This window comes from Ovis aries, chromosome 1 (assembly GCF_016772045.2).
Source record: "Ovis aries strain OAR_USU_Benz2616 breed Rambouillet chromosome 1, ARS-UI_Ramb_v3.0, whole genome shotgun sequence".
NCBI lineage: Eukaryota > Metazoa > Chordata > Mammalia > Artiodactyla > Bovidae > Ovis > Ovis aries.
In genome coordinates, this window is record NC_056054.1 from 1,660,348 (window position 1) to 1,800,685 (window position 140,338).

The window sequence follows — 140,338 nt, forward strand, 5'->3', positions numbered from 1 at the left end:
CACACACACACACACACACACACACACACACACACACACACACACACACACACATTTGGCACACAGTTCTCCTTTTGTGGAAGGGAATTTGCCACTTTGTGAAATGAATTGGGAAATCCCCACACCCTGCAGCAGTTTATAAGCCACGAAAGCTCTGCTCCTGAGAAGAGGAAGACTTGTGCTGGTACAGCATCTGAGGCCGTGGCTGTCTCTGAAGCGTCTCTAACAGTTCTTGTGTTTATATCATGGGGACATGGGGCCTTCTGTCTTGTCAGCTTTCTCAGAAAGTGGGGACCTTGAGACTCTACGTTGGCCATCCCGTGAGTGCCTTTAGGAATTGTCTAAGCTCTTGGCACATCATTTTCATCTGTGAAATTAAGCTATAAGGAAACCACGGCATAAACCTCTGCCTTTTCTTCTGATGATACTATTTATTTTGTGACTTTCTGTTTTACAGCTTGTTAGAATAGTGTCAAAGGGCAACCTGAAGCTCTAATAATCCGTCTTAATAATTCTGAATCTCTAGCCCGCACCCAAATGGGCTTACTGTTTCTCTTGTTGACGCCCCGTGGGAAGAGTCGTGGCCTCAGGACCCGTGTCTTGGTGAGTCCCTGAACTTTTCACTCTGAGCCTCAGATTTTCACCTGGAAAATGGGAGCCTTGTTTCCCCATGGCCATGGTGAGGGTTACAAGAGGGACTTTATGTGAGTTCTATCTGATGTGATAAGGGCTAGGGTTGGGAAGATCCCCCTGGAGAAGGAAATGGCAACCCACTCCAGTATCCTGGCCTGGAGGATCCCATGGACAGAGGAGCCTGGTGGGCTACAGTCTACAGGCTGGCTCTGGGGGACCCACCTGCAGGGTGGAGGAAGCGTGCCGGGGCAGCCCCTGGACTGTTCTGCAGACGCTGCGTGTAGAGCTCTGTCTTCATGCCCCCGTCACACACACCCCCTTAACCCTGGTCACGGGCTCACTGGGCAGGTGGCTCCTCCCTCAGTGGTGACAGGTCCCTCAAGAACGTTCTGGACTCCCCCACTCTGCTGCCCCAGCCCCTCTGCCTTCTGTTTTCTTTCCTCTGGAACCCCGTTGACACCTCCCCTTGCTGGTACTCCGCTCGGGAGTTTCTGATGTTGTGGGGCTTTATCTTTTCATCCTTTACCAGATCTCAAGGGGGCCTTGAGGCGACAACTCTCTCCTGTTGACCTGGGAGGCTCCTCCTTCTCTTCACACCCCAGCTCTGTGGAGAGATGCCATGGGTCTGGGGTCTGGCTGGTCAGAGACCCATAAACCTTACCAGCCCCTGGTAGCCCTTTCTCTAACAAAAGCATCTCTGAAACCAGGTGAAGGACAAGTATCTTCCAACGTAGCCAAGGACTGTGGACATCCCTATGGTTATTAGACTCCTTAGGGAAAGTCCAGGTTATAAAAGCAATCAGATGATTTGAAGATCACCTGGAGGAGGAAACGGGCAGGCTATTCCAGAGCCCCACCTGCTCTCAGGGTGTCCAGTCCCCAGGAGACCTAGACCACCCACAGTGAGTTCAGTTCAGTCGCTCAGTCGTGTCCGACTCATTGCGACCCCATGAATTGCAGCACGCCAGGCCTCCCTGTCCATCACCAACCTCTGGAGTTCACTCAGACTCATGTTGATCGAGTCCGTGATGCCATCCAGCCATCTCATCCTCGGTCGTCCCCTTCTCCTCCTGCCCCCAATCCCTCCCAGCATAGTTTCTGTTCCCCTGCTGTCCGAGGAGACAGGTGCCCACTCCTTGGGTCAAAACCCACCCCCAGACTGACCTCCGCTTTCTCTCCCCAGCCGCCCTTGGCCCTCATCTGGCCTGAAGGTTGTTTGTGGCCCTGGGTGCCCCGCACAGGAGGATGAGGGGGGAGAATGTGACGCAGGTCAGTGCCTTCATCCTGGTGGGCTTCCCCACAGCTCCCCGGCTGCAGTACCTGCTCTTCCTCCTCTTCCTGCTCACCTACCTCTTCGTGCTGGTGGAGAACCTGGCCATCATCCTCACCGTCTGGGGCAGCCCCTCCCTCCACAGGCCCATGTACTACTTTCTGGGCTCCATGTCTTTCTTGGAGCTCTGGTACGTGTGTGACATCATCCCCAAGATGCTGGACGGCTTCCTCCTGCAGAGGAGGCGCATCTCCTTCGTGGGCTGCATGACCCAGCTCTACTTCTTCAGCTCCCTGGTGTGCACCGAGTGTGTGCTCCTGGCCTCCATGGCCTATGACCGCTACGTGGCCATCTGCCACCCTCTGCGCTACCAAGCCATCATGACCACGGGGCTGTGTGTCCAGTTGGTGGCCTTCTCCTTCGTGAGTGGCTTCACCATCTCCGTGATCAAGGTCTACTTTATCTCCAGCGCCACGTTCTGTGGTTCCAACATCCTGAACCACTTCTTCTGTGACATCTCCCCCATCCTCAGACTGGCCTGCATGGACTACTCGACCGCAGAGCTGGTCGACTTCGTCCTGGCCTTCCTCATCCTGGTGCTCCCGCTTGTGGCCACTGTGCTGTCCTACGGGCACGTCACCCTGGCCGTGCTGCACATGCCCTCGGCCACGGGCCGCTGGAGAGCCTTCTCCACCTGCACATCTCACCTCACCGTGGTCACCATCTTCTACACGGCCTTGCTTTTCATGTACGTCCGGCCCCAGGCCATTGATTCCCGGAGCTCCAACAAGCTCATCTCTGCTGTTTACACTGTCCTCACCCCAATCATCAACCCCTTGATCTACTGTCTGAGGAACAAAGAGTTCAAGGGCGCCTTGAAAATGTCCCTGGGCTTTGGTTGAGCCTCACTGTAGCAGGCATGTCCTGGGCTTTCATTCTGTTCATCTGAAACAAAATCTGAAAATACACCTCTTCTTTTTGAGGACATTTATTTGTAATCATGGAAATGCATTGCATCATTGCAGCGCTTCATTGATTTTAAAATTTACTTCCACATTAGTTTTTCTCCTTCAGCTCATGGATGCTGATACAACAGCTGTGGGGTAATAATGCCATTATTTTCTGCATTTTCAGTTCAATTCAGTCTCTTAGTTGTGTCCAGCTCTTTGCAAACTCATGAACTGCAGCACACCAGCCTCCCCTGTCCATCACTAACTCCCGAGCTTGCTCAACTCCTGTCCATCGAGTCAGTGATGCCATCCAACCATCTCATCCTCTGTTGTACCTTCTCATTCTGCCTTCAATTTTTCCCAGCATCGTGGTCTTTTCCAATGAGCAAGCTCTTCGCATCAGGTGGCTGAGTGACTTCGACATCAGTCCTTCCAATGAATATTCAGGACTGATTTCCTTTAGGATGGACTGGTTGGATCTCCTTGCCGTTCAAGGGACTCTCAAGAGTCTTCTCCAACATCATGGTTCAAAATCATCAATTCTTTGTTGCTCAGCTTTCTTTACAGACCGACTCTCACATCCATACATGACTACTGGAAAACCCATAGCTTTGACTAGATGGACCTTTGTCGACAAAGTTAGGTCTCTACATTTTAATATACTGTGTAGGTTGGTCATAGCATTTCTTCCAAGGAGCAAGTGTCTTTGAATTTCACAGTTGCAGTCCCCATCCACAGTGATTTTGGAGCTCAAGAAAGTAAAGTCTGTCACTGTTTCCGTATCAGCTTGCTGTGAAGTGATGGGACTGGATGCCATGATCTTTGTTTTTTGCATGTTGAGCTTTACACCAACTTTGTCACTCTACTCTTTCATTTTCATCAAAAGGCTATTAAGTTCCTCTTCACTTTCTGCCATAAGGGTGGTGGCATCTGCATATCTGAGGTGATTGATATTTCTCCTGGCAATCTTGATTCCAGCTTGTGATTCATCCAGCCTGGAATTTCACATGATGTACTCTGTATAGAAGTTAAATAAGCAGGTGACAATATACAGCCTTGATGTATATACTCCTTTCCCTATTTGGAACCAGTCTGTTGTTTCATGTCCAGTTCTAACTGTTTGTTCTTGACCTGCATACAGATTTCTCAGGAAGGAGGTAAGATGGTCTGGTACTCCCATCTCTTGAAGAATTTTCCACAGTTTGTTGTGATCTACGTACTCAAAGGCTTTGATGTAATCAATAAAGCAGAAGTAGATTTTTTTTTCTGAAATTCTCTTGCATTTTCTATGATCCAGCAGATGTTGGCAGTTTGATCTCTGGTTCCTCTGCCTTTTCTAACTTCAGCTTGAGCATCTGGAAGATCACGGTTCACATGTTATTGAAGCCTGGCTTGGAGAATTTTGAGCATTACTTTGCTAGTGTGTGAGATGAGTGCAGTTGTACATTAGTTTGAACATTCTTTGGCATTGCCCTTCTTTGGGATTAGAATGAAAACTGACCTTTTCCAGTCCTATAGCCACTGCTGAGTTTTCCAAATTTGCTGGCATATTGAGTGCAGCACTTTCACAGCATTAGCTTTTAGGATTTGAAATAGCTCAACTGGAATTCCATCACCTCCACTAACTTTGTTTGTAGTGATGCTTCCTAGGTGCACTTTACTTCCCATTCCAGGATGTCTGGCTCTAGATCAGTGATCACACCATCATGGTTATCTGGGTCATGAAGATTTTTTTTGTATAGTTCTTCTGTGTATTCTTGCCACCTCTTTTTAATATCTTCTGCTTCAGTTAGGTCCACACCATTTCTGTCCTTTATTTTGCCCACCTTTGCATGAAAACTTCCCTTGGTATCTCTAATTTTCTTGAAGAGATCTCTAGTCTTTCCCATTCTGTTATTTTCCTTTATTTCTTTGCGCTGATCACTGAGGAAGGCTTTCTTGCCTCTCCTTGCTGTTCTTTGGAACTCTGCATTTAAACAGGTATAGTTTTCTTTTCGTCTTTGCCTTTAGCTTTTCCTGATTTTATGGCTAGGCCAAGGAAGACTTCCTCATCTTTAAAAGTACCCTGCACCTTTCAGGAAACAGCTAAATATATCAGGTCATCTGAGGTTTTCACGTCCTAAATGAAGTGTAGTGTTTCAGGGAATGGAGCTCTTGAACTAGGCAGTGAACTGAGCACCAGTGTCCACAGAGCAAAGCGTGTCTGGGAATCATCAGGGCCTGTAGATTTTGGTTTAAATGCTAAAGTCCTATTCCACTCAGGTCCCAGCTAAACTCCACCCTCTTTCTTCTATATATAAGCCCCATCCCTCACCTATTACTGCTGAGAAAATGAGTTTTCTTACTGCACAAGGTGATCCTGGTTGACCTGTAACACACGCAGGTGCCCAGGCCACTGGAGAGCCATGTGCAGAGACCCTGGAAGCCCTGCATGGTTCCTGGTGGGCAGTTCAGTTCAGTTCAGTTGCTCAGTCATGTCCGACTCTTTGCGACCCCATGAATCACAGTGCGCCAGGCCTCCCTGTCCATCACCAACTCCCGGAGTTCACTCAGACTCACGTCCATAGAGTCCGTGATGCCATCCAGCCATCTCATCCTCGGTCATCCCCTTTTTCTCCTGCCCCCAATCCCTCCCAGCGTCAGAGTCTTTTCCAGTCAGTCAACTCTTCGCATGAGGTGGCCAGAGTACTGGAGCTTCAGCTTTAGCATCAGTCCTTCCAAAGAAATCCCAGGGCTGATCTCCTTCAGAATGGATTGGTTGGATGTCCTTGCAGTCCAAGGGACTCTCAAGAGTCTTCTCTAACACCACAGTTCAAAAGCATCAGTTCTTCAGCACTCAGCCTTCTTCACAGTCCAACTCTCACATCCATACATGACCACAGGAAAAACCATAGCCTTGACTAGATGGACCTTAGTCGGCAAAGTAATGTCTCTGCTTTTGAATATGCTATCTAGGTTGGTCATAACTTTTCTTCCAAGGAGTAAGCGTCTTTTAATTTCATGGCTACAATCACCATCTGCAGTGATTTTGGAGCCCCCCAAAATAAAGTCTGACACTGTTTCCACTGTTTCCCCATCTATTTCCCATAAAGTGATGGGACCAGATGCCATGATCTTCATTTTCTGAATGTTGAGCTTTAAGCCAACTTTTTCACTCTCCTCTTTCACTTTCATCAAGAGGCTTTTTAGCTCCTCTTCACTTTCTGCCATAAGGGTGGTGTCATCTGCATATCTGAGGTTATTGATATTTCTCCCAGCAATCTTGATTCCAGCTTGTGCTTTTTCCAGCCTAGCGTTTCTCATGACGTACTCTGCATAGAAGTTAAATAAGCAGGGTGACAATATACAGCCTTGACGTACTCCTTTTCCTATTTGGAACCAGTCTGTTGTTCCATGTCCAGTTCTCACTGTTGCTTCCTGACCTGCATACAGATTTCTCAAGAGGCAGGTCAGGTGCTCTGGTATTCCCATCTCTCAGAGTTTTCCACAGTTTATTGTGATCCACACAGTCAAAGGCTTTGGCATAGGCAATAAAGCAGAAATAGATGTTTTTCTGGAACTCTCTTGCTTTTTCCATGATCCAGCGGATGCTGGTAGTTTGATCTCTGATTCCTCTGCCTTTTCTAAAACCCGCTTGAACATCTGGAAGTTCAGGGTTCAGGTGTTGCTGAAGCCTGGCTTGGAGAATTTTGAGCATTACTTTACTAGCGTGTGAGGTGAGTGCCATTGTGTGGTAGTTTGAGCACTCTTTGGCATTGCCTTTCTCATTACTTTCACTTTATTGAGTTTTCTCATCTCCAAAATAGCAAGTCCTCTTCACTAATCCTCTCCTTTCTTTTTCCTGAACCTTCTTTGATATTCCCATCTGTTCATACTTGAAGATGACTTTAAGGATTATTTCATTCTGTTTTAAGGAAAATAAAATTTGGTGAGATTTCAACTGTGATCAAAGCTTCCCTGGTAGCACTAGTAGTAAAGAACCCATCTGCCGATGCAGGAGACGTAAGATACAGGGTCTCGATCCCTGGTTGGGGAAGATCCCCTGGAGAAGGGCATGGACATCCACTGCAATATTCTTGCTGGAGAATCCCATGGACAGAGGAGCCTGGGGGCTTACAGTCCATAGAGTCAGACACGACTGAAGCAACTTAGCACACGTGTGCACAACTATAATCAAGGTAAATTTTAAAGTCCACTTGGAAGTACTGACAGCTCTACAATGTATCTTCAAGGGACATATTCATGACTAATTGTTGGTAAGAACCTGTGTCTCTTACTCCTCCTTTATCGGCAGGCAGGTTCTTTACCACCGGCACCACCTGGGAAGCCATATAGGAAGACTGCAGCTTTAGTATCGTTTTGAAATCCCTTAATCAGTTATGCATGAACTTGGGCGAACTTTGGTGAGGGACAGAGAGGCCTGGTGTGCTACAGTCCATGGGGTCGCAAAGAGTCGGACCCAACTGGGTGGCTGAAAAACACCAACAGTCAATTATAATCTGGGTTTTCTAGGTTAAAGACACATTATCTGGAAATAATGACAGTTTCATCTACTTCTTTATCCATTTTTGTAGTAGGTAGTAGAGGGCAGCTTTCTTACTTCTTGGTAGTTTTAAAGAAGACCCATCTTCATCCTAGTCTCTGCAGAATGTGAGTGATTCTGGTACTACCCACAGGGATGTCACAGGCTGTTGGCTGAGTGAGAGATGTTTTTTCTTACCTGAAGTCATGATTTATTGGAAGTCATTGCTAAGAGAATCTACAGCAAACGGTATTGACATTTTTGAGTTGTTTTTCCATTTTTATTGGAGTGCCGTTGATTTATAACGGTATGTTAGTTCCAGGTACACAGCAAGGCAATTCAGCCATAGATTCTTATTGGTTATAGGTTATTACAAGATGTTGACTGCAGTTCCTTTTGCTACAGAGAAGGACTTTATTGGTTCTCCATGTTATATATAGTAGTGTGTATGTATCTGTTAATCCCAAACTCCTGAAGTACCCCCCACTTGCCCCTTTGGTAACCATAAGCTTATTTACTATGTTGAATCAGAGATTATTTATATATTAATATTCAAATAAATCACTTATTTGGGGATGGCAAATGTATACAAAGCTTGGAATTGTTTTGGGTCAAAGCCTTTCTGCATCAGTGGGACTCCCATCATCATTCTGATACATTTGATCGCCCGGCAGACGCTTGAGCTCTGAGCATGGGCATGCTTGCTTGTCTGTGGCATTCGCTCTCTGAATGTGATTCTGGGTGCTACCTCCTGGCTTTTCATTTGAGTTTTGTAACTACACTAAACACACACACACACACACACACACACACACACACACACACACACACACACACACACGGTCATTGGCACACAGTTCTCCTTTTGTGGAAGGGAATTTGCCACTTTGTGAAATGAATTGGGAAATCCCCACACCCTGCAGCAGTTTATAAGCCACGAGAAAGCTCTGCTCCTGAGAGAAGAGGAAGACTTGTGCTGGTACAGCATCTGAGGCCGTGGCTGTCTCTGAAGCGTCTCTAACAGTTCTTGTGTTTATATCATGGGGACATGGGGCCTTCTGTCTTGTCAGCTTTCTCAGAAAGTGGGGACCTTGAGACTCTACGTTGGCCATCCCGTGAGTGCCTTTAGGAATTGTCTAAGCTCTTGGCACATCATTTTCATCTGTGAAATTAAGCTATAAGGAAACCACGGCATAAACCTCTGCCTTTTCTTCTGATGATACTATTTATTTTGTGACTTTCTGTTTTACAGCTTGTTAGAATAGTGTCAAAGGGCAACCTGAAGCTCTAATAATCCGTCTTAATAATTCTGAATCTCTAGCCCGCACCCAAATGGGCTTACTGTTTCTCTTGTTGACGCCCCGTGGGAAGAGTCGTGGCCTCAGGACCCGTGTCTTGGTGAGTCCCTGAACTTTTCACTCTGAGCCTCAGATTTTCACCTGGAAAATGGGAGCCTTGTTTCCCCATGGCCATGGTGAGGGTTACAAGAGGGACTTTATGTGAGTTCTATCTGATGTGATAAGGGCTAGGGTTGGGAAGATCCCCCTGGAGAAGGAAATGGCAACCCACTCCAGTATCCTGGCCTGGAGGATCCCATGGACAGAGGAGCCTGGTGGGCTACAGTCTACAGGCTGGCTCTTGGGGACCCACCTTCAGGGTGGAGGAAGCGTGCCGGGGCAGCCCCTGGACTGTTCTGCAGACGCTGCGTGTAGAGCTCTGTCTTCATGCCCCCGTCACACACACCCCCTTAACCCTGGTCACGGGCTCACTGGGCAGGTGGCTCCTCCCTCAGTGGTGACAGGTCCCTCAAGAACGTTCTGGACTCCCCCACTCTGCTGCCCCAGCCCCTCTGCCTTCTGTTTTCTTTCCTCTGGAACCCCGTTGACACCTCCCCTTGCTGGTACTCCGCTCGGGAGTTTCTGATGTTGTGGGGCTTTATCTTTTCATCCTTTACCAGATCTCAAGGGGGCCTTGAGGCGACAACTCTCTCCTGTTGACCTGGGAGGCTCCTCCTTCTCTTCACACCCCCAGCTCTGTGGAGAGATGCCATGGGTCTGGGGTCTGGCTGGTCAGAGAGACCCATAAACCTTACCAGCCCCTGGTAGCCCTTTCTCTAACAAAAGCATCTCTGAAACCAGGTGAAGGACAAGTATCTTCCAACGTAGCCAAGGACTGTGGACATCCCTATGGTTATTAGACTCCTTAGGGAAAGTCCAGGTTATAAAAGCAATCAGATGATTTGAAGATCACCTGGAGGAGGAAACGGGCAGGCTATTCCAGAGCCCCACCTGCTCTCAGGGTGTCCAGTCCCCAGGAGACCTAGACCACCCACAGTGAGTTCAGTTCAGTCGCTCAGTCGTGTCCGACTCTTTGCGACCCCATGAATTGCAGCACGCCAGGCCTCCCTGTCCATCACCAACTTCTGGAGTTCACTCAGACTCATGTTGATCGAGTCAGTGATGCCATCCAGCCATCTCATCCTTGGTCATCCCCTTCTTCTCCTGCCCCCAATCCCTCCCAGCATAGTTTCTGTTCCCCTGCTGTCCGAGGAGACAGGTGCCCACTCCTTGGGTCAAAACCCACCCCCAGACTGACCTTCGCTTTCTCTCCCCAGCCGCCCTTGGCCCTCATCTGGCCTGAAGGTTGTTTGTGGCCCTGGGTGCCCCGCACAGGAGGATGAGGGGGGAGAATGTGACGCAGGTCAGTGCCTTCATCCTGGTGGGCTTCCCCACAGCTCCCCGGCTGCAGTACCTGCTCTTCCTCCTCTTCCTGCTCACCTACCTCTTCGTGCTGGTGGAGAACCTGGCCATCATCCTCACCGTCTGGGGCAGCCCCTCCCTCCACAGGCCCATGTACTACTTTCTGGGCTCCATGTCTTTCTTGGAGCTCTGGTACGTGTGTGACATCATCCCCAAGATGCTGGACGGCTTCCTCCTGCAGAGGAGGCGCATCTCCTTCGTGGGCTGCATGGCCCAGCTCTACTTCTTCAGCTCCCTGGTGTGCACCGAGTGTGTGCTCCTGGCCTCCATGGCCTACGACCGCTACGTGGCCATCTGCCACCCTCTGCGCTACCAAGCCATCATGACCACGGGGCTGTGTGTCCAGTTGGTGGCCTTCTCCTTCGTGAGTGGCTTCACCATCTCCGTGATCAAGGTCTACTTTATCTCCAGCGCCACGTTCTGTGGTTCCAACGTCCTGAACCATTTCTTCTGTGACATCTCCCCCATCCTCAGACTGGCCTGCATGGACTACTCGACCGCAGAGCTGGTCGACTTCGTCCTGGCCTTCCTCATCCTGGTGCTCCCGCTCGTGGCCACTGTGCTGTCCTACGGGCACGTCACCCTGGCCGTGCTGCACATGCCCTCGGCCACGGGCCGCTGGAGAGCCTTCTCCACCTGCACATCTCACCTCACCGTGGTCACCATCTTCTACACGGCCTTGCTTTTCATGTACGTCCGGCCCCAGGCCATTGATTCCCGGAGCTCCAACAAGCTCATCTCTGCTGTTTACACTGTCCTCACCCCAATCATCAACCCCTTGATCTACTGTCTGAGGAACAAAGAGTTCAAGGGCGCCTTGAAAATGGCCCTGGGCTTTGGTCGAGCCTCACTGTAGCAGGCATGTCCTGGGCTTTCATTCTGTTCATCTGAAACAAAATCTGAAAATACACCTCTTCTCTTTGAGGACATTTATTTGTAATCATGGAAATGCATTGCATCATTGCAGTGCTTCACTGGTTTTAAAATTTACTTCCACATTAGTTTTTCTCCTTCAGCTCATGGATGCTGATACAACAGCTGTGGGGTAATAATGCCATTATTTTCTGCATTTTCAGTTCAATTCAGTCTCTTAGTTGTGTCCAGCTCTTTGCAAACTCATGAACTGCAGCACACCAGCCTCCCCTGTCCATCACTAACTCCCGAGCTTGCTCAACTCCTGTCCATCGAGTCAGTGATGCCATCCAACCATCTCATCCTCTGTTGTACCTTCTCATTCTGCCTTCAATTTTTCCCAGCATCGTGGTCTTTTCCAATGAGCAAGCTCTTCGCATCAGGTGGCTGAGTGACTTCGACATCAGTCCTTCCAATGAATATTCAGGACTGATTTCCTTTAGGATGGACTGGTTGGATCTCCTTGCCATTCAAGGGACTCTCAAGAGTCTTCTCCAACATCATGGTTCAAAATCATCAATTCTTTGTTGCTCAGCTTTCTTTACAGACCGACTCTCACATCCATACATGACTACTGGAAAACCCATACCTTTGACTAGATGGACCTTTGTCGACAAAGTTAGGTCTCTACATTTTAATATACTGTGTAGGTTGGTCATAGCATTTCTTCCAAGGAGCAAGTGTCTTTGAATTTCACAGTTGCAGTCCCCAAAATCATGCAGTGATTTTGGAGCTCAAGAAAGTAAAGTCTGTCACTGTTTCCGTATCAGCTTGCTGTGAAGTGATGGGACTGGATGCCATGATCTTTGTTTTTTGCATGTTGAGCTTTACACCAACTTTGTCACTCTACTCTTTCATTTTCATCAAAAGGCTATTAAGTTCCTCTTCACTTTCTGCCATAAGGGTGGTGGCATCTGCGTATCTGAGGTGATTGATATTTCTCTCGGCAATGTTGATTCCAGCTTGTGATTCATCCAGCCTGGAATTTCACATGATGTACTCTGTATAGAAGTTAAATAAGCAGGTGACAATATACAGCCTTGATGTATATACTCCTTTCCCTATTTGGAACCAGTCTGTTGTTTCATGTCCAGTTCTAACTGTTTGTTCTTGACCTGCATACAGATTTCTCAGGAAGGAGGTAAGATGGTCTGGTACTCCCATCTCTTGAAGAATTTTCCACAGTTTGTTGTGATCTACGTACTCAAAGGCTTTGATGTAATCAATAAAGCAGAAGTAGATTTTTTTTCTGAAATTCTCTTGCATTTTCTATGATCCAGCAGATGTTGGCAGTTTGATCTCTGGTTCCTCTGCCTTTTCTGACTTCAGCTTGAGCATCTGGAAGATCACGGTTCACATGTTATTGAAGCCTGGCTTGGAGAATTTTGAGCATTACTTTGCTAGTGTGTGAGATGAGTGCAGTTGTACATTAGTTTGAACATTCTTTGGCATTGCCCTTCTTTGGGATTAGAATGAAAACTGACATTTTCCAGTCCTATAGCCACTGCTGAGTTTTCCAAATTTACTGGCATATTGAGTGCAGCACTTTCACAGCATTAGCTTTTAGGATTTGAAATAGCTCAACTGGAATTCCATCACCTCCACTAACTTTGTTTGTAGTGATGCTTCCTAGGTGCACTTTACTTCCCATCCCAGGATGTCTGGCTCTAGATCAGTGATCACACCATCATGGTTATCTGGGTCATGAAGATCTTTTTTGTATAGTTCTTCTGTGTATTCTTGCCACCTCTTTTTAATATCTTCTGCTTCAGTTAGGTCCACACCATTTCTGTCCTTTATTTTGCCCACCTTTGCATGAAAACTTCCCTTGGTATCTCTAATTTTCTTGAAGAGATCTCTAGTCTTTCCCATTCTGTTATTTTCCTTTATTTCTTTGCACTGATCACTGAGGAAGGCTTTCTTGCCTCTCCTTGCTGTTCTTTGGGACTCTGCATATAAACGGGTATCGTTTTCCTTTTCATCTTTGCCTTTAGCTTTTCCTTATTTTATGGCTAGGCCAAGGAAGACTTCCTCATCTTTAAAAGTACCCTGCACCTTTCAGGAAACAGCTAAATATATCAGGTCATCTGAGGTTTTCACGTCCTAAATGAAGTGTAGTGTTTCAGGGAATGGAGCTCTTGAACTAGGCAGTGAACTGAGCACCAGTGTCCACAGAGCAAAGTGTGTCTGGGAATCATCAGGGCCTGTAGATTTTGGTTTAAATGCTAAAGTCCTATTCCACTCAGGTCCCAGCTAAACTCCACCCCTCTTTCTTCTATATATAAGCCCCACCCCTCACCTATTACTGCTGAGATAATGAGTTTTCTTACTGCACAAGGTGATCCTGGTTGACCTGTAACACACGCAGGTGCCCAGGCCACTGGAGAGCCATGTGCAGAGACCCTGGAAGCCCTGCATGGTTCCTGGTGGGCAGTTCAGTTCAGTTCAGTTGCTCAGTCGTGTCCGACTCTTTGCAACCCCATGAATCACAGTGCGCCAGGCCTCCCTGTCCATCACCAACTCCCGGAGTTCACTCAGACTCACGTCCATAGAGTCCGTGATGCCATCCAGCCATCTCATCCTCGGTCATCCCCTTTTCTCCTGCCCCAATCCCTCCCAGCGTCAGAGTCTTTTCCAGTCAGTCAACTCTTCGCATGAGGTGGCCAGAGTACTGGAGCTTCAGCTTTAGCATCAGTCCTTCCAAAGAAATCCCAGGGCTGATCTCCTTCAGAATGGATTGGTTGGATGTCCTTGCAGTCCAAGGGACTCTCAAGAGTCTTCTCTAACACCACAGTTCAAAAGCATCAGTTCTTCGGCACTCAGCCTTCTTCACAGTCCAACTCTCACATCCATACATGACCACAGGAAAAACCATAGCCTTGACTAGATGGACCTTAGTCGGCAAAGTAATGTCTCTGCTTTTGAATATGCTATCTAGGTTGGTCATAACTTTTCTTCCAAGGAGTAAGCGTCTTTTAATTTCATGGCTACAATCACCATCTGCAGTGATTTTGGAGCCCCCAAAATAAAGTCTGACACTGTTTCCACTGTTTCCCATCTATTTCCCATAAAGTGATGGGACCAGATGCCATGATCTTCATTTTCTGAATGTTGAGCTTTAAGCCAACTTTTTCACTCTCCTCTTTCACTTTCATCAAGAGGCTTTTAGCTCCTCTTCACTTTCTGCCATAAGGGTGGTGTCATCTGCATGTCTGAGGTTATTGATATTTCTCCCAGCAATCTTGATTCCAGCTTGTGCTTTTTCCAGCCTAGCGTTTCTCATGACGTACTCTGCATAGAAGTTAAATAAGCAGGGTGACAATATACAGCCTTGACGTACTCCTTTTCCTATTTGGAACCAGTCTGTTGTTCCATGTCCACTTCTCACTGTTGCTTCCTGACCTGCATACAGATTTCTCAAGAGGCAGGTCAGGTGCTCTGGTATTCCCATCTCTTTCAGAATTTTCCACAGTTTATTGTGATCCACACAGTCAAAGGCTTTGGCATAGTCAAGAAAGCAGAAATAGATGTTTTTCTGGAACTCTCTTGCTTATTCCATGATCCAGCGGATGTTGGCAATTTGATCTCTGGTTCCTCTGCCTTTTCTAAAACCAGCTTGAACATCAGGGAGTTCACGGTTCACATATTGCTGAAGCCTGGCTTGGAGAATTTTGAGTATTACTTTACTAGCATGTGAGATGAGTGCAATTGTGCAGTAGTTTGAGCATTCTTTGTCATTGCCTTTCTTTGGGATTGGAATGAAAACTGACCTTTTCCAGTCCTGTGGCCACTGCTGAGTTTTCCAAATTTGCTGGCATATTGAGTGCAGCACTTTGACAGCATCATCTTTCAGGATTTGAAACAGCTCCACTGGAATTCCATCACCTCCACTAGCTTTGTTCGTAGTGATGCTTTTCAAGGCCCACTTGACTTCACATTCCAAGATGTCTGGCTCTAGATTAGTGATCACATCATCATGATTATCTGGATCGTGAAGATCTTTTTTGTACAGTTCTTCCATGTATTCTTGCCACCTTTTCTTAATATCTTCTGCTTCTGTTAGGTCCAGACCATTTCTGTCCTTTATTGAGCCCATCTTTGCATGAAATGTTCCTTTGGTATCTCTAATTTTCTTGACGAGATCTCCCATGAACAGTATGAAAAGGCAAAATGATAGGATACCAAAAAAGGAACTCCCCAGGTCATTAGGTACCCAATATGCTACTGGAGATCAGTGGAGAAATAACTCCAGAAAGAATGAAGGGATGGATAAAAGCAAAACAATACCCAGCTGTGGATGTGACTGGTGATAGAAGCAAGATCCAATGCTGTAAAGAGCAATATTGCATAGGAACCTGGAATGTCAGGTCCATGAATCAAGGCAAATTGGAAGTGGTCAAACAAGAGACGGCAAGAGTGAACGTCGACATTATAGGAATGGGTGAATTCAACTCAGATGACCATTATATCTACTACTGTGGGCAGGAATCCCTCAGAAGAAATGGAGTAGCCATCATGGTCAACAAAAGAGTCTGAAATGCAGTACTTGGATGCAATCTCAAAAACGACAGAATAATCTCTGTTCGTCTCCAAGGCAAACCATTCAATATCATAGTAATCCAAGTCTATGCCCCAACCAGTAATGCTGAAGAAGTTGAAGTTGAACGGTTTTATCAAGACGTACAAGACCTTTCAGAACTGACACCCAAAAAGATGTCCTTTTCATTACAGGGGACTGAAATGCAAAAGTAAGAAGTCAAGAAACACCTGGAGTAACAAGCAAATTTGGCCTTGGAATGCAGAAAGAAGCAGCGCAAAGGCTAATAGAGTTTTGCCAAGAAAATGCACTGGTCATAGCAAACACCCTCTTCGAAAAACACAAGAGAAGTCTCTACACATGAACATCACCAGATGGTCAACACTGAAATCAGATGTTCTATTCTTTACAGCCAAAGATGGAGAAGCTCTATACAGTCAACAAAAACAAGACCGGGAGCTGACTGTGGCTCAGATCATGAACTCCTTATTGCCAAATTCAGACTTAAATTGAAGAAAGCAGGGAAAACCGCTAGACCATTCAGGTAAGACCTAAATCAAATGCCTTATGATTATACAGTGGAAGTGAGAAATAAATTTAAGGGCCTAGATCTGATAGACAGAGTGCCTGATGAACTGTGGAATGAGGTTCGTGACATTGTGCAGGAGACAGGGATCAAGATCATCCCCATGGAAAAGAAATGCAAAAAGCAAAATGGCTATCTGGGGAGGCCTTACAAATAGCTGTGAAAAGAAGAGAGGTGAAAAGCAAAGGAGAAAAGGAAAGATATAGGGATCTGAATGCAGAGTTCCAAAGAATAGCCTGTGGGCAACCCTCCAATATTTATTGAAGGAATTCTCGAAGGTACAGACAAGAGGTTCTAGCCCTCTGCAGGGAGGAACCAGGAGCCCTAACCCCCCAACTAATGCTCCAGGGAGTCCACCAGGAGTCCTGAAGAGGAGCAGGCATCTTAGAAGCAGCATCCTTCAGGAGGGAGGTCACCAAGTTGCCACCTGGGGACTGCAGAGTCAGAATCTCAGGATGTGGGCCCAAGAGTGTTCAGGGCTCTCAAAACATCAGACAGCTTTCCACGCATTTCTGATGGGCTGCAGAGTTCAAACCCTGGTCAGTCAGGCAGTTGGGGTCAATAAGAGATAAGCTGAGGAGCACCCACACGACCAGGGCCAGGTGTGGAAACAGAAGGAAAGGGGGATGGGCCGTGGAGACCGCGGATGACCTGAGGGCTTTTCAACTGCTTGGTTGGACCACCTCTCTCTGTGGAGGCCCCAGAGATCTGGCTTCCTCCTTGCCTCTGCATCCTGAGGTCTCTACACCTTAACCCTCCTGGGTCCTGCACCCATGGAGACATGCACAGGCCATTTGTCATTCACTCTCTCTTTAGGAGTCATGTAAAAAGTCATCAGACTCACCCCAGCATGGGGGGAAGGCCAAGTGAGTGCCTGCCTGGCACGTAGGCAGTGCTTGGGCTACACATGCGTGAATGAGTAAATGGTTGAGTCCCTTAGTTGTGACCAGAGAAGGCTGTGGACTGAGGGGTTCCCAGGAGATGGAACCGGTTTCTGTCTCAGCTGCCCATGAGGGAGACAGGCAGTGTGTCTTCAAAGCCAGTGCCTGGTGCTGCCTGGACCCCCGGCCCATCTCTGTTCTGCACTTGTGCCTTCAGCCACGTGCATTTGCTACCATTTTGTTCCCTTTCTGGTCATCCCTCTGTGCCAGGTCCAAGGTCCATGCCAGAGAAACAGTGGGGGAGACTCAGCCAGCCACGGTGGCCCTCAGGGTCCAGCAAGGGAGGCAGGGCCTGAGTGGGCCGTGAAGCACCAGCCAGGTTTGGGGCATGCAGTGTCCCGTCGGAGCCTGAGCAGGGAGCAGACTCAGTGGGACCACCTAAGTGCAGGTGGGAGGTCGGAGGGGAGGGGCTCCAGGGATCCCGCATCAGCTGTTCCATGGGCAGGAAGTGTGTGTCCTGGAGACACTGAGCTGCGGACACCTGATGTCAGTGGAGGGAGACCCCAAGGGGAGGGCGGCCCTAGGAGTGGAGGTCAGTTACAGCCCCAGATCCCCCTCCACCATATGAAGCAGCTCATCTGTGCCCGGTCCACCCTTGGCCTGCTCGGTCAGACCCCTTGGCCCCATGTGACATAGCAGACAGGGCAGGGAACCTCCTGGATCACCCCTCATCCTCCCGCTCCACCAGCCAGAGCACAGCTCCGTCTTGGCCGAGGTGATTGCAGGCCATGCACAGGGTCCTGAGAGCCTGTCTCCCTCCTGGGCAGCTGAGACAGAAACCGGTTCCATCTCCTGGGAACCCCTCAGTCCACAGCCTTCTCTGGTCACAACTAAGGGACTCAACCATTTACTCATTCACGCATGTGTAGCCCAAGCACTGCCTACGTGCCAGGCAGGAGTCAGACAACTGGCGTCTGATGATGAACAAACAGACAAGAACCCAGCCCCATGCCCTTGCCTTCTGTGTGTGGTAGAGAAACACACAACATACACAAGTAGTCTGCTGAGAGGGGCGCTCAGGGGCTCACGCTGAGGAGGGGAAACCCAGCAGGCCCAGGGGGCTGAGAGACAGCCCCCAAGGTTATCTGCTCCCCTGAGCCTGTGATTGTGGCCTGAGTCCTTCAGGATGGAATCAGGGAAGGATGTGGAGATAAAGAGGTCCCTGTGGGCTGTCCAGGGGGAGACACAGAGGGGAGCCTACACACAGCAGAGGAGACTCCTTGTGACCACAGAGGCAGAGACGGGAGGGATGCGGGCCACAGGCCAGGAAGCCTGGAGCCGCCGAGGATGCAGAGGCAGAAAGGACCCTCCTCTGGGGCCTGTGGGAGGAGCTCGGCACTCCCACCCCTGATGTGGGACTTTCAGAATAATTTTCTGTTGTGTTAGGCCTCCTAGTTTGTGGTGCTTTGTTTCTGCAGACCCAGGACACTAATCCCACGGGGAGGAAAATGAGACCATCCTCAGTGGGTGTGGGGAGAAAGTGCTTCGGGAAGGACAGTCCAGAGGCAGCAGAAGTCCAGAGCCTGAGGCAGGAAGAGGGGCAGGGCCATCAGAAGAGCCTGAGGTGCGGGGAAGGGGAGGGGCCAGGGCGGTGGAGTTAGAGCAGAGAGAAAAGGAGGGTCTGGGTGAGACCAGAGAGGAGACGCAGGCTCCCAGTGGTGACCCAGCCTCCCTGCCAGGCCCCGCCCTCGGGACTGGACAGTGAGGAGGTTCTGAGCTGGGAGGACCAAGGCCTGACCCTGTCTCATCGGTCCTATGACTCTGCGTGGTCAACACGTGGCCATCCTGAGCCTCTGCTTTGGCCTGCACCCCTCCTCACAGCAGCCTGCCATCCCTCCCCACCACCCTCCTGTGCATGGAGGTGTGGGGCCGAGGGCCGACTCAGGGACAGCAGCTCCTCAGGCTCCTAGGACGCGGCCACCGAGCTGGGTGGAGTGAAACGAGGGCCACAGTGTGGATGCGCAGACCTGCCCTCAGCCGGCCCCAGAGGCATGAGGACCCACTAATTGGCCATGTGGGCAGTGTCGCCTGCCTGGCAGGTAATTGGGCCCTGGAGTCCTTGAGCTCCAACTGAAAAAGCCAAGACTGCTATGCCTCCCAGCCACCCATGCAGTGCTCCTCTCCGGAGTGAGTCCCAGTCACACTGGCCCAGTCCCTGTGGCTGGCCTGTGAGTCATTGGACACCAGGCGAAGCCACTCACAGAGAAGACTGAGGACCCCAGGTGGGATCCAGCACCTTCCATGTTGATATCTGTTGTTTTACTGTGATTCTAGAGCATGGTGTGTACACTGCATCCTGGCTGAGTGATCGTGTGTGTGTGTGTGAGAGAGAGAGACTCCACCAGCCATGCCTGCCCCCTCACAACAGCCGATCAGGGGCAGGGGCTGTGCAGGACTCCCCTCTGCAGTCCCAGCACCAAGACTCAAGGGTGCTCCAGAAATGGCCCTCACACCTGTAGGCCCTGTGCCGACTACACACCTGTGGGTCCTGTGCTGAGCCCCTTTCTGACATCACCCCCAGCCTCACCAACAGCCTCACAAGGACTGGGCAGACCAAGGACACCTGTCCCCATGCTGGCTCAGGTGCCGTCCAGGTGGTCTCCCAGGAGTGGGGGACCCGGCTGCAGGCTGCCAGTGCTGGTGAAATCAGGGAGACCCTGCTCTAAGATCACCCAGGGCACGTAAATCCATCCTTCCTGGGAAGGGAATCTTCCTTCGCTCCTCTCAGGTTTTCCCAAAGGACCCAAAAGTTTGCATTTGCTGGCCTGGTGAGAGCCTTCTCTCTGCAGCTGCTGGAGAACTTGTTTCGGAGCAAAGAACCCCAGGCTCCCTACTGCTCTTGGACTCTGAGGAGGGAACCAGGCAGGGGTGGGGGCAATCACACCAAAAATGCAAGCTGTCTGAGAACCACGTTGGGCCCTGGAATGGAAGAGGGCCCTGAGAGGACACAAGACCAAATCCCAGCAGGGCTGGGGTCCGGTTGGCCGCAGGGCAGTGAGGTTCATCCAGACCTGAGGTGCTCCAGTGCGGTGTGAGATGAGCCTCAGCGTGGCTCATCTCAGCGTGGGAGATGCTGCTGTGGGCTCCCTCGGCGCTATCTTTGCAGCTGGTCTAAAATTTTCCCAAACAAAGGGTTTGCTGGAAAGACATAGCCATTGTCCTAAGTGCAGACAAAGGAGGATGAGCTCCAGGTGTCCTGAATTTCTAAGGAAACACAGTTTTCCATTGAGCCAGACAACCTAGTGTGAATTATCCAATGCACTGGTGATCAGTCGTTGTTCAGTGGCTAAGTCATGTCCGACACTTTGTGACCCCATAGACTTCAGCACACCAGGCTTCCCTGTCCTTCACCACCTCCCAGAGTTTGCTCACACTCACGTCTACTGAGTCAGTGATGCCATCCGAGCATTGCACCCCTTGTTACCCCTTCCACTCCTGCCCTCAATCTTTCCCTGCATCACAGTCTTTCCAATGAGTCAGCTCTTCCCTGAGGTGGCCAAAGTATTGGGCCTTATCTTCAGCATCAGGCCTGCCAGTGAATGTTTAGGCTTAATTTCCTTTAGGATTGACTGGTTTGATCTTGCTGTCCAAGGGACTCTCAAGGGTATTCTCCAGCTGCTCAGTTCAAAAGCATCGATTCTTCAGTGCTTAGCCTTTTTTATGGTCCATCCCTCACATCAGCACATGATGACTGCAATAACCATAGGTTTGACCACACGGACTTTTGTTGACAAGTGATGTCTCTGCTTTTTAATATGTTGTCTCAGGTACCTGACTGGGTCTAAAGTCAAGCTGACATAGACAAAGTAAGGGAGAAAAGCATTTGTGTAATAGCAGTTTGGTGACACACAGGAGCCTTTATAAGGAAAGGAAATCTGAAGAAATGGCCACACCCAGAGTCTGATGCTGTGTGATGTGGACAGTTGTGGACCACAAGGCTCAGGGACTGCTCAGGGAAAGTGCTGAACCTCAGCCAGGCCTGTCTGGCTCCTTCTCAGCATCTGCTTGTCCTTGGAAGTAAGGATGCTCCTCTCCTCTGGGTGCAGAAAGAGCCCCTCTCATGGGAGTGTCTTGTGACCTGATCCAGGGGAGATGGTGGTGGTGGGGGTTCAGGATGACCCTCCTCTCTCTGCCATTTTCTCAGACTCCTTCCAGTTGAATTAGTCATTGTGCCAGGGAGCTGTGTTCTGGGCTGTGCACCCTCAACCCACATATGTAGAGTGGTTTCCTTGGTTTTATTGCCGCCTTTGTGCTGTCTCTGGGTCCTCTGCCTCCTCAGCTGGAACACAAACTCAATCAGGAACAGGACAGTTGCATCTCCGGCCCTGCCCCCAGAATGTGTTCAAGAAATATGTCTCACAGAAAAGGAACATAGGCTAGCAAGGAGGAGGCAAGAAACCTGTGAGATCCGACCTCATGAGGCCAGCCTGGCGAGACGGAGACCTCTTCCCAGATGGAGACAGAGGCCAGGAAAGCCTGGTGAGCCCCGGGCTCCCACGTCAGTGCTTCCCCAGCGACGCTGCGTCTCCTCACAGGCTCTCTGCATCCTCTGGGCACATCGGTTCTCGTATTCGGCAGTCATCATGTGCAAATCGAGATGTTATTTTTGTTCAGTCACTCAGTCATGTCTGACTCTTGGAGACCCTGTGGACTGCAGCGCAGCAGGCTTCCCTGTCCTTCACTGTCTCCTGGAGTTTGCTCAAACTCATGTCCATCGAGTTGATGTCGCCATCTAACCATCTCATCCTCTGTTGCTCCCTTCTCCTGACCTTATCTTTCCCAGCATCGGGGGCTTTTCCAGTGATGTACGCCTGGAATTATTCTTCACCACCGTACCCTCTGCCTGAGTCCCCTGCAGCCAGCACGGTTGCAGGGTGGTGGAGCATCCAGGCGGGATAAAAGCCCACACCTGTTGGGAGTCCAGGTGCTGCGCATCAATCACCTCCTATACCATGGCAGGGAGACGGACACACCACTGTATTTCTGGGTTAAAGACGCGGGGGCCTGAGGTTGGGCAAGAGCCCCAGGTGCCGCCCAGGGAAGGCAAGTGGGTAGCAGGTTCAGACAGGGCCCGAGGCTGCTCTGCTGGAGCAGAGAGGAGAAGGGGTGCCTCGTGAGGTGGAGGGGAGCTCAGCAGATGAGCAAGGAGCAGGACAGTTGGGAGGGTGGTGGGAGCCAGGGGTCCACACTCAGGGGGGCAGGAAAGCAGTGGTCTCACAGCTCAGAGCATCCTTTCCTGTGGTGCCACCAGGTGAGTCAGGCTCTGTGAGAAGACCCTCTGCCCTCAGGCCAGTCTTCGTCTTGGGTGTTTGTCAGAAGTGGTCTCCTTAGCTCCCCTCCACATGCCACTGGGTCTGCCCTCCCATACATCTGCCTCCTTACCATAGGCACCCCCTGCCTGCCTCCCCTGGGACAGTCTGCCCTTCATGTCCTGCCTAGATGACCTGGGGTGACAGCCCTGGGGGCCAGCAGAGGCCATGCCCACAGCCCCTGCCCATCCTGTGATCTCCTGAAGCCTGCAGCCCTTTCCTGGAGCCTTCTCCACCCTCCCCCAGCCCTACAAGCTGAGTTGGGGATTCTTCCCTTTTGGCTGGTGGCCCTGACTTCTTACAGGTCCCTTTCTTCCTGCTCAGTGTCAACAGAACAGATCTGAAGGAAGCTTCCAGGCCTGACGATTGCTCCCTCCTTCCCATCTGATAGACACCAGTGCTGGCCACACTCCCCCTGCCCCCAACTTCCCACCCACTGCCCCAACCCCTCGCTCCCCCATGCCCACGGTCTGCGCTGGCTAGGAAAGGCAGCCAAGACTTCCTGTGTGTGTGTGTTTATGTATGCGTGTGAGACTGTGTGTATAATTGTGCTGTATGAATGAGTCAATCTGTATCTGTGTGTGTACATATGGGTGTGAGACTGTAGGTGTGTGTCCAAATGTGGCAGTGTATCTGTGGGTGTATGTATACGGGGTGAGACTGTGAGTGTAGTTGTTGCATGAATATGTCAGTGTGTGTGTGTGTGTGTATGTGTGGGTGTGAGACTCTGAGTGTAGGTGTGCTCTATGAATGCGTCAGTGTGTATCTGTGTGTCTGTTTTTATGGATGTGAGACTGTGAGTGTAAGGAAGTTGTATGAACGTGTCAGCACGTATCTGCATGTGTATGTGAACATATGGGTGTGAGGCTGTAGGTGTGTGTATGAATGTGTCAGTGTGCATCTGTGTGTGTGTGTAGATGGGGTGAGACTGTGAGTGTAGGTGTGTTGTATGGACGTTTCAGTGTGTATCTGTGTGTGAGTGTGTACAGAAGGGTATGAGACTGTGAATATAGGTGTGTTGTGTTAATGTGTCAGTGTGTGTCTGTGTGTCTGTGAGTATGCATGGGTGTGAGACTGTGAGTGTAGGTGTGCTGTATGAATGCATCAGTGTGTATTGTGTGTGTGTGTACATATGGTTGTGAGACTGTAGGTGTGTTGTATGAATCTGTCACTGTGTATCTGTGTGTGTGTGTGTTTGGGTGTGAGACCAAGTATAGGCATGCTCTATGAACATGTCAGTGTGTATCTGTGTGTGTGTGTATGTGCGGTGTGAGACTGTGAGTGTAGGTGTGTTGTATGAATGTGTCACTGTGTATCTGTGTGTGAGTGTGTACATATGGGTGTCAGACTGTGAGTGTAGGTGTATGAATGTGTCAGTGTACATATGAGTGTGAGGCTGTGATTGTAGGCATGCTCTATGAACATGTCAGTGTGTATCTGTGTGTATGTGTATGTGCGGTGTGAGACTGTGAGTGTAGGTGTGTTGTATGAATGTGTCAGTGTGTATCTGTGTGTGCACGGCTGTGAGACTGAGTGTAGGTGTATTGTATGAACAAGTCAGTGTGTGTCTCTGTGTCTGTGTATGTATGGGTGTGACAATCTAAGTTTAAGTTCAGTTGCTCAGTCATGTCCGACTCTTTGCGACCCCGTGAATCACAGCACACCAGGCCTCCCTGTCCATCACCATCTCCCGGAGTTCACTCAGACTCACATCCATCGAGTCCGTGATGCCATCCAGCCATCTCATCCTCTGTTGTCCCCTTCTCCTCCTGCCCCCAATCCCTCCCAGCATCAGAGTCTTTTCCTTTTTTATTTTTTAGCTGTATCTGTTTTCTTTTTTTAATTTTTACTTTATTTTACTTTACAATACTGTATTGGTTTTGCCGTACATTGACATGAATCTGCCACGGGTGTATACGAGCTCCAAATCCTGAATCCACCTCCCACCTCCCACCTCATATCATCTCTCTGGATCATCCCCGTGCACCAGCCCCAAGCATCCTGTATCTTGTATCGAACATAGACTGGCGCTTCATTTCTTACATGATAGTATACATGTTTCAATGCCATTCTCCCAAATCATCCCACCTTCTCCCTCTCCCTCACAGTCCAAAAGTCCGTTCTATACATCTCTGTCTCTTTTGCTGTCTCGCATACAGGGTTATCATCACCATCTTTCTAAATTCCATATATATGTGTCAGTATACTGTATTGGTGTTATTCTTTCTGGCTTACTTCACTCTGTATAGTCGGCTCCAGTTTCATCCACCTCATTAGAACTGATTCAAATTTATTCTTTTCAATGGCTAATACTCCATTGTGCATATGTACCACAGCTTTCTTATACATTCATCTGCTGATGGACATCTAGGTTGTTTCCATGTCCTGGCTATCATAAACATGAGTCAACTCTTCGCATGAGGTGGCCAAAGTACTGGAGCTTTAGCTTTAGCATCATTCCTTCCAAAGAAATCCCAGGGATAATCTCCCTCTGAATGGACTGGTTGGATATCCTTGCAGTCCAAGGGACTCTCAAGAGTCTTCTCCAACACCTCAGTTCAAAAGCATCAATTCTTCGGCTCTCAGCCTTCTTCACAGTCCAACTCTCACATCCATACATGACCACAGGAAAAACCAAAGCCTTGACTAGAAGGACCTTAGTCGGCAAAGTAATGTCTCTGCTTTTGAATATACTACCTAGGTTGGTCATAACTTTTCTTCCAAGGAGTAAGCATCTTTTAATTTCATGGCTGCAGTCACCATCTGCAGTGATTTTGGAGCCCCAAAAAATCAAGTCTGACACTGTTTCCACTGTTTCCCATCTATTTCCCATGAGGTGATGGGACCAGATGCCATGATCTTTGTTTTCTGAATGTTGAGCTTTAAGCCAACTTTTCACTCTCCTCTTTCACTTTCATCAAGAGGCTTTTTAGTTCCTCTTCACTTTCTGCCATAAGGGTGGTGTCATCTGCATATCTGAGGTTATTGATATTTCTCCCGGCAATCTTGATTCCAGCTTGTGTTTCCTCCAGTCCAGCGTTTCTCATGATGTACTCTGCATATAAGTTAAATAAGCAGGGTGACAATATACAGTCTTGATGTACTCCTTTTCCTATTTGAAACCAGTCTGTTGTTCCATGTCCAGTTCTCACTGTTGCTTCCTGACCTGCATACAGATTTCTCAAGAGGCAGGTCAGGTGCTCTGGTATTCCCATCTCTTTCAGAATTTTCCACAGTTTATTGTGATCCACACAGTCAAAGGCTTTGACATAGTCAAGAAAGCAGAAATAGATGTTTTTCTGGAACTCTCTTGCTTTTTCCATGATCCAGCAGATGTTGGCAATTTGATCTCTGGTTCCTCTGCCTTTTCTAAAGCCAGCTTGAACATCAGGGAGTTCACGGTTCACGTATTGCTGAAGCCTGGCTTGGAGAATTTTGAGCGTTACTTTACTAGTGTGTGAGATGAGTGCAATTGTGTGGTAGTTTGAGCATTCTTTTGCATTGCCTTTCTTTGGGATTGGAATGAAAACTGACCTTTTCCAGTCCTGTGGCCACTGCTGAGTTTTCTAAATTTGCTGGCATATTGAGTGCAGCACTTTCATAGCATCATCTTTCAGGATTTGAAACAGCTCAACTGGAATTCCATCACCTCCACTAGCTTTGTTCGTAGTGATGCTTTCTAAGGCCCACTTGACTTCATATTCCAAGATGTCTGGCTCTAGAATAGTGATCACATCATCATGATTATCTGGGTCGTGACGATTTTTTTGTACAGTTCTTCCGTGTTTTCTTGCCACCTCTTCTTAATATCTTCTGCTTCTGTTAGGTCCATACCGTTTCTGTCCTTTATCGAGCCCATCTTTGCATGAAATGTTCCCTTGGTATCTCTGATTTTCTTGAAGAGATCTCTAGTCTTTCCCATTCTTCTGTTTTCCTCTATTTCTTTGCATTGATTGCTGAAGGAGTTTTTCTTATCTCTTCTTGCTATTCTTTGGAACTCTGCATTTAGATCCCGATATCTTTCCTTTTCTCCTTTGCTTTTCACTTCTCTTCTTTTCACAGCTATTTGTAAGGCCTCCCCAGACAGCCATTTTGCTTTCTTTGCATTTCTTTTCCATGGCGATGGTCTTGATCCCTGTCTCCTGTACAGTGTCACAAACCTCATTCCATAGTTCATCAGGCACTCTATCTATCAGATCTAGGCCCTTAAATCTATTTCTCACTTCCACTGTATAATCATAAGGCATTTGATTTAGGTCATATCTGAATGGTCTAGTGGTTTTCCTATTTTCTTCAATTTGAGTCTGAATTTGGCAATAAGGAGTTTATGATCTGAGCCACAGTCAGCTCCTGGTCTTATTTTTGTTGACTGTATAGAGCTTCTGCATCTTTGGCTGCAAAGAATATAATCAATCTGATTTCGGTGTTGACCATCTGGTGATGTTCATGTGTAGAGTCTTCTCTTGTGCTGTTGGAAGAGGGTGTTTGCTATGAGCAGTGCATTTTCTTGGAAAAACTCTATTAGTCTTTGCCCTGCTTCATTCCACATTCCAAGGCCAAATTTGCCTGTTACTCCAGGTGTTTCTTGACTTCCTACTTTTGCATTTCAGTCCCCTATAATGAAAAGGACATCTTTTTGGGTGTTAATTCTAAAAGGTCTTGTAGGTCTTCATAAAACCGTTCAACATCAGTTTCTTCAGTGTTACTGGTTGGGGCATAGACTAAGGGCAGACGGTGCGGCGGCAGGCCGGGGCACTAAGCGCAGGCAGTGCAGCGGCGGGCCGGCGCACTAAATGTGGCTGAGAGCTACCCCACGTCCGAAGTCAGGGACAGTGGCCCAGAGTGCCAGGCTGCGACGGCGCAGGAATGGCTGGGAGGAGCCACCCCACGTCCGAGGTCAGGGGTGGCGGCTGAGAGGAGCTACCCTGCATTTGAAGTCAGTGGCGGCTGGGAGGAGACACCCCACGTCCGAGGTCAGGGTGGTGGCTAGGAGGAGCTACCCAGTGTTTGAGGCCAGTGGCGGCCAGGAGGAGACACCCCACGTCCGAGGCCAGGGGTGGTGACCCTGAGGAGTCACCCCAAGCCCGAGGCCAGAGGCGGCAGCTGGGAGGAGCCACCTGAGGAGCGGTGGCTGAGCAGGCACGGAGGGCCTAGAGGAGCTATCCCACGTTGAAGGTCAGGAAAGGTGGCTGTAAGAAGATACCCCTCGTCCAAGGTAAGGAGCAGCAGCTGTGCTTTGCTGGAGCAGCCGTGAAGAGATACCCCATGCCCAAGGTAAGAGAAACCCAAGTAAGATGGTAGGTGTTGCAAGAGGGCATCAGAGGGCAGACACTCTGAAACCATACTCACAGAAAACTAGTCAATCTAATCACACTGGGACCACAGCCTCGTCTAACTCAATGAAACCAAGCCATGCCCGCAGGGCAACCCAAGATGGGTGGGTCATGGTGGAGAGGTCTGACAGAATGTGCTCCACTGGAGAAGGGAATGGCAAGCCACTTCAGTATTCTTGCCTTGAGAACCCCATGAACAGTATGAAAAGGCAAAATGATAGGACACTGAAAGAGGAACTCCCCAGGTCATTAGGTGCCCAATATGCTACTGGAGATCAGTGGAGAAATAACTCCAGAAAGAATGAAGGGATGGAGCCAAAGCAAAAACAATACCCAGTTGTGGATATGACTGGTGATAGAAGCAAGATCTGATGCTGTAAAGAGCAATATTGCATAGGAACCTGGAATGTCAGGTCCATTAATCAAGGCAAATTGGAAGTGGTCAAACAAGAGATGGCAAGAGTGAACGTCGACATTCCAGGAATCAGCGAACTAAAATGGACTGGAATGGGTGAATTTAACTCAGATGACCATTATATCTACTACTGCGGGCAGGAATCCCTCAGAAGAAATGGAGTAGCCATCACGGTCAACAAATAGTCCGAAATGCAGTACTTGGATGCAATCTCAAAAACGACAGAATGATCTCTGTTCGTCTCCAAGGCAAACCATTCAATATCACAGTAATCCAAGTCTATGCCCCAACCAGTAATGCTGAAGAAGCTGAAGTTGAATGATTTTATGAAGACCTACAAGACCTTTCAGAACTAACACCCAAATCTGAGTTTAGGTGCGTTGTATGAATATGTGGCTGCATAGTTGTGTGTGTGCATGCACGGTTTGAGACTCTGGGTGGTGTGTTGTATGAATGTTTATCAGTGTGTATCTGTGTGTGTGTATGTATGGGTGTGAAACTGAGTGTAGGTGTACCAGATGAATATGTCAGAGATACCTGTGAGTGTGTTATGTATGGGTGTGAGACTGTGAGTGTAGGTGTACTGGATGAACATGTCAGTGTGTATCTGTGTGTGTGTATGTATGAGTGTGAGACTGTGAGTGTAGGTGTACTGGATGAACGTGTCAGTGTGTATCTGTGTGTATGTATGGGTGTGAGGCTGTGAGTGTAGGTGTACTGGATGAACGTGTCAGTGTGTATATGTGCGTATGTATGGGTGTGAGAATGTGAGTGTAGGTGTATTGGATGTTGTCAGTGTGTATCTGTGTGTATATGGATGTGAGACTGTGAGTGTAGGTGTACTGGATGAACATGTCAGTGTGTATCTGTGTGTGTATGTATGAGTGTGAGACTGTAAGTGTAGGTGTATTGGATGAATGTGTCAGTGAGTATCTGTGTGACTGTATGTATGTATGGGTGTGAGACTGCGAGTGTAGGTGTACTGGATGAACGTGTCAGTGTGTATCTGTGTGTGTGTATGGGTGTGAGACTGTGAGTGTATGTGTGATGCATGCACGTGTGAGTGTGTGGGTATGATCATGGGTGGGGGCATGGGTTGAACGTGGGAGCGGCAGGTCACACCACCAGAGACCTGGAGACCCTCGCTCACCTGCAGCAGCTTCTCAGGCCCTGACAGCACTTCCCTCTGGGGAGAAGGGGGCACGACCCCAGTCACACCCAACTCACCTTCCTTGTGCATCTTTCTGCACCAGGGCAGGGCACAGCAGTGGTGGAAGAGCAGCTGCCATGCATAAAATTTGGGGAAAACGAAGTTCACTAAGCTTTCGTCATGGTTGGTCCTGATGCAGGTGGTGGAGGCAGTGGATGCTAGTGGTGGCCGAGGAATCCAGGCTCATGTTCTCTTGTGAAACATGCCTCACAGCCCAAGACGGGGCCAATACACCCATCCTGGGTCCCAGCCACACATCCCAGTGGGCCGTGCAAAGGGTCTCCACTCTTGAGTCCTAAACAACCACTCCTTGCACACCCACTCTCCCTAGATGTCCTCTGTCATTACCTCTAAATGTATGAAGGGCTTTTCTAACTCAAAACATGGAAATACTGTACCACTGCTTCCCTGCTGTCCGAGGAACCAGGCACCCAACCCTTGGGTCAAAACCCACCCCAAGACTGACCTCCGCTTTCTCTCCCCAGCCGCCCTTGGCCCTCATCTGGCCTGAAGGTTGTTTGTGGCCCTGGGTGCCCCGCACAGGAGGATGAGGGGGGAGAATGTGACGCAGGTCAGCGCCTTCATCTTGGTGGGCTTCCCCACAGCTCCCCGGCTGCAGTACCTGCTCTTCCTCCTCTTCCTGCTCACCTACCTCTTCGTGCTGGTGGAGAACCTGGCCATCATCCTCACCGTCTGGGGCAGCCCCTCCCTCCACAGGCCCATGTACTACTTTCTGGGCTCCATGTCTTTCTTGGAGCTCTGGTACGTGTGTGACATCATCCCCAAGATGCTGGACGGCTTCCTCCTGCAGAGGAGGCGCATCTCCTTCGTGGGCTGCATGACCCAGCTCTACTTCTTCAGCTCCCTGGTGTGCACCGAGTGTGTGCTCCTGGCCTCCATGGCCTACGACCGCTACGTGGCCATCTGCCACCCTCTGCGCTACCAAGCCATCATGACCACGAGGCTGTGTGTCCAGTTGGTGGCCTTCTCCTTCATGAGTGGCTTCACCGTCTCCGTGATCAAGGTCTACTTTATCTCCAGCGCCACGTTCTGTGGTTCCAACGTCCTGAACCACTTCTTCTGTGACATCTCCCCCATCCTCAGACTGGCCTGCATGGACTACTCGACCGCAGAGCTGGTCGACTTCATCCTGGCCTTCCTCATCCTGGTGCTCCCGCTCGTGGCCACTGTGCTGTCCTACGGGCACGTCACCCTGGCCGTGCTGCGCATGCCCTCTGCCACGGGCCGCTGGAGAGCCTTCTCCACCTGCGCGTCTCACCTCACCGTGGTCACCATCTTCTACATGGCCATGATCTTCATGTACGTCCGGCCCCAGGCCATTGATTCCCGGAGCTCCAACAAGCTCATCTCTGCTGTTTACACTGTCCTCACCCCAATCATCAACCCCTTGATCTACTGTCTGAGGAACAAAGAGTTCAAGGGCACCTTTAAAAGACTCTGGTCTTAGGCCAGGTTTCAGAGCAACACAATTAAATGTCTTGTCATCTAATTTGTGATGATAATAACATTTTATAAGGCACATTATGTTGTCTAAAGTAAACCTTTAAATGAAATTTAGTAAACCTACAGAGACATTACTTTGTCAACAAAGGTCTGTCTAGTCAAGGCTATGGTTTTTCCAGGGGTCATGTATGGATGTGAGACTTGGACTGTGAAGAAAGTTGAGCGCCGAAGAATTGATGCTTTTGAACTGTGGTGTTGGAGAAGATTCTTTTGAGTCCCTTGGACTGCAAGGACATCCAACCAGTCCATTCTGGAGATCAGCCCTGGGATTTCTTTGGAGGGAATGATGCTGAAGCTGAAACTCCAGTACTTTGGCCACCTGATGTGAAGAGTTGACTCATTGGAAAAGACTCTGATGCTGGGAGGGATTGGGGGCAGGAGGAGAAGAAGGGATGACTGAGGATGAGATGGTTGGATGGCATCACTGACTCGATGTATGTGAGTCTGAGTGAACTCCAGGAGTTGCTGATGGACAGGGAGGCCTGGCGTGCTGCAATTCATGGGGTCGCAAAGAGTCGGACATGACTGAGCAACTGAACAGAATTGTGCACAAATAAGAAACCTCCCCCTGAACTTGTTTTCACAGAAGGACTGCACCCAAACCAAGAGTCAGAAGCTCCACTCATGCCCCTGGCCCCAAGATTTCCCCCATCCTGACTTCTAACACCAGATGCTATTTTTGATGTTTCTGAGACTTTTACAAATGAAACCATGAAGGATGATTTATATTGTTTCTTTCAGTCGTTATCATGGTTGAGGGAACCTGTGATTTTTTTTAATGTAGCAATAACCCATGCATATAATATGTAAATCCCACTGTATAGATACATCACAATGTATTTCAGCATTATTATTCAGAATTATGAATAGTGCTGCTGTAAATACCAGGTTTGTCTCTTTATCTAAATGTGCGTACAGTTTTATGAACTGTGTGCTAGGCTATGGACATGGAATCCATACCTACAGTGGCTGTAACAGAGGATTGATATCTGATCAGGCTTAGTAGAAACAGCAAGACTGTTACCCCAGTGGGAACCTGAGAATTCCAGGAGCTCCATGCCTTGCCAGCATTTGCATTCTAATATTTCTCTCCTTGCCTTCCTTCTGGGTTTGTACAAGTGCTCACAGCAGCCTGAACTCAGATTTCCCATGACCAAGGCTGGGCACCTTTGTAAGTTTAGCTTTTTAATGTCCTTGTCTATGTGCCCGTTCTGAAGGATCCCTGCAATCACGTTTTTTGCCTACTTTTGTACCGAATCACTTTTTGTTTTTAACATGCAGGACTTCTTATATATTCTGTATCCATGCCCTCTGTTGGATACAGTTATCGCAGAAATATCCTAATGTCTGGACTTGCCTTTCATTCTCTTAATGTTGAATTTTATGAAGAGAGGTTCTTTATTAATGCACAATTTCTCCATTTCCCCCCTTCATAGTTAGTTCATTATTTTACATTTGAGAAGTGTTTGCCTATTCCAATATCATGAAGATATTCTCCTGTGTAACTCCAGAAGCTTTGTGACTTTACCTTTCACGTCCCGATTTACAGTCCATCACATGATTTTGATTTATGGTATGAGATCTGGGTCAACACTAATTCTTTTCTATATGCATATGAAATTGACCAGAACCCACTCTTTGTTGAAAAGACAATGCTTTGCCCTCTGCAAAATCACCCTTTCCATAAGCCAGTCATCTCTTTTTGGACTCATTTTACCCCATGGTCTGTTTGTCTATTCATGTGTATTATGCTCTTGATGTCAAGCCCAAGAATTCTTTCCCTAATCCTAAGTCCCAAAGGTTTTATCCTATGACTTTTTTCTAAGGGCTTCATAGCCTTGCCCTCACAAAGAAGGGCCATGGTCCACTGTGAGTCAGGTTTTGTATAACGTGTGATGGGCATACTCAGGTTTGTTGTCCATGGACGTCCAGTTGCTGTAATACCATTTGCTCAAAAGGCTGTCATTCCTCTGCTGAGCTGCACTACACCTCTGGGAAGCATCAGTCGACTATACTGCGGATTTATTTCTGATCTCTGTGTCAGTCCGTCAGGACCACGTGGTCTCGATTAATGTAGACGCAGAGTAAATCCTCAACAGTGGAGGAATGATCCCTCCCACTTCACTCTTCCTTTTCCAAATGGCTGCTGCTCTTCTAGGGCCTGGGCAAGTGAATTTTATTACAAGCTCATGTACATCAATAAAAATCTTGTTGAGATTTTGACAGCCCTTGCGTTAAACTTACAGATCAGTTGGGGGAGAATTCTCTTTGTTTCTCTGTTGAGTCTTCTCATGTTGTGTAGCTTTCAGCATACATATCTTGTACGTTTTGCTAGATTTGTATGTCTTTGCTAGATTTATACCTAAGTATTATATTTTTAGAGCAATCATCAATGGCATTGCATTCTTTTTATTTCCACTTGTTTTTTTGTTAGTATATAGAAATGCACTTGATTTTCATCTTGATTTTGTAACCTGAAATCTTGCTGAATTCACTTATGATTTCTAGGAGTTTTTTGTAGGTTGCTTTGAGTTTTCTACACAAACAATCATGTTACCTACATATACAGATAGTCTTATTTCTTCCTTTCCAATCTTTATGCCTTGAAAGTGAAAGTGTTAATCATTCAGCCATGTTCGACTCTTTGGGACTCCATGGACTGTAGCCCACCAGGCTCCTCTGTCGTGCATGTGATTTTTCAGGCAAGAATACTGGAGTAGGTTTCCATTTCCTCCTCCAGGGAATCTTCCCGACCCAAGGATCGATCCTGTGTCTCCTGCATTGGCAGGTGGATTAACGCTGAGCAGCCAAGGAAGCCTGCAGATATTGTAGCCTGTTTCTTATTTTAGAAAGATTAGAAGGAAATCATTAGTCTTTCACTATCAAGTATGATGTTTGCTATAGGTTTTTGTAGATTTTTTTATCAAGTAATTAGTAAATTGTTGCACCTTATGTGATTTCAGGATAATGCAGCTATAATATTTTTGTTACAATAAGTCCCCTACATACAAACATTCAAGTTGCAAACTCTCAACGATTTGTTTGTGTGTCCAATCACACAAGTAGAACTGTACACAAAGGTTGCACCAGCCATGCAGAATGCAATCCAGTGTTATCATGTCCTCTATGAAGAGAAAAAAAGAGGTACTATCCAGACATCACTGCATCATTTTTTTTCTCAAGGTGGATAGAACTGAATCCAGAAGGAACCATAACCTGTGTCATCCATGTCATGCATGAGCGAAGCAGCAGCTCACCCTCCATCTCTTGTTGCTGACGATCCTTCAGTTCTACCATCTCCCACCTCCTCTCTCTCCTCCAGTCAGTAACTTCTTGCCTGTTCAATCCATGCCAGTCCTTGTACGCCAGCTGTTGGTATGTACTACTGTACTTTTCAAGGTACTGTGTGTACTGTCAGGTTAAACATGTTTTTTGTTTGCTTGTTTATATATTGTGAAAAGTATTATAAAGCTATTACAATACAGTATTAGTCAATTGTGTTAGTTGGGTATCTAGGCTTACCTGGTTGAACCTAGAAACGTCTTAGGACTCAGAATAGAACTCGTTCAAGTGCAGGGGCCTTAATGTATGGTGGTTTTCAAAGTACCTCATACTGATCCAGAAAACCCACTTTTCTCTCTTATATTGAACTTCTGCTCATTTGGTTTCACTGTTGCAGTTAAGTGATTATACAATTGCTCCAACTGAAGCTGGACAGATAGGCTAGAGAATCATAAATGGAGCTCCTTTGGAAGGGACATCCCCGAGCGCACTGCTTCCTCTCCCTGTTTCTGGATACGGAATGGCAGCACCTGGTCATGGCTGGCTGTCCAGATCCCAGAACAAATATTCACGTGAAACACCTTACTATTAGGTTCATCGAACATATCATTTATTTCTGTGCACCAACAGCTCAACTTACTCTAGATACAACAGTATTTCTGTGTAACTGAGTAAGGTTTAGTTTTAAAAAAAGTAGTTGGGGAAACATTATATATAACAAACCATGCCTTCCTACAATATTCATCATAAACGTTAGGGTTAAGAGCCGTGAGGAGAACTGCCCCTGTGGACACCATCTCCTGTCCTGCTCACGATCTATAACTGGAGGCAGGAACCAGGGAGAAGAGACCAGGCCTGGAAAGGCCCCTGACAGAAAAGGCAGTTCTCAAAACAGAGTGGTGGGTGTGGGGCCAAGGAGACTGACCATGTGCTTCCATTTGGGGGAGCTGTTTCCAGCTGGCCCCAGTGGTAAAGAATCTGCCTGCTAATGCAGGAGATGAGGGTTTGATGCCTGGGTCAGGAAGATCTCCTGGAGGTGGAAATGGCAAACAGCTCTAGTATGCTTGCCTGGAAAATCCCTTGGACAGAGGAGCCTAGTGGGCTACAGTGCATGGTTTCACAGAGTTGGACACGATTGTGTCTGTGTTTGCATGCACGTGTGCGCAAACTTATGCACACACACACACACTGTTTGAGAAAACTTAGGACAGTGATATCCTCAGCATAGTGATATTTAACTTAAGGTTATTTTGCTTTCCACTGAGATCTTGCTCTCTTTTCACTCTGCCATCAGTACAAAGTTAATAAACACAGAACTTGGTCTTAGGAAGTGATAAGGATGTGTGTTTGCTTGGGTGAAGCAGGAAAGACAACCAAGTGCTGGAGCGACTATGCAAATTGGCTAGAGGCACAAGGCCAGAGAACCTGACAGGGAGGCGTCCCCCAACACCCCCAACTTCTCAGACATACTGGCAAGGACATGGGGCTTCCCAGACATCACAATGCGGAGCCGGCACTTGGGTAACAAGTGGTGACTCCACTGGGCCAGGTGGCTTGGGGCTACCTGGTCACACCTGGTCATCTAACTGAATTTGAGGCACACCTGTGCTGTGTGAGGAGTCTGCTTCGGGCTGAGGGCACAGTGGTGCAGGATCTGGACACGGCCATTGCTCTCGGACAATGTATACAGCCGTGTTTCTCTCAATGTGGGTCATTCACATCAGAACTAGCTGGACGCTTGCTAAACAGATTTTAGAGCCCATCCCAGATCTTCTAAATCAGACCCTCCGGCACTGGGGGCTGGGGATCTGAATTTTGGACAAGCATTTCTCTTACTGGAGACACATCCATTGAAAGGACATTTGTGGTGACAACTCCATGACCATTCTGAAAAGCTGAAAACCGGATGAATGTTAAACACCACTTAGGGTATTAAAAACAATACGTCTGAGGAGGAGGAGGAGAGTGAGGTTTGTGAGACCTTTTCAAATGGTAAGTGTAGTAGGAAAGAAATCTCAAGCGCCGTGGGCCGGGAAGGCTGATTCTGGTCCCGATCTCTCTTCGAGAGCCTCTCTGAGGATCACGCTTGTCCGCCGTCCGCTCTCACACCAGCCCTCATTTCACCCACTGGGCGCCCTCCTACCCTCCGGTGGTTTGTGAGCTGCGGAGACACTTCAAGATGACTCTCAAGTCCGCCCTGCAGCCCTGGGGAGTCGGGAGGGTGGGGTGCGCCGCGCCCTGGACGCGGATGAGGCGCGGTAGTAACTACCGGACCCGGGCGGCTTCAGCTCCCCACACTGCGCCACCTCAAAACCCGCGGCGAGCGGGCCTCCCTTTAAGATCCAGGAGGCGAGAGGACCGTCCCTCAGAACCCAGGCGGCGGTCGAGCCTCTCGGGGATCCGGGCGAACCTCCCCTGGGAACCTGGGCGACGGGAGGACAATCCCACAGAACTCACCCCTCAGAACTCAGGCTGCGGGCAGGCCCTAAGACGCCCGGACGAGGCGGACGCAAACGGAGACCCCTGGCGGACCACCCCGCGACTGCGCCCTGTGCGCCTGCGCTCGCCGCCCGAACGTTCCCGTCAGGCGCGGCGCGGACACCCCGGCCGTGACGTCACGGCGGCGCGCCGGCAGCGGGAGAGGACCCCGTCGCGACCGCGTCCCTGCGGGTCCTTGAGCCGGTGCAGACCGCGGAGCCATGGCCTTGAGGTTCCTGAGACTTGTCCCCGCGTCCTCGGCTTCGCGGGGCCTCGCGGCGGTCGCCCCGCGCGTGGTGAGCCGGCGGCGGGCGGGAGCTGCGGGGTGACCTGTCTTGTCCTCCTGGCGCCGCCCCATCCTCACCTCCCCGGGCCTCCAAGGGTCCTTCCTGGCGGGGGATCCCTCTGTCCTCTGAAGTGTCTGGTCGTGCTTTGCGAGGGCACAGCTTGGAAGGGCCGCCAGCTTCTTCAGGCCATTTTCTCTCAGCTCCAAGTAGAACGTGGGGCTCGGAGGTGAATGGGCCGCCTGGCCGCCCTGCCTGGGGGAAGCCAGGTTACAGAGGTTGTGGGGTGGGCGAGTGAGCAGGTGTGTTGAGCCTGGGCCCGGGTTGCGCGCGCTCATTCACTCATTAACTCCTGAGGCGGCGCTGTCAGTAGCCGGTAAGGCGTGAGTGGCGGAGAGCAGAATGGCAGAAGGCGTTCAGGTCAGATCTGGAAGCATTAGGAGACCTTCTGGAATTACACTGTTCGCAGAGCCAGCAAGACAAGCAAAATGAGTTGTGTCAGAAAAACCATTTATGACAGTGACTGTATCTTAGCTTCTGTGGCTTCTAGTGACTGGAGGAACGCTGGTAGCAAATTGTAAAGAGACTTGACCTCTGTGCTCAGGATTTTGATGAGCAAAGGTTATTGAACTGAACAATCTAGTGGTCTTATTAAAAAGTCATATAAATGTCTTTAGGAGATAATTCAGGCTGCAAAAGAGAAGAAAGAGAGAGAATTGTGTTTAACACCCAATATATTTCCCTGCATTAGTGGAAGTGAGAGCCCCAGGATAGAGGGGGTACTACTCTGCTGCGGGGTGCTCACTAGGTGGACCCACCTGTGACTGTGTCCAGTCCTGAGCATCACTCCCTGCAGGGAATATAGATGGACTTCAGTAGGTCCAGAGAAAAATGAATAGGATGCAAAGGGTATGCAGCTTATTATTAGGTTGGTGCAAAAGTCATTGCATTTCACATTGTTGAAATATATTCTTAAATGTGGTTATGTTATACATCATTTTAATGCACCATTTCTCACTTTTTTTTGTTGCTAATATTACTTCTTGTGTATTTTACATTTATTTTAGAACAGGGAAATGATGTTAGACAAAAAGCAAATTTGAGTGATTTTTTTTTTTTCATCTGAGTTCAAAATGGGTCATAAAGCAGGGGAGACAACTCGCAACATCAACGCATTTGGCCCAGGAGCTGCTAATGAACATACAGTGCAGTAATGGTTCAAGACGTTGCAAAGGAGACAAGGGCCTTGAAGACAGCTCAGTGGCTAGCCATCGAAGTTCAGTCCAGTCGCTAGGTCGTGTCCGACTCTTTGCGACCCCATGAATCACAGCACGCCAGGCCTCCCTGTCCATCACCAGCTCCCGGAATTTACCCAAACTCACGGTCATCGAGCCGGTGATGCCGTCCAGTCATCTCATCCTCTGTCGTCCCCTTCTCCTCCTGCCCCCAGTCCCTCCCAGCGTCAGAGTCTTTTCCAATGAGTCAACTCTTCACATGAGGTGGCCAAAGTACTGGAGTTTCAGTTTCAACATCAGTCCTTCCAGTGAGCACCCAGGACTGATCTCCTTTCGGATGGACTGGTTGGATGTCCTTGCAGTCCAAGGGACTCTCAAGAATCTTCTCCAACACCACAGTTCTAAAGCATCAATTCTTTGGCGCTCAGCTTTCTTCATAGTCCAACTCTCACATCCATACATGACCACTGGTAAAACCATAGCCTTGACTAGACAGACCTTTGTTGGCAAAGTATATCTCTGCTTTTCAATATGCTATCTAAGTTGGTCATAACTTTCCTTCCAAGGAGTAAGCGTCTTTTAATTTCATGGCTGCAATTGACAGTGACCAATTGAGAGGATCATCAAAGCTGATCCTCTCACACTTACACGAGAAGTTGCTGAAGAACTCAGCACCGGCCGTTCTGTGGTTGTTCGACCTTTGAAGCAAATTGGAAAGGGGAGAAAGCTCAGAAAGTGGGTGCATTATGAGCTGACTGAAAATCAAAAAATATCGTCATTTTGAAGAGTCGTCTTCTCTTATTCTGTGCAATAACAATGAACCATTTTTCTATCGGATTGTGACATGCAACAAAAAGTGGATTTTATAGAACAATCTGTAGTGACCAGCTCAGTGGTTGTACTGAGAAGAAGCTCCAAAGCACTTCTTCCCAAGGCCACACTTTCACCCAAAAAATGTCATGGTCATTGTTTGGTGGGCTGCTGCCCGTCTGATCCACTACGGATTTCTGAATCCTGGCGAAACCATCACATCTAAGAAGTATGCTCAGCAAGTTGATGAGATGCACGGTGGACTGCAGCGCCTGAGCCGGCACTGGGGAACAGTGTGGGCTCAGTTCTTCACAACACCCGGCTGCACGGTGCACAACCAGCACTTTAGAAGTGGAACGATTTGGACTACAAAGGTTTGCCTCATCCACCATATGTGCCTGACCTCTCGCCAACCAGCTACCGCTTCTTCAAGCACCTTGATGACTTTTTGCAGGGAAAACACTTCCACAACCAACGAGAGGCAGAAAACGCTTTCCAAGAGTTCACTGAATCCCAAAGCATGGATTTTTTACCCTATAGGGATAAACAGGTTTATTCATTGTTGGCAGAAACATTGACTGTGGCAGTTCCTATTTTGCTTAACAAAGACGTGTTTGAGCCAAGTTGTAACTATTGAAAATTCACTGTCCAAAACCGCACTTACTTTTTCATCAACCCGATAATTGAGGAATAATTGGAGACATTGGAAATGCGTTGTGAAAGATCGCTATTCCGTGTGGTTCCACAGAGCGGAAAACCGAGACTGAGGATAGGAAATTACAGAAAGACGATCGTGAATGTGGAAGCGCACTTTGCAAAGATTTTGAAGGCAGAGCGGCTGACAGCTTTCTATGGCGTTGCCGCACGCCTGCTCTGTGCCACAGCTTGTGGTGTCTTCAGGCTGGGGACACGGATAAGGAGCAGCTTGCACATGGCTCAGAGGCAGCCTGGAGGAGTGAGTGAGTGAAAGTCTTTGCGACCCCATGGACTATACGGTCCATGGAATGCTCCAGGCCCGAACACTGGAGTGGGGAGCCTTTCCCTTCTCCAGGGGCAAGAGTGATTGGTCTCCAGGACGCAAGGCACCAATATGATTAACCCCCTGACTCGTCTCCTCTGCTGCTCTTCCCCCATCCAGTCCCCTTGGCACCAGCTACCCTGGCCTCGCTGACCCTTGCAGTGCTCCAGCCTCAGGGCATTGGTGTGCACTGTTCCTCTGCCCAGATGTCCATGGGGCCAGTTCCCTCACTGCTGTCCAGTCTTTCTTCAGACGTCCGTCTGCAGGGGCTCTGTGGCCATCCATTCTGACGTACATCCCATCCCGTGCACTGTGCTCCCGCCGCGGCACTCACTCTATAATTTCTTTTTTGCTTTGTTATCCTGTGGGATCTTTTTGAGTCACTGCCGTATCCTCACAGCCTGTCTAGGAAAAGGACAGGATGGTACGGCAATCAGGAAGTAGTTGTCGAATGAATAAATGGCTGACTGACTGGCGCCCAGTTGATGCTGAGTGAATTAGGGTTCTCGGCTGTTGGGATTTGAGACTTTGGGAATGCGAGGACTACCCTGCCGTTTACTAAGCTGGCCTCCTGTTGATGGACCTTTGGGTGGTTTGTCTTTTTGATACCTGTCGTTCTGCCCATTGGCTTCCTGTGGTCGCAGAGGTTTCTTAGGTTCTCCTGTGTCTGAGGACTGCGGCAGTTTGGGGCAGTACTGGGCGGGTAGTTTCTCCCTTGGTGGGATTCGTCTGATATTTTCTCATGACTAGACTGGGGTTGTGTGTTCTGGGAGGAAGAACACAGAGGTCAAGTGCCGTCCTCCTCACGTGCTGTGCAAGAGACACTGTGAACGTGACTTGTCGCCGTCGACCTTAGTCACCTGACTGGGGTAGCGGCAGTGTCTCTGCTGTGAAGTTGCTCTTTCCTCCCCGCTTTCCGTCCAGTTCTCTTTGGAGGGAAGTCACTGCGTGCAGCCCACACCCAGGGAGTGGGGATTATTCTCTGTCCCCAGGGCAGAGCATCCACGTGAATTATCTGGAATCCTGCTGTGTGGGAGGCTTGTCTCTCTCCCACACTTGTATGTTCACATCAGTGTGGACTGTGCGTGTGTGTTTTGTCTTTCGGGCGAAAGCTCGGCGCCGCTGTAAGCGCCGCTGTAAGCGCCGCTGTGCTCTGTTGCTCAGGCTGCTCCAGCTGTGGCCACTGGGCGCTCGTTCAGGCAGCTCCTGTGTCCCTGCAGCCTGCCCCTCCTGGTGTGTGTGTGAGCGCTTCCTTACTGCTTGGCCTGGCAAGAGGGTAGCCATAGAGTCAGCCATTTCTCCGGGGAGCCCTTGCTCCTTTGAGTGGAGAACAGCATTAGAAACCAAGATCTAGGTGCTTGGCGTAATTGCTCCTGGGGTGGTGTTGCTCAAGGCCCTCTTGCCAGACAGAGCAGGGGAGTCCATTGTACGCACCTCTGAATACCTGTGTCCATGAGTGTTTCCCTGTGTGACCCCGTATGTCTGTAGTGAACTGGACATGAGTTCACACCGATGTCTCTAGCTCTAGCCCAGTACTGCACAGGGCATCCCAGCTCCTCCCTGTGCTGACCTGTGGGGTTTTTTGGTTGGGAGAGGGGCCAGTGGCAAGGCGTGGTGTTTGAGTTTCAGTGTGGAGACTAGATCTGCTGGAGACAGGAGAAGCAGGCTTTTGCGTTGCAGACAGGGATGTGAGATGGCCGCGGTCAGTGTGGCGAGGGGAGGGAGGGGCCGCTGGCCAGAGAGGCTTAAGGCTTGGGGTCAGTGGGGTTGTGTGCGTGGTGATGGAGCCGGAGGAAGGAGGAGGGGGTCACAGGTGACGCTTGCCTTTGTTCTGCTTGGTGGGTGGTGGAGGGGAGCTTGTGAGGGGAGCAGGTGCGGGCCAAGTGTGGATGCTGAATTTCAGTTTTAGGTCTGTTAGCTTTCAAGTACTTTGAGGACATCGGAAGCTGTTTAAAAACATGAGATAACCTGTTCCAGAGACAGAGGCCTGAACCAGAGAAATGTTCCCTGTTTGCTTCCTCCCGCCTCCCCTCCCTCCTGCCTTTCTTTCATTCATATGCACACACACACACACCACGCACACTATGCACACCACACACACTACACACACCACACACCCCCCACACACACCATACACACATACACCACACACACACCCCCACACACACACCCACACACCCCCCACACACACACTACACACTACACACACACACACACCACACACACACCACACACACACCACACCACACCACACCACACATGCACCACGTGCACACACACACATACAGTTTTTATTGAACAAGGTAGATGTGTCCTGTTCCAGGCCCTGAGGATTTAGCAGTGGTCAAAACAGTATTCTGCCTTTATGAGCTTATGTTGGGAGTGGGGCTAGGAGATGGTAATTAAACAAATAGGTTGTAAAGGTGTTGATGTTGGTTTTCTGTCACCAAGGGTCTTCTTGGCATTCGTATCTAATAGTTGCTAATGCCTGCAATAACCATGACTCTCCCATGGTGGTGATGTTTGGTGTGTTTTTCAGGGAGGAATTCATACCAGTGTCCAGCGCAAGCTGCAGTATGGCCCGTTGGCGTACATACTCGGTGAAAAAACCACCAAAAAGATGACAGAAAACAGCAAACTGATAACTGTAGATGGCAACATATGTTCTGGAAAAAGCAAGCTTGCCAAAGAAGTGGCAGAGAAACTAGGTATGAACCTATGTTATGCAGAATAACAGTCTTCTCAGATAAACAGTTCCTTGTCTGGTGTGACTCTATTTTCATATTGAGTAGGTAGAATTGGGCCTAAGGTAGGTATTTTACATTTTTGAACACTTATTGAAAAAGCTGTTTTTAATCTTCCAGATAAGGGAAATTTTTAAGTCCAAGCTGGCTGTGAGTTTGGACTGGGATTTTATGTTGACGATGTAAGCTGAGCACGCTCACCTGAGCAGTCTCACTTGTAACAGCCCCTGGAGCAGGGACATGTGCCCTCAGTAGGAAGTGGTGGCACGCGGTTCCCTGGTGCAGAGCCAGGTGTCGCCCCGGTTCTGACTCTGGGCCGGTGTTGTCCAAGCCCCTTCTCTAGTATTTGACCGGCCAGTGCCGCCTGCGTGCATGCAGCAGACACCCACACATAGGGGCGGCTCTCCCTCTCGGGAGGAGCTCACACAAGGCTGCGGGGGACCTGCTGTCGTCAGCCCTGGGCTTCATGCCGCCCCTGCACACGTCGTCTCCAGGGTCTCACGCACTCCCTTCTGCGCACCAGGAACGCAGGCATCAGGGTACCTTTCCCCGGTCTCAGCCAACCGGCCGCAGGGACGATGCTCAGCTGGGTCCTCACTGCTCCCTGTGGGGTGTGACGTTTCCGCATCACGTTTTATCTGGGGGCCTGTGTCCTCAGGCCTGAAGCACTTTCCCGAGGCGGGGATCCACTATGCGGACAGCACCACGGGGGACGGGAAGCCCCTGCCTGTGCGGTTCAGTGGCAACTGCAGTTTGGAGAAGTTTTACGACGACCCGAAAAGCAACGATGGCAACAGCTACCGCCTGCAGGCCTGGCTGTACGCCAGCCGCCTGCTGCAGTACGCGGACGCCCTGGAGCACCTGCTGAGCACAGGTGCGTGTCCCTGCGTGGACGGGCGCTGCCGGGCGTAGGCTGCACTCGGGCCCCTTCCGGAATTCGGTCGTCCTAGATTGCCTCGCTGTAGAGCTGCTTTGAAGGGGTATTTGACGAGGCAAGTTCTGGCTTTCCTGTTAGATCATACTTGAGATCCACAATGGTGTGGTGGGGGGCTGACCCCGGGATCTCACTGAGCGGTTGGGATGGGGGCAGGACGGGGGTCGGGGTGGGGAGTCTGCAGTTCAAAAACCAGTGTCTTTTCTCTGTTAACTGATGTTTCTGTTGGATCTGGGAAAGAGCGAAACAAAACGTTGTATTTCTGAAGTGGATACATATTCGAGTTTTAGAAAATGATTTTCCGCTTAGAAGTGCCTGTGTGATCTGTGTTCTTTTGAAGATATTTGGTATGGAAATGGACTTGTAGATAATTTTTTCCATTTCTAAAGTGGACTGACTGGTTTTCCCAGCTGCAGTTATTCTCTGATCCTGACTTCTCTCCCTGTCTTTAACCAGGACAGGGTGTGGTGTTGGAGCGCTCCATCTACAGTGACTTTGTCTTCCTGGAGGCGATGTACCGACAAGGCTTCATCCGGAAGCAGTGTGAGTTGGCGGCAGGCTGGCCTTGTGGGCATGGGGTGGCTTTGTAAAGGTCCTGCTAGGCCCACCCTGCAGCTGGTACACGTTCTGTGAGCGTCTGTTGTTAATACATAGACGAATGATGCCGTTCCTCAGGAAAAGCCAGTCCCTGCCTGCCCCTGTCCCTCCTGAAGTCATCTCTCCCCGTGAGAGCGTCCTGTCCCGGAGCCTCCTGCCTGCAGCCCGCACGGCTCACTCCTGGCCCTGTGAAGGCCGCCTTTGCTCCCACGTGCTGTTCAAGTGCTTTCAGTGACGGCAGCACCAGGTGGGGGGTGTGGGAGGTCTGACAAGTGGCCAGGAGACAAGGAAAAAGGCTCCTGGTTGCAGTTAACCTGGCCACGAGGAGGGAGGGAGCCTGGGGAGCGGCTGACCGCGTGGAGATGGGGTGTCGGGGGCAGTGCCCCTGAGCAGGGAGCCCTGGTTGAGCCACGGTGCTGCCCTCGAGGGAGCGGCCTGTGCTGCGGGCACGGGCGAGGCTCAGAGAGGGGCCGGGGGTGGGTGCGCACGAAGGGTGGGTGAGCACAGGGGAGCCCCTCGGGGGTTAGGCGAGGGAGATGTGTGGTTCTGTTTGAGATCGTTTGTCTGAAGGATGTGTTCAGGGAAGGGAGGTCAAGAAGGAGGCCCTCGGCAGGAAGTTGGGGTTGGAGGGGCACCATAAGAGGAAGGCCCGCAGTGGGCAGTGGAGCACCTGCGGGGCCAGCTGGGCCTGAGGCACCCAGGACGTGCACGTGGCGAGCCTGCGGGAGAATAGAGTGGACCCACCAGGCCGGTGGGGCTACCCATTGCACCTTGTATGCAGCCAGGGCCTGTGCAGATCTGGCCTGTAGAGAACTCTTAAGGTGAAGTGAAGGTGTTACCAGGCTGGGTTTAGATCCCAGGGTCTGACTCGGGATTCTTGCTGTCTAGTCGCTCAGTCACGTCTGACGCTTTGGGACCTCATGGACTGTAGCCGCCAGGCTCCTCTGTCCACTGGATTCTCCAGGCGAGAATCCTGGAGTGGGTTGCCATTCTTTCTCCGGGGATCTTCCCGACCGAGGGATCAAACCTGCATGTCCTCCATTGGCCGGCGGTTTCCTTACCACTGAGCCACCGGGAAAGCCCTGACTGCGGGGTAGTCAGCTCGTCTCTGTGGCCTGATGCTTGTGGTCTGTGGCGGTAGGGGAAGCCCTGCTGTGTGTGGCGACTGTGGGCGCCGAGTGCCAGCGCGATGTGCGTGCAGCCGGCGGTCACGGTCATGACTGTCGTGTGGCTGCAGGTTGACGCGCGGCTCTGGGAGCTGCCGGTCCCTTTGTCCCTTGATCTGAGGGGGGCGTGTGTCTGAAAGCTGTCTGGGCCGCTGACTGACAGGTGGCGTTTCTCCCCCACCAGGTGTGGACCACTACAACCAGGTGAAGAAGGTCACCATCTGTGAGTACCTGCCCCCACACGTGGTCATCTACGTGGACGTGCCGGTCTCCGAGGTGCAGAGCCGGATCCAGAAGAAGGGAAACGTAACTCAGCCTTCCTGTCCTAGACCCGCCTCTCTGTGTGGCCACATTCACGGTGGTGGTGCTTACACGTGGTGGGAGACTGACTCACTGGTGGCCCCACGGGGACCTGGGTGTGCACGCGCCATCCCCCGGGTGCCGGCATGGAGGGCTGTGGGCGGCCCTGCTTGCCCCCTGCTCCCCCAGGACCTGGGTGCTCAAGTACTGTCCCCCAGGTGCCGGCATGGAGGGCTGCGGGTGGCCCTGCTTGCCCCCTGCTCCCCCAGGACCTGGGTGTGCATGTGCCATCCCCCAGGTGCCGGCATGGAGGGCTGCGGGTGGCCCTGCTTGCCCCCTGCTCCCCCAGGACCTGGGTGTGCACGCGCCGTCCCCCAGATGCCGGCATGGAGGGCTGTGGGCGGCCCTGCTTGCCCCCTGCTCCCCAGGACCTGGGTGCTCAAGTACTGTCCCCCAGGTGCCGGCATGGAGGGCTGCGGGTGGCCCTGCTCGCCCTCTGCTCCCCAGGACCTGGGTGTGCATGTGCCATCCCCCAGGTGCCGGCATGGAGGGCTGTGGGCGGCCCTGCTTGCCCCCTGCTCCCCAGGACCTGGGTGCTCAAGTACTGTCCCCCAGGTGCCGGCATGGAGGGCTGCGGGTGGCCCTGCTCGCCCTCTGCTCCCCAGGACCTGGGTGTGCACGCGCCATCCCCCAGGTGCCGGCATGGAGGGCTGCGGGCGGCCCTGCTTGCCCCCTGCTCCCCGGGGCCCCCTGGGCCTGGTACACCTGCCCTCAGCCCCTGTGCTGCCCCCTGCTCCCTGGCAAGGCCGCCCTTTCTGCTCTTGATGGCCATGCTCTGTCGCTTCCTGCAGGTTGAGAATCGTCTCTGACGCCCTTTGAGTTTACCTCTCACATCTAACGGGCTTGGGCCCCTTGTTCGCTTTCTCCTGCTCAGTGACTCTGTGACCCCAGAGAGGGATCGGCACACACGTCCATTCACCACCCTCGTGGTGCTGAGACAGTCGGTCTTGGAAGCCCTGTGATTTGAAATTGGTCCTGCTGGCGGGGTGCACGGTGGCCAGGCCCATTGTTGCCCTTACAGCTAGTCCTTGTTGGAAAGATCAGTCCTGCTAAGGGTGTTTTTTCATGGGAGGAAACGCTGTCTTGTTGAAACTGTGATGACAGCATGGACTTGCCTGTGTGTCTGTTGTCCCTGGGTCCGCTCTGGGCGCTGCGGCTCCCGTGAGATGCTCAGGCACCCTCGATGCGGCTGAAAGAGCCTGTGGTCACTTTCCTCCTCCCCCGATCAGTTTGCGCATGCTCAGGATACCTGGCTGCACCTTGGAGCGTTTACTCCTGAGTGTGCCGTGTGGTTTATGCTTTGGAGGACCTTCCATCTGGTGGCCAAAGAAGGAACTACAGTCAGAGTATTTAGTATCACTCTACCACTGCTGCTGAGTTGCTCAGTCGTGTCCGACTCTGCACGACCCCAGAGATGGCAGCCCCCCAGGCTCCCCCGTCCCTGGGATCCTCCAGGCAAGAACGCTGGAGTGGGTGCCATTTCCTTCTCCAGTGCCTGAAAGTGAAAAGTGAAAGTGAAGTCGTTCAGTCGTGCCCGATGGACTGCAGCCCACCAGGCTCCTCCATCCATGGGGTTTTCCAGGCAAGAGCACTGGAGTGGGGCGCCATTGCCTTCTCCAATTATCACTCTAGAGAACACTTTTGCTTATTAAAGTGACATTTATTGAGAAATAGGAAGTTATATATTAATATTTACAGTTCTTTGGATAACTCTTGTTATCTGTATAGCAATATTTAAGAGACAGTTTCGAGGAACACAGTAGATCTGTTAACATTCTTGGTTTTCCAGTACTCTGTGAATACTGTCACCAGCTAAAACTACCACTGTGTCTGAGAAAAGGAGACATTTTATCAAAGAAACATTGTGCCATTTTCAGATGTGTATTCTGATGGCAGATACTAATAGTAAACAAGGAAATAAAGCATGCAGATGCCAGGAAGAACCTTGAACAGGGTGGAAGATAATCTAGGCTTCAGCACTGCTAAACCAAGAGGTTTCAGTGTGGGAAGTTGCCACTCACGATTGGAAGTTTACATTTCTGTACCTGGCAAGCTTCATGTGAAAGGGAAGTGAGCCTGAGGAGGTGGGAGGGGTGGGGAGACAGCTGGTGACAGGAGGGTGTGAGGATGGGGGAGAGGTGGGCCCTCCCCTGCTGCGGCCTGTCGTCTCTCATTCCCCGCACGGGGCACACGGAACGGGACGCGCTGTGGCCGCTCGCAGTCCGTATCTTAAGTCTGGGAAGGGAAGGCCGCACCCCAGTCTCCCTGGGCAGACTCCCGTGCTCTGCGGCGGGAGGGGGCTGCGAGGACTGGCACTGCAGCTCCTCCCTGGCTCCCCCAGTCCCCGCAGCGCCCCCGCGACTGTCCTGGGAGCACTGTGCTGGCTCATTGCCTCGCACGTACATAAGCGCGGGGACGAGAAAGGAGTCCGGATGTTTCCCACGTTCGCTTTCTGCTTTTGTCTAGCCACACGAGATGAAGATCACCTCCGCCTACCTTCAGGACATCGAGAATGTCTATAAGGGGACCTTCCTGCCCGAGATGAGGTGAGCGGGGGCGCCGGGGGTTTATGTGCCAGATGGGAGCTCTGCACACATGGCCCCCCGGCCCGGGGAGCGCTTCTCGTTCATTTCACCAGATCTCGTCTGGGAGACTTAGTCTGACGTTTATAAGCAAGAACGACAACAGACATTTCAGTTTGATTTGGTCGGCTGGGAGTTGGTTTGTTTTATTAATTTAGCCCATATTTATTTTGTCATATCGTTAGACTATTCTGATAGAAGTGAGTTGAAGCTATGTTCGGTGACAGGTTTTAACGTGAGGGAACTCATGTTTTCACTCTTGGTGGCAACTGAATGGACCTTTTACCTAGAAAGGTTGTCTGGAGGGACTCGGTGAGTCCACACACAGGATTGTGAAGGCTTAGCAGCGCCTGTCGGTCCTTTTGAAAGCTGTTGCTTTGGGTTCAGTGGAAATGCCACTTTCCAGCTTTGCTTCTCCCCTCCCTCTGACAGCACCGAGCATCCGCTCTCTCTGGCTGGTTGTCCTGTGGCCCTTGTGTGTCGGGCACACGGCAGGCATTTCCTGCCGTACCTCACGTCCAGCTACAATTAGGATGTTTCAGTAATGCTGTTAAGGTTTCTAGTAGAATTTCTCAGACTTTCAGAAAACGTAAGCCTTTTTGATACCTAAAAATGTTTTGCTCTTGTTATTTAAAATTCCAAAGTAACTGAAATTGTGAACAGAGTATTGTCTTGCAGTTTTGGAAGAAAAGTTTTGAATTGGAGTGTCGTTTCTCAGCTGCAAGCCAGTGCTTGCTTGCGATCAGCTTTTCCCTCACGGGCAGTGGAAACAGCGCTGCTCCATTTCAAGGCCAGAAGCGCACAAAGGAAGTGTCATGAGTCTTGCCGGGGCGGGCATGGAGAGGTGTCCGGGAGAGGTGGCCAGCCCTAGACTCTCAGTTCCAAAGATTTCTTGTGGAGACCTCCCGGCTGCAAAGTCGCTGCTGAGCAAAGGCTTCCCAGCCAGTCCCAGATAGGCCACTGAGCTGGGCCGTCAGGAAAGGAAGTCTTAGACTCGGCTTACAGATGAAATAAGGGTTTTCTTGCACCTGGCATTTAATTTTCAAGAACTCACCCCAGGCCTCCTGCTGGTGAAGTGTCCAGCAGGGGTTCTGAGCGTCCATTGCTTCGTCCGGTGCTCCTGCGTGCTCTGTACGCGAGCCGAGTGGGGAGTCAGTTCATGCCCCTACACGGGCCTGGGCTCCCGAGGGGCTGCTTTGCGTCCTGTTGGAGGTCAGACGGCCGCCTCCTCAGAGGTGGACCCAGCCCCGCACTTGCTCTCTGGTGGCTGGTGAATCCCCTGTGGAGCCAAGAAAGTTCACATCCTCACCCAGCAGGGCAGATGGTCAGACGCGGGGCTCTCCAGAATTATAGCAGCTCAAGTAACGTGTCCCTCCTGCCACCCCCTCTGCCCCACCCTCCCGAACCCCCCTCAGCTGCTGTCCGTGTGGCCCAGTGCGGCCCTGGGCTCCCTGCGCCTTCCTGCGATGCGTGCTGCCGCTGGTGGAGGTTTGCGTGGCTGCGGAGCTGACCCGTGTCCCTGCCCTGTAAACACCAGCCTCCTGCCTGTGCGGTGGGGGTGGTCCAGTCAGGCAAGGGTCAGAAAACAGACCTGCCTCTACTACCATCCAGCCTTGGGCACAGCCCTGCCTCGAGTTTGCCCTCCTTAGCCGGCCATGCCCTGCGAGCCAGTTCAGAGGATGCAGGCGTTCCTGTTTAGAGGGGGCGCCTGACGTCAGGTGTTCACTTGTGCAGTAGCATCGGCTTGGAAGACTTCCACGAAATGTCATCTTGTTTTCTCTTACAGTGAGAAATGTGAGGTTTTACAGTACAGTGCATGGGAAGCTGAAGATGCAGAAAAGGTAAGAAAACGGCTGAAAATTTTATAATGTTTCTTAAATTTAACTCCCGTATAGGGGTTTTGCCAATCAAGTGGTGAGTTCGGCTCCTCCTGATGTTAGAAGCATCTGTGTTTCGTGACCTGATGCGAGTGCCTCGCCCCCATCACATTTCTCTGAGCGTGACGTTTTGATTTTCCTTTAAGTTATTCACTTTGTAGGATCTTAAAATTATGGGAGGGTGGAGATGCAAGGAATTTGGGGTAATTTGCATCAGCATTCTCATTAAACACGTGGTAAAATCGAGCGTTGGATTAGTTAACAGGTAAGACCTATTGAGACTATCGACCCTTGAATGACAGGGGTTTGAACTGCGAGGGTCCGCTCTTCCGTGGATTCTCAGTGGGAAACCCCACACTGCCGCACAGCGTGCAGTCCTCAGTAGGAAACACGGCGAAGCCTCGCGGCATCAAGGAAGTGGAGGAGCCGCCGTCCACGCACGAGGAGGCCTGCCTCCGGGTCATGCTTGGGTTCCGACTCTGGGTCGTGTTGTTTGGGGTTGGGCACATAAAGATACTAGCTTTCCCCAAAGTAGTGGGTGCAGGTCGCCCTCTGCCATTTTCAGGAGAGCTTGAGTAATCAGTACATTTGGATAGGCAGCGGGTGGGAAGGTGGCGTATGACACAGGGAGCCCAGCCTGTCTCTGCGGCGACCTGGAGGGTGGGATGCGGGAGCGGGGAGGGAGGAGGGAGAGGCTTGGGATGGTGCACACAGTTACAGATGAGTCTCAGTGTTGCGCTTCAGAAACCAGCACGGCATTGTTATCCTCCAGCTTAAAAACAGTTTTTGAAAAAGAATAACATTTTCCTTCCCAAGTGTAAAAACATTACAGGTTTACGGTAATGAAGGGACTATGGTATTAATAAAAGAAATAATAAGTAGTTTAACAGAGCAGAGTCCAGAAACAGGTGCGTGCGTGTGCTCACGGTTGGAAAAGTCAGTGCTTTAAACGATGATAGAAATAGAAGAAACTGGGTTATCTCTTAAGTGGTATTGAGGCAAATAACCATCATTTGGTTAAAAAAAAATCCCATGTTTTATATTAAGTATCACTTGAAAAGTGAAAGTGAAATCACTCAGTCATGTCTGACTCTTTATGACCCCATGGACTATACAAATTCTCCAGGCCAGAATGCTAGAGTGGGAAGCCTTTCCCTTCGCCAGGGGATCTTCCCGACCCAGGAATTGAAGTGGGGTCTCCTGCATTGCAGGCAGATTCTTTATCAGCTGAGGTACCAGGGAAGCCAGTTACTTATTTTAAAAAGCTTAAAAATTCTAAAAGAAAATACAGGTTTGGGGTCTGGAGTTGAGGAGTAGGTGACGGCAGCACGCAGCTTTGCAGCGGCCGCTGCTTTAGGGACAGCAGAGCCTCAGCGCCGCCCCCGGCGCGGGAGAGAGCCGGCCCTTCTCCACAGCGGGGGACCCACCGTCCAGGCAGGCTCTGGCCCGGCTCTGGGGGTTCTCGTAGGCTTGCTTCTTTCTGCCTGGAAACGAGGCTGCACTTCGTTCCCTTCAGGCTGCTCTGCCTGTGATGCCCCTTTCTTTGTGTTCAGGTTATTTCTGTCCCTCTGGCAGAGGGTTTACATTGCACGGGTCTGAGGGGAAGAGTAGCGTGTTCTCTGAGACTGTGTTATCGCTGGAGTTCATAACCGAATGTGCTCACATTCTTGGAACCTAAAGAAGTCCTCGAGTTTGGCGGGTTTTGAGGGAAAATGTGTCTGAAAAGGCCGCCCCACTGGGAGGTATAGGCTGTCCAGACTGCAGGTGAGGAATGTAGGTTCTTGGAACTCTAGGAGTTGTGTGTATTCTCTTGTCCTGTTGTCCTTTAGTGGATGAGCTTTGCCTCCTGGAGTCAAGTTGCCGGAGGAAATGAGTCTGGAGTAGGGCTGGCTCGCCTCTGCGCCCCGCCCCTGGCCTGCCCCGCTCTCCCAGCCTGCGGGGAATTGCCACACCGCCGAGGGTCAGCCGGTCCAGCACCCGCATGGGGCTCACCCCTCAACCGCTCACGTCACTGAAGGCTGACCATCAGACCTCCTTTCTTTCTGACCCTTAGGGCATGATCCTTCCTGCCGGGGGTCTGTGGTTTGTCGTGCGCTGAGTGTTCTCTGTTAAGTCCTGTGTTAAATCCCTACGCACAGGTAGTCGAGGATATTCAGTACCTGAAGTACGACAAAGGCCCATGGCTGGATCAGGACGACCGCAAGTTGCACAACCTGAGGATGCTGTGAGTCCTGGCGGGGCGGGGCGGGGCGGGGCGGGGCCGGGCCGGGCCGGGCCGGGCGGGGCCGGGCTGGGAGTGACCTGGCTGGGCGTGGGGCGGGGCCTGGGTGGGGTTGGGGCTGGGGCCAGAACCTGGGCTCTCAGAGCTCTCCGCAGGTGGCTCCTGTCTGCATAGTGAGGTGAGGGACAGGTCATCAGTCCAGAGTAGCTGCGAGGGCGGGAGGCCGTGTTGGAGGCTTGAGGGAGGAGCGGGTCCGGGGTGCTGCCCGGGGGTGGGGAGAGGACTGTCGGGGGGAGGTTGAGCTCTGGAGGGGCCGTGAGTGGGCGAGGGCAGGAGGCCGGGCGCGAGTGTGTGATGAGGAGTTTAACGGGGAGGAGCTCTGTGGGCTCAAGCTGGGGAGGTCAGAGCCCCGAAACCCAAGTCCAGGCGGGAGCCGGATCATGGGAGGTGTCAGAGTTTAATGCAGGTTCTCCCAGCCTTTCTTAAAGTGTTTGCGTGTACCTGTATTTCTAAATAAAAATTATCCTGCATATGTCTTTGTACGGTGACTGTGTGTCCCTCTTTTGTTGAATATTTAAAATTCAGTTTTTTAATGGCTACTCAAGCCTCATAAATCCTCTGAATGAGGCAAGTCAGCGGTGGGGGACCATGGCCTGGGGGTCCATCCAGGCCTCAGCTGCCAAGAATGGTCCTCACATTTTTAAAGGATTGTAAGAAAAAGAAGGTACATATATGAAGGCATACATAGGCCCTTTACAGAAAAAGCTGATCTCTGAAATATAGGCATAGTCCTTTTCGTTTCTTTAATATCAGTCTTTTGGGTTATTTTCACTTCTTCATATTTATAATAACAGTAATGAGCATATTGTACTTATTTTTATTCCATATGAGGTTATTTTCCTAAAGTATGAAAGTGGAGTTATGGGTCAGATTATGTGAACGCATTACAGCTACGGTGTGCTTTGAAACTGTTCCCCAGAAAGCATGTGCCAGCTTGCACACTTGAACCTGTGTTCTGGAAGTCCTTATTTTCTCTGTTTCCTTATTTTCAGCTTCCTTGGCATCTACTCCAGGTTTTGTTGTTATTTTTCTTTCATCTGCTTCTTTCAGGCTTCAGCTGCTCTTCTTTCTCCAGTTTCCTAAGGTAGACGCCTAGGCGGTTGGTTTTAGACCTTTCTTCCTTTCTCATATATGCATTTGATGCTATGAATGTTCCTCTAGTCTAACTCTGTTGTGGTCTGGGAACACAGTTCGTGTGATTTCAGGTCTTTTGCACTTGTTAGGGTGTTTTATATGGTTGGGGAGGTTTTGTTTGAGGGTCCCCTGGGGTCATCTGCCTAAACCCGCCTTTTCCCTCCTGACCCCGCCCCTTCCCCGGGTCCCGCCCCTTCCCCGGGTCCCGCCCCTTCCCCGGGTCCCGCCCCTTCCCCGGGTCCCGCCCCTTCCCCGGGTCCCGCCCCTTCCCCGGGTCCCGCCCCTTCCCCGGGTCCCGCCCCTTCCCCGGGTCCCGCCCCTTCCCCGGGTCCCGCCCCTTCCCCGGGTCCCGCCCCTTCCCCGGGTCCCGCCCCCAGGGTGGGGCTGCGGCCCCTGGTTCTTGATCTCTGCTCCTCCGCTCCTTGTTCTTCATCCCACCCATCCCTGTGTGCCTGCCCGCCAGCTAATCTTCACGAGTGTCACAGTGACCCTGTGTTTCCTTTACTCAGAACCTTTCCGTGGCGTGCCTGTTGAGGCGTGAACCCAGGTTCCATTTCCCAGAATTAGTTCAGAGCACTCATCGTCTGCCCTGCCTCTGCCGTCGGGATACAGAGTCTCCTGAGCCTGTCGCCTCCCCACCTGCCCAGTAGCCCCCTCAGGGCCTGAGCGTTTTCCTAGCCTCGCCCTGTGCGCCTTCTTTTCTGCTGCGCCCCTCTGACTTTTCCAGGCTTTGATTTTGGGCGTATGTGTGATTCTTGTCAGTACCGGCTCCTGCTGGTCAGAGTACACGAAAAGCATAAAATGGTGGCTGTCCCTGAGCCCCGACATCCTGCCGAGACTGAGCCGCGTGGGGTAGCTTATCACTTCATCATCAGTGGCATTGCTTTACCCTCTCCCATCCTCTGCCTCCCAAGGATAATTCATAACAATTTACAACGGTAATTCTGCTTATTTTCACTTAAGTGCCATTTGTTAATGTGGGAGACTCAAGCAAAATTATGACCATTTTCTAGGATAATTACCGTAAACCTGCCATTTACCAGCTACGCTCCTTTTGTTCAGAGCCTGGCCGGATTATTGGCTTGGAGCACTTTTGTGCATCTCAGAATGTGTGTTGGTGTGTCATTGTGTATGTGAGTGCCCATTCAACCTTGATGGCGTCTTGTGTTCAGATCCGTAATCCCCGAGGGACCGCTGCCGCCCCGCTTGCCCCATTTTTGTGCTGGAGGCGCGTTCCCTGCCAGGCCTTCTCCTCGCAGGGCTGAGGGCCCACCTCCCCCAGAGCTGGGGCCCCCTTCTTGCCCCTGCTGCTTCATCACAGGGATGTGAGTTTTCTACAGCTTCTGGAGGATATCTTCCTAATAGGGAATTCCAGTGCTACGAAAACTGGAGGGTAGGGTTTCAGGCAGAACTTTGCCATTCGGGAGAAGCTAAAAGACTCGCCCTGGACATGCTTTAGGAGAAAGTGTAAGCAGTCTGTTAATTGGGAGACAGTTGAGTCATAAGTCATAATTTACTGTTTTCCTCTTTCCCTTGTTGCCTCACTGTTGCTTTGGAATTATGTGGCAGAGCGCCTCATTTTGTGAACCGGACTCGGGGATGCGCTGTCTTCTCATGGGGACACTTTGGCCTGTGATGTGAAGGGGACGTGCTGTCAGTGTCTGAGTCTCCGTAATTAGACTCAGTGCTCCGTGAACAGAACGTTCTCTCTCACCGCTTTAGCTCCCTGAGTCATGAAATGCGTCCTGTGGTGTCCAGTCCCTGCGCATCTTCAGTCTGGAATATGTCTGCAGTTTCTGGAGGCCCAGAGTTGGGTTTACGGGAGAGAGGCTCCGAGGGCTCTGCTTAGTCATCACTGAAGCTCATAGGGCGAATGAGCAGTTTACACAAGGTTGAACAGTCTCCACAGATTATTTTTTTAATCTTCAAAAGTAGTTTGAAGATATTTGTTCAAAGATACACCCTCTTTGAGAGCTCCTCAGGTGGCTCAGTGGTAAAGAATCTGCCTACCCGTGCAGGAGAGGTGGGTTCAATCCCTGAGTCAGGAAGATCCCCTGGAGAAGGAGATGGCAACTCACTTGAGTATTCTTGCCTGGCAGATCCCACGGGCAGAGGAACAGAGGAGCCTGGTGGGCTACAGTCCGTGGTGTTGCAGAGAGCCGGACAGGACTGACTAAACACCGCCTTTTCTGGGGCGGGGCGGGGGTGTGAACGGTAGTTCTTCCAGATTGAATGTAGGTGGCGCTGGTGGTCTCCGTCACACGCGTTCCTAGGCCAGCTTGTTCCTTCCAATTCTTCGGTATGTTTTTAGCTTTTCAACACTATAGAGAAAACCAAATCATACCCCAGTTTCATATTTATTAACGTTTAAAAACACAAGATTCATTTTTACTTGAAACTGTTTACAGTGAGATCACCTTAAAAAATACCCTTACTATATAATAAGTACTGCAGAAGGAAATGGCAGCCCACTCCAGGACTCTTGCCTGGAAAATTCTGTGGACAGAGGAGCCTGGCGGGCGACAGCCCACGGGGTCGCAAAGAGTTGGCCACGACTGAGCACGCCAGCGTATGATAAGCATTGGATAATTCTATTTGTGTTGAAGGTGAAGACATGTACGTTATCGGTACAGGCTTATGACAGATACTCTGTAACCAGTTTACAGTTAAAAGGAAGAGAAAACGCTCACATTTGAGTGTGTATGTGAGAGGTGTGTGCACGACCAGTGAAACCCGCGTGAGCACACTTAGAGCAGCCATCCCAGCAGCGTTCCCCGGGGCTGGCGTTTGGGTGCAGGGTTATCGGCCCTCCTGCGAGTGACACCGGGGCGTGCTTCTGCCTCCTGGCCACGCGCGTGCAGCCTGTCGCAGGTTCTCAGTGCCCCGTGCTCCCTGGGCTGGAGGGGCTGGAGGGCTGGAGGGGCCGGGCCCACCCAGGGCCCTCACAGCATGGCCGAGAGCCAGACCCACTTAGAGAGCTTCCATCTGGGCCGTTTCAGTGGAGGCATCTTCTGCCATTATAAGTCATTAATGGGAAAAGGGCCTTTTAAAATAATCATTTTCTTGGTTTTGAGCCTTGAAGAAAGGAGACTTAACGTTTCTTCCTAAAAGCACTCAAAATGCTTTTCATCTTCTAGTGGTTATAGTCAGAGTAAATTTAATTTAAAGTAAGCAAATTATAACAAAGCGTAAACATTTTAGCATTCAGAAAAAAATGGCAACACGGGGAGTGAGCCCTCTGACTGTGTCTCGCTGCTGAGAAAAGCAGGGCTGTAGCAGGCGTCCCGCGGGGGTTCTCTGCGCCCCAGCCTCCTCCACGCGCCCTGGCCAGCCTCCGCCCCAGGAGTCGGGCCCCACACGGCGGGGGCCTCCAGGCCGGGTGCTGAGCTGGCAGCGGCGTTGTGGCGACAACCCTGCCCTCTGCTCTGGCCCTCAGGCTCCAGCAGTCGTGCAGGCTGGCATGGCACCGGCTCGCACCTTGCATCCCCACTGCGTCTGTATTTAGAGCGCACACAGATCCCTCTTGACGTCTTCACACCTGTGTCCTTTCCCCGAGGGAGTCACCCGTGGCCGTGGGGCTCTCAAAAGACGGTCTGTTCTGAGAGTGGTGTTGGGAGGGTGCCTCCCGCAGCCCCACAGACTCTTTGGGGCAAGTTTGGCTTCTGAGGTGAAGGGGGTGGACGTTTCAAACAGTCAGTCTAATAGCTTACTTTATTGTATTGACTTTGGTGTTTTCTGTGCCATATTGATTATTGATGCTACTGTATTGATTTTGATGTTCGGTCTGTCTGACATCTGTCTGACTTTCCGGGGTTTATTGTATTGATTATTGATGCTACTGTATTGATTTTGATGTTCGGTCTGTCTGCCATCTGTCTGACTTTCCAGGGTTCAGGATAAGTTGGAGGTGCTGAACTATACATCCATCCCTGTCTTCCTCCCCGAGGTCACCATCGGTGCCCACCAGAGTGACCGGGTCTTCCAGGAGTTCACAGAGGTAAGGCCCTCGGGCAGTGGGCGTCAGGCAGCCCGTGCAGTCAGTTCTGGAGAGTGCTTTCTGCGGGTCTGTTTTCTCGAGCGGGCTCCCCTCTCGCTGAAATAGCTCTCCTGTCCCCCTTGGTCTCCGCGCTGCCGCAGCTCCCCAAGCAGCAGGACCCCGTGCAGGCGCTGCTCCCCCGGGCAGCTGTCTGAGCCAGCCTGCCGTCTGTGCCTCAGGCTCTATCTCTGTCCTTTCCCGTCGGCTCTGGCTCCTGGTGTCCGTGTGTCATCCACGAGGAGGGGAGGTGTGCGTTTCTGCAGAGCCCTAGGGTGGACAGGCGCCCTTGGGGAGGACGAGGGCAGGTGTGAGAGCTGGGCAGGTCCACACGCTTCATTCTGAGTGGCGTGGAGAGTCGTCGAGGCAAGACTGGGTAAACCTGGAGGGCTCTGGAAGCTCTGTGTTGGAGCCTGGCCGGCAGTGATCACTCCTGGGTCGCAGCTCCAGTGGGGTAGTGAGAGCGTCCGCGGTGGCTGTGATCGGTGATCGGCACAAGCGCAGAATGGCTGTGTTTAAATCAGAACTTCAGGCTGAGGGGTCAGCGCTCGCGTGTGTTAGCTGCTCGGTCGTGCTCGACTCTTCGCAGTCCCATGGGCTGTGGCCCGCCAGGCTCCTCTGTGCGCGGGATCCTCTGGGCCGGGCGGTCGGCGCCTGGCCGAGCTGGCGTCTTAGCTGAGCTCTGTTGTGTGGCTGCAGTTCTCCGAATGGTGTCTGCACGTTGCGGGCCCAGCTCTGACTGCTGTGACTTTCAGCACTGAGATTTGGGGAGGGCCACGAGTGTGAAGCTGTCGCTCGAGGCCCCTGCAGGCCGAGTTTTCCCTCTTCCTGGTGCACGCGTTTGTGTCTCACGGCCTCTGTCTGAGGGGAGCTGGCAGGCGTGGGTCGGGGGCTGAGCTGGCCCGTCGCCACAGCTGCTGCCTCCACGCTGCTCTGCCGGGCCAGCGGCCTTGCCCCCTCACGTGCTGACCCAGAGGCCTCGACAAGCCTGGCATCAGGGCTGCCCCCGCGTGGCGGCCGCGGCCGTCCTGCTTGAGCTCATCCTGCCACGCCCAGCTCCAGAGTTCCAGCTCCTGAGGCCAGAAGCCTGGAAGTCAGCCGGCCCTTTCTCACTTTCCAGTGCAGTAGACTGCAACAGAATCAGAGGTTCATGGGCCCTGGGTTCTGGCCGCAGGCTGACCACCGTTCAGAACAGCCACAGTGACCGCCCTGGTCCAGACTGGCGTGCCGCCCAGCTCGCTGCCCTGCTTCTGCCCACGCCCCGCGCAGTGTGCTCTTTAACCAGAGACCAGGATGTTCCCACCAAGCACATCACACCCATCTTTTTGCCTCCCTGTGTCCTGAAGAGGACAAGCCAGAGCCCTCTCGATGGCCGGAGACCTCCCTCCCTCTGCTCCAGCCGCGGGGGCCTCCTTCCTACCTCGTGAGCGGCCTGGGGCACTGAGCCACACTCTGCATCCCTGTGTAGACCTGTATGGTCTGCCCCCAGCATCCCATCCACCCCCCTCGCCCCTGCAGGTCTCTGCTCACCCGGCACCTTCTCAGCAAGGCCCTCCTGGACCATGACCGGGACCTGAACTCCAGCCCCCCCAGTTCGCAGCGGCTCTGCCCTGCCCTCTTCTGGGAATTCAGTTTCCGCCCCAGCAGTTGCCGCTGTCGTTTAAGGCTCTCTGTCTCACCTTCTGCTTGTTTTCCGTCTCCTCTCGCTCTGATGTCAGGGCCTGTCTGAGGTCAGGGGTTCTTGTCTGTGTCACGCACGGCTTTGTTCCCAGGGCCTGGGACAGCTCTGGCGCCTGGTATGCACTCTGAATATTTAGCAAAATAAATCATTGTACTAACGAACAAAGGGGGTAAATGCATGAAGGCGCTGGTGCCTGCAGAACCTGAGTGAGCACAGGCAGCTACCCAAGTGCTCCAGGGGCACCTTGCCCGTCAGGTCGCAGCAGAGGCGGCTACCCAAGCGTTCCAGGGGCACCTTGCCCATCAGGTCGCAGCAGAGGCGGCTACCCAAGTGCTCCAGGGGCACCTTGCCCGTCAGGTCGCAGCAGAGGCGGCTACCCAAGCGTTCCAGGGGCACCTTGCCCGTCAGGTCGCAGCAGAGGCGGCTACCCAAGCGCTCCAGGGGCACCTTGCCCATCAGGTCGCAGCAGAGGCGGCTACCCAAGCGCTCCAGGGGCACCTTGCCCATCAGGTCGCAGCAGAGGCGGCTACCCAAGTGCTCCAGGGGCACCTTGCCCGTCAGGTCGCAGCAGAGGCGGCTACCCAAGTGCTCCAGGGGCACCTTGCCCGTCAGGTCGCAGTACAGGCGGCTACCCAAGTGTTCCAGGGGCACCTTGCCCATCAGGTCACAGCAGAGGCGGCTACCCAAGTGTTCCAGGGGCACCTTGCCCATCAGGTCGCAGCAGAGGCGGCTACCCAAGCGCTCCAGGGGCACCTTGCCCGTCAGGTCCCAGCACAGGTGGCTACCCAAGCGCTCCAGGGGCACCTTGCCCGTCAGGTCACAGCTGCAGGTCAGGTGCCCTGCCGTTCACATTAAAAAAAAATGTGGTACCTTTTTTTTTTCCCACAAATGTATTTTAAAAGGAAACTTTATGTCAGTAACGCAAGTGAAAAGCCACTGCCACTCATCGTAAACAGCAGAAAGACTGGCACAGCCCAGCCATGCCGCTGAACTCTACACTGGCAGATGAGGGAGACGGGTGCAGCAGCTGCGCCAGCGTCGTGGTGGCTGCGGGAAGCACTGGGGTTCTGGGGAATTAAAGCTGCGTGCAAAACGGGCATTTACAGTTGCCATGTGAGAAGGGAAACGTGCCAGCAGAGGATGACAGTTTCTTTCTAATCTTCAGACCTTTTCTTAACGTTACTGTGGTGGGTGCATCTCTGGTTCGTGGCTGGGCAGACGGCGTGACAGGGCTCATCCTTCTCTTGTTTCTGATCTCACGGAGAAAGTTCTCAGTAACTCGCCAAAGCGTTGAGTTGGCCAGGTTAGTCATAGATTCTCTTTCCCAGATCAGGGAAGTTCCATCTTGGTAGTAGTTTCCAAGGGACTGCTGTTGAGTATGGATGTCGGTGTTATCACACTTTTTGTCATGGTGATTTTCTCTTCTTTCTGTTAATGTGGTCATGAAATTACATCGGTCGATTTTCTAGTGCAGGCCGGCCTTGGTTTCCAGGAGAAGTCCTCCTGTGAGCTCTGTCCTCTGCGCGTGCAGCGGAACCTGACTCACATGCTCAGTTCCACGTTTTTGCACTTACATTCCTGAGAGATTAGGCTGTGACTCTTCTTTCTTGTAGCGTCCTAGTCAGGTCTGTCAGCAAGCCCCTGCTGGCGTCAAGCACTGAGCTGAGAGGGGTCTCATCTCGGCTCTCGGGAAGGGCTTGCTCAAGGCTGTCACTACTCCTTGCCACAGTGTTAGGGAGGCTTGATTGGTGGAGCTGTGCTGAGGTGTTTTCATTATAACTTTCCTTCGTAGATGCGGAATATTCAGGATCCTGTTACTTCTTGGGTTTTCAAAGCTGTGTTTGTTGAAGAATTTGCCTCCGTTTCACACTTTCTCATTTCTTGGCATGAAGTTGTTCAAAATGTCCTTTTTAGAGTTTTTAACTTGACCACATTGGTGGAGACCCCTGGCCGCTGCTTCCCCCTGTTACTGGCCCTGGTGCTTTCCCTCCTTCCGTTTCAGACTCTTGAAAGAAGTTCATCGTTCAGGGAACCAGCCTCGTGCTTGTACTATGGTACATTCCATTCACTGATGACTACTTACTTTCCCCCGTTCATTTGCTGTCTTTCTAACTTCTTAGTATGAGTGGGTGGATCATTGATTTTCTGCCTGTCGTGCTTTTGAATATATGCATGTGAAGCTGGTCACACTGCCCTCCAAATTTGGCTTAAGTAACTGGATCTCATAATTCTGGATGTTGTGTTTTCATTATCATTCAATTCAAAATATTTTCTAATTTTAGTCTGATTTCTTTTTTGGCTATTGTGCTAATTTGAATTCTATTAGATAATTTAGAAACAGTCGGAGTGTTTCTAATGGTCTTTTTGTTGCTGGTTTCTGGCTTAACTCCTCTCTAGTCGCAAACAGCCTTGTGATTTCAGTCCTTGGACGGCAGCTGAGACTGACTTTACGGCTCAGCCTTGGTCGCCGTGGCAGCGGTTCGTGGTCCTGGAGGAGAAGGCCACCCGCCCACCGTGTGCTGGGCTCTTGCAGCGCCCTTGAAGGGAAGCCTGTCGGTCACGTTACTCGGACGGTCTCTCTCCTCGGTGGCTCTGCTTCCTCTGCCAGTTTGCCGTGAGCGGTCGGGGGAGGCTGCCGCTGCCGGTGGGTCTGCAGGCTTTGCTTCGTGTGTATCTTGAGGTTGCATTGTTAGACTTGCACACGTTGAGAATTGCTGCACATTCCTGATAGAGTCACCCCTCTGTGGCTCAGTCGCTCAGTCGTGTCTGACGCCGTGGCCTGCAGCACGCCAGGCTCCTCTGTCTGCCACTGTCTCCCGGAGCTTGCCCAGACTCGTGTCCGCTGAGTCAGCGATGCCGTGCACACATCTCATCTTCCATCTCCCCTTCTCCTCCCGCCCTCAGTCTTGCCCAGCGCCAGGGTCTTGTCCAGTGAGTTGGGCTCCACGTCAGGTGGCCAGAGCTTTGGAGCCTCAGCGTCTTCTCTGTGTGATGCGACCCTCCTAGTATCGCTGGCGCTGCTGCTCACCTTCAGGGCGCTTCACTGGCCACGTCGGTGACGTCCACAGCTCTCCTCTGGGTAGTATTTGCCTGGTAGTGCTTTTCCCACGTCCTTTAATTCCATTCTTTCTCTCCCTCTGCGTTTCCGGTGGACGCCTTCTCACCTGAGAACAGTTTTGTCTTTGGTTGTGGCCCAGTCTAGCTACGGGGGATGCTTACCTGTTTACATTCGGTGCAGTTGCTGATCATTCGTGTTTAAACAGTTTATGTTAGCTAGATAGTTTATATTTTTTTACCTCTTCTTTGTATTTTTTTTCTTTTCTTGCCTGCTTGTGGATTAAAGTGGTTTTTTTTTTAACATTTTTATTCCATTTCCCCTACTGTTCGCTTACTAGCTATGACTTCTTCGGTAGGTTTTAGTGGCTAACCTGGTAATCACAGTGCTCATCCTCGATTTGCTGGCCTCTCATGAGCGTTAGTGGTCCTCTAGCTCCACAGTAGCAGGCCCCTGGAACACTGTTGCTCCCCTTCGCCCGGCTCTTGGGCGCTCTGTCTGTCATCGGCTGTCACTGTCTGTGTGTGAAGCTTTAGGACACTGTGGGTATTGTTCATGCGGTCAGCTCACACGCACTGACCCCGGCTGCCCTGCTGCTAAAGCCTCCCGGGTCTGCACACCTTCCTGTCGGTCAGAGTCCTTCTGTCTAAGGAAGCGTTGCTGACCGCAGATTCTCACCATTATAGGTTAAGATGCTCTTTAAGTTGTTCTGATTTTCATCTTGGAATTTTTCAAATTTACAAAAATAACAGGAATAGGATACTAACTTCCGAGCCTCTGTCGGTGATCAGCATTGTGCTGGTGATCTTCAGCCGTCCCGACACACGGATTCTCAGAGTGTGGTCAGGGCACCTGGGCGCCTGGAGGAATGCCAGTTCTCAGGCCCCCACCCAGGCCCCTGGAGCAGTCTCTGGGGATGGGGCCCGGAGCCTGTTTCAGGGAGGCCTCCAGCCAGTTCTGGTACACACTAAGGTCTGAGAACCATGGCTTTAATGTGTAATTCTTACAAACAAGGACATTCTCCCACATGGCCACAGCACAGCTGCCAAGGTTAGGAAAGTAACATTCACGCATTCCTGCCTCTGATCCACAGGCCTTGTTCAGAGAGCATCAGCTGTCCCAGGAAGGTTCACGTGCTGCCTGATAGATGCAGTAAGTTCCCTAACATCCCTACAAAAACCACACAAAACCTAAGTCTGATCATGGGAAAACGTCCAAACCAAACCAAATTGAGGGATATTAAAAAATAACCATCCTGTGATCTTCAGAAGTGCCAAGGTCTTGAATATCAAGGAAAGTCTGAAGAACTGATCATATTCATAGGTTCTAAAGAGACAAGAAGACTAGGTGCAGCCCGTCGTCTTGGCTCAGGTGCCTTTGCTGTGTCAGGCAGCGCGCGGTTCCTGTTTGTCCTGTCACGGGCTCTGTTACCTGGTCACCTGACGGAGGTGGTGTTCTCACTGTAACGTTGCTGTTTTACTGCTTGTAATTAATAAGTGTTTTCAGTGGAAGTGCTTAGGAACCGTGTAAATGTCCGTTTCCTCCTGACTCTGGCCCGGTAGTTCGCGTCTGTCCGTTTCTTGGCTGAGCTGATGGGTAACCTGACAGCTGCCGAGGCGCAGTTACCCAGATTCTGTCAGCGCTTCTACCTGGTCAGTTACGGTCCTGCTGTGAAGAGATGGCCTGCCCTCTCTCTGCTGACTCGTCGATATGTTGGTGTCACTGTGGATTCCCAAGACTCCTGTTTTATACCCGTGCGTCTGCGTTCACTTCTGTCTCTCAGTGTACTGACAGCTGGGAGTGCGCACCAGCACCTTTAATTCCAGGCTCCTCCTCACTGTCCCCCGTTCCACGTCCTGCTCAGGCAGCGAGACGCCTGGCCCTCTCGGTTCAGTGTCTCCTTCCCGGCCGTGCCCCCGGGCGTCACCACGCTCCCTCCGCTGCTGCCTCTGCCCGTTGCACAGCCCGCAGTGGAGCCTGCTGACGCCCTGCAGTGCCCGCTCCGCACCCCTGGCGCTGCTGACCTCTTTGGAAAGGCTTTTCCACATGCCCCTGCAGGGTCTTGCTGTGACTTGCGGCGGTGTTTCTGACTTGGCTCTGGGCGTCTGTGCTGCCTCGGGGGTGTGCGCCTGCGCCTCTGTCTCTGCTCTGCTTGGAGCTCGCAGCGTTCTTTGGCTGGTGCGTGCTGCTGGGTTTGGGACGGCCTGCCTTGCCTGTCTCTCTCCTCTCCTCGGCGCCGCACGCTGGGCCCTGTCTGCCGTGTTCTGCGTCCTCTTCCCTGTGTCTTTCCTCCTGTCTGCTCTGTGACCTTCAGCCCAAGTGTGCCCTTTTCCTCCTGTCTGCTCTCTGACCTTCAGCCCAGGTGTGCCCTCCACTCTGTCCTAATCACTAACTCGCTTCAGCTCTTCCGGATCTGCTCTTAGGCCTGTATTTTCTATGTTTGAGATTTTAACTTTCATCATACTTGTTTTTGATTTTAGAATTTCCTTTAAAAGAAATAACTTCAAGTCATCTGTTGAAATTATTTTGTTATCTAATTTTGCTTGTGTATCAGTCAAAAAGTTATCTGGTAGCTGTAATAGTTGAGCCTCTGTCAGATCTGTTTAAACTCACTCTCCCTCTGGTCTTTTCGTTTGGGGACATCTAATCTTATGTTTCGGTATACTGGTATTTTTTTAAATGCCAGTCGTTATTTTGGAGGAACAGTTAAGATGGTGTGAGGCTGCGGTGCTGTGCTTACTGTCAGCCGGCAGGCCCCGTGTCCGTCAGCAGTCCAGCCGGCGGGTGCTGCTCTGGGGTTGAGAGGTCCGGCGAGTTTCCCGTGTGCCCTTCCTGACGGAGCCCTTGTGCTGGGCTGCTTCTCTCGGGGGCTCTTGACCCCTGCCGGGGGCCCACTCGGCTTCTGACTCCTGCCAGTAAGTGTGGGCGGAGCCCCTGGACGGAGTCAGCCCCCCTTTGCTGTCCTCTTCTGGGGCCTTGGAACTTCCCTGCCTTTGATGTCTTGGCGCACATTTTTTTTCCAATGTTGTCCATTTTCCCTGGTGGCTCGGGGGACTGGGCCTGTGCTCGTCCACCAGAAGCTGGGCACATTCGCCATTTCACCGAGCGGCTCAGTGAGGCTGTGCGGCAGCTCCTCCGCATTGTCGTGTTTTCTCCTATCTTTAATCTGTGGCCATTAAAGGGAGGCTGCTATATTGGACTTCGGATTGTAAGGTTAGAAATGTTGGGGTTTTTAGTCAATATTTAAATGATTGGGGAAGTCTGGTTCTTAAAATTCTGAAGTGTTTTTAAATAACTTCATTTTTTAAGAATAATTTTACACTTATGAAAAATTATGATGATATTAGAGTCGGCTTCCCAGGTGGCGCAACGGTAAAGAATCCGCCTGCCAGTGCAGGAGACATAAGAGCTGTGGGTCGGTCCCTGAGTCGGGAATATCCCCTGGCGTAGGAAAGGTCAGCACACTGCAGTATTCTTGCCTGGGAAACCCCGTGGACAGAGCAGTCGGGAGGGTTACAGTCCATCGGGTGGAAAGAGCCGGACACGACCGAGCGTGCACACACAGAGGGTTCTTGTTGCTGTTCAGTTGCGGCCAACTCTGTGCGACCCCGTGGACTGCAGCACACCAGGCTTCCCTGTCCTTCACTGTCTCCCTGAGCTTGCTCAAACTCATGTCCATTGTGTTAGTGATGCCAGCCAACCATCTCGTCCTCTGTCGTCCCCTTCTCCTCCTGCCCTCAATCTTTCCCAGCATCAGGGCCTTTTCCAGTGAGTCGGCTGTTGGCATCAGGTGGCCAAAGTATCAGAGCTTTAGTTTTAGCATCAGTCCTTCCAATGAATATTCATTCAGAGTTGATTTCCTTTAGGATTGACTGGTTTGATCTCTTGCTGTCCAAGGGACTCTCAAGAATCTTCTCCAGCACCCGAGTTTGAAATGATTAATTCTTTGGTGCTCAGCCTTCTTGTGGTCCAACTCTCACATCTATACATGACTACTGGAAAAGCCATAGTTTCTGCCTTTTAATACACTGTCTAAATTTGTCATAACTATTCTTCCAAAGAGCAAGCGTCTTTTAAATCTGTGACTGAGTTCTTACACACCCAGTTCCCCGTGTTGATGTCCGTATGCGTGTGGTGTATTTGTTACCGATACTGAACGCTGTTGATATGTTGCTACTACTCACGAGAGACCGCACCTTATTTAGACTTCCGTAGTTTTCCCTCGATAGCCTTTTTCTGACCCAGGATATAATGCAAGACAGCTTGTGGCTTTTGGTTGTCCTGTCTCCGTAAGCCCCTCCTGACTGTGCCCGCTTCTCAGACTTGTCTGAGTGATTCTGCCAGTTTTGCGGAGCACTGGTCGGGTGTTCTGTGGAGTGCCCGTCACTTGGAGCTTGCCTGGTGCCCGTCTCGTGAGTGGCCTGGCTGTGCGTCTGGGGGGAGCAGAGTTGAAGCCCTGTCACTTTGCCGTCACTGCTGGTGCTGACAGTGGGCCAGCCGAGGCGTCTGTCAGACCCTCTGGACGCCCTCCCCTCCTAGCGCTCAGCAGGCCATCAGAGCCTTTGGGTTTATTTTGTGGGGTAAAACCTGTCTCATTATTTAGAGGGTTTTTTAAAAAATGAAATTCAGTTACTTGATATTTTCCAGTTCAGCTGCTCAGTCGTGCCCAACTCTTCACGACCTCATGGACTGCAGCACGCCAGGCTTACCTGCCATCACCAATGCCTGGAGCTTGTTCAAATTCATGTCCGTTGAGTCGGTGATGCCATCAACCATCTCATCCTCTGCTGTCTCCATCTCTTCCTTCCTTCAATCTTTCCCAGCATCAGGGTCTTTTCTAATGAGTCGGCTCTTTGCATCAGGTGGCCAAAGTATTGGAGCTTTAGCATCAGTCCTTCCAATGAATGAATATTCAGGACTGGTTTCCTTTATGATTGACTGGTTGGATCTTCTTGCAGTCCAAGGGACCCTCAAGAGTCTTCTCCAACACCACAATTCAAAAGCATCAGTTCTTCAGTGCTCAGCCTTCTTTATGGTCCAGCTCTCATATCCATACATGACTACTGGAAAAATCATGACTTAGCTGGACCTTTGTCATTAAAGTGATGTCTTTGCTTTTTAATATGCTGTCTAGGTTTGTCATAGCTTTTCTTCCAAGGAGCAGGCATCTTTTAATTTCATGGCAGCAGTCACCATCTGCAGTGATTTTGGAGCCCAAGGAAATAAAGTCTGTCACTGTTTCCATTGTTTTCCCATCTATTTGCCATGAAGTGATGGGACCAGATGCCATGATCTTCGTTTTCTGAATGTTGAGTTTTAAGCCAGCTTTTTCACTCCCCTTTTTCACTTTGATCAAGAGGCTCTTTAGTTCCTCTTTGCTTTCAGCCATAAGGGTGGTGCCATCTGCACATCTGAGGTTGCTGATATTTTTCCCGGCAGTCTTGGTTCCAGCTTGCGCTCCATCCAGCCTGGCGTTTAGCACGATGTGCTCTGCAGACGAGCAGGGTGACCGTATGCGCACTTGACACACTCCTCTCCCAATCTGGAACCAGTCCGTTGTTCCATGTCCAGTTCTAACTGTTTCTTGACCTGCATGCAGATTTCTCAGGAGGCAGGTCAGGTGGTCTGGTATTCTCATCTCTTTAAGAATTTTCCCCAGTTCGTTGTGATGCACACAGTCGAAGGCTTTAGCGTAGTCATTGAAGCAGATGTGTTTCCAGAATCGTCTTGCTTTTTCTATGATCCAGTAGATTTTGACAATTTGATATCTGGTTCCTCTGTCTTTTCTAAATCCAGTTTGAACATCTGGAAGTTCTTGAGGACTGGCTTTGAGAATTTTGAGCATTACTTCACTAGCGTATGCTGCTGCTGCTAAGTCACGTCAGCCGTGTCCGACTCTGTGCAACCCCCCAGACGGCAGCCCACCAGGCTCCGCCGTCCCTGGGACTCTCCAGGCAAGAACACTGGAGTGGGGTGCCATGTCCTTCTCACTAGCATGTGAAACGAGGAGAAGGCAGTGGCACCCACTCCAGTACTCCTGCCTGGAGAATCCCAGGGACGGAGGAGCCTGGTGGGCTGCAGTCCATGGGGTCGCTGAGGGTCGGACACGACTGAGGGCCTTCACTTTCACTTTTCACTTTCATGCATTGGAGAAGGAGATGGCAACCCACTCCAGTGTTCTTGCCTGGAGAATCCCAGGGACGGGGGAGCCTGATGGGCTGCCGTCTATGGGGTCGCACAGAGTCAGACACGACAGGAAGTGACTCAGCAGCAGTAGCGGCAGCATGTGAGATGAGTGCAATTGTGCAGTAGTTTGAGCATTGTTTGGCATTGCCTTCCTTTGGGGTTGGAATGAAAACTGACCTTTTCCAGTCCTGTGGCCACTGCTGAGTTTTCAGAATTTGCTGGCATATTGAATGCGGCACTTTCACAGCATCATCTTTCAGGATTTGAAACAGCTCAGTTGGAATCCATGCCCTCCACTAGCTTCGTTCATAGTGATGCTTCCTGAGGCCCCCTTGATTTTGCACTGTAGGGTGTGTGGCTGTAGGTGAGTGATCACACCATCATGGTTATCCGGGTCATGAAGTTCTTTTTTGTATAGTTCTGTGTATTCCTGCCACCTCTTCTTAAGACTTTCTCCTTCTGTTAGGTCCATGCCATTTCTGTCCTTTATCAAGCCCATCTGTGCATGAAATGTTCCCTTGGTATCTCTAATTTTCTTGAAGCAATCTCTAGTCTTTCCCATTCTGTTGATTTCCTTTGTTTCTTTGCACTAATCACTGAGGAAGGCTTTCTTATCTCTCCTTGCTATTCTTTGGAACTCTGCATTCAGATGGGTGTACCTTTCCTTTTCTCTTTTGCCTTTCACTTCTCTTCTTTTCTCAGCTATTTGTAAGGCCTCCTCAGAGAACGCAATTTGCCTTTTTGCATTTCTTCTTCTTGGGGATGGTTTTGACCACCACATCTTGTACAGTGTTACAAACCTCCATCCATAGTTCTTCAGGCACTCTAGCAGATTAAATGCCTTGAATCTGTTTGCCACTTCCACTGTATAATCGTAAGGGGTTTGATTTAGGTCATACCTGAATGGTCTAATGGTTTTCTTTACTTCCTTCAATTTAAGTCTGAATTTTTAAAAAATGGTAAGTTGAAATTAGGATGAAATTAGAAATTAGAGTGTATTTCTTCATTCACAGAACTTTGTTTGGACCTTAAAGATGTGAGCAACAGTTATCGCGAAATTCCGCTGTAGACGGCGTCGCAGCAAATAAAGATGGACAAATAAAAACCCTTCTGCAAGTTTCTTCTCCAGGGGTCTGCACCCAGAAAGACGTCTCTCTCCCTGAAGGGTCCCCGGCCCGGCTATGAGCATAGTTCTAAAAATGGCTGAGCTAGCAGCCGGCGAGGTCACTGTCCTCTGAGACCCCGAGATAAGGGCGGCTCCTTGCGGGGGCGGGCAAGCCGCACGGGGACGTTTTCAGGGATTGTTTCTTTCCCAGCCGGACTGATTCAGTAGTAGAGCAGAGGGTGTTTTGTGGCCATTTACTTCCTGGAATAAGTGAGAGTTGGTGGGGTGCTTTCTATGGCGATGGTCTGCTGAAATGAGTTCCCCCAGTTTCTCACCGTCCAGGGAAACAGCATTTAAAAATGAGGGTTTTAGCCAGTCTGAATATGAGAAGTTTGTCCAGTTGGCCCTTGTACGCCGTGGGGCAAGATCTTACAGGTGGCCCCGCTCCAGTTCCACAGTCTGGTTCCCCCGCGTTGTTCAAGGGTCGGCTGTATCACCCTGATTAACATAATAAAGGTGATAAACCAAACCTGCTTCGTGGTCTCCTCCGAAGCCTGAGGAGCTCCGGCCCTGCGCTTGTGGGGGCCTGGGAAGGAGGAGGGGGTGGTGTTCTCAAGACACACCCATCGCCTCTTGCGAGCGTAGTGGAGAGGAGCAACTTAGTTCCTACGGGGGAGGCTGAGCTTGTTGACGCTCTGTGGTTGGAGATTATTGGGCAGTGCCTCCAATTCTGGGAAAAAGAAATTGCACATTACCCTTCTGTTTCTTTAATTAAATATTTCAGTCTCGTTTTTTTTTTGTTTCAGGAGCTGTGTGCTCTTTCTGTTCCTGGTGTTTTTGCGTTTAACCAGGATGGATCTAGATTTAAATTTCTTTCTTGTTAAGCTGAGAACTCCCGATTCGTTGGTAGTGTCTTGCTCCTTGCTTCTGTCTGCAGTTTTTTCTCTTGCTTTAGGCATCTTGAACGTAGTCGCTGTATTCCGTGTGTGGTGTCGGGGTGGAGCCTTCCTCTGTCATTGACCGTTTTCTCTGATTCCTACCCATGGTGGCTTATTTCCTGCTGCCTTTTGGAGACTTGGACCCTGAGTTCGTGCTCTGTGGCTCTTTACCCTGACGCCTCCCAGGACACGATGGCTCCAGAAGTTTCGAGTTCGGGTGAACCCAGACTGTCTGGAAATCAGCTACCTTGGCTTGTAGCTGGGTGTACTCCCGCCCTGCGTATTTCACGCACGGGTCATCCTGTGTTGTTTGCTGGCGCTGACAGCTCTGCTCCTGGGTGGACTGTGCTGGCTCCAGGCCCAGGGGTTCCGGAAGTGCCACGGTTGAGCTTCCTTTGCTGCCTGTGGGATTCCAGGCCAGGATGTTGAAGGTCAGGAGCCGGTGCTGTGTGGGGCCCGGCTGAGGCAGAGCATTCTTAAGGTCCCCGTTGAGACCTCCTTGCCCATTCTCCACCTCCCCCCACCTTCCCCTCTCCCCGCCCCCCAGTCACTTCAGAGCGGCACACCTAGCTGGGTCGCCATGACCACCTGCCGGGCGCTCCGAGGGCCTTCCAGCAGCTCTGCAGGTGTGCCGGGGTGGAGCCTGCCGCTCGCGCAGCTTTCCCGCTCCCCCTCCATGCCAGCCCCAGGTGAGACCTCACATTGCTCAGCAGCGCAGCTGAAAGCGTTTCTGGAGGTTTTGTGTCCAGAGGTCTCTCAGGGCACTGGGCTGTTGTCTTGCTGGAAGCGGAAGGCTTCTCTGTGTTTGTTTGTGATCTGAAAGCTAATTTGGAGCTGGGTCTTCCACGTCCCTTCCACAGAGGGTCCGAGCGGGGAGCTGGGTCTCCCTTTGTGCAGTGGACAGAGAACCGTTCAGCCCCAGTTCAGGGTGTGTGAGGGAAGCCTTGTGCTGTGATGCTCTGGGGAGCTGCGGCATCCCGAGAGTGCTGAGCAGTGGGGGCTGCGCTCCCCAGCCCCTGCTGCCACGCTGGGGCCCCTGGCATCCTGTCTTGTGGTTCCCGTTTCAGGTGCTGTTTCTGGCACTGGGGACGTGGAAGGATGAGCCAGCAGGGAGTGCGTAGCTGGGCCTCTGAGTGCTGGGGGACTTGGGTGGGAGCCGCCGTGTAGCAGAGGTCTTGGGTGCCTGCCCGCGTGGGCGCTGGTGTCCCCGCCGCACCTGCAGTGGGGGGCAGTTGTCCTGGGAGGCAGAGGCAGGCTCGGCTCACTCCAGGGATGGAAGTGTCCGTGCGGCGGGGAGAGCGGCCGGCAGCGTGCAGGAGAGGAAGCTCTGTCGGCAAGAGTGCAGCCCAGGGAGGTGAGACTGGGAGACTGGGCTGGCGCCTCGCGTGTCAGTCCTTGTGTGGCTCGGCCACTTCACCTGCCGTGCCACGGGGGCCTTGACTAGTGAAGGGTGGGCTTTTTAGGAGAGAAAGGGTCTCGGAGTTCCACGTGCTAAGAATGAACGGTTTGGTTTGGTTTCGCTGACCTGTGGCCTGGGCGCTTGTTTGCAGACCCGTGGTGGCCCTGGCCGGGCTCCCGCTGGCCTTCGCCTCCACGCAGTCTCCAGGGACTGCCGGGAGTCTCAGAGGGCCGTGAGGGCCGCTTGTCAGCACGTTTTCCGTGCACACACTGCCCGCAGCTCTGGAGTCGGAAGGGACCTTGTGGACGACTCCATGTGAATGCTGAGCGTGGGCGCGAGCGCCTGCTGGCCTTTCAAGCCGTTTCAGACGCTGCATCGGGTCGCTGTTTGCTTCTGCACAGCCCTTCCTTGGGGTGGACGAGCCGTGAGTTGGTTTCCACTTTACCGAGTCTGTCTCTTTCCAATTTAAGGAGGCCAGATGCTATTAGGATACTGTGTTCCCTCCATGAGTCAGATCGCGTGCAAGACAGTTGCCAGGACGGCAGGGCCTTCGGTTTCCTCTCGCGCTGCTCGCATTTCCTTACCGCCTCAGCTTGCTGTCTTCATCTTCACTGTCAGGTTCCCCTTTACCATTTTTAAAATAGTTGCTTGGTAACTTTAATATGTGAATATTGTATGTTCTTGCCTTTACAAAGTTCACTTTACTAAAGACAAACTTGCAGTTCACAGAAACGCCTTAGGGTCAGTTTGCCTGAAGCTGCTGGAGGAGCCAGGCTCAGACCTGGCTGCTTGCACGTCCTCTGCGCATTCAGACCGTGGTCGGCACTGCTTTGGCGTCTGTTTCGCTGTTGAAATGCCCGCTCTCAGTTCAGAGGCTGTTTACTGTGAGCAGATGTCTAGTGCTTCCAGTCTGTCCTTCGCGGGCTGTGGCTGGAAGAGGCGCTGAGGCCTGCCTCTCCCCCACCTCACCTCAGGCTCCGTGGGGAGCTCCTGTTGAAGGTCAGCGTTGGGCTGCGTGTCCCATCATGCGTACTGCTGTGTATAGGAAAGACTGCGTGTCCCTCGGAGAGCAAAGCCAGCGTCAGGGGTAGCCGTCCTGCCAGGCGCATGGGCTTGTGTGGAGGTGCGGTGTCCGCGGGGGCCTGCGGCTCTGAAGAGGCGGGCCGCCTTCCGCCCTCGGCCCGGTGAGCCGGGGTGCGCACACTTCGCTCGTGTTCAGCTGTCACTCTTGTTTTAGGATTTTTAGGAAACGTCCTATTTTCAGGTGTTTGAACAAGTACTGAGTTAGGAGCTTTCCTTTTCAGCTAATGTGAGTTGAATGAAATTAAGACGTCTTCCTGAACGACACTGCGACCCCGTGGCGTGGAGATGAGCCCCGAGCATGGGTGTGTTTGCAGTAGGCGCTCCGCCTGTCCTGGACCGCGTCCCCTTCTCCCACGTCCGGTCGGGCAGGGAGCACTCAGACCCCTCCGCCCCTCCAGCACTTTCCACCCGCTGCTGTCCCACTTCCCGACTGGCTCATGTGGTCTGCGTATTTTACAAGCTTAGAGAACACAGGACTTGGTTCATGTCTCTCGAAGCAGCTAGGACACAGTGCGTCAGAGGCGGAAGGATCTGTTTCCTCCAGGAGGATGAGTGAATATGTGTTTCTTTTCTCAACTGGCTGGTGTCTGAGCAGCTGGCTAAGTCAGCCTGTGCCAGCATCTCTAAGCGCCCGGAGTAGCCTCCGTGACCTCGCACCTCTCCAGCCCCTTCCAGCACTTGGCCGCCCAGCCTGGAGCAGGTGGAGCTGGGTGCCTTTCCTGACGTCAGGGCTCACCAGGGCCTCAGGCACCTCGCAGTCAGACTCAGTGCATCACCTCGTTTCCGCTGCCTCTGGAGCCCCACTCAGAGCTCACACCCACCGTCCCTGCCGGCTCCCCCCAGCGCAGGACGGACCTGCGCGGGCCAGAGCGCTGGGCTCCGGCCAGGCCCAGGGGCTGCGCTCCTGCTGGCTCATCAGGCACCTCCTGACGGATGCGTTGGGCGACCCTGTGACCTCTGCCTTCACGGCTCCACGCAGGGGGTGTACAGTGAGGACCTGGATTGGCGGTGGAGGCGCAGGTTGGTGGAAAGGGGATATGGAGTGAGAGAAAGGAAGAAGCTAGTTTTGCGTCTCACTGTGAAACACGGCAGACGGCAACCTCCTGGGGTTCTCTGTCAGCTTCTCTCCACTGAGAGCGCCGCCCGGACCTGGGGACCCTGCTCCGCGCCCACGGCCAGTCAGGTGCTGCCCGAGAGGGGCAGAGGGCAGACTGGCACAGAGGCTGGCGGCTGGCGGGCTCTGCGGCTCCACACTCTGCTCGCGGTTGTTCTCTGCTCTGTGGTTTAAAATCCGATTCACAAAGAAGATGGCAGAGCCTTCCTAGACCGTCCTGCAGTGCTGGCGGCTGGCCTGGCGGGGTCTGCTGCTGTTAGGGAGGCTGGAGAGCCTCTCAGAGCGTCCCTGAGATCCGAACTCTGTTCTCTGGACATGAGGCTGCAACTCCTCATTCAGATAAAACGTTACTTTCAGATGTGATAAAATCAGAGGCATGATAAAATCTTAGAATGTTCTTGCTCCAGCCACTGTGTTTGTGGCAGTTGGCTGGGAATGTCGCGTGGGACAAGAGTGGCGGAGGGGAGACACGCCTGCAGCCACGTGGACAGGAGTGGCGGAGGGGGGACACGCCCGCAGCTCCTGCTTTGTGGCCGCTCCTGGCTCCCACCTGGTGTCCCGGGCCCCCGCCCCTGACCAGCCGTGCGGTCCCTGCAGGAGGCGCAGGCAGGCGACAGGAGGGTCGGGGGAAGGGCTGACACGCCCCCTGCCGCCGCCCTCCCGCGTGGCTGTGGCTCCCCTGGGCCAGAACCGCTTCTCCCTGTGGCTCCACGGCCCCCTCCTGGCAGCAAGGCAGCGCTTGGGTTGGTGTTGACAGTATTTGGGTTTATAGCGCCCCACCAGGATGGAAGCTCCCGGGGCGGGGTCCCGTTGTGCTTTATTCCCGAGGAGCCCCTCACCCTTGCAGCAGGAAGCCCCAGGGGCAGGCCCCCCTGCCCTGGGGGACGAGGGACGGAGCGAGGGCTGCGTCTCTGCTGTAAACTGCTGGTAACCACACTCTCCGTTCCGCAGCTGCCAGGCCGCAAGTACCGCGCCGGGTACAACGAGGATGTGGGGGACAAGTGGATCTGGCTGAAGTGACGCCTCCCAGAGGCCGCCTCCTCGCAGTGACGAAGACACGCCCAGGGCCCCCGCTCCTGGGCTCCGCCTGCCTCATGCTGAGGGCAGGGGTGCAAGCATCGCACAGTGGACGCTGGGTAGTCACGGGAGCGGACGGAAGCCCCCCAGTTAGGGGGCCCAGCTTCCTTCTGCAGCACCGGTCCCCAGGCAAGCAGCGTCCGCTGTGAGAGAGCAGGCACCGCCCGGAGCGTCTCCTTCCCCACAGCCCGGCTGTGTCGGGCCCAGTCTGTGCCTGTGTCTTCAGACTTCGAGAAATAAAACTGTTTCTGTGGCGCCTCTCTCCGCGATGCGTCTGCACATGCGTGCACATGACACATACGTGTGTGTGCGCACACCATTAGCTCACAGTTTGCTTGGATGTGGTTTGGTTTGATTAAGACCTGGGTTAGGACTGAAGAGTGGTTCTGAAGCGTTCATCCTGTGTGTTTTAGAGTGCTAACTACCGCCTTAGAGGAAAAGGGAGAAGGCAGGGAGGAAATGGCCAAAGGAGGGGGAGATTACCCCCGGTTTATAGAGCCGGGCATGTGCTGCAGCAGAGCTCTGGAAGTCTCCTGCGAGGACCGTGGTCAGCCGACCTCGTGACTTCTTCCTTCGAGGGGAGGTTCACGCCAAGGATGGCGGTGGGGTAAAACGCAAAAGCAAATCAGCGTGCCTACCCCTTCATCGCCTGAAAGTCCAGTTGTCAGAAACGAGTCACACGAGAGGGGACCACACTTCTTCATTCACTGCCATTGGAACTTGGGAACAGAAGCGAGATTTCCTGCAGGCTAACTGTCACCCTTGAGCTCTTAAGCTGCAGAACCGCTCCGTCAGGTTTTCTGCCCCAGGGCTCCGCGTGCTCAGCACACAGCTCCAAGCCACAGGTGACTGCTGAGACGTAAGTGAGATGAGAGGGCCCCCCCCCCCGCCCCCCGTCAGTGTAGGGCTCAGTTCAGGCGCTTCCTCGCCGCGTGGCCCGTGGCTCCAGTCCTGGACGGGGGTCGCTGCAGGAGCCCCACTGCCCGCCTGCCCCGCCTTCCCCTCTCTCCCTGCCCTCCCGCCCTTGCTGGCCTCACTCTGGTCAGATCTTAAGGATTAAAAAGTTTCCCAGCAGTTTCTGGGTTGGAATCCAGAGGCATTTCACGAAAAAGCTGCTTTTGTCATTAAAAGTGAGTGCGCCAGGCAGGGGGGCAGTCCTGGAGCCCCTCACAGACCCATTGGAGGAGAGGAAGGGAAGGAAACTTGTCTGATTATCTGCCGGTGTCTTGGCCTAAAGAGCCAGTGCTCACTGTGCTCACTGTCATAGCCGCGGGCCTGAGGTCAGCAGGCAGGCCGGTCAGTGCTGACCCAGTGACCCTGCTCTGTAAGTAACCAGCGCTCACTGTCACAGCCGCCGCGGGCCTGAGGTCAGCGGGCAGGCCGGTGACAGGCCTCGGGCAGGACGGTCAGTGCTGACCCAGTGACCCTGCTCCCCCCAGGCCATGGGTGTGATCGCATTGTGCTTGGAGTTTCTTTTCCTGGGAGGTTGGGCAGAAGAGCACGAGTCCGAGGCTCTGCATGCACGGAAGGCCCAAGGAACTGGTGTGGCTCCGTCTGACAGGAAGGCCCACAGCCGCGAGAAACCCAGGGGGCGGTCACAGTGCGCTTCCAGCCTCTCCTGCTCCAGGCTCGGGGAGGAAGCCTGTTGCCACAACCACGCGTGTGTGTCTCCAGGAGGGAGACTCTGAGAAGGTGTCAGTTTCCCCTAAAGCACCTTTTCTCTCAGGTTTTGTCACCAGGCGGGAGAGGCCGCCAGCTGCCTAGAGGGGGTGGCAGACAGGTCCTTACGTCCGCCCCAGCTGGCGGGTCACTGGGCCTCACTGTCCCTGCAGTCCTCAGCCCAGCGCTGACCAGGTGTGTGGCCCAGCGCGGGTCAGGTGACCCAAGGACGCTGCTTACCTGTCCTCATCTGGTCTCGAGCCGGGATCTGTGATTCGACAGGAAGGAGACACGCCCTTGCCTTGCCCGCTGAAGCCCATTTTGTTTATCAAAAGCCCGTCAGCCACCAGTTTGGCCCGGGGTCTCTCTGTCCTGCTCCCTTACCAGTGACCTGTTTCTGGGCTGGTCGTTCTCAGCAGTGCACACGTCAGCACCAAGAAGCAAGCAGGGAGCACGTGTTGGTCGGCGGCGGGTTCTTCAGTACGTGTGTGTGTGTGTGTGTGTGTAGCCTCCTGGGTCCCAGCCGCCATTTGCAGCCCTGGACGGGGGGCAGAAAGGACACAGACCCCAGCTGCGGCTGCAGATGCCGGGTCTCTCGTGGGGAGAAGAGGGGTGAGTGGCGGTCCAGGCAGGCCCTGGGGCATCCCAGCGCAGACGCAGTGCTGTGCTTCTTCGGAGGAGGGCAGTGGGCCTGGAGCTGGCCCGGCGGTCCCAGTGCGGCCCTCAGAGTCTAACTTGCGGGCTGGACCTGCAGCAGGAGGGCTGGCGCCCAGCACCAGGTTCCGCGTCGCAGCCCCGCTGTCGTAAGGCCTCTGCCATTGGAGGCCTGCACGTCTCCACTGGCTGGGACCTCGCGCAGCCGATGCCCTCCACCCTGCTCTGGCCCCTCCACGCTCTCAGAGGGCCTTTCTCCCCCAGCCCCGCAAATGCTGTGGCTGCCGAGTAGCCCTGTTCCCAGTGCCGTTTCCCACGCACTTAGGTCTATAGTATTTGCGTACTTAACGTGATGCTTGCTTTCTTAAGAGATGAATTTAATAAACTAATTTCTGTTGAAGTCAAAAGCAAGGAGACTTTGCAACGCACCAGCCGAAGCTGAAATGAAAATGGATCCCTTCTGTAAAGAGGGAAAATCTTGCTGAGACAATGTAATGTAGGTGAAGAAGGGATTCCGGTGGCTAGAGGTCCCCACTGCACAAAGCCATCCAGCCATCCCATCCTCGGTCGTCCCCTTCTCCTCCTGCCCCCATTCCCTCCCAGCATCAGGGTCTTTTCTAATGAGTCAGCTCTTCGCATGAGGTGGCCACAGTATTGGAGTTACAGCTTCAGCATCAGTCCTTCCAGTGAACACCCAGGACTGAACTCCTTTAGGATGGACTGGTTGGATATCCTCGCAGTCCCAGGGACTCTCAGGAGTCTTCTCCAAACCACAGCTCAAAGCATCATCTCTGGTCTGGCTCTGGCTTTTTCTGACAGTTAACCAATTTACATTTGAGAGTACAAAAAAAAAAAAAAAAACCTAATGATAAATTTTTTACCTGGTCAGAAGTGACTGGAAAGGCTCCAGGTGTTTTTCTTGGCTTTAAACTGAAACAGAAAAAATTTAAAAAAAAAATAAATAAACTGAAACAGCCCCATCTCTGCTCCGGCGAGTGTGGTCAGGCCTGCCCGTCTGGTGAGCCCGGGCCTGTCTCTGCCGCTTCCCTGGAAGGTGCAGGGCCGGCCTGTGCTCAGTTACCTCGCCCTCCTCAAAAGCCACTTCCGCTTCTCAGCGCCCTCTGCTCCTCAAGCCGGCTGGTAGGAACCCCTCGGGGCTGAGATGGCCCCCAGAGGACGCCACTGCGGGCGCCGTGGGGACACCACGGGCTGGGCCCGGGATCCCTGGGGAGGCAGCGAGTCCTCCATGAGCTCCCCCTGGAGGTGTCGGGAGGCGGCCGCGTGAGAGCAGTGCTGTGACCTCACAGACAGAGCCTTCCCCGGGGTCTGGGCACGCCCCAGCCCCTGCCCGGAGGTTGTCCACGCGGCCTGCAGCAGCCTCCAGCCTGCGGAAAGGGTGGTGAGTCAATGCCCCGGGAAGGGCAGTGTCCAGAGCTGCAGCCCCGCTGAGGTCACTGCGAGGGCCTTGGGGTGGGCACTCAGCAGCGTGTCTTTGCCGGGACCCAGCCCCCGGGGGTGATCCCGCCTGGTCTCGGTGGGGCCACCACTGAGCCTGGAGTGGCCCGTGGTGCTGTCACAAGTGACTGGAACTCATCAGCTCAAACCACGCCCGTGTCCTCTCGCAGGAGGCCTCAGGGCCAGCTGTGCACAGGGGATCCGTTTGCCTGGCGTTCCCAGCTTCAGGACACTGTCCGGGTCCTGGGGCTCGCGGCCGCTCTTCAGGTCCCTGGCCTCCTTTCCTGAGCCTGGCCCTCCTGCCTCCGTCCACGGGCCCTGGGAAGACACGGCCCCAGAAAACGCAGAGTGGCTCCCGGCCCGCAGTCCCACCTGCAGGGCCCCCGCCCCACCCGCCACATGCAGGCATGGCCGCGGGTTCCAGGGGCAGGACGTGGACGTCTGGAGCCCGACACTCCCACTCGAGCCCCACGACGCAACGGGGAGGCCGTCTAAGGACAGCGGCAGCCTGGGGGTGCTGCTGCTGGGCCCACCCTGTGCCGCACCTCCCCGGGGCCTCTCCCCTCCCTAGTGGCCCCGCCCGGGGCTCCCTGCCCTCCCCTCCCCGGGACCCTGCCCTGACCCAGGCCAGCTGCCCCTGTGCAGCTCACATCCTTGGGGGCGAGTCCGAGCGGTCACCCTGTGACTTGAAGGAGGGTATTCAGGGGCTTGCCTGGTGCAAAGGCTGCTCAGGGGGCAGGGGTCCTCCAGGAGGCAGTGACGGCCTCGACTCAGCACGGAAGTTGGAGAAAAGCCAGAAAAAGGACCCAGTGTCACCGAGGCCAGAGCCCTGTCCCCTCGGGGTCCCCATTCTGTGCTTCCCCGCCCGCCCCGCCTGCAGCCTGTCTGTCCCGGGGCCCACAGCCCTCCACCTGCAGACCGGCTCCTCTGAGACCCAGCCTCGGGCCGCGTGGCGTGACGGCGTGGGCCAGGCCTGCGGGCTGACCCATATGCAGACCTCGTGTGGACCACGGGCCAGAGGGGAGGCTGCGTGGGGCGCACAGGGCCCCAGAGCCCCGGCCTGAGTGCTGGCAGCACCTCAAGCCCCCGCTGGGCAGGGGCCCCACCCGGCACTGCCCTCCCCCACCCCCTGCTTCCCCAGGCGGAGCACCGAGGTCAGGGCCGGGCATGGGGACCCCTCAGGCAGCCCACCTGGAGCGTCAGCGTTCGCTCTCTTTACCGCCCTCCTCCTTGCCCCTGGACACCACTGCACCGTGGATGGGGAAGCGCGTTTCCCTTCACGGCCAGTGCGGCCCTCAGGCCTGGTCAAGGCCCAGACCCAGGACCCCACTGCGAGTGGACAGCAGCCCCAGGGCCGCCAGGGGGCGGTGGAGCCGTGTTCCCCGAGTTTGATCCCGTTTCCTGGGAAGCCCTGGCTTCCGTCTGACTGCAGGCTGCCAGTCCTGGTGAAGAAAAACACTCCCACGCTGGTGTGGTGGGGGTGCCCCGCTCCCCTGGCTGGTCCAGGCCCGGCCAAACTCCTGAGGCAGAGAAACCCCAGCCCCGTGGGCTGCCGCCGCCAAGTCGCTTCAGTCATGTCCGACTCTGTGCGACCCTGTGGGCCCCTTGACAGCAAGTCTGCAGCCTGGGCCTCGGGGCTCAGGGCACCCCCAAGGGACTGCAGAGGCCCCCCCTAACCCCGTGGGCTGCTTTCCTGCTACATCCTTGGTGGGAAAGGCCCTGGCGTCTGTGGGTCCCCTCAGGCCTGGCCTCGGGATGCCCGGGAGGAGGGCTGTGGTGCCCAGGCAGGGGGTGGCCAGCCTGCCAGCAGCCTGGGTCTGGATCCGTGCCCTGCATGCTCGGGAGGACCAGCCAAGGCTGCCGTGCACCCTCAAGCTGCTGGGGGGCCTGTGACACTCGGGAAGAAAGAAGCCGGGACCTGGAGCCCGAGGTCCCCTGGCCGTAGTCGCCGGGGCGCCCTCAGCTTCCAGCCCCAAGCACCCATGTGCCGAGGTCCATCCCTGGGAAGGCGTGTAGGGACCCCAGCCCTGAAGTGAGGAGCAGAGGAGGCAGGAAGGTGGCGCAGAGAGGTGATGGGGAGGAAGGGCTGCCCCAGGCTGGCAGCTCCCTGTCCCACCGAAGCCTGAGGCCCCAGGGCCCTGACTGGAGGATGCACAGGAACCCAGCTGTCACTCGTGAGAAGCTGAAGCAACGACGTGGGGTGTGGGTGATCCCCAGATGGGCCGGTGTCCAGGAAGGGGTCCATGGCAGGAGTGCTGGGCACCCAGGAGCCCGTTCCCAGGAGGGACCGGACCCATGGTGTGTTTGGAAGGTTGGTGCGGCTGCAGAGCGGGTGTGAGGTCCGAGGCGACGGGCGTGGAGGAGGATGGGGGTGGGTGAGGGCCGTGCCGGCGCAGCTGTGTGCCCGGGGTGTTCCAGGTTCCACCGGCATAGTCGTTTAGCCCACCCGCCTGGGGCTTCGACAGCCGCAGAGCACCCGAGGAGCACCTTGCTTGCCGCAGAGCGTGTGTCCCGCCCGGGAGGGCTCTGGCAGACCCGGAGCCTGCCAGGGACGCCTCCCTTCTAGGTCTGCTTTTCTGACCTGGATTTCGGGTGCTCCGGCACCAAAAGCCCCAAGGTGCTGCTTTTCATGGACGTTCCCAGCGTCCCCAATTCAGGTATGTTCTTATGGGACTGAAGTCGTCCCTGCTTGTGGACATTCGAAGAGAATGTCAGAGACAGTGGTGAGGCAGAATCTCCTGCCCCCAGAATGAATAGAAAGGAAATAGCTAGGGAACAGCAGAGAAGAATCCTGGCAAAAACCAAGCAAGAACGCGAGCTTCAGACACTGGGTACTGAGCACGGAGGGGACAGCTCCCCCAAGGATCCGAGGTGCGGGCCGCGTGGTCCCCGGGCCGCCCCCCACCCCAGAGCCACGCCAGCCGGCGACTGGGGGCTGGGAGCCCTGGTTCGTCTGCACATACCGACCCTGGGAAGTCGTGGAGCAGCAGAAACGGAGCGGCTGTGCGCTGACCCTCCCAGGAGGGCATGGTGGCTCCAGGCACACCAGCCGTGGGCCCAGGATCTGGGACTGTACACACTGCCCTTCCCCTGTGTGTCCAGGACATCTCGAGGATTATAGGAGGAAGCAAGGCTAGGCTGCTTCTAACACCCCTCCTCCGAGACCTCCCTTCTGCCACCAGCAACCCCCTCCCTGAGCTTCCCATGGCGTCCAGAACACAAGTATTCGTGCCTCTGACGGGAAAGCAAACCATCGCCAGGCTTTGAGGGACGAGCGTTACAAACACACGGACACATGGACAGTCGCTCAGGCTTGAACAAGATGGAAAGGGGTGGGGAGGCCAGGGGTGTGCAAATAGCCGCAGGAAAATAAATAAGTGACTCAGTGCACGGGATAGGGTCATAGCAAAATGACTACACAGCCGACTTGGGATAAACAGCCAGCGAACAGAACCAAGTCTCCTCCCATGCTCTGCCCGAGAGATTTGATAAGAACAGGGACTCGGGAGATAAACATCAAAAATATACAAAAGGCTAAGAAATGAAAATCGGACTCCAGACGTCAGAAACCAAACTGAAAACCAAACAGTATCAATAAGGAACCAGCAAATGAATTATAGACAGCAAAGAGCAGAACAGACAAGGTGGAAATTGAGCCATCGATACAGAGCTGTTCTCAGAGCGTGGTCCCTGGGCCCACGGTGTCAGCATCCTGTCACAAATTCAGATTCTCAGAAGGGCGAGGCCAGCAGCCTGTGGACTGACAGGCCTTCAAGGTGACGCCGAGGCCACTGTGTGGGAGCCACTAGCCTCAGAAATGTTTCAGGTGACCCAGTAAATGAAGTAAAACAAGAGGTGTTTATTACGAGTTTTGTAGACCTGAATCACATTAAGAACAGACAAGACAACCCAACATAAGGATAGCTGGTGCTCTTGAAGTAATGCACCCAGCAAACGGAGCGGGAAAAGTGTGCCTGTGGGGGGGTGCATGCACGTGCGTGCACATATGTTGTGGCTGTGTGTGCACGTGTGGCGTGTACACGTGTGAGTGCATGCGTGCACCTGTGTGCTGTGTGTGCATCTGCAAGCTTGTGTGTAGTGGCTGTATGTGCACGTACGGGGTGTACACGTGTGTGTGTACCTGCGTGTGTATGTGTGTGCATACGTGATGTGAGCTTTCAAAATACAAAGCCAGTTTAGGGTTTTTTTCCATTTCAAGGGATTTTTTAAAATCAGATGTACAGACTGTCAGACTTCCCTGGTAGTACAGTGGTTGGGAGACAGCCTGCCAGTGCAGGGGCACGTGTCCGATGCCTGGTCTGGTAGACGGGCACATGCCCCAGGGCAACTAAGGCCGCATGCCACAGCTACTGAGCCTGCACGCCGTACAGCCTGCTCACCACAGCCAGAGCGGCCCCTGCCCACTGCAGCTAGAGAAAGCCCACACGCAGCAGCAGAGAGCTAGCACAGCCACAGACACGCACGCGAGTCAACGAGGAGGGGCAGACTGCTGTGATGCAGCAGCATTCCACATTTAGGAAACGCAGGAGCTCTGCGTGTTATGTTAAAACTGGTGTTGAGTGAAGTTAAATATACTTTACAGTGTTGAGAGCGTCCACAGTAAGATTCCATTTACGAGAGTGCAGCTGCCCTCCTGTTGGCACACACTTGCGCATCAGGCTCACTTAGGTTAATGGCGGTCTTGCTGAAGAGAAGGGCCTGGCCGGTTTCCCTTCTGCCCCATGTGGCTCTGTGGTGTGGGACGCCGGACACCAGGGATCGAGGTGACTAGGCTCTCGTTCCAGGCCTGCAGTCATGGCTGTGCCACAGCCCTCCTCAGTCGTTTGCTGATGTATTTATGTCCTGTGTCTCCCCCACAAAAGGCCACGCGCCTGTGCCGCGCACATCTGTGCCGTGTGTGTGGTGTGCACATCTGTGCCGTGTGTGTGGTGTGCACATCTGTGCCATGTGTGTGGTGTGCACAGCTGTGCCGTGTGTTGTGTGTATATCTGTGCTATGTGTGTTGTGTGTACATCTGTGCTGTGTGTGTTGTGTGCACGTCTTTGCTGTGTGTGTGTTGTGTGCACAGCTGTGCTGCGTGTGTGTGGTGTGCACAGCTGTGCCATGTGTATTGTGTGCACAGCTGTGCTGCGTGTGTGTATATCCGTGCTGTGTGTTGTGTGCACATCTGTGCCGTGTGTGTTGTGTGCACACCTGTGCCGTGTGTGTGGTGTGCACACCTGTGCCGTGTGTGTTGTGTGCACACCCGTGCTGTGTGTGTTGTGTGTATATCCATGCTGTGTTGTGTGCACATCTGTGCCGTGTGTGTTGTGTGCACAGCTGTGCTGCGTGTGTGTATATCCGTGTGTGTGTTGTGTGCACATCTGTGCTGTGTGTGTGTTGTGTGCACATCTGTGCTGTGCGTGTTGTATGCGTGCATTTTGATGCACACTCGTGGCTACGGGATGCCTGGCCCCTTCCTTCTGCTTCCTGGACGGTTCACCCCCTCTGTGTATTTAAGATCTGTCTTCGGTGTGTGCACCTGCCCCAGGGGCTCGGTGGTGCCGTTCCTTCTGTGGGGATGGACACTCAGGCAAGGCTGTGAGGACAGCCGGCAGCTGAGCAGGGTGTTCCCACTTCAATACTCAAGTGTATGTTGTCTGGAGAACACAATCCAGGTCCCCTGATTCTCGCCGGTCACGACTTTGGGCTGTTTCCCAGGCACGTCCCGCTCCCCGCTGTCCATGGCCGCTCAGGACTGCTCACTGCCGCCTCCACGGACAGCGTCCTCAGCCCATCAACCCAGGTCCATCGACGTCAGTTCCCTGGGTTCTCTGTGAACCAGTCTGATTCTTAGAGTGAGTAGAGTAAAGTCTCCAGTGCGTTCCGCTTTTTGTGTCTCCTGAGGGAGACCTGACCTGACTTTCTTTCTGCTAGTCCTCTTGTCCCCAGAGGGGGCCTGTCTCCTCACGGAGCTGTGTGAAGCTCTGTGGGAAGCATGTCAGCGGGAGAGCTGGCTGATGGGCTGGGCATCGCTGGTCGATGCCAGCGTCACCAGGGTCTACTCTCCCCACCCTCCTGTGCCTCACAGCAGAGGCACCTCTCCGCTGGGCAGCTGACCCCACCAGGCCAGGAGGAGAGGGGACACAGCGTCTCCAAGACAGAAGGGCCCCCTGGTGAGAGAATTGCTTCCCTGGTCCTTGGGGTGGGTGATACTCTGGATCAGGGACCAGCTCACTGTGGCCCACGGGATGACTCACCACCCATGTCTGTAAATAAAGCTTTATTGGAACGCAGCCTGGCACTTCTGCCAGGCAGTGATGGATCTTTACAGCAGACAGGAGTCTTGCTCACCCGTCCGGGGTGGGGGAGCGTCCATCACGTGACACAGACCCACTTGCCGCCCAAGCTCGAGGCCTGTCCAGGATCCGGCCTCTGCCAGGTGGCTGCTCAGATCTGCCTGCTCGGTCTGCCTGTGACGATGCGAGCTGCTCCCCAGCGCAGTCCCCCACACGTCGGCCCATCCCCTCCCTGACCGCTGCCTCCTGCAGAGCCCTGCTCTCGAGGCCCAGTTTCCCCCAGGCCCCTCCTTCAGGACTCTGATTCACGCTGACCTCGGATTTCTCCCCAGTTGCCCGCTGCGTTCTCGGCCCCTTTCCGGCTGGCAGAGCTGTCCCTTTCTTGCTGATGTAGAGAAAATCCTTTTCTATTCTAGCAATTGTGCACGTTACGAATACCTCCTGCTATTTATTAAGTGTTTCTGCAGGTCTGGAACCCTTTTTAATGAACCTGCATAATCTTTATCCCCCGAATGAGAATTTTCTTAAAGGTACACACAAGAGTGAGGCAAGCACAGAGCTGCTTTGTGCAGCAACAGAAGCTTCGGGATGAGTGAACGCTGGCGAGCTGCTCTGGGTTTGGCAGCGTCACTTCCTGGACACGTGAGCTTCGCTGACAGGTGTTTCTGCCTTTCTCCTTCCACGGAGTGCTGCCCGCCTGCTCCCCACAAACCCACAGTCATTTCAGCAGCCGCCCTGTGTGGGGAAGAGAGCTGCCCAAGTCTACTCCTGGGAGAATTGTTGGAAGGTGCCGGGACGGTGGGGCCTGCCGAGCTGAAGTCCTGTGGACCCCAGGACATCGCCTCTCTCCCCACTCGGTGACCCCCAGGGAGGATGGGTGCCATCTGCCGGGACCCTGACTGGACGCAGGCCCCAGTCCTGCCCTGTCTGGATGCTCGGGGTCGCCTGTGTGACGGTTCCTCCACTGAGTGATGTTTCTCCCAGCTTTATGACTGAACGGGAACCAGATGGTGGACGGGAGGCCCTGCTGGCCTGCGTCACTGTGGGGTGTTTATGGGCACAAGCTTGCCAGTGGACTCTCCTGCAGCCCTGCCTGCAAGCCCCAGGCGGCCCATCTTCCCTGGCCACCCCCATCTAGGGGTGCAACCTCGCGGGACTTGCAAGCTGGAACGCGACCTGGCCAATGCCCCTGTGTCCCCGTCTAGCAGCATGGCCCTGCAGCTTGGCAGGACCCAAGGCAGCAACTGCTTGGAGCCCAGGGGGCAGGGAGGGGACGTGTTCTCCGCACACACATGGGGTCCCTTCCTGCACTACCTGTACAGCCTCTGGCCAAACGGGGAGCGAGCCCCCCGTTAGATGAGCCACAGGACACGCATGACAGCTTGTGATGCCGAGAACTCTTTGGCAGTGAGACTGGGTCTGGGCACTGGGTCGGGCTTATCTGCCAGCACGGCTGACAGCTGAAGATCTTGGGCGGCCGGCCTGGTCAGGCGTGCCTGCAGCAGCAGCAACACAAATGTCCCAACAATGTGAACAGGTACTGGGGACCTGGCGTGAGAAGGCTGGGAGCTAGACGCTGCTCTCCAGGGCGGGAACATGACCCGGGGACCCCATGGTGACAGTGTGCTGAATCGGGGTGCTGGGAGCAGCTGTGAGGCACGTGACAATCTGCTACAATGAAGGTTAGTGGGCTCCCACCAGAGGGGCTGAACACAGACTCAGACAGCAGCAAGTGTTGGCACGGATGTGGAGAAGCTGGACTCCCTGAGTGCAGATGATGGCAATGGAAACGGGCAGCTGTTCCGTAGACAGGTCACCCGTGACCCAGGAGTCCCCTTCCTAGGTTTACACTCGAGTGAATGGAAACACACGTGCACATAAACCCCTGTACAGAGGCATTCAAGCAGCCCAAAGGAGGGGGACCCAGAGTCCATCAGGATGGGGCACACCCATACAGTGGGGTAGAATTCGGCCAGAGAAAGCGATAACGCCCTGATGACATGACGCGACTCGGATGAGGCTTGAAGCGAGACACTGCATGGATAAAGCCGCTCAGAGAAAGCTCACGTTTTGCAGGGACTCCATTTATTTGAAACATTCAGAGTTTCAAAGCCAGAGAGGCAGAAGGCAGATTAGCGGTTGCCAGGGGCTGGGTGGTGGTGGGGGTGGGGTGATGGCCAGAGGGCAGGAGGGGTCCCTTGGGGCCAGGGGAATGTTCTAGCGTCGGATTGCTGCACGACTGTCGACTGGTGAAAAGTCATTAAGTTGCATTCTTAAAATAGGTGAATTTTATGGTATGTGAGTTATGCCTCTATAAAGCTGTTAAAAAATTACCAAGTGGAGAAAGATCAAGTTAATGGGTTCCAGTCTGCATATTACTGAGGCCTTTGTCAATGTCAGCTGAGTGGAGACTGTCTCAGGTGGCAGCTGCTGGCTGAGCCTCTGTCTTTCCAGGGACCTGAGGCTCCATCTGTGTTTCCAGCTTGGGGAGGTGACGCGAGGCTCACAGGCCTGGGGTCTCTGCTCCTCTATCGTCATGGAGACCTGGGGGGTGACAGGGAGAACATGGGCTGGCCTACCGATGGTGCTTCTGGACAGAAGTGACATCAACGCCCAGTGCACAGCCTCCCCGGAGCACGGAGGGGCTTTGATGGCAGCAGGCCAGCTGCCACCCCGACACTTGGGGCTCACTCTTCCTCTTCCACAGAGGGCTAGCCCTGGCCCAATGCACCGCCTTCCTGGGAGCAGGCCTGCATCAGAGGACCTGCCCAGGCTACGAGTCACTCGGGGCCTCGGGGCCCCTCCAGGCGATGGGGTCCAGGCCCTGAGCCCAGCTTGCCGCCCATCACCTGGAGAGGCATTTCTGGGAGGAGACCAGCTATTCAGACATCCTCCGCCCTGGCCCCAGCTGCCTCCGCCTGGACAGAATGGAGAGAAGTGGGCTCAGCAAGAAAAACCCTGCGGCACAGAGGAGGTCTTGCTCGCCTGAGAGGCCCATCACTGGGGCGCCCCCCGCTGCCCTCCTGGGGCCAGCTCCCTGCCGCCCATGCCACGCACCTACCTCTGCAGTGGCAAGGGCCCCGGGCGTCAAGGCCATGAAGACCTCCCAGTGCCCCGGACTCAGGAGAGCTGCGGTCTCCCTGGCCCCTGCCGCCCCAGCGGTTCTGTCTCAGCGGGGCCAGCGCAGCCATCTGTGAGCAGGGATGAGACCAGCTCTCGGAGCAGCTGGTCGGCAGGAGAGGAAACTGCAGGAAATGGGAGGACGTGACGGAGCCAGGGACAGCCCTGACCACACGTGTAACAGGGATCGTTTACTCCTGTCCTTAAGAAGGCTCGCGGGTGAGCGGCATGCTTGCGCAGCAGGGCCGGACGTGCTCATGTCTCATCCGTGCCTTGCGGAAGAGCAGGTCTTCAACCTGGGAGCCGCAGAGGAGGAGCCTGCTCTCGTCACTGACAGCTGAGGGCCGCTGCCCTCCAGTCGTGTCCAGACCAGGGTTCACCAGGGGACTCCCTGCTCCATGTTCGGTGAGGAATACACACATGGCGTCCCTAGTTATATGGCCATGTTCCTGGAAGACTCAACTGAAATTCAAAGCACAGTCGAGGAGTCTGCTTTTCTAGACAATTAATCGCAGCTTTTCATACTGTTCATGGGGTTCTCGCGGCAAGAACACTGGAGTGGCTTCCCATGTCCTCCAACAAGAGAGGAGGAACATGGTTTGCCATTTCCCTTTCTCCATTGCTTTCTGCTCCTCATCTTCCATCAGCTGTTTGTAAGGCCGCCTCAGACAACCACGTTGCCTTCTTGCATTTCTTATTCTTGGGGACGGTTTTGGTCACCGCCTCCTGAGCAATGTCACCATCCTCCATCCGTAGTTCTTCAGGCACTCTGTCGTGAGGGGTTTGGTTTTGTTATACTTGAATGACCTACTGAATTTAGGTTATACCTGAATTTCCCTACTTTCCTCAATTTAAGTCTGAATTGGGCAATAAGGAGTTCATGATCTGAGCCACAGTCAGCTCCTGGTCTTGTTTTTGCTGACTGTATAGAGCTTCTCCATCTTTGGCTGCATAGAATATAATCAATCTGATTTCGGTGTTGACCATCTGGTGATGTCCATGTGTAGAGTCATCCCTTGTGTTGTTGGAAGAGGGTGTTGCTATGACCAGTGCGTTTTCTTGGCAAAGGCTAACGCGTCTGTTAGCCTTTGACCTGCTTCATTTTGTACTCGAAAGCCAAACTTGCCTGTTACTCCAGGTATCTCTTGACTTCCTACTTTTGCATTCTGGCCCCCTGTGATGAAAAGGACATCTTTTTTTTTTTCATCTTAGTTCTAGAAGCTCCTGTAGGTCTTCATGGAACTGGTCAGCTTCAGCTCCTTCAGCATCAGTGGTTGAGACACAGACGTGGATTACTCTGGTACTGAAAGGTTTGCCAGGAAAAGACTTGAGATAGCTCTGTCGTTTTTGAGACTGCGCCCAAGTACTGCATTCTGCGCTCTTTTGTTGACTGAGGGCTACTCCATTTCTTCTAAGGGATTCTTACCCACAGTAGCAGATACAATGGTCAGTTCAGTTCAGTTCAGTCACTCAGTCGTGTCTGACTCCTTGCGACCCCATGGACTGCAGCACATGAGGCTTCCCTGTACATCAGCAACTCCCGGAGCTTACTCAAACTCATGTCCATTGAGTCGGTGATGCCATCCAACCATCTCATCCTCTGTCATCTCCTTCTTCTCCTGCCCTCAATCTTTCCCAGCATCAGGGTCTTTTCCAATGAGTGAGTTCTTTGCATCAGGTGGCCAAAGTATTGGAGTTTCAGTTTCAGCATCAGTCCTTCCAATTAATATTCAGGACTGATTTCCTTTAGGATGGACTGGTTGGATCTCCTTGCAGTCCAAGGGACTCTCAAGAGTCTTCTCCAACACCACAGTTCAAAAGCATCAATTCTTCGGTGCTCAGCTTTCTTTATAGTCCAACTCTCACATCCATACATGACCACTGGAAAAACCAAAGCTTTGACTAGACAGACCTTTATTGGCAAAGTAATGTCTCTGCTTTTTAATATGCTGTCTAGGTTGGTCATAACTTTCCTTCCAAGGAGTAAGCGTCTTTTAATTTCATGGCTGCAGTCACCATCTGCAGTGATTTTGGAGCTCGCCAAAATAAAGTCTGACACTGTCTCATTGTTTCCCCATCTATTCGCCATGAAGTGATGGGACCGGATGTCATGATCTTAGTTTTCTGAATGTTGAGCTTTAAGCCAACCTTTTCACTCTCCTCCTCCACTTTCCTCAAGAGGCTCTTTAGTTCTTCACTTTCTGCGATAAGGATGGTGTCATCTGCATATCTGAGGTTACTGATATTTCTCCTGGCAATCTTGATTCCAGCTTCTGCTTTATCCAGTCCAGCATTTCTCATGAGGTACTCTGCATATAAGTTAAATAAGCAGGGTGATAATTTACAGCCTTGACATACTCCTTTCCCAATTTGGAACCGGTCTGTTGTTCTAACTGTGGCTTCTTAACCTGCATACAGATTTCTCAAGAGGCAGGTCAGGTGGTCTGGTATTCCTATCTCTTTAAGAACTTTCCACAGTTTGTTGTGATCCACACAAAGGCTTTGGCATATTCAATAAAGCAGAAGTAGATATTTTTCTGGAACTCTTGCTTTTTTGATGATCCAGCAGATGTTGGCACTTTGATCTCTGGTTCCTATGCCTTTTCTAAATCCAGCTTGAACATCAAGAAGTTCATGGTTCATGTACTGCTGAAGCCTGGCTTGGAGAATTTTGAGCATTACTTTACTAGCATGTGAGATGAGTGCAATTATGCCGTAGTTTGAGCATTCTTTGGCATTGCCTTTCTTTGGGATTGGAAAGAAAACTGACCTTTTCCAGTCCTGTGGCCACTGCTGAGTTTTCCAAATTTGCTGGCATATTGAGTGCAGCACTTTCACAGCATCATCTTTCGGGATTTGTAACAGCTCAACTGAAATGCCATCACCTCCACTAGCTTTGTTCATAGTGATGCTTTCTAAGGCCCACTTGGCTTCACATTCCAGGATGTCTGGCTCTAGGTGAGTGATCACACCATCATGGTTATCTGAGTCATGAAGATCTTTTTTGTACAGTTCTTCCGTGTATTCTTGCCACCTCTTCTTAATATCTTCTGCTTCTGTTAGGTCCATACCGTTTCTGTCCTTTATCGAGCCCATCTTTGCATGAAATGTTCCCTTGGTATCTCTAATTTTCTTGAAGAATCTCTAGTCTTTCCCATTCTGTTCTTTTCCTCTATTTCTTTGCATTGATCGCTGAAGAAGGCTTTCTTATCTCTTCTTGCTATTCTCTGGAACTCTTCATTCAGATTCTTATATCTTTCCTTTTCTCCTTTGCCTTTTGCTTCTCTTCTTTTCACAGCTATTTGTAAGGCTTTCCCAGACAGCCATTTTGCCTTTTTGCATTTCTTTTCCATGGGGATGGTCTTGATCGCTGTCTCCTGTACAATGTCACGAACCTCATTCCATAGTTCATTGGGCACTCTATCTATCAGATCTAGGCCCTTGAATCTATTTCTCACTTCCACTGTATAATCACAAGGGATTTGATTTAGGTCATACCTGAATGGTCTAGAGGTTTTCCCTGCTTTCTTCAATTTAAGTCTGAATTTGGTAATAAGCAGTTCATGATCTGAGCCACAGTCAGCCCCTGGTCTTGTTTTTGCTGACTGTATAGAGCTTCTCCATCTTTGGCTGCAAAGAATATAATCAATCTGATTTCGCTGTTGACCATCTGGTGATGTCCATGTGTAGAGTCTTCTCTTGTGTTGTTGGAAGAGGGTGTTTGCTATGACCAGTGTGTTCTCTTGGCAAAACTCTATTAGTCTTTGCCCTGCTTCATTCCTCATTCCAAGGCCAAATTTGCCTATTACTCCAGGTGTTTCTTGACCTCCTACTTTTGCATTCCAGTCCCCTATAGTGAAAAGGACATCTTTTGGGGGTGTTAGTTCTAGAAGGTCTTATAGGTCTTCATAAAACCATTCAACTTCAGCTTCTTCAGCATTACTGGTTGGGGCATAGACTTGGATTACTATGATATCAAATGGTTTGCCTTGGAAATGAACGGAGATCATTCTGTCACTTTTGAGATTGCATCCAAGTACTGCATTTCAGACTATTTCATTGACTATGATGGCTACTCCATGTCTTATAAGGGATTCCTGCCCACAGTGGTAGATACAATGGTCATCTGAGTTAAATTCACCCATTCCAGTCCATTTTAGTTCTCTGATTCCTAGCATGTCAACGTTCACTCTTTTCATCTCCTGTTTGACCACTTCCAACTTGCCTTGATTCATGGACCTAACAGTCCAGGTTCCTATGCAATACTGCTCTTTACAGCATCAGACTTTGCTTCCATCCAGTCACATCCACAACTGGGTGCTCTTGTTGTTTTAACTCCATCTCTTCATTCTTTCTGGAGTTATTTCTCCAGTGATATCCAGGAGCATATTTGGCACCTACTGACCTGGGAAGTTCATCTTTGAGTGTCCTATCTTTTTGCCTTTTCATTCTGTTTATGGGGTTCTCAAGGCAAGAAGTGCTTTGCCATTCCCTTCTCCAGCGGACCACTCAGAGTTTTGTCAGAATTCTCTACCATGACCCACCCAGCCCTGCATGGCATGGCTATAGTTTCACTGAGTTACACAAGCCTCTGAGCCATGTGACCATTTTGGTTAGTTTTCTGGGACTGTGGTTTTCATTCTGGAGGCCAGAGCATTGCCATTCTTGCTGCTTCTCTCTGCTGTTCTGTCTGGGAGATGATGAATATATTCAAGGGATTAGATCTGGTAGAAGAGTGCCTGAAGAACTATGGATAGAGGTTCTTAACACTGTTCGGGAGGTGGTAAGCAGAAACCAGCCACAAGAAAAAGAAATGCAAGAAGGCAAAGTGGCTGTCTGAGGAGGCTTCCAAATAGCTGAGAAAAGAGAAGCAAAAGGCAGAGGAGAAAGGGAAAGATATACCCAACTGAATGCAGGTTCTGGAGGATACAAAGGAGAGATAAGAAAGCCTTCCTCAGTGAACAGTACAAAAAATAAAGGAAAACAACAGAATGGAAAAGACTAGAAATCTCTTCAAGAAAATTGGTGATATCAAGGGAACATTTCATGAAAGGATGGGCACAAAAAAGGACAGAAATGGTAAAGCCCCAACGGAAGCAGATCTTAAAAAGAGGAGGCAGGAAAACACAGAAGAGCTGTACAAAAAAGGTCCTAAGGACCCACATATCCATGATGGTGTGGTCACTCATCTAGAGCCTGACATCCTGGAGTGTGACGTCAAGTGGCCCTTAGGAAGCATCACCACAAAGGTAGTGGAGGTGATGGAATTCCAGCTGAATTATTTAAAATACTAGAAGATGCTGCTGCTAAAGTGCTGCACTCAATATGTCAGCAAATTTGGAAAACTCAACAGTGGCCACAGGACTGGAAAAGGTCAGTTTTCATTCCAATCCCAAAGAAGGGCAATGCTGAAGAACGCTCACACTCCCGCAGAGCTGTGCTCATTTCCCTGTAAGGTGATGCTCAAAATCTTTCAAGCTAGGCTTAGCACTACACGAACTGAGAACTTCCAGACGCACACGCTGGGTTCAGAAAAGGCAGAGGAGCTAGAGATCAAGTTGGCAACATCCACTGGCTCACAGAGAAATCAAGGATATTCCAGAAAGACATCTGTCTCCACTTAATTGACTACACTAAAGACTTTGACTGTGTGAATCAAAACAAACTGTGGAAAACTCTTAAAAAGATGGGAATACTAGACCACCTTACCTTTCTCCTGAGAAACCTGTATGTGGGTCAAGAAACAATAGTTAGAACCTTACATGAACCAACTGACTAGTTCAAAATTGGGAAAGGAGTATGACAAGGCTATATATTGTCACCCTGTTTATTTTACTTATGTACAGAGTACATCGTGCAAAATATGGGCTGGATGAATCCCAATCTGGAATCAAGATTGCCAGAAGTATCAACAGACTCAGATATGCAGATGATACCACTCTAATGGCAGAAATTGAAGAAGAACTAAAGAACCTCTTGATGAAGGTGAAAGAGGAGAGTGAAAAAGCTGGCTTAAAACTCAGCATTCAAAAAACTAAGATCACGGCATCCAGTCCCATCACTTCATGGCATGTAGATGGGAAAAAGTAGAAGCAGTGATGGATTTTATTTTCTTGGGCTCCAAAGTCACTGGGGACATTGACTGCAGCCGTGAAATTAAAAGACACTTGCTCCTTGGAAGGACACCTATGACAAACAGAGACAGCATATTAAAAGGTGAAGACATCATTTTGCCAACAAAGGTCCATCTAGTCAGAGCTATGGTTTATCCAGTAGTCATGAATGGATGTAAGAGTTGGACCATAAAGAAGGCTGACTTCCAAAGAATTGATACTTTTGAACTGTGGTGCTGGAGAAGACTCTTGAGAGTTCCTTGGACTGCAAGTACTCAAACCAGTCAATCCTAAAGGAAATTAACCCTGAATCTTCATTGGAAGGACTGATGCTGAAGCTCCAATACTTTGGCCAACTGGTGGGAAGAGCCGACTCATTGGAAAACACCCTGATGGTGGGAAAGATGAAGGCAAAAGGAGAAGAGGGCCACCGAGGATCAGATGTTTAGATAGCATCACCGATTCAATGGACTAGACTCTGAGCAAACCCTAGGAGATAGCAAAGGACAGGGAAGCCTGATGTGCTGCAGTCCAAGGGGCTGCAAAGAGTTGGATATGTTGGATGTGACTTAGTGAGTGAATAACAACAAATAATTGAAAACCAGAGGTAGGCTAGTGCTTCTTTTGAGGGAACTTCTGGCTGAGCTACTTCCAAATAAGCACTTCAGACTTGATCAGGAGAAACATGACAATCCTCGCCTCACTGTTTGCTACTCTGCCTATTCTAAGGACCCTCCAGACGTCTTTATCATATATGGCTGCTTTTCCAAATAAACAGAAGCTGCACAACAACAAAGAACAGTTAACTTTACCCCTCTGCCTTTATTAAGGCCGAATTTAGCCAGAGCCCATCTACTTCTATTCTCCGGCTTGTCTAATCTGCTCATTTGCGATGTATGCGAATCCATGTTTTTCACTAAGAAAAAATAGGAAACTAAAATTGTTTTTCTCTGTTCTTGAAAAGTCATGGAAGGTAATTCATCTCACGTTATTTTAATGATAGATTTTTTAATAAAAATAGAATCTGTTATTAAATAGAAGCTTGACTAATTAGCCACTTAGATGTGTATATTTACATTTTAAAGAAAGAATGTTCAAGCGCATCTGAGCACTGAGAAGATTTCCATATTGCTCTAAGCAATGAAAAGACAGCTACCAAGTTGAGACAAAGTATTTTCATGCCAAGATCCTCAGGCATTGAGTAGAGAATTTAAGTATTTTCATTAACTGCTTAATAATTTGTTGCAAAAAAAGATAATTCAGTGTTGAAAATAGAATTCCTTATAAATTGAGAAAATGTTTGTTCTTTAAAAACACATAATAAAAATGATAAATGTTTTGTTTTCCTTCTCTCCATTACAGAAAATTTAAAAATACTTTAAAAAGTAGAGGGAATAAAATGATGTATCTATAACCCAGATGCAAACATTTTACATGTTTCCAATCTTGTTTCATCCATTCCCTTGTCCCTTTTTCTAAAATAGATTAAATGTCAAACATCCTGTCATTTTACCTGTAGACACTTTTGCTTGCATCTTTAATTGATAAAGATTTTTTCCTCCATAACCACCACACACACTTTTGTTGTCATATTTGACTAAGTTAATAAGACTTCCTTTATACCATCAAACACAAGTTCATATTCAAATGTCCCTAACTATCCACTCATCATTGACTCAACAGACATGAGTTTGAGCAAACTCTGGGAGACAGTGAAGGACAGGGAAGCCTACCGTGCTGCAGTCCACAGGTTCGCAGAGAGTCGGATATGACCGAGTGACTGAACAACAAAAATTACCCAGGAAGGTGTTTCATAGGTGATCTGAATCAGGATTCAAACAACCCACCTTGCAGTAGGCTGTGAAGTGTCCTTTACTCTCTCTTCTCCCCTGCCTTTCATCCCCTGTGCCCTAGACTTCTTGGAGAAAACAGGTCACAGACCCTGCGGCGTGTCCCATGATCTGGATTTGCTTACCCGTGTCCTTGCTGTGTCATTTAGCTTGTTCCTCTCTCCCCACGTTTCCTGCAGGTTGCAATTAGGACTAGAGGCTGAGTTGCTTTCAGGTTCAATTTTTTGGAGAACATTGAGTAGGTGATGATATGGACGTCTTACCATATCGAATCTTGATGTTTGTGGTACCTGGTTGTTCCACTTTTAACAAAGCCAAGAATGACCAGTAATTCAGGTGGTATTCAATGGAAGCTAAGTTGTTTTTCTTCTGAACATTTTTGAGACAGAAATATTCTTGGTTTTGCCATCAATCTTGATAAAGACATATGTGAGGTTAGGCAGACTTGTTGGGGATGTCCATGGGGCAGGGGAGGTCACTGCATCCCCTGGCATAGAATATTCACCTCTGGATCCCAGCTGACCCAGGCACAGGCGGGTCAGCCGTGCTCAGCTCTCTCCTGGGTTCCCTGTGCTCAGCATGGACTGGTCATGGAGAAGACACCTAAGTGCCTGTGAACAACTCAGCGAGTGGAAGCAAGGGGCCTCACAGGCATCCTGGGGAGGAAGAATGAGGTGTGAGCTGGACTGGTGATGCTGGGGATGAAGAAGAGGATGAAGTCAAGGCTCTTCTCTTCAAAGCACAGTCAGCCTTGGGGCTAGAATGGGTGTTGGGGAGAAGAGGAAGGGGAAACAGGCTCCAGGTTTCTGGTTTGGGTGACTGGGCAGAAGCAGTGCCTGGAGAAGGGGGTCAGGTTTATCGGGCAGCAACTGCAGGATCTACTGGGGACCTGCTGAATTTAAGGTACTGCAGGAACACTGCTGCAGACCCACCCATGATGGAAGAGAGCACCTCCTGGGGTAGTTGGTGGCCCCTAAGTTTCAGCCTGTGCCGTGAGAAAGATGCGACATCATCAAGAGAGTCATGGGCAGAGAAGAGGTGAGGATGTTAGAACAGGGGGTCCATGGAGAGGCGAGAAGGGAGAGTTGCAGAGACCAGAGGACAGCTGAGAGGTGGTGCCATCACAGGGATGGGGGGAGGTGCTGACGGAGCAACATGGGCGGAGAAGCCCATGGGTTCCCTGTGCTCAGCATGGACTGAACCTGCCCTGAAGGGGCCCGATGGAAGTGAGAAGAGGACACAGGCCAGAGCCACTACTGAGGTAGAAGAAACGGGCCTTGGAGACAAATGTGAAACTGGGGGCTGAGGGCACGGAGATCTGGGGGAAGCAGCAACCTGACTCTCGCCCTCTGGGGCAGGGAGAGGCGAGGCGATGGACAAGCGAGGCCAGGGCCAGCGGGAGGTGGAGGCGACGGGAGAGTGGGAGGCTGGAGCTCAGACACGCGCCACTCCCAGCGCTGCCCTCCGCACGGCCAACATCCGCGGTCACATGGGGGCTGCCATATTGGCACACTAGACCCCGCCCCTGGTCTCAGCCAATTGGCTCGGGGATGAGCACGTGACCCAAAGCAGTCCAATCAGGGCCCTTCAGTGCAGATGCCGCCCTGTCCTTGCAGGTGCAATAAGGCCTTTTCCAGCCACTTTCTGCGTGGGAAGTGGAATGTTTGGCCAGCCTAACTTTCCCTGCCTTCTGGCTCCTTGTTGGGTCTGGCAGGTGGGAAGGCCCAGCAGGAGACTGGAGGAGAGGTCCCGCCAGTCAGGGCACTTGTTCCCTGCTGGCTGCATCCCTGGTGGTTTCCTGTCGCTGGTCACAGCCCCCCAAGGCAGCATCTCCTTGGATCCGCACTCACACACCTCTGGGCCAGGGGAGCTGTTGCCCTCTACGCTACCCTCGGAGCTTATGCTATCACCTGTAGTTCACTTACCCGCTATGTGTCTACGCATACAGTCTATGTATTAAACCCTCCCTGAATTACTCTAATGGACTGTGCCATCTGATTCCTGTCGGGACCCTGGTCTCCCATGGACATGGTGAACCAGAGCAGAGGAGAAGCCTCGGAACTTGCCTGGGTGGCAGAGCTAAGGCACTGAGGCAAGCCCAGTGGCTCATGGGCCGGGAGTGAGGCCGATGAAGGAGCTGGGGGACAGGCTTCTCCCTTCTCTGGTCCCCGCCCTTGTACTCAGAGCTGTCCCCCAAACCCCCCTGCATAAATTTGCTTTTCTGCTTAAATCACCCCAGTTTGTTCTCTTCTGAGCAACTGAAAGTCCCAGCTGACACGTCACCACAGAACAGAAAGTCTAGAAATAGGTCAGGTGGCTTTGGCATGCGTGACCCCCTTTCAGCTGTTAAGTTTTCCACAAATCCAGCATTGTAAGATGTTGACTGCGGGTACCAGAGAGAAAGGCGCTCATTACAGAACGAAGCAGGGATGACTCAGGCCGCTGGAGAAGGACGTCCAGACGCTGGCCAACTCAAAATGGGAGGCGAGCTGAACTCTGCTGGTGTGACTCTGAACCAAGATGAGTTTTTGCAGAATTTCTAGGGCTCCCTTGCCTCTTGCCTCCTCTCTTCGGCACCCTCCATCCTCTTGATGATCTTCATACCTCCTGGGCCCCTGGGCCTTGCTGACATCAGTCCTGGGTCCTCCTTGTTTTGAAGGCTGTGCTGGAACCCAGGGGAAAGGCTGAAAATGTAATAACTACTTCCTGGAGGTCAGCTTAGATCTGAAATGTCCATGTCATGATGGGTCACAGTCAACTTGGCCAGTGAACAATTTCATACAAAATCTGATGTCCTGGCCAAGCTGTTTTTCAGGTACACAAAAGATGATTGGGAATGTGAATAGTAACTGAAGTTGGGTTTCATGTGAAAACGGTGAGAAATGCGTTTTCAACACTGATATTTGTGATCATTCCAAGGGGCTCCTGGACTCTCCACAGAGCCCAGTTAGGGCTGTTTCTCCATGTGAGGGCTGAGCGGGGAGCATCTTTCCTCAGTCACATGCTGAGTGGGATCAGGAACACCCCAGAAGATATCAAGCATGCTTCTTTTATGAGCCACAGTCAAACATGCAGGCGCTGCTGCTTTCTTTAGACGTTAAAGGAAAATGTAACAAAACCTGTCCACTCTGATGTGCTGAGGCTTAGAAGTTCCAACCCAGGGCTTCCTGAGTTAGCAGAGACAGCGGCGCCACAGTGTGCCCCCAGGTGTGGCTGGATGCTGTCCGCACAGCTGCAGAAGCTGTGGTGATGCTTGGGGACAAGGTGCCCAGAGTTTCTCCTCCCCTTCTTTGCTCTGCTTTATTGAAATGCAAGGTGTGCACCGGTGCTAAACCCTGGCTGCTGTAGCAAGTGAGCACATGTCCACCTGTTCTTCTTTGGAAGACGTGACCCTGTCTGCCTGCTCCCCGTTCTGTCTGTGGTCCCGGTCTTACAGCCCTTCTGTAATCCTTGACTAATTCCCACATCTCCGTTTTACTACAGGTTCACGAAATTGCTTGTTGCCGTCCTCAGTGTCTAGCTTTCCGTCTGCCACAGAACTGCCAGAGCTGGCCACTCTTCTCGTGCACGAGAAGCAGCAGCTTGGCCCCAGCTTGTGTTTCTAAGGTAACAACAGGCGTTTTGTTTATGAATCAATTCTTGGAGCGCTGGCTGTTGACTGACCCCAGATAGAGGTTGTTTGTTCTGCTTTGTGTCCTGAGATGGCTTCAGCCTTGATTTTGGGGGACAGTGACATCAGGCCTCCTCTACCACCTCAGTGGGCATCTGCCAACACTACCCCCAGGCTTTCTCGGGGCTCCACTCAGGGCTGGTGGGCACATCCGAAAGGCTGGCCAGGCTTGGAGCAGCTGTGATTCTAGACTTCTCGGCCTCCCCGTGTGCCTTGGCAGAGCTCGCGTTGGCTGGGATCTGGGGGTGGAGGCCACCTCTGGACCCTGACCTTGACTTTGAGAGTGTCACCATCAAATTCCCCAAGCCCAGGACCCTGACCCCTGCTGAAGCTCCACTCTGCTCATGTTTGAATGGTTTAGACCCAGGGAAGATGAGCCCTTGCCCTCTGGTCAATATCGGGGGGGACTCCAGTGGGAGACTTAGCCCCAGCCCAAGTCTGTGTCCCTCAGGACTCTTGTTTGCATATCAGGGTGAAGATCTGAACTAAGCTCCAAGCAGGCCTCCACCTGCAGGCACTCATATAAGTAGGTCCCCGAGTTGCTATCAAGACCCCACTCAGAAGAGTGGCACCCAAATACTGCTGTCTTGTAGAGGGGAGGCAGCTGGGGTGGGCCTTGAGGGGACAGAGCCAGGGCTCCCCTGGGGAGAGCCACATACCTTGAGTGCTTGATGGGGGGATTTCAGCCCTGTGGTTGGCCTTTTCTTATGACAGTTTCACAGCAGGAAGGCAAGGCCTGTATGAGGCTGGGCCAGACATGAGTGTGTCCCATGGACACCTGTGGGATGGGGCTTCAGGCTTACCTTTATAAGTGGGATTCCTGAAGCCAAGACCAGCCAGACCTCCAAGCAGGATAGGACCAGCACGTGTTCTGCCCTTCGATCTGGATGGTCCAAGTCTCAGAGCCACGTTCCAGCCACCGCTTAGCACCTGAAGGGCTTCACTGTTGCTCTGAGCTAAGTTCACATTCCCGGCAGATACTTTCCATGCTTCTCTGTTGCATTGCAGGAGTCCTGCTACTTTTCTCATTTTTGCGGGTGTGAATTATTTTCCTATCTGTGTCTTGTTGTGTTCATCTGGCTGATGTTGTGTGTGTGTATGTGTGTTTTACTTGTGTAAAACAAGGGTACAGTCCAGTGGGATTTAGTATATTCACAGGTATATACAACCATCCATAGTAAATTTCATGACTCCCGAAAGAAATCCCAAACCCTTTAGCTATCATCCGCATTATCCTCCCATCCCCCCACCAAGCATAATCTACTTTCCGTCTGTGTTTATTTGCCTTTTCTGGACATTTCTTTGGGGACTGGCTTCTTTCACTTCGAACGATGCTATAGAATCTGTTAGTGTGTCTTTCCTTTTTGTGCTTAGATGTTGTTCCACCGTGCGGATAGACCACGTTGTGTCCACCCATCCTGAGCTGATGCACTTTGGCTTCTCCCCACCCTCTGAGAACTATGAATAATGCCGATACAAACGTTCATGTGCGAGTTTCCCTGTGGACGTGTGTTTTCATTTCTCCCGATTGTTTCCCTGCGAGTGGAATTGCTGTGTTGTATGGGACTTCCCAGGCGGTTCAGTGGTCAAGAATTTGCCTGCCCATGCAGGAGACACAGGACTCTCAGGTTTGATCCCTGGGTGGGGAAGATCCTCGGGGAAGGAAAGTGGTAAAGAATCTGCCTGCCAATGCAGGAGACACAGGACTCTCAGGTTTGATTCCCTGGGTGGGGAAGATCCCTGGAGGAAGAAATGGCAACTCACTGCAGTATGCTTGCCTGGAGAATCCCATGGACAGAGGAGCCTGGCAGACTGCAGTCCACACGGTCCCTCAGAGTTGGACCCAACTGAGCACAGAGCACAAGGCCTGCACAAGTGGTGCTTCTGTGTTTAACTGTGGAGATGACGGGCCTTTTTCTGAAGTGACTGCACCATTTACACCCCACCCCCCGGCCGCAGTGCACAGAGAGCCTGACTTCTCCTCATGCTCAGCAGCACTGGCGTTCCTTTGTAACTCTTTGTATTTTTGTACATGGCCCCTCGTTTTCTTTTCTGATTTAGAAGTTTTCCTCTCCCATTTTTTTCTTGGCCAGTCTGGCTATTAGCTGGTTGCTTTTGTTTGCTGTTTTCAAGAACCAGTTTTGGTTGCATTGATTTTCCTCCATTGCTCCTCTAGCCCCATTTCATTCATTTCCAGACGAGCACTGTTTCCTTCCGTCTGCTTTTTTAAGAGCCAGTGTGTCTTTCTTTCTCCAGTGTCTCAGGATGGACAGTCAGAAAGGCGGGGACATTTCCTTCTCGGCGTGATCGCCGAGGGCAGCGCGCCTGCTCCTGAGCTCTGCCTCCGCCGTGCCCTCAAGTCTTGCTGTGTCCCGTCATGTCATCATTTATCCCGAAGAATTTCAAGATGCCCTTTCGCTTTCTTCTTCAGCTTATTTAATTCCCACATATTTGCACCACTCCCAGATTTCTCTCAGCTGTTGACGTCCATCCCATCGTGGTCCCCGAACGTGGTGGTGTTTCTGTCCAGTGGTGCTCACAGGGGTTGACTGATGGCTGAGCCTGTGCTCCCTCTTGGCGCTCCGTGTGCCTTCCGGGGGCGGGCATGCCCTGCAGCTGTTGCGTGTGGCCTTCTCACACGTCTGTTACCGCGTTATTTATCTGTTACGTGTTTCCCCACGGCTGACAGCGGGGGCACTGAGATCTCCAGCTAATGCTGGAGCATGGAAGTGCCTCTTCCACTCCTCATTTCTGTCCGTTTTTGCTTCCTGACTGCATTATCTATTGTCAGGTACACATGTATTTGTGTCTCTTCCCGATGGGTTGACCCTTTCCATGTTTTAAAGTGTCCCTGTTTATCCCTGGTAGTATTTTTGTTTCCAAGTCGACTTTGTTATTAAAGTGGCCGCTCCAGCCTCCCTGTGACCGCTACCACGTGCTGTCATTTCCCATTGTTTAGTTCCATGGGTTACAATCTGCCAGCATCTTTGATCTAAAGTGTGTCTCACCAAGACAGCGTGTGCCTCACCCTTGTGAGGCAAGTGTCTTATAACCCCGATCACAGGTACGCTCCCTGGGCCTCAGAGAGAGAGCCACATACCTGGCACCCCAGCCCTGCTGCGGGGGTGGTCTTGCCTGGCTTCCTGTCCGTGCAGCCTGAAAGTTCCTGCTTTCTTGTGGGTCTTTGCTGACCCCGCTGGCGGTCCTGCAGCCGATGGGAGGGACGTGGACTCAGATCAAGGCCAGGCTTGTCTGACCTCTGGGCTCTCAGCTCATCGCCAGGCCAGGGTGGCACCTGAGCCAGGTCCACGCCATGGCAACGAGGTGGATCGGATAGAGGTTTATTCATGGCACAGAGTCCACAGCTGGTGGACTCGCCCCTCCCAGGCCTGATCGCACCCAGAGGCTCAGCCTGGCCGTGACCTGGCCCTGCGTCTTTGGTGCCTCCTCCCCTTCCTGGGAAGGGTGACCTTGGTGCCAGCAGGAGGCGGAGGGCATGGCGCTCAGGTGCCGCAGGTGCCTCTTCTTGTGGGACCCGGTGGCCAGAGCTGTTGGCATGGCAGTGCCGCCTGCAGGGGGCGAGGCTTCAGTCCTGGACAGCAGAGCGTGGGCCACAGACCCGGCACCCGCTGTGGGGCACCCTCGCCCTGGCCACCTGAGTTCAGCTGCAGGGACTCAGAATCGATTCACCTCCTATTTGGTGATGACGCGAGCTTCCTCCTTCTCAGTCTCCTCCACTCACGACTGGTTGCTCACCTGGGTGCTGAGCTCAGAGGGGTAGAGGGTGCCATCTGCTCTGCGTTGCTAAAGGCTTCTGCTTTGCACAATGAGGGGATTTCACAGCCTGCCTGGGCCGCTTGTAGACGAGCATGGTGGAAACCTTCTTGGAAAGTCTTTTTCAGGCCAGCACACTCCCCTCGGTCCAGACGTCCACGCCAGAAGCCTCCAATCTGTGCCGTCCTCTGATGCTGCCCTCCTGCAGAGCCTCTGCTTGGTCCACAGCATGGCGGCCGCCACCAGCAGTGGACAGCAGCTCTGAGCTCTGGGCATGGAGCTGGGGTGGTGTGCCCGGCGGGGTGGGGGCGAGCTCCCCGGCAGGTGGGCTGTCCAGGCACCCTGAGCGAGGTGGGGGACCCGGCGTGTGGGGGTCCCGGCATGTGGGGGTCACATCACCTCCTGCGTGCTGGTCAGCCTGGAAGCCACTGGAGGCCTGGAGCCGCGAGGCAGGCGTCATCTGGTCAACAGTGACCTTAGTACTCAGGCAGAAGGTGACCTGTCACGTGGGGCGTGTGTGAATCCAAAGTCTTGTAGATTTCATTTCCTCTCCAAGTATGAAGCTCCTCTTCAAGTATGAAGACCCTCGCCTGTGCGCCCGCCACCCAGAGGTGCAAGGAAAGGCATCTCAGCCACCCTGTGACCATCCCCTTCCAGCTGGGACCCCAGTTGCAGGTCCTGGGAGCCTGGCCCTGCGTTCTTCCCGCCTCCCAGCCCCCAGTGCCAGTGAGAAGCACCGGGCACCTGCGTCCCCTCGATTCTGCCCTTTGCTGCAGCCACTGGACTCTCAAGGGAGCTGTGTGGGTGTTTGCTCCAGGAAATCCGCTCTGGGGGGGACGCACGTATCCACACAGGGGGCTAGATTTAGGGAAATCAGACTCTGCTGGGTTATGATTAATGGAGATAAATCTGCCCAAGAGAAGCTAAATTTAACAAGCATTTCAGTCCTCAGCTTCCGCTCTCCTCCCGCAGCCACAGGCAGACGGCGTGTGTTTCCGTTGGCCGGGGCCCAGACAACATCAAGAGGTGGAAAACAATCCCCAGAAATCTGAAAAATGTTGAACAAGGAAATAAACTGTTCAATCGACCAAAACAAACAGAGATACAATCTCACCCCCGTGGGGTTTGCTGGGCCTGGGGTGGGGGGTGTCCGAGAGACGGCAGAAGAAACCGTGCCTTAGAAACACGGGCCAGTGGAGACAGGGCCGAGCCCATTGCTCGCAGAATCCGGCCGGAGGGGCCCAGAGCCCTGGCCAGGACACTGGTGGGAGTCGGGTGGGGCTTTCTGGGGCCCTGGGCACCCGGGCAGGTGTTTCCTGGTGATAAGGATTGCCTCTCGATTTCCCCCATTTACCTGCTTCTCTTTCTTTGAAGTTTCGAGGATGTCTGTGTTTTGAAGATGCCTTCACTCATTCTGTCGTTGAGTCTGTAAGGGTGCTCTGGGCCGGGCATGGGCAGGGCCCCGGACTGGGCTCCGCTGGGGGCACGTGGGGAGTGGGTGGTGGAGGGGATGTTCGTGGTGGGTTCAGCTTCTGATTGGAGGGGAGGGGCCCTGGGAAAGCAGCAGGCCCACCTTTTGGCGCTCCTTGCTGTGATCTCAAGGTGTGCAGTCCCTGGAAACCCTTGAACGCCACCAACTGCTCTGCAAATGAAAGGCTCCGTTTGAAGAAGTGCTGCTGCTGAGCTGGGTGTCGGGCAGGGACCGAGGGCTGGAGGGCTGGCCCGTCCCTCCACCGGGCGTGGCTGCTGGCCCGGCCGTGGGCAGCAGGGCAGACACTGTGGCCACCACCCGTCACTCCCCTTGCTGGGCTGCTCGCTCACCGTGGGTCCCGTGACCTGGGTCCCTCTCCCCAGGGGCTCTCGGAGCTCTGCGTGGCTTGGAGACGGGCTCTAGAGTGCGGCCTCAGAAGTTGTGGCACACAGAGTTAGTTGCGCTGGACACCTGTGGGATCTTCCCAGACAGGGGATCAAACCCACGTCCCCTTCAATGGCAGGTGGACTGCCAACCCCCGGACCACCAGGGAAGTCCCTCTTAGCAGCGTCTTAATCTCACCCTTTCTATGTCGTTCTCTTGACGTGAATTTCTTGCAGTCGCTTAGAGTCGGGTATGGTTTGTTTATCCAGTCTTCCGATCTCTGTCCTTTAAATGGTGTACTGAGACGCTTTGTAATGCAGTCATGGGTATGTGAAGGCTATGGCTCCCAATTTAATTTTTGTTTTCCACCAGATATGTGTTTTGTTTCTTTTTCCTGTATTTCTGTAGGTTACTTGACATATGTGTAGCATCCCGTGTTGATTTGTCTGCAGTGTTTCGGTTGTGCATCTCTGGGTAGTTTTTTAGTGGCTATTTTAGGTGTTATATTACACATACATAATGCATCAACTTTAATGGTGTCATTAGTTTGCCAATTTGAGTCACATCCCCCTACAGACCTTTACCCCTTCCCATTTATAGCATCACTGTCTTAAATATTTCCTGTGAAGACACTTGGAACTGTGTCAGTTACGGCATTTGCTTATTCTTCAACCATACTTTGCAGAAACTCATGAATGAAAGGAGAATCTGTTCTGTTCGCCCACTTTTGCTCACCTGTGTTTTCTTCCTTGTGCTTTGCTGTGCTTAGTCATTCAGTCATGTCCAACTCTTTGCAATCATGGACTGTAGCCTGCCAGATTCCTCTGTCCATGGGGATTCTCCAGGCAAGAAAAATACTGGAGTGGGTTGACATGCCCTGATCCAGGGGATCTTCCCAACTTAGGGATGGAACCCAGGTCTCCCACATTGCAGGGGACTGAGGGTCCGGAGGGTGTCCACCATCTGAGTCACCAGGGAAGCCCAAGAATACTGGCATGGGTAGCCTATCCCTTCTCCAGGGGGTCTTCCTGACCCAGAAATTAAACTGGAGTCTCCTGCATTACAGGCAGATTCTTTACCAGCTGAGCGACCAGGGAAGCCCCTTTCTTTCTTACTGGTACCCCAAGTTTCCCACTTTTATCTTTTCTGTATAGAGGGTTTCATTCAGCTTTTTTTTCAGAGTGGATCTGCTGGTGCTAAAGTTATCTGAGTTTTTCTTCATTCGAGAGTGTCTTCATTTCTCTTCATCCCTGAAGCTTATTTCTGGTGGCTCTGGGTTGACAGCTCTTTCCTTCAGCGTGGGAAAATGTTTTACTGCTTTTTCTTTCTGGGTTCCACGGTTTCTGAGGATACATTCAGTCATTTAAATGGTTTCCCTCACCCCTGGCCTCCCCCACCCTTGTTAGCAATGCTTCATTTCCGATGGTAGCTTTCAAAACTTTTTCTTTGTCAGATTTTACTCCAGTCAATCATAAAGGAGATCAGTCCTGAATATTCACTGGGAGGACTGATGCTGAAGCTGAAACTCCAATCCTTTGGCCACCTGACACCAAGAACTGACTCATTGGAAAAGACCCTGATGCTGGGAAAGATTGAAGGTGGGAGGAGAAGGGGACGACAGAGGATGAGATGGTTGGATGGCATCACCGACTCAATGGACATGAGTTTGAGTAAATTCCAGGAGTTGGTGATGGATAGGGAGGCCTGGCATGCTGCAGTCCATGGGGTCATAAAGAGTCAGACACTACTGAGTGACTGAACTGAACTAAATCCTAAAGGAAATCAGTCCTGAATACTCATCAGAAGGACTGATGCTGAAACTGAAACTCTAATACTTTGGCCATCTGATGCGAAGAGCCGACTTATTAGAAAAGACCCTGATGCTGGGAAAGGTTGAAGCCAGGAGGAGAAGTGGATGACAGAGGATGAGATGGTTGGATAGCATCACCAACTCAGTGGACATGAATTTGAGCAGACTCTGGGAGATTGTGAAGGACACAGAAGCCTGGTGTGCTGCACTCATGGGGTTTCAAAAAGTCAGGTGCGATTTAGTGACTGAAAAAAAAAAAGGTTTGACTCTGGTGTCTTTGTATGGACTATTTGTGGTTTATTCCGTTTGGAGTTTGTTCAGCCTCTTGAATCTATAGGTTAATGTCTTTTGCTAAATTTGAAAAGTTTTTTGCCCTTATTTCTTCAAGTACTTTGTTTTTGGCCCCTCCTTCCATCTCCTTTTTTTTCTGAGGCTCTGATGGCATAAGTCCTCAATCTTTTTTAGAGTCCCACAAGTCCCTGTGATTCTGTCATTATTGATGTCAGTTAAGTTTCCTGTTATCCAGGCTGGGTAATCTCTATATTCTCTTTTGCAGTTGACGTGTTTCTCCTCTGTCTCCCCCATTCTTCTGCTTGGGCCCATCCATTGTTCTTTTTAAATTCTTTAAAATTTAGTCATTTTAAGTTCCAAAATTTCTGTTTAGTTTTCTTTACATCATCTATTTCATTGTAGGGACTTTGTAGTTTATTTTCTGAAAACTTTTAGTTTTTTATTTATTTCAAGCATATTTTTAATTGCTTATGAAAGTATTTTCATGGTGGCTGCTTTCAAATCTTTGTCAGATAATTCTGATATCTCTGTCATCTAATTGTTGGCATGTTTTGATTTTCTTGTTTTCTTCAGTTTGAGATTTCCTGGCTCTTGGTATGACAAACGACTTTCAGCTTATCCGGATTCTTTGTGTATTATGTTATGAAACCCTGGATCTTATTTAAATCTTCTCTTTTAGCTGATTTCCTGTGATGCTGCTTTTGCAAGGGAGGTGGAGGCATCGCCTCATTACCTCCAGGTAGGAAGAAATCCAGGTTCCCTCCCTGACCTCCACTGACCGCTGAGGGCAGGGATCCTGGCTACTTCAGGGCGGGAACAGGAGTTCTTGAGCCCCAGGAGGTCTCCATTGATACCTCCCTGTATCAGCAGTAGCACTTGATGCATAGAACTTATAAATGGCCCATCAGTTTGGGTGTTTACAGCTGCAAGTAACGGAAAATCCAACAGCATGATCTGAAGCATCGGGATACTTGCCAAGGTGTCGATAAGAATTCTAGGTTTAAATAGTCTCAGGGTTAGTCTGCCAGCTCAGGAATGCCCTCAGAGACCCAGAAGCTTTTTATCTCCTGACTGTGGAAGCTTTTCAACCTTATGCCTATACCGCGCAGCTGCAAGATGGCTGCCGCTAGTCAGGAATCACAGCTGCATTCCAAGGCAGAGCAAAGGTGCAGGAGTGGCACCAGGGAGGTCTCCGCTTGTATCCATACTTCTTAGGAGGAGAGAAGCCTTCCCAGGAGTCTCCCTGCAGCCTCCGGCCTGCATCTCCCTTGGCATGGGCGTGTCACATGCCTGTTCCTTGCTGCAAGGGCGGCTGGGAGAGTGAGCCCTGGAAATGGGATTGGGGTTTTCAAAATCCGCTGAGAAGCAGGGGAGAGTGTGTGCTCCCTAAGACTATGAGGTCTCCCCCACCTCCTGACCTAGGAGGCGATCTCTTAGCAGGAGGACCATGAGGGGTTGGGGACCTGCTGGGAGGAAGAGAGCTGTCTGCATGAAGACCTCTCAGCAAGCCAGCCATCCTCCTTTTGGGGTGATTTCTTTGCTGATGATCTCGTCTCGAAAAGTCAAAACCTTGCTGCCCGCCCTCCTAGCCCTTCCCACATGTGATGGAGCACTCAGTGTGTTCAGGATGTCCTTGCTCCCATCGGGGCTTCAGGCAGGTTCCACTGGGACGTCTGGACACGGGTGCAGAAAACCCCCTCCTCCCTGCAGATACTCTGAGGTGCCCGGGAGCCCAGATGGAGGAGGTGGAAGGATGGGGCTCATTACGCCCCTCCTCGATCATCTCTGCACCACGCGGCACCTGGGCAGGCCCCACGTCCAGGCGTCTCCACCATCAGGAGTCGGTGACAGAGAGAAGCAGACCAGGGCACCCTCGCCTCCCGCTGCTGGTGCTGAGTCCCGGACCGGCTCCATGCACTTGTCAGCTGAGATCAGGAGGCGGGACCTGCAAGGCAGGGAAGGGAATGGCAAGCAGGGGTGCAGAGAGCAAAGAGTTGACAGGGAGACGCTGCGCTTGGTGGCGCTGGGCAGCAGGGCACCCCTGGAGAAGGGGGCGGAGAGGTCCCCGCCTCCTTCCTGCCTCCCTGCTCCACAGCACTTGGTCTTGCCCGTGGAGACCTGAGAATCTTCCGAGGCCTGTGAGGGGTCCAGGGCAACCACGCTGCACAGGTTTATCAGGAGTCAAGGTCCGCTTTAAGAAAAACGTGGGCATGAGGAAGTGACTGACGCTTGGTGACAAAGGGCATTTCCCCAAATGCTGCATGAAGTGTGTGGGCTCTGTCGGGGGGCACCACCCCCAGGGACGTCCCTAGCGGTGATGACCCCTGGAGGTCACAAACAAGGAGGATGGAATCAACCAAAGGGCCTCAGGTCCACGCACACTCGGGCTTCACAGAGGCAGGAAATCTGACTGCCAGGGTGGGGCCGTCCAGAGGCTGCGGGTCCCTGAAACCGTAGTGCGGGTGCTCCGGAATCCCAGGCCAGCGTCCCGGTCACTCACCTCCCGGCAGACAGAGCCTGAGTCCCCAGACTGGCCGGGGATGAACAACCCCCCGAGAGACTCACCTGCACCCCTGCCCTCGACCCTTGGACGGCATGTCTCGGGGATCCCTGTGACACACAGCCCTGCAGCTGAGCTGTTGCCCCTACAGACCCCCAAGGGATGGATTGGTTCCCCTGAGAAAGGCTGGGTCCTAACCCCAGGGCCTGTGAAGGTGACCTTACTGAGGAGCAGGGTCTTTGCAGAGGCTCAAGCTCAGATGGGCCATTGGGGTGGACCCTGATCCCATACGGCTGTGACCCTGAAGGTCCCCATGACCCCTCAGAGTTGTGTCGGGAACAGGGGACGGGCCGTCTTGGATTAAGGTAGACTTATGTAAAAGTCAGAAGGGAAACCTGCCATGAAACCTGTCTGCCAGGAGAAATCAGATGAGACGGGCAGCTAGTTATGAATCTAAATCTGACATAATATTTAGACCAAGAAGTGTCCGGGTGGAAATCAGAGACGAGACCACACTGACTCTGAGAACTAAAAAGGAAAGAAAAAAATTCTCTGGCCAAAATGTCCTTGATCAGTGGGTTCTGCCGCCAACCGCCCTCTCCCCAACCTCTGCCCCAGGGAAGGTGTGCCTGGAGGTCAGAGGGCCTGGGGTGGCCCCAGTCCACTCCCCTCACTCACCTGTGTGATCGCCCAGGGGGCCAGGAGGGCAGAGGCCCCAGGATTCCTGCCAGGTGGACCCATGGTGACAGGGCTGGGGGCCAGGCTCCAGGCGCTGACCCAGAGCTGGCGGCAGCCTTGCTGGCCAGCCCTCCTGTTCTTCAGCCAAACCGGGAGGGCGTCAAACACATCAAAGACCCACTCAACGTTTTCATCAGTTCTGTTAGTGGGGTTCTCAATCAGATTTTATTTTTCAAAAGTATTTGGGCTGATGGTTTGACAGCAAGGACTCGATCAGCGACCCGAAGCACAGGGGTCAGGCAATTTCTGTGCAGAAGCCAGCCTGTCTGTGCCCAGCAGAAGCCAACTAGAGATCAGGGTGGAAGCACAGGGTGTGTTTGAAACCCCTGCAGAAACGTGTCCTTAGAAACAGGCCTAAGAATAGCTTTCCGGGGAAGTCATAAAACTTTGCTGACAGATAGAAGGACCTGAGAAAATCGAGGATGACGCCACGTCAGATGGTGGGCAGACTCTGTTCTAAACATACTCGTTCACCCCCGATTAACTTGTAAAATCAAAGCAAATCTACTTGAAACCCCACAGATGTAACCGGAAAAAAAAGACTTTTCAGGGAACTTGACAAAGCGATTCTAAAATTCATATGGAAGTATAAATTGCAAGCACTTTTAAATTGGAAAAGCGAAGGATTTTTTTGGTTTTGTTTTTATTTATTTATTTTTTTGTTTTCTGTCCCACCAGCTGTTAAGGCACAGTGTCCCATACTTACACGAGTGTGGGGGTCGTGCAAACAGGACCAGGAGGAAGACCTGGAAAGAGGCCATTTATATTGTGAACCAGAGCTTAACAGATCCAGGGAGGGCAGATGGCCATTCACCAGATAACTTGGAAAAGTGGCTACTTTGCAGGAAAGATTACATTCCTGCCTCATACCATACACACAGATGAATTCCAGATATATTTGTTAAAAACTTAAATGTGAAGAAGTCAGGAGTTCTAAATTTCTATAGAGGAAAGAGTATGTTCTGCTATTGACATGTGGGAATCCTCCTTCAAAAAGAGACTTTATGGCAAAATGATGTATGGATGTGAGAGTGGGACCGGAAAGAAGGCTCAGTTCAGTTCAGTCACTCAGTCGTGTCTGACTCGAAACTCCAGTACTTTGGCCACCTCATGTGAAGAAAGAAGGCTAAGTGATGAAAAATTAATGCTTCTGAACTGTGGTGTTGAAGACTCTTGAAAGTCCCTTGGACAGCAAAGAGATCAAACCAGTCAATCCTAAAGGAAATCAACACTGAATATTCTTTGGAAGAACTGTTGCTGAAGCTGAAGCTCCAGTATTTTGGCCACCTGATGCAAACAGCCTCAGGAAAAGGCCAAAGCTCATTGGAAAAGACCCTGCTGCTGGGAAAGATTGAGGGCAGGAGGAGAAGGGCAGAGGATGAGATGCTTGGATGGCATCACCGACTCAATGGATAGGAATTTGACCAAACTCTAGGAGACGGTGAAGGACAGGGAAACGTGGTGTGCTGCAGCCCGTGGGGCTGCGGAGTCGGACACGACGGAGCGCCTAAACAGCAACTACTACAGCTCCTCTAGGAGAGACCTGGCATTGTCTTCAAAGCTGGCAGTTTACTTCCAGTTCAGCTCCCAGCCCTCCAGCCTGGAGAAGCTCTCACACATTATACTAGGATTACTACACGTGACAACACGGTTTGAAAAGAATCAGAACAAGCTCAACACCCAAACACTGCAGATACAGACAGGGCTGACCCCCTTCACACTGGGACTCTCCGTGTCAGTGAAAAGCGTTAACACGGCGGCTCCAAGGCCCTGCAGGTGAAGACTGTGCATCTCAACCCCTGGGCAGACCCAGGCCCCTCAGAGCCCCACTCCAGGCAGTGGCGGCCCGCCTGTGCCCCTGTCCTCACTGACTGGCCTGAGCTCTCCAGGGGCCGGACTAGGGGACCGTTCCGCCTGCAGAGGACGCAGCCCTGGGCCTGGCGCTCTGCACCCTCAGGAGTTGTCTCAGTGAGGTTTTCTGACGCACAGCTAAAGTTTATTGTCTTGGCTTCGCTTTAATTCATTATTTTCTGCCTTTTTTTTTTTTTTTTTATGACTCAGTAAAATTCAGAGGCAGTATGTTCTCTGTGAAGCTCTCGTGCCATTGGGTGTGACGTGCTTGCAAAGAAGCCCAAGTGTGTCCTGTGGCTGGATTCGGCCCATCTGCAGGGGCGCCTAGGAGCTAAAACCAGCCCGTTATGCGTGGGTCAGGAAACACAGTCTGGTGCCAGCCGGGCGGGAGGGCCGGGGTCTTCATCCAGACCCCTCCTGAGCACCCATGGTTCTTCTGTGTGTGCGGGCAGCAATGTGTGGAGGTGTGAACACCACACTGCCTCCAGTCTGTCCAGTGGAGCCTCCCACCCAGCGGCGGCGGTGCTTACCAGGCCCTCTGGGTGCTTTCAGAGACCCCCCCATGCCGGGGAGCACCCATTTTAATGGGGTCTCTGTGGAGCAGTTGATCTCTGGGGGCACCGGGAACCCCAGCACTGAGGCACTTCCCAAACCTCTTTAGAGAGAATTCCCTGGAGTTCTTAAAATACAGATTCCTGGGCCCAGTCTGGACTGGTTAACCCGGAGCCTGGGCGGGGCAGAGCCTAGGGGTCAGGTGAGAGGAGCCAGGGCTGGGAGGAGCGAGGTGGGAGGAGCCGGGGGTGGGAGGAGCCGGGGTGGGAGGGGCGAGGTGGGAGGAGCCACCTTCTGGCCCAGGCGCACCCTGTTCGCCCATTCCTGCTTCTTGCCCTTCAGCTTGTAAAAGGGTGAGCACCCTCCGCCTTCCCCACTGAGGCTCCCCCAACCCTGACTGCTCAGCCTCGCATTCCAGTGCCTGGCATATAGTTGGTGCTCAAGAGATGTTTGCTGAACAAATGTGGCTTTGAACTGTCACTTCTGCTCTGGGTAAAGGTGCATATGCATGTGAAAGGGCATTGCACCCAGAGTTCTTAAGGTTTCAGAAGGCATCTGCCCTGCGGAACAGTCCATGAGTCGGCACGTAGCGGCCGCACCGCCTCACCAGGGGCACGCAGAGCTGTGGCACCTCCCGCGGCGGGCCCTGCCTTGTCATCATATAACAGGATCACGGGGACCCCTGTGCTCAGCCCCACCCCCCGGCACAGAAGCCCCCCGGGTCTCTCTGAAGGGGCTGGTGGGGAAGGGTCAAGCCAGGTGGCCAGGCCTGGCTGGGGTGTGACCCTCTACCCTCCCCGCCCTGAGAGTCGGTGGCCAGTGCCCAGCGGTGGGTGAGGGTGTGCAGCAGGAAGGGGTCCTTTATCAGCAGCAGCAGCTGATCTGAGGAGCCTAATCGTCCGTTTCCTGTGGGCCATTGATCCTCTAACTGAGTCTCCAGCTTCAGGCCAGCTGTCTGCCATTCCGGGCGCTCACAGCCTTCTGAAAAATGTCAAGTTTTCCTGGTATCAGCAGGAAAATAGGAAATGGCTTGGAAAAGGGGGCTGCGTCAGACAATGGTTTAAGGAGGCCCAGCTGTGGATAAACAGTTCTGGTTGCCCTTTGGACTCTATGGATTTAAACACACGCTCGGGAATGTGTGTTCTGTGCCAGGAGATAAACAACCTACAAACGAAGTAGGCCAGCTCATGTTGTCGGTGGACACAGGAGGGGCCGGCAGGAGGGGCCGGCAGGGGGCCCCCAGCGGCTCGATGCAAGGACTCACCCTGGGGCCTGCGCCGGCTGTGGACAGGTGCACAGCTCCCCGGAACTCAGCGCGTGCTGGGCGGTCAGTGTGGTGCCGGGCCTGGCCAGATGGGCCCGCTCTGCTGCCCGGGGAGGGGGTGTACGTGAGACCTGCTCATTTCTCTGGCCCGTCTGCAAGCAAGCAGGCTCCAGGATTTGTTTGGGGTCTTCGGAAGTGGCTTCTGTGTTTTTTCTACCGGAGTAGGGCATTTGGGAACTGATATTAAAAGGTACGGGGCTTCCCTGGTAGCTCAGTGGGAGAGAATGCGCCTGCCAAGCAGGAGATGTGGGGTCGATCCCTGGGTTGGGAAGAGATCCTGGAGGAGGGAACAGCAACCCCCTCCAGTACTCTTGCCTGGAGAATCCCATGGGCAGAGGAGCCTGACTGCAGTCCCTGGGGTTTGCAAAGAGTTGGACACGACTGAGCGACCAAACAACAGCGACACATTAAAGGTACACTTGCCCCGGGAATAAAGTTCCTGGAAGTGGGTGGGAAAAATTAGGCGTGGCCTGCACAGCTGTGGGTGAAAGTGCCCCTGAGGGAGCCGTATGCTTAATGTCCCTGCGAGTGACTGAGGTGCCAGAGCCCTCCTCCTGGGTGGGGGGCTGAGCTCTGCACCCCCTGTTGTGTTGGATCCTTAGGCCCACACACCTGGTGGGGACGCCCCTGCGGCCACTTGGTTTCTAAGACTACGATGCGGATGAGCCCCAGGAGCAGACGGCGCTGCCGGGGAACTCGACTCCCGAGGAGATGGGGGGCCTTGCCCCCACCCCCACCCCCGCTGGCTCCTTTTGTCACCAGGCCACCTTTGCCGCATGGTGGCCTGGGCTGAGTTCAAGGGCATCTTGTCTGGTCTGAAAGGTGTGATCTGAGCACCACCCCATTGCAAGCCAAGTTCCGGGGCCCAGCAGGAGAGGGGCTGCCAGGTCCTGTGGGAGCAGAAGGCTTTGCTGGCTGCTCCAGGCTCCTTCTCTGTCGAGAGGAGGATGCAGCCAGGCCTGCCCTCAGCCTGCCCTCCACCCATGTGCCCACTGGTGCCTCAGGTCGCCTGCTTGCCCAGGTCACAGCTGTGAACACTGTGGGGAAATATTTGGCAACAATAACATGCGTGCCACTTCCCGGTGGCTCAGCAGTAAAGACTCTGCCTGCCGATGCAGGAGACCTGGGTTCGATCCTTGGGTTGGGAAGATCCCCTGGAGGAGGCCATAGCCACCCACTCTTGTATTCTTGCCTGGAAGATCCCATGGATGGAGGAGCCTGGCGGGTGCAGTCCATGGGGTTGCAAAGAGTCGGACAGGACTGAGCATGTCAGGTAGCCTTGTTTGTAAGCTCACAGTGGTTTGCAGATACAGCTCTGTGGTATTGCTTGTCTGTTCTGAAGGTCAGTCGGTGGCCTTCAGTAACCTCCCCATCCTCAATTATTATTATTTTTCATGTACCGGGAAGGAACTAGGAGTCCAGTAGATGCTGAGGGCTCGCCCAAGTGGAGACACAGCTGGGTAAACCCAGCTCTGCAGGCTGGGCCCCAACCTGCTGCTCTGAGATCAAGGAGCAGGGGTTTGCAGAGCAAAGGATGAAACAGGATGGCAGTTTACACAGCAGTTAGCGTGGGAAGAGCCCCGCTTTGCAGTTTTGGCCCTCGGCTCTCTGAGTCCGGGGGGCTCGTCCACGCAGCGAGATCCCTCTTCACCGAGCAGCTGTTCCTAGGACTCAGAATAGCTCTCCATGCCTTTCGTCCTTTCTGCACTTCCCTTTGTGTTCTCACATACAGAGTCCATTTGTTTCAGACTTTCAACTACATGGATGCAAACGCACTTGAGTTCCTTCTCCTGGATGAGTGTCCTCAGCTCCCTCACCTGGGCCTCACTTGGGGCAGAGCCTCTGGATCTCCTCTGCTGCCCCATCCTAGGTGTTCTGGGAGGCCATGACCACAGACCCACCACCCCAACTCACAGCTGGACTACATTTCCCAGCATCCTCTGCCTATATGGACTACACTTCCCAGCATCCCACCTTGTTAGGGACTATACTTCCCAACATGTAGTGCTTATAGGAAATGCTGTGACTCAAGTTCTGGCCAGTGGAATGTGGGGAGCCATTTGGGTTTCCTCCAGACCTGTCCCAGGAAGATCCCACCTGTGCTGCTTCCCTCCTGGGAGAGAGATACCAGGGTGCTCTTGGAAGCCTCATGTTCCAGATGGCAGCCCCTCCTTGCCTGGATCCCTGAGTGACCACCTGGAGTGAAGGACCACCTCCCTGCCCACTCCTGCAGCCACCCCCACCGTGACTTCCATTTTATGGGCTGGTCTATTAGATACTGTAGCCCAGACTCTGCTAGCAAACACAGTCCCATAGCCAGGGGATGGCAGAAAGCCAGTTGTCACTGTCCACCAAGACCTCCAGATCACTTCTGTATAACTCGCCCTAAGGCATGCGCCCTAAGGTTCCATCAGCCCTCGGTGTGCCCATTGGCACTGCCGAGTCCTGATGAATCGAGGCCCCCCATTCCCCCCACTCCCCCAGACCCTCCCTGCAGATTGGCCTGAGAGCAGGACAGGCAGGGCTGGGAGCTGTCCCCGAAGCAGCCTCCTGCACAGAGCTCTGCAACAACGGCTAGTGTCCCTAGATTGGGACATGCAGCAACGTGCCTGCGGACAGATGGCAATTATTTCTGAAAAACAGCTGAAGGCCGAGCAGCAAACCGTGTGGCCTGTGGCTGCCAGTGAGGGGCTGGGGGTGGGGATGACAGCCTCTCGGGTCAGGTCCCAGGCTCTCAGGGAAGCAGCCCCATGCTCGCAAATGCACCGCTTTTCCCTAAAAGAACACATTCCTCATTATTGGGCTTTCTCTGGCATGAAAGGAAGAGTTTTTGTATGAAGAAGAAGGCGCTAGTCATCCACCAATCACAGAAAAGTAACTGACGCAGCCCCCCCCTCCTGTTTCACCTCCCATGACGTTAGTGCAACGTTAGGGCCGGTGACCTGGGGACACCTTTGGTTTCCCATTAAATGAAAATGAGAATTGTCTCGAGTGATGAATTATCTAGGCGATCCAGCCAGGAATGAAGTATGCCTGGGCTCAGAGAGAAAACAAAGCACACGGCGTCCTTGAGCGAGGCTGGCCTGCGCACTTTTCCTTCCTGGGCTGGCTTCCCCGGGGGGCGGAGGGTGAGGACAAAGGGCCAGGCCTCCTGGAGAGTCTGGGCTGGGGACGCAGAGCCTGAGGGCACTCGAGCCCCCTAGGGGTGTGCACCGGGCTGGGCTTGCGCATTTGTGAGGGGAGAGGAGGGCGCAGAACCCGGCTTGGGCCTCTAGCCTGGCCCTGTCCTTGCCTGAACCCGCTGCCTGCTGTCAGTCAGTTGCACCCTCGCTGCCCCTCCACAAGGAGCTGCCTCTGCTCACAGGACCCAAGTCAGTGGGGGACAGTGGGCCCTGGGAGGGGTACCCTGGTGGGAGGGGAACACACTGCAGGGAGATGGGGAATGGTGACATGGTGATCACTGTACAGAAGGGGCCTCCACAACCCCAGCTCTCTGTTTTACACGGGAAGGGACCATTCCAGAGCCCTGGGAGTTTTGTCTGAACCCACAGATCCTGTCGGAGCTGAGGGGTCAAAGCCCTGCCCTGGGGCTGCTCAGGCTGCGGGGTTGAGGGACCATGCGAGGAGAAGCCAGGAGCTGGGTCTTCCCAGACCGAAGCGGGGCGGAGGTCCGGGTCTGCCCTGTGAGTGGGGGCGTGCGAGGTGGGCCTGGCTGCATGGCTCTGAGGACCGTCTCGGGCTGGGGCGGTGATAGTGGCCTCCCGGAGCGGCCCCTGAGAGAGGGGAGCTGTGGCGAGAGGACATGAACCCACCGGCTGGGGTCCTGCCCAGGCAGGCCGGGGCTCCCCTGCGTCCCCAGCGCCTCTGTCCACCTCCCCACCCCGCTCCATCCCCTTTCCCCGTTTCTGAGTTTGCTGACGAGCTGTGTGGTCCTTGGCAGGTGGACCTCCGTCTACATCTTCACTCAGGACTCTCTCTGGGGGCCCATTTGGGCCCCAACTTCCCCTTTTTATGAGAATACCAGGCATGTTGGATTCAGGACCACACTACTCTAGCATAACTAGTCCACACTACTCTTATCCTAGCTAATAACATCAACAATGACCCTGTTCCCAAATCAGGTCACTGCTGAAGTCCTGGGGGGTCAGAAGTTCAAAATGTGAATTTTGAGGATCTTCCCAGGTGGTGCTAGGGGTAAAGAACCCATCTGCCAATGCAGGAGATGCAAGAGTCGAGGGTTTGATCCCTGGGAAGATCCCCTGGAGAAGGAAATGGCAACACGCTCCAGTAGTCTTCTTTTTTTCTTTTATTAAAATTTATTTATTTTTAATCGAAGGGTAATTGCTTTATAGTATTGTGTTGTTGTTGCTATTGCTAAGTCACTTCAGTCGTGTCTGACTCTGTGCGACCCCATAGACAGCAGCCCACCAGGCTCCCCCATCCCTGGGATTCTCCAGGCAAGAACACTGGAGTGGGTTGTCATTTCCTTCTCCAATCCATGAAAGCAAAAGGTGAAAGTGAAGTCACTCAGTCATGTCCGACTTAGTGACCCCATGGACTGCAGCCTACCAGGATCCTCCATCCATGGGATTTTCCAGGCAAGAGTACTGGAGTGGGGTGCCATCGCCTTCTCTGAGTATTGTGTTGGTTTCTGGCAAACATCCACGTGGATCAGCCATAGGTATACATATGTCCTCTTCCTGCCCCAGTATTCTTGCCTGGGAAATTCCATGGTCAGAGGAGCCTGGTGGACCACAGTCTATGGGGTCAGAAAGAGTTGGACATGACTGAGAATACACACACACACACACAATGAATCTCGACGGGAACACAATGCAGCCCACGGTAACCTAGTAGGTGAAGTGACTGTCACAGAACTCTGCCAATCAGACCTGTGAGTGGCCCTCCTTGGTTTCCCCATGGTATCCAAGGATGCCGCCCTTGACCCTTCCTCACTGCCACCTGCAGAGCTCCTGACCAGCCCCTCCTCCGACCTCTTGGGACCATGGAAGCCAGTTTATCCTCCCTCCACCAAATACAGACACTGTCCTAGACGATGCTGAGGCCCCGTGGGTCATGCACTCACCATCCTCGCTCCGAGCCCGCAGCTTTCTCAAGATTACTGACCTTCACCATTACTCAAGCAGACATGCTCATGACCTTCCGCTGTGTGTTGGCATCACACTGAGACTCAGATCTGTACCCATGGTCTCTACCACAGCCCCCTGCCTCCTGCATCTTCACCCTCTGACACCTGCTCTGTGACCTGATCTGGAGGTCAACTCCTGTACTGCTCAGACCCTTTGCGTCACAGAAACCCAACCTCAGTGACTGGCTTGCCCGGAACAGGAACGGATGGCCACAAGCACAGCTGGACCCATGGGCTTGGGGGAGGTCGTCTGTTCTTTCTAGGCCCCCCTGTCCTGTCCCCTCCCCTCCTCTGAATCAGTTTGGACTGACTTTGTTCTTCAAGCATGTGTCTCCACCTGGCTGCCACGGCAGCCACTGGAACCCACGTCTGGGTTCTTCTGGCTTGTGACCCAGAATAAAGAGAGACTTTCCTTCTGGTGGAGGTCAAGTGTCAAATCTCATCAAAGGGCTCTGACCGGCTGTCCTTGGCTCTCATGTGGTCACTGGACCGGTCATGCCTGCAGGCGTGGCAGGACCAACCCCACCAGTGCCGAGGGGTAGCCTGGCACGTCACTGAGGGTCTGTCCAGTCAAGCTGTCTGGCTTCACCATTTTGACCGTAGACGTTTTCATCCTGAGAGTGTTTCTGACTCCATGTCCATGCACCATTGTCTTCATCAGAATTGTACCAGCAGCTCTGGAGGTCTGCCAGGGAAGCGTTTTCTGAAGCTGATCCCATTAAGTCGGTTTACTTCTTGGATCACTTTATACACAGAGCAGTTAACCAGACTGTTTCCATTTTCATTTTCCGTGACAATTTGATTCATCCATTCTTGTGGGGTTTTTTAGGGTTTTGTTTTTGTTTTTAATGATCTGTAATTTCAACAATTCTATCTTCTGCTAATGCGTGTTCTTTTGTGGCTATTACTTCCGCAAAGCCAAATTTCTTGGGTAATTTGCACAGATCAAAACTTTAAGGTTTTTTTTTTTATTCTTCTGTCAATCTGAATCAGCGAATTTAACGTGTATTTTTACATAATGTCAGTTTCATTTTCTGTTAATTATTTCTACCAGCTATCATTTTCCCTGGTTCAGTTTCATAGTTTCCAATATTATTTAACTTATATGCAGAGTACATCATGAGAAACGCTGGACTGGAAGAAACACAAGCTGGAATCAAGATTGCCAGGAGAAATATCAATAACCTCAGATATGCAGATGACACCACCCTTATGGCAGAAAGTGAAGAGGAGCTAAGAAGCCTCTTGATGAAAGTGAAAGAGGAGAGCGAAAAAGTTGGCTTAAAGCTCAATATTCAGAAAACGAAGATCATGGCATCTGGTCCCATCATTTCATGGGAAATAGATGGGGAAACAGTGGAAACAGTGTCAGACTTTATTTTGGGGGGGCTCCAATATCACTGCAGATGGCAACTGCAGCCATGAAATTAAAAGACGCTTACTCCTTGGAAGGAAAGTTATGAGCAACCTAGATAGCATATTCAAAAGCAGAGACGTTACTTTGCCGACTAAGGTCCGTCTAGTCAAGGCTATGGTTTTCCCTGTGGTCATGTATGGATGTGAGAGTTGGACTGTGAAGAAGGCTGAGCACCGAAGAATTGATGCTTTTGAACTGTGGTGTTGGAGAAGACTTGAGAGTCCCTTGGACTGCAAGGAGATCCAACCAGTCCATTCTGAAGGAGATCAGCCATGGGATTTCTTTGGAAGGAATGATGCTAAAGCTGAAGCTCCAGTACTTTGGCCACCTCATGTGAAGAGTTGACTCATTGGAAAAGACTCTGATGCTGGGAGGGATTGGGGGCAGGAGGAGAAGGGGACGACAGAGGATGAGATGGCTGGATGGCATCACGGACTCGATGGACATGAGTCTGAGTGAACTCCGGGAGATGGTGATGAACAGGGAGGCCTGGTGTGCTGTGATTCATGGGGTTGCAAAGAGTTGGACAAGACTGAGCGACTGAACTGAACTGAATATTAACAATGACTTTTTTGTTGTTCAATTTTCATCTATAACAATTTTTATTGCATGAAATTTCAATTTTTGTTGACTTTATTTTATGTTATTTCTACCAATAATAATACATTTGAATTGGGGAAAAAATCCAATGCTTTTTTTTTAGCTAGTACTGAAAAAAATGGCATGTAATTACCCTTGGATAATTGCTCTTATTCACAACTGAATTTTATGTCTTATTCAGTTCTTTCATGAACAATGAATAAGCCTCTGTCTTTGACAGAACAAAGTGTTTGCCAAAAGGTCAGAATGAACCCAGATGAAAGTGGCAAAGTCCACAACAACCTTTTGGTCCTTGCAGAGGCAAGTGGGACGGAGAGCGGGGGAAGGAATTACCCTAGAGAAGCTGAGTGTTGCTCCTACAAGAAAGGTGATGGGAAAAAAGGCTTGGCAATAAAATGAAAAATGACGGGGTCGTGTTCATCCATCTCCCGATGCCTCAGGCCTTTGCTATTTTCATCCAGTGGCACCCACAGCTCCCCCTGTCCACTGATGCCCCCCTGACTGCTTCCTCCCCAGAGTCAAGTGAAGGCGCTTTGCTCATTACAAGCACTACTCTCTCGACTGTCAACGGAAAAGAAATGCACAGCATCAAAGCCGAGAGTTATGCTTTATTTGGTGGCAAAACTGAGGCCTTAAGTGCGGGACACAGCATCTCAGGTGACTCTGAGGGACAGCTCCAAAGAGACAAGGCATGGTGGGAGAGGGGAGTGGGGCAGGATATATAAGAGTTTTTGCAACCAAGGCCAGGTAGTTGGGACATTAAAGGATTACTGTTAATTAAAGAAAACTAGACGTTGTGAGCTTCCCTGGTGGCTGGGACGGTAAAGAATTTGTCTGCAATGTAGGAGACCTGACCCTGGGTCAGGAAGATCCCCTGGAGAAGGGATGGCGACCCACTCCAGTATTCCTGCCTGGAGAATTCCATGGCAGAGTAGAGTGTGTCTGTATCAGTCGCTCAGTCGTGTCTGACTGTTCGAGACCTCATGAGCTGTAGCCCACCAGGCTTCTCCATCCATGGGATTTTCCAGGCAAGAATATTGGAGTGAGTTGCCATTTTCTTTTTCAGGGGATTTTCCCAACCCAGGATCTTCCCAACCCAGGAATCAAACCCAGGTCTCCCCCATTGCAGGCAGACTCTTTGGAAGCAGCGGGAAGCTGATAGGATTCTTGCCTCGAGAATTCTACGGCAGAGCAGAGGGTCTGCAACTATGTAAGACCTATGGCCTACAGAGCCTCCCATTGGGAACCTCCCTGGTGGCTCAGATGGTAAAGAATCTGCCTGCCATGCAGGAGACGTGGGTCCACCAAGAGCTGGTCACAAACAGTCACGGAGAATCGGACGCGGCCGAGTGACTGGGCGTGGCTCAGACACCTCAGGCTAAAGAGTCAAACGACTCTCTGCGGATGGGAAGGTGCAGGGGTTTGGGCTCACTGCGGTCCTTCCTTTGCAGTGCACTCAGCTCTCTGGGGACTGCGTCCTCAGCTTTCTCATCCTGAGTCCTCGTGGGTGCACCTCTGCGGGCGGCTGCTGTGTGATGGCTTGATGGCTGCAGCCTCCTTTGTTTCCTGATTCGGCAGGAGCGTTTTCATTCACAGTAGCCGCTTTGCCACTGCCGGTCCACTAGTACCCAGACCCCACGCCCCTTCCCCTGTCCACTCATCTCTCAGGATGCTGACCACAGCTGGATGAAATGCAGACACCACCCCTCGGCGCCCAGTGAGCAGGCGCTCCAGGCCTGGCTGCCACCCAGGGCTGCCCAGGAGTCTGTGTCTGTCTCTCTCCTGCCCCTCAGGAGAAAAGATCCCCCTCTCTGCTCAGGGACTCTTGCCTCAGCTTCCTGCCCTCTCTGCAGAGGCCCTGGCGCTACACTCCTCTGAGTGGACAGCTCAGGGGAGACCCTGTCCACTGTCCTGCAGCCCCACTGAGAACCTCCCTGCAGCCCTCCCCAGCGTGGAGATCAATCCCTCCCATGTCCTGGATCCACCCCTCAACGCCCCCAGCTCTTTACGAACCATCTCCACTGACCATCACCTCATTTCTGTCGCATTCATGTCCTTGCAGGGGGCTGCCCCCCACCCCACCCCCCAAGGCTCCTCTGACCCTGTGACCTCCAGGCTCTGGAGATCTGGACGCCTGCCCCTCCCCACCATCCGTTGGTCCCATCTGACCTCTGACCTCCCTCCTCCCCTCTTCAGGACCTGCCTTTTCTAAGGATGCCCCTTCTCTCGGTGACTCCCATCTGGATGTGGCCTTCCTGCCTCTTCTGTCTAAACCCTCTGTCCTCCTGCCGGCCCCACCGTTTGCCAGCTTCAGCCCGGATCCCGGATTTTCCCCTCAGGTCGGACACCTCCTTGTCCAGGAGGGAAGCTCTGTTCCAGACTCTTCCTTGCGTCTGCATTCCCAGGCCTGGCCCAGAAAGGCAGTCATCGTGCAGGCACCCTGGGTCCCGCCTGCTCCCACCTGGGTGTAGGCCCCATGGCTCCGTGTGTCCACCTTCCCTCTAGCCAAGTCCTGAAGCTGGGCGCCTGGCCCAGCAGTGCCCTCGGGTGAGCGCCCGGTCCAGCTTGGAGGAGGAGGAGGGGGGGTGATGCGCATCAAACTCAGCGGCCAGCCCCTCCCACCACTGTGGCCGCTGGTGGGGAAGGTCTGGGGATGGGCAGCCGTCCCCGCTGCCCTAGAGGTGGACGCCATCGTGTCAGGCTGCAGACGGGGGCGCCCAGTGGGATGGGGCTTAGTGTTGAGCTTGGGCTTGGGAGGCAGCAGGGGCTGGCCCCTCAGTGCCAGCTGCTCCAGCCCTCCCTGGTGTGCTCTAGGCCCTGATTGTCCATCGGCCCCCAGAGCTCCAGGCCTGCTGATAGGCTCCTGGGAGGCGGGCGGCGGCACGGGTCTGCTGCCATCGGCTTGAGGCCTGAGGGCCCTCCACTTGGCTGGGGCTTGGGCTCCAGGGCTGGAGGCAAACACTCAGCCTGGAGACCAGGCATCCGTACATCGGGGGCAGCGACAGTCCTGACTCTGATAACTGGTGGACAGGTGAGCTGACCCTTTAGGAATACTTCCGGTAGAGCCTGGCATAACCCTCCTGCTAACTCCCGCTGTCCTTACCCCGTATTTCAGAGGCCCGCTGTCAGACTCAGGCTGGGAAAGACACTGACCCCTCCTGAGCACAGCACGCTCTTGTCCCTGTTCGCCACCTCCTTGGTCAAGGCTGACATTAACCAGAGTGGTGATGGGCCCAGGTCAGTACAGACGGACCCCGGCCAGCAACGTCTCTCCTGGGCCCGACTCTTGCCGCCCTTGGCCCCCCACGGTCCTGTCCGTGGTTGCGACACCAGCCATCCCGGTGCTCTCAAAGTGTCCCCTTGGCCCCACCCGAGACGTCTTCAAGTCAGCCTCGTATCTCCTGGCCCTTTCATTCCCCGCAGGCTCGCAGTCTACAGATCCGTCCCTGGAAACCCTCCCCTGCACTTGGGCCACTTGCTGAGGGGCTGGGGCCTCACCGGGATGTGGGGCAGTCAGACCCCGGCCAGGACCCTGGCTGGACTGGACACTGTTGGGTCCAGGGAAGGGCAGGGTGAAGGAGGAGATTTCTGGGGGCTGACAGGGGAGTGGGGGGAAGGTCATGGGGAAGGTCACAGCACCAAGAGGGAAAGGGGACACCATGACCCCTGGTCACACCCCTTAGGGTGGGTTCCTCTTCTGGAAAGAAATCAGAGTTCCAAAACAAGGTGGGGGAGGGTTCAGGAGCGGCATCGCACCTTCTGGCCGCACAGCGACTGCTTCATGAGCTGCAAACAGGACTGGGCCCCATCGGTGTCTCCTGGAGTGAACTTGGGAAGGTCCTTCTAACATGTTGCTGAGGGCAAGTCAAAAAGGAAGCCCTGAGCCCTGGCTGGGGCCCCTGGCCTAGGACTCGTGGTCCCTACTGACCCCTGGTGCGTCACTCTGGCCAAGGAGGGCAGCCACCTGCGGAGGACGTACCTGCGCCCCTCGCACACCTGAGACAGTTGGGGGCGAGGAGGTGCAGACACACATCCTCGTGCTCTGGGGGCTTTGCTTTTGTGGACGGAGGTCTCTGGCAGACTGCGCTCTCACGCAAGGTTTTAAATTAGCTTTTTTATTATAACTGAAAGTGGAAGATAATACACCTCTGGAACGGCATTAGCAAACCCTTCCACAGTAATAAATCCATGGGCTAGTGGTTTGTTTCTAGGTTGTTTGGTCGTCATGGTGACAGGCTGCATTAACTAATAAGTTTGTTTTGAGAATTTTAGCACCGGTTTGCCAAATGCTCTCTTTCTGCTGCAAGGATTTAAGCTCTTACAGTTCCCGTGGAAGGGGATTAATTTGGACGCAGCGTCCTTCAAGCTCTTGAAACGGACAGGGCCCTTTCTGCAGACAGGGCTTAGAAAGTGTGAGGTGAGCCGTCCGTGGGCACCCATGGAGCAGCGGGACTCTGGGGTCGTGACGGAAGGAGGAGAAACTGGCAGGGCTGTGATCGTGGCTTCTGGGACCACACTGCTGTGCAGTGACGTCTCAGTGACACACGGGGAGGCCAGGCGTCTGTCCTGGTTGCCGGACAAAAGTGTGAGCCTCTCCCCACTGGGCCTGGCGCCTCCTACCTGGGCCCACCTCACTGCCACTGCTGCCCGGAGAGGCCCCGAGGGGGAGGCAGCTGCAGAAATGCTGAGGAAGGGGCCACAGGGCGTCCAGCCAGGCTGACTCTGGAGAAGGAGGTAACACAAGGTCCCAGTCTGTGTCTGAACCTCTAAGTGGGGTGCTGCTCACTCCTGAGCTGTGTGGGGCAGGCAGGACTTCTGCTCAACCAGGAGGCCCACTGGTCCCTGCCTGCCTGGCTGGGTAAACGCTCTGGGCCTATGTGCAGGGCAGCAAAGTAGACACAGATGTAAAGAACAGATTTGTGGACACAGTGGGAGAAGGAGAAGGTGGGATGATTTGAGAGACTGGCTTTGAAACATATGCATTACCATATATAAACAGACCTGCTCAGTTCAGCTGCTCAGTTGCTCTCTCTGAGCCCATGGACTGCAGCACACCAGGCTTTCCTGTCCATCACCAACTCTGGGAGCTTGTTTAAACTCATGTCCGTTGAGTCAGTGATGCCATCCAAGCATCTCACCCTCTGTCATCCCCTTCTCCTCCTGTCTTCAATCTTTCCCAGCATCAGGGTCTTTTCTAATGAGTCAGTTCTTCGCATCAAGTGGCCAAAGTATTGGAGCTTCAACATCAGCATTAACCCAGTGAATATTCAGGACTGATCTCCTTTAGGATTGACTAGCTGGATCTCCTTGCAGTCCAAGGGACTCTCAAGAGTCTTCTCCAACAACACAGTTCAAAAGCATCAATTCTTCAGCACTCAGCTTTCTTTATAGTCCAACTCTTGCTGAAAAATCATAGCTTTGACTAGATGGACCCTTGTTGGCAAAGTAATGTCTCTGCTTTTTAATATGCTGTCTAGGTTGGTCATAGCTTTTCTTCCATGGAGAAAGCATCTTTCAATTTCATGGCTGCAGTCACCATCTGCAGTGATTTTGGAGCCCAAGAAAATAAAGTCAGTCACTGTTTCCACTGTTTCCCCATCTATTTGTCATGAAGTGATGGGTCCAAATGCCATGATCTTAGTTTTTTGAATGTTGAGCTTTAAGTCAGCTTTTTCACTCTCCTCTTTCACTTTGATCAAGAAACTCTTTAGTTCCTCTTCACTTTCTGCCATAAGGGTGGTGTCATCTGCATGTATGAGGTTATAGGTATTTCTCTGGCAATCTTGATTCCAGTTTATGCTTCATCCAGCCTGGCATTCCACGTGATGTATACTCCGCATATAAGTTAAATAAACGTAATGACAATATATAGCCTTGAGGTACTCCTTTCCTGATTTGGAACCAGTCTATTGTTCCATGTCCAGTTCTAACTGTTGCTTCCTGACCTGCATATAGGTTTCTCAAGAGGCAGGTCAGGTAGTCTAATATTCCCATCTCTTTAAGAATTTTCCACAGTTTGTTGTGATCCATACAGTTAAAGGCTTTAGCATAGTCAATAAAGCAGAAGTTGCTGTTTTTCTGGAACTCTCTCTCTCTCTCTTTTTTTTTTTTATGATCCAACAGATGTTGGCTGGTGTGATCTCTGATTCCTCTGCCTTTTCTAAATCCAGGTCACCTAGAGCCAGACATATTGTAGTGAGAAATCAAGTGAGCCTTAGGAAGAATCACTGTGAACAAAGCTAGTAGAGGTGATGGAATTCCAGTTGAGCTGTTTCAAATCCTGAAAGATGATGCTGTGAAAGTGCTGTACCCAATATGCCAGCAAATTAGGAAAACTCAGCAGTGGCCACAGGACTGGAAAAAGTCAGTTTTCATTCCAATCCCAAAGAAAGGCAATGCCAAACAATGTAACATAGATAGCCAGTGCAATTTTGATGTATGACGCAGGACACCCAAAGCTGGTGCTCAGTGACCACCTGGTGGGGTTGGATGGGAAGGGAGGTAGGAGCAGGGTTCAGGATGGAAGGGACACGTATGCCTATGGCTAATTCATGATGATATATGGCAAAAGGTCACAATATTGTAAAGTGATTATCCTCCAGTTAGATGAATAAATTAAAAAAACGCTCCAGGCCGAGGATCCCATCTTAAAGGAGGGACGGCCTCACCCCAGTGGGTGCTCCAGGGCCCAAGGACAGAGGGCGAGGGGGCAGCCCTCGAGGGGCTGCCGTGTCCTCGGCTGACTCGTCCAGTGCTTGTTCCCATTAACCGTCCTGCACGACGACACCTGCCGGTCCTGGCCGGGGCGGTGCCCTCAGAGAAGTCCCCACCACCCCACCCCCGTCTCTGCTCTGTCCTTCCAGACTCTCCTCCGGGAGCCTGGAGACAAGTTAGGACGCATCGCAGGCTCTGGGAGGCCGTGGTCCTTGTGCGGCTGGGCCTGGCCCCCGGCTCCTCCCTCCAGGGGGGCCTGGCAGGGACAGTGGCCTACTCACATCGAGTCATGGACCCCAGGCCCTCACGGCCCCTCAGAGGCCCCAGTGCTGTGATCCCACAGAGGAGTGCGGGTGCCAAAGGCGCAATCCTCCACTCGCCAAGGACACTCTCTGCGTCCTGAGAGTGGGGAGTAATTCGCTCACGTCAAGTACGTGCTCAGCTCTGGTCTGGGAGCTGGTGACGCTGGGAGGCAGGTCAGGCATGTCCTGCCCGATGGAGCCTGGGTTCCGGGGTCTCTGGAGCAAGCGGGTGAATGATGTGTACAGAGCTCCAGGTGAAGGGTGCCAGCAGGGAGGCCAGTCTGGGTGTGGGGTGGGTGATGGGAGAAGGGACAGAGAGGGGACCTGGGTGAAGCAGGCAGACCTCGGGGCTCAGGAGGGAGCTCACTCACTGCCGAGATGAGAGCGCAGAGCAGGTGCTCGGAAGCAGGCCTGTTCCCAGGTGAGGAGGATGCTCTGCAGGTCTGGACACCTGCCTCCCTGAAAGCACAGAGGCTTCTCCAGCAGTTGACGGGAGCCGGTCACCCTGCCTCCTATGAGGGATCACCTCCGCCCTTGGCTAACAGGAGAGAGAAAGACGCTGCAGGTCACCTGAATGACCCCATGACATCCGATAGAGGCAAGGCCTGTTGGTTTCAAAGAGCTCTTCAGATTCATTTGGAAAACTATCACACTCAGTCTGCCCTCGCGGGCTGTAGAGCCCTGGGCAGCGCGCCTGAGCCTCTGCACATGTTTCCTCACCCGTGACTGGGTGGGTAGCAGCCCTTCCCACATGGAAGTGGTGATGACTGAAGAGTCACCGGGCACAGGGCCCTGAGGGCACTGCCCGGCCCTTGGCGCGACTTGCGATGTTAATGGCTGTGTCAGCTACCACTCGCCAAATAACAAATCACCTGGGATGGAGTAGCTTAAAGCAGCGATCGCTCCATCATCTCCTGCCACTCTTGTGGGTGAGAAATCTAGGCAGGACCCAGTGGGATGGAGGTGACTTGTCTCTGCTCCACTCTATGTGAGGCCCCAGCTAAGATGACTCGGGGCTCTGCAAGCCTAGTTTTTGGCAGGTGGGCCAGCCCTCTGCAGACCCTGTCTGCTGAAAGGGTGCAGGAGGGCCCCAGCAGCAGCAGCAGCCCCTGGCCCATCACAGCTCTGAAATCCAGCCAGGTGCAATCCAGGTCCTTGGTTACACTCAGCCCTGCAGGGAAAAGGGACAGTGTCCCAGACTGGGGACATGGGAGGACACGCTGGGAGGCTGAGGCCCTCCTACTCCTCCATTCATTTCTTCACTCAACACTTTAGGGCTCCTGAGCGTTTGATGAATGGGTGAACATCAGGGCCATGAAGAGCAAGGTGGTGGAGAGGGAGGCAAACCCAGGTCACCGGGAGCTTGCATGTCAGGGAACACAGCTGAGATCCAGAGGGCATGGGAGCCACAGTCCAGCACAGATTCCTCTTTCAGAAAACTCCCCCTTGCAGCAGGAGGGAGGAGGGTGGATGGATGGGAAAGGAAGGAGCCCCGGCATCTGGGCCTGGTGTTTGCAGGAGCTCTGACTGGGGTGGGGAGCGGCGGATTCTAGGGGTGGGAGGAGGTGAGCATCACATTTGGTGGGGTGCTGGGGGTGGCTGGGGAACAGCAGCCCTGGACGCCCCATGAGAGCCTCGCGGGGTGGGGCCATCGGCCAAGGGAGCGAAGGCCTGGCAGTGAGAAAGAATCTGTTTGCAGGGAAAATGGTGATCTCAGGTTTGGACCGGCAAGGGGTGGCGTCTGAGGGAGAAGAGAGGTGGGTGTGGACTCGTGGCGAGGCTGACTCGGAGATGCAGAGACAGCGCTGAGACGCTGACGCTGGCTTTCCGGCAGGAAAACCTCCGCTGTCACCCACTCCTCTGTCTCATTCCGGGGAGTGCGTGTCATGCGTGAGGGTGAGCTTAGAAGAAGCGTGGTAAGACACATGTTTGCATGTACCACATTTTGGAATTTCACAGCAGGCTGTGTGCGTGTGGAGGGGTGTGTGCATGTGGAGGGGTGTGTGTGCGTGTGGAGGCGTGTGTGCGTGTGGAGGGGTGTGTGTGCGTGTGGAGGGGTGTGTGCGTGTGGAGGGGTGTGTGTGCGTGTGTGGGGTGTGTGTGCATGTGGGGCGTGTGTGTGCGTGTGGAGGGGTGTGTGTGCGTGTGGAGGCGTGTGTGCGTGTGGAGGGGGGTGTGTGTGCGTGTGGAGGCGTGTGTGCGTGTGGAGGGGTGTGTGTGTGTGGGGGTGTGTGTGCGTGTGGAGGGGTGTGTGTGCGTGTGGAGGGGTGTGTGGGGGTGTGTGTGTGCGTGTGGAGGGGTGTGTGTGCGTGTGGAGGGGTGTGTGTGTGTGTGTGTGTGTGCACGTGTGGAGGGGTGTGTGTGCGTGTGGAGGGGTGTGCGTACATGGAATGGAAGTTGCTCCTGCTTTCTGTGTCACTTCTAGAAGTGACTTTTGCGAACATTTGTAACTGTTCCAGACAAGGAAGCTGATAAGAGCAGGGCAGAAACAGCTCATCATAAAAGAATGTCTTTCCCTGTCAACACCACCCTTACAGACTGAATGTCTGTCTCGTCCCTAAGTTCACATGTTGCAGTCCTAGCCCCCAGAGTGTTGGTGTTAGGAGGTGCTATGTAGGGGGTGGGTGGTGACTGGGGTTAGATGAGCTCACGAGGGTGGGGCCCATGATGGGATTAGTGCCTTTATCAGAAGGGTAAGGAAGACTTCTCCATCTCTCTCTTCTGTTTCCCTAAAGCACCACAGAGAAGTCCTTTCAAGCCAATGACATGTGGCAATTGCTTCTGTGATTTAAAGAAATGCACAGAGAATGGGCCCAGCAAATACAAGGCCCCTGAGGCCCCTGTGAAAGCAGAAAGTTAGGGGTTGGAGCAAACGACCCTGCACAGTCGTGCACATTACATCGCACACTGTCTGTAGCGTTGAAACACGTCCAAACCAATGCACTCGGCACATGGAAGCACAGAGGTGTCAGAGGCTGGTCTGTGCACAGAGCGTGACGTCAGTGGTAAACGGGCTCTGACCGCGCCTGCTCCAGCCTCTCCGTTTTATAGGGCAGTGGGCACGGGGAGGACCATCGACTCACCCACCACACACCAGTCAGCTGACCACGGCCAGCCCCGCTCAGCCCCATCCTGTCCCCGCCTGCAGAGAAGGCCTGGAGGCCAGGTGATTCCCCCAGAGGGTGCCTGTGACCCCACGAGCTGGGTGGTCCAGGCCAGGAGCCGAGTCCAAACCGTTCTGATCTGGAGCCCGAGAAGCAGGGGCAGGGAAGACACCTGCTGTGGAGTGGAAACTCCCCCCTGTCCAGAGGAGAAAATCCGTTCAGAGTCCCTTCTGACCAGAGGATGACGTCTCTGCCGGCAGATCTGAGAAGCCTGTGTTTCTCCAAATCTGGAAGCGTTCCCCGTTTTCCTAGCAGCAGAAACCCCTCGAGTCGCCCTCCGAGCCCCTGAGGTGCCAGTGCTGCTCAGGGCTGAGCTCCCGGCAGAGGCCCCGGCTGGTTTGCGGGTCCCCGCAGCCTGTGTGGCTCGTCAAGGGGCTGAGCCTGCATCCGCCTGGAGGCCCACGGCGAGCGTAGGGGGCCCTGTGGCCTCGGCGTGTGCTACAGGGCCTGCCTCCCCCGGCAGGCGCAGGAAAAACCCAGAATCACCACCCAGACCGAAGGGAGAACCGGCCAGGGCGGCCTGGTTCTGGGGTGCCGACTGGGCCTCCAGGGACCTGGGGTGGTGAGAAAAGTGAAAGCCCCTTGTCCTCTGGGAAGGTCCTGTCCTCAGCGGCACAGGGCAGGGCCGAGGGGCACTGCGGTGCCCTTCTCCTGCACAGCATTGAGCTGAGGCCCCATGAGGCCTGCAGTCGCTCGCTAGCATCTAAATGAGGGGGAGCCTTCTGACAGAGACTTCAAAATTATTCACAGTCTCTTGAATTTGCAATGGGCTTCCCTTGTGGCTCAGCTGGTAAAGAATCTGCCTGCAATGTGGGAGACCTGGGTTCGATCCCTGGCTTGGGAAGATCCCCTGGAGAAGGGAAAGGCTCCCCACTCCAGTGTTCTGGCCTGGAGAATTCCATGGACTGTATAGTCCATGGGGTCACAAAGAGTCGGGCACAACTGAGCGACTTTCACTTCGCTTGAATTTGCATACAGCTTTCCAGGGCTTTCTGCGCAGGAAGTTGGCTGTCTCAGGTGGTGTAGAGATTCTTAGCTCGAGCAGACGTCAGTCAGGATCCCAGACCTTCTCCTGGGCCCATGCGTGCATTTCCCTGTAACATCCATTTTTAGTAGGAACCCTGCTGGGTCAGTTTCACCAAAAAACCCACCATCATGTCTAATCACCTTCTATGTCTGATTGGGGTCCTCACCTCCCCTGCTACCACCCCGGGGGATGTCTGACCTCCCAGGCCTGCCTTCAGCAAGAAGCCTGTTGGGTTGCTTTAGCCCGAGCCCCTTGCCCCCGATGTTTGCTCTTATAATTGTCCGTCCACTGGCCCTCACCCCGTTTCTCGGCTGTGGTTCTCTCGTGTCCACACTGCATTCTGATTTGGGTCCAGACCTATTCTGCAGTCTCTTTTCCCCGTTGCACTAGTTTCTGAAGAACGTCTGTTCCCACAGCGTTAGCTACTGCCGACTCCAGGTGTTCAGTCTGTGATAGTCTGTGCTTACGCAGCAGGGCCAGGGCTGGGTCACAACCCGGTGTCCCTGACTCCCCGGTGTCCCAGGGGCTGCAAATGTGGGCCGCACCCCGGGGAGCTCAGCTGAGCTGGAAGGAGACCATGTGATAGGGGAAGAGAAGGGGGCAGAGTCTGGCGCAGAGGGGCAGGCAGTGGGGGCAAAGGAGCAGGTGCCAGCTGCGTCAGGACCAGGTGGGCTCCCGCCACCCCCCAGGCCCTCTCAGAAGAGCCCCCTTCCGCCTTGGCTTGCAACCCTGCTCTCCGTGTGAGGACCCTTGCTCTCTCCGTGTGGCTCATGAACAGGCAGCATCAGCCTCAGCTGGAGCTTGTTAGGAATGCAGACGCTCAGGCCAGGCCCTGGCCTCCTGAAACAGGATCTCCACTCTCACAGGCATGGGGACCTGAGCACCCTGGAGTCTGACTAGCTCTGCTCCAGATCCCGGAAAGTGGAGGCGGCTTCACAGCTCCCGTGGCTGATGCATCCTCGAGCAGCCCAGGCTGACACCTAACGAGCGAGAACCCTACTAAACCCTCACGTTCACTTGGCCTGTTTGTGTTTAAGCTTGTCTGCTCTGCTCACCTGTTTTACACAATCACAGGGGACGCGGCTGCAGAGTGACCTGGTACTCCACAGGGGACACGCTCTCCCGCGTGGAATGTGCTTTTGTCCATTTCCCACAGGCAGCTGGCAGGGCACCGAGCCGCACATTCCTGACTGTGTCCCAGTTAGATCACCTTACTTTCAAAGGCCAATCGTCTGGACGGAGACCCAGCCTGCAGAGCTACCTGCAGAGAGGACTGAACTCGCACTTGACTCATCTCAAGGCCACTGGGTCTCACCAGACTCACGCTGCCCCATGCATAGAACTGCAGGAGGGCCAAGGAGACCTACTCTGGCCCACGAGGCTGGTCTGCAGTGCTCAGAAGTGCCAGGGATGATTCGAGAGCACATGTTGTGAAAAAGGAGACAGTTCTACATGACAAAGTGTCACTGAAGTTCAAAGGAAAGAAGTGAGTAGTTGTTGAAACTATTTTCTTCCAAACATCACGACATCCCATTTGACATCACAAATCAGTGAACAGACCACATTTGAATTTTTAAGATCAGAAAACTCATCTTCAAAGACATGTCATGCTCCTAAATGTCCATTTAACATCTGCCCATCCCTCCCTCCCTCCCTCCCTGCACCATCCATCTGTCCATCCATCCCACCCATCCATCTGTCCATCTATCCCACCCATCCGTCCATCTACCTCACCCATCCATCCATTCCTCCACCCATCCGCACATCCATCTATCCATCTGCCCTTCCAGCCCCCCATCTATCTACCCAGTATTTTTAACAGTCTCTGTGGCTTATGGAAACTTAAAACGGCTAGAGGTATTCATCGCTCTTGACACTCAGGTACAAGAAGCGTAATCGACTGTTGTTCCTAAGGGACATTAAGTATGTTTCGAGTGTCCGTACTCGCTCGGGTTGGTGAGGAGCCCTGTGCTGGGTGATTTCTCCACAGCACCTTTCCACCCCCCAAGACCACGCCAGGCCCGAGGCCGCCGCCAGTGCCCTTTTCCTGCAGAGGAGACCGGACGTGCCTTCAGTTAGTACCCCCACGTCATGGTACCTGGATCCCAGGCACCTCGGGCACCCTGTAACCCCCATGTGAAGCCTGCCCCTTCAGGTAATCTCCAGATGCGTGAGAGAGACCCCCAGACTGTTCTTGTTCCAGATACTGTGGCTAAGGGGGTGGCAAAGGGGGCAGCCATGTGATGGCGCAGCCTTCTGGGACTTCTGACCCGGGCACCTTCAGGCCTGTCATCTGCCCTCCATCTGACCCCACGAGCTACTCCAGGCAAGGACTCCCCACCTGAGCCCAGGTGACCCTTGGACGATCAGAGAACCTCATGGCACATTGCTGTCCACGTGCTGGGTGGTCGGGTATACAGAAGTAGGTAACCAAGCGCCAGACGGGAGACCCTGACAAGCAGGTGCCCCTGGCATGGAGTAAACCTTCTGCAGAGATGCTAGCTCGGGGAATGCCGGAGAGTGGAGAGCGGTGACAGGCGTGAGCCCCGGGGGGAGGGCTGGACACAGCGGGGACTGCCTCGTCCCCCCCCCCCACCCCATCAGCCAAGCGAGGCCCAGACTCCAGGGAGGGGAGGGGGTGGGGCCACCTTTGGAGACTCTGTGCAGACCCGACACCTGGACATACAGACCTAGGGCTGGGACACAAGGCCCCAGACTCAAGGACATCAGGTGAGCCTTGAGTGGAGAGGGATTAAATTAGCCAAAAAGGAAGATTATCGTTGCTGTTTAGTCGTCAAGTCGTGTCTGACTCTCTGTGACCCCATGGACTGCAGCACACCAGGCCTCCCTGTCCCTCACCACTTCCCAGAGTTTGCCCACGTTCATGTCCATTGAGTCCATGATGCCATCCAACCATCTCATCCTCTGTCGTCCTCTTCTTCTCCTGCATTCAGTCTTTCCCAGCATCAGGATCTTTTCCAATGAGTCAATACTTCACATCAGGTGGCCAAAGTATTGGAGCTTTAGCATCAGTCCTTCCAATGAATATTCAGGACTGATTTCCTCTAGGATGGACTGGTTGGATCTCTTTGCTGTCCAAGGAAGGAAGATGCCTTCCAACAAAAAGACAAAAAGTCACCGAGTGAATATCTGTTTCAAATGTTTCCACTTATGAGTGCAGAGCAGATAGGGCCTTTGGAGTGTCTCCGGTGTCATCTGATTCCAGGATTCCTGAGAGTCAGACCATAAAGAAAGCTGAGTGCTGAGGAACGGATGCTTTTGAATGGTGGTGATGGAGAAGACTCTTGAGAGTCCCTTGGACTCATGGAGATGATCCAACCAGTCAATCCTAAAGGAGATCAGTCCTGAATATTCATTGGAAGGACTGATGCTAAAGCTGAAGCTCCAATACTTTGGCCACTTGATGCGAAGAGCTGACTCATTGGAAAAGACCCTGATGCTGGGAAAGATTGAAGGCGGGAGGAGAAGGGGACGACAGAGGATGAGATGGTTGGATGGCATCACCGATTCAATGGACCTGAGTTTGAGTAAGCTCTGGTAGTTGGTGCTGGACAGGGAGGCCCGGCGTGCTATAGTCCATGGGGTTGCAAATAGTTGGACACGAGTGAGTGACTGAACTGAACTGAACTGAGCTGTGGTTTTATGATGGTGCCTCAGGGCCAGTTGCAGGAAGTGGAAGAAGATCACAGGGGACCCCATGCCCTCATGATTTTTTCCTGTGCTCACTTCTCTGTTCATCGAGTAAGATGATTCTCATTATAAATATCAGAGATTCCTCACCAAAAGTGAAAGAAGAAGAAAATAGTGAGAAAAATTCTCAAATAGAGCAATGTCAGAGGCTCAAGCCTGTCGGGAATTAAACCGAAACTAAAACCCCAGTCGCTGAATCCAGGTGTGGGTGGTGCAGGGCTGGGTGACAGAACAGTGGATTTCGGACCAAGAGAGAGATTGGTTTTAGTTTTCAATAAAATGTTTGGCAGGAATGGTTCAGCAGGTGGAGAAAGAGGACAGTTTGAGTCCAGTGTCTTTAAAACTAAATACATCCAGAACCATCAGAAAATTATACAGTGGAAACCAGATTGTGAATGTTCTAGAATGGAGCCTCATTGAAAAGGTCTTTTTTTTTTTTTTTTCTCTTTTGGATGTTCCAACTCTAGAAACCATAATGGGAAACACTGATAAATGTAACCATAGGAAAGTGTAAAACAGAGGGATGAGAAACACCTCCTACAAGGTCAGCATTTTGGGACCATGTTTTTCATATATCTGACCAACAAGTCCATATAAATAAGAGTTTTTAGGAATAAATTAGAAATCAAGTCACCCTGAGAACAGAAAGGGCAGCACAGCCACACACAAAACAAAAGAAAAAATATGACAGCGATGAGATCCAGAAAAGACTCCCTACTGGGATTCAGAAAGTGGATTGGAAGCAATCTTCATGCTGGTGAGAAGATTCCTGCGTATTTAGTAGGAATTTTAAATCAGAATGATCTAAACATGTGTGGCTGAGTCCCTTCACTGTCCACCTGAGATTATCACAGCACTGTTAGTTGGCTATACCCCAATACAAAATAAAAATTTTTTAATTTTTTTTTTTTTTTAGAAAGAGAATGATCTAGAAGACAGTTTGGAAATGGGTATCATGAAACAGATGTCTCTGCCTTTTGAGTCATTATTTGTTCTAAAGTAAATAATGACACAGGGTGGAAAGAACAGTGCGCCAAGAAGCCCTTGTTCTGTGCCGTGTGCTTAGTCGCTCAGCCGTGTCTGACTCTCCCCTGTCCCTGGGATGCTCCAGGCAAGAGTACTGGAGTGGGTAGCCTTTCCCTTCTCCAGGGGCTCTTCCCAACCCAGGGATCGAACACAGGCCTCCCGCATCACAGGCAGATTCTTTACTCTCTGAGCCACCAGGGAAGGCCATGAATAGTGGAGTGGGCAGCCTCTCCCTTCTCCAGGGGCTCTTCCTGACTCAGGAAGCGAACTGGGCTCTCTCCTGCATTGCAGGTGGATTCTTTACCTGATGAGCTACCAGGGAAGCCCAAAGATGCCCTTACAATATCACTTATTTTTTTAAAAAGTAAGATAGAAAAAACGGAGCAATAAGAGCTGTCAGTGGGTCTTCAATGGAAGTTGGTTACATCAGTTATGGTAAATACATTGGAATATCACACAGAAGTTTAAAAAAAAATGACATACATGCCTAATTGTTGATACTAAACTATTTCTATAGCCATTGTTGATAGAAAAAAGCCAATTTCAGAGCAGCGTGCTTGCTGTGACCTGGTTTGAGCATAACTGTAAGCTTGAGTTCGTATAAACGAGTTAATTCCTCTCACTCTGCAGGGCCATCTCCCTTGGGTGCCCTTGGAAAGAAGGAGGTCTGGCCCTCTCCCAGACTCTCCGCACACCATGCCCTCTCCGCGATTTGCTCCGGGCTTGGCCTTGGCGGGGCTTCGTTTCTCTTTCTGCTTTTATAGGCAGAAGGGCGCTGAGCCAAGTTCAGCCACGGTTGTGTCCAGGCCGCTGAGCTTGGAGAAGCTCTCCTTCCTCTGTTTCTGGATTGTTTGTTTCTTTTTTTCCACTTTTAGTCTGTATCATTTCTATAGAAACAAAGAATAAAGTTTCAAAGATAAGTGAAGAGCTGTGCGTGGCAGGCTGAGCATTCCTGCTCTGGGCGGTGTGCGGTGTGTTTGAAGAGGTCCAGAGCACCCGTCACACCGCGGAGGGCCCTGGACGCTCCGTGGGCCACCCATCCCAGCCTAGTGGCCATCCTTCCCATCCGCTCCCCTGGCTTCGGCTCTCACAGCTGTGCTGGGCCTTCAGAGACCAGCAGTGCCTCCCGGGGGCCCGGCATGGGGGCTGCCATCTGGGATGGCCTGGCCTGCAGCTGGACCCTCCCAGGCTGAAGCCTGAGCTCCTTTCATCCCCTGTGACGCCAAGGAATTAGCACGGCTTCCCCTGCTTCTTCTCTGCTGACTCTACAAGCATCGGGTGGGTGGACTCATGTGAGCAGTCAGGCCATCCTGCCCCTGTTCAGGCGTGTGGGCCGCTTGTTAGGCCTGGTTGGGTGGGAGTCATGGTCTGCACCCTCCAGCCCACCTGCCTTCCAGGGCCCTGGCCTGGTGCATCCCACCCTACCCCACCGGCTCAGTCCTGGCCTGCAGGCTAGAGAGTGCCCCCACACGGCCCCGCCAAGTGTCTGAGTCTGCTCTGACCCCTGAACACGACCCCTGAGGGATCGACCATCTCGATCATGGAACGTGGCCTCTGAGGAGGGATGTGGGTCTGCCCTGGCATCCTGATGACCTGTGATACCTGCCGGGTTCATTTCCGCCCCTGGTGTCCTGATGGCCTGTGATACCAGCTGGGTTCATTTCAGCCTCCCCTTGAGGGACTGAGGCCTGAACCTATTTCTCAACCTCCCTGGAATGTGGTTTGCAATCATCTTCTCTCCAGAACTCAGATGAAGACTCCAAGATGGAAAAGTGCCTGGGTGACCCCTCGGACGTTACCCTGAGAGTCCGTGGTTCTAGAGGACAGAGTTCAGCCCTGGGCCCATCCACTCCACAGGCCATGCCCAAGCCCCTCTACAGTCAGAGGCCGCTGCCTGGCCGCTGGGCACTCTGGGCAGAAGTGATGGGCTTCAGAGATGGGCTCCCCTGGGCGGTGCTGGGAGGGAGGGGCAGCAGGAGAGGCGGCTTCTGGGCAAGACTGCCGCCCGCTCATTATGCAGGTCAGAGCAGTGATGGAATACGGCCCGCCTGGTGCTCTGGCGTCCTGTGCCCCCCAGCCCTCCTCTCAGCCTCAAGCAGTCAGAGCAGCAGGTCCTCCGTGCCAGTGGCCCCCACCCTGGCACCCTCACAGAGCTCAGGTGCTTGGAGAAAAGGCCCGGCAGCCCGTCTTGGGTCCGGTGTTACCACCACCTTCCCACAGGACCCGGCCAAACAGGGGACTGAGCTCCTTCATCTTACAGTCAGGACTGAGCAGAGGTGAGCATCGTCTGCTGGAGATGCTGGAAGGCAGCCCCTGTGTTTCACAGGGGGCGAAACCAGGCTCCGAGAGGGGCCGGGGC

At 52.6% G+C, this 140,338-nt stretch overlaps 4 protein-coding genes and 1 long non-coding RNA gene across 7 annotated transcripts; all 5 read left to right on the forward strand.

The window, feature by feature from the left end:
- The first annotated feature begins 1,878 nt into the window (after positions 1–1,878).
- Positions 1,879–2,805, forward strand: LOC101107492 (olfactory receptor 6B2). Its single transcript, XM_012178476.4, has one exon. It carries the CDS (start codon positions 1,879–1,881, stop codon positions 2,803–2,805), a length of 927 nt encoding a protein of 308 aa, XP_012033866.4.
- A 7,246-nt stretch (positions 2,806–10,051) lies between these two features.
- LOC114112937 (olfactory receptor 6B2-like) lies at positions 10,052–10,990 on the forward strand. The gene has a single exon (XM_027964197.2). The coding sequence runs from the start codon at positions 10,052–10,054 to the stop codon at positions 10,988–10,990; it is 939 nt and encodes a 312-aa protein (XP_027819998.2).
- Positions 10,991–29,531: 18,541 nt separating this feature from the next.
- Positions 29,532–30,857, forward strand: LOC101107754 (olfactory receptor 6B2-like). Its single transcript, XM_004003448.6, has one exon. It carries the CDS (start codon positions 29,925–29,927, stop codon positions 30,843–30,845), a length of 921 nt encoding a protein of 306 aa, XP_004003497.2. The 5' UTR covers positions 29,532–29,924; the 3' UTR covers positions 30,846–30,857.
- A 5,995-nt stretch (positions 30,858–36,852) lies between these two features.
- Positions 36,853–75,609, forward strand: NDUFA10 (NADH:ubiquinone oxidoreductase subunit A10). Of its 3 annotated transcripts, none has more exons than XM_004001759.5 (10): positions 36,853–36,957; positions 42,548–42,716; positions 43,411–43,626; positions 44,143–44,229; positions 45,634–45,755; positions 48,276–48,355; positions 50,178–50,232; positions 52,407–52,492; positions 57,572–57,680; positions 75,229–75,609. In XM_004001759.5, the coding sequence occupies exons 1-10, from the start codon at positions 36,883–36,885 to the stop codon at positions 75,295–75,297; spliced, it is 1,068 nt and encodes a 355-aa protein (XP_004001808.2). In that variant the 5' UTR covers positions 36,853–36,882; the 3' UTR covers positions 75,298–75,609. The 3 variants fall into 3 exon arrangements, with proteins under 3 accessions (XP_004001808.2, XP_060254600.1, XP_027822837.1); XM_060398617.1 differs by lacking the exon at positions 75,229–75,609 and adding an exon at positions 63,546–63,611; XM_027967036.3 differs by lacking the exon at positions 57,572–57,680.
- A 39,123-nt stretch (positions 75,610–114,732) lies between these two features.
- LOC132657762 (uncharacterized) lies at positions 114,733–117,854 on the forward strand. Its single transcript, XR_009596346.1, has 2 exons — positions 114,733–115,282; positions 115,472–117,854. It is a non-coding gene; the product is annotated as an uncharacterized LOC132657762 (long non-coding RNA).
- The last annotated feature ends 22,484 nt before the right edge of the window (positions 117,855–140,338 follow it).

Bases quoted from the DNA above. Each gene is read 5' to 3' on its own strand.
- LOC114112937 (XM_027964197.2), top strand. From the start codon at position 10,052: ATGAGGGGGGAGAATGTGACGCAGGTCAGTGCCTTCATCCTGGTGGGC.
- NDUFA10 (XM_004001759.5), top strand. From the start codon at position 36,883: ATGGCCTTGAGGTTCCTGAGACTTGTCCCCGCGTCCTCGGCTTCGCGG. The intron at 43,627-44,142 runs GTGCGTGTCCCT...GTCTTTAACCAG, and splicing joins GGAGCACCTGCTGAGCACAG to GACAGGGTGTGGTGTTGGAG. The intron at 57,681-75,228 runs GTAAGGCCCTCG...TCCGTTCCGCAG, and splicing joins TCTTCCAGGAGTTCACAGAG to CTGCCAGGCCGCAAGTACCG.
- LOC101107492 (XM_012178476.4), top strand. From the start codon at position 1,879: ATGAGGGGGGAGAATGTGACGCAGGTCAGTGCCTTCATCCTGGTGGGC.
- LOC101107754 (XM_004003448.6), top strand. From the start codon at position 29,925: ATGAGGGGGGAGAATGTGACGCAGGTCAGCGCCTTCATCTTGGTGGGC.